The sequence below is a fragment of the Neolamprologus multifasciatus genome, chromosome 3 (genome assembly GCF_963576455.1).
Source record: "Neolamprologus multifasciatus chromosome 3, fNeoMul1.2, whole genome shotgun sequence".
Taxonomy (NCBI): domain Eukaryota; kingdom Metazoa; phylum Chordata; class Actinopteri; order Cichliformes; family Cichlidae; genus Neolamprologus; species Neolamprologus multifasciatus.
Window position 1 is genome coordinate 21,070,341 of NC_140441.1, and position 144,179 is coordinate 21,214,519.

Genomic DNA, 144,179 nt, shown 5'->3' on the forward strand with positions numbered 1-144,179 from the left:
CACCATTAGTTTCAAAGCTTTGCAAATCAAGACTTTGATAGAATGATTTCAAAGGTAGCAGCTCTAGCGCATGACTTCAGCACTAAAAGTACTAAAAGTTGCAAATCTCAGTTTTATGTGGATTCCTGATTTAAATTAAGTATCCATTTGGCACTGACACCCAGTAGTAATATTTCCAAGATTTTCATGTTCAAACTACCAACTGGTATCTGTTGGTGTACTGAAAAGCCATGCATAGATCAAGGTAGAAGTAAAATAGGACCCGAGGCATCGCTACTATAGATAGATAGATATGCAAATTTAACACCAACGATGAGATAATCTGTTTCACATTTGACTGTATTGCTGCTGTCTCCTGCCATCCAGTGATGTCAGGCATTTTTGCACAATGTCTCTTGTTCTTATTTATAGTATTCATAATATTCAGTCACTGTTTTATTCATTAAAAATACATCTCAAAACAATTCATTGGTATGCATTGCCTAAACATGAATTACATTCAGTTTCATTCTAATTTGTCTTAATTTCCCCCTGTCTCAACAGAAAAATTAATACTACCCGCTGTTCATCCCATGCAAGGCAATTCAAATTTAAATTTTTTTGTCAGAGAGAACAAGAAAATGAGTGAGACAATTTGCATATCAACATGACTGAATCCTAGTATTTCTTAGAAGTGGCATCTTTTGAAGACAAACATGGAGAAAAAGATAATTGTCGCACATAAACAAAACTCCTCGGCTTTGTGGAAGAACTATGTTTTTCTCCTGTCCAATATTTTCAGGAATGATACGACACAACTCTACAGTCATGTTTTCATTGTATGTTCTCTTATGTCTCTATGACAGCTAAAGGGGGGGAAAACTTTCTCCACGTTATTGAACACTGCATTGTAGTTCTATATAAAGATGCCATTAGCAGTTTGAGTGTGTAGGAGAGGCTGCAGCAGGCTGTTAATCAGAGCGTAGGGAAAGGATTAGAATGGATCTCTAATTACCTAGACTGTAATCGCCTCATATATCAACCCAGACACAAAGGCAAGATTGGAAACCTATACTAAACTATATATACTACTATCTACAGTGATGACTAGTTCATGTTAATGAGATAAAGTTATGTAATTGGATTATAAAATATCAGTAATAGTAATCAGTTACAGCTACCGAGAAAAATTAAAATGTGAAACATTACAATAAAAATATTTTACACTTGTGTAAAATGAAACATTCATTGAATTGCTTTGAAACTGTTTGCACTGCAGACTTTGATTGCAGATTCTATTGTTAGACAAGGACAAAAATGTTTTTCATGGCTGGAAATTCAGCAATATTTTACCTGTGAAAAATGAAAAAGGACCTGACATTATTGTGCAGAAAAAATATCAATGTGAAAATGCTCAATTTCAAAGATGTGAAAAGATGTTAATTTTATCCTATTCAGTCACCTGAACTTTTAAAGGTTCTTTATAAAGCAAAGTATAATTAATTACGAATTGATCAAACATACAAAGTGTAATTATAATAAGAAGAGTTGCAAAACTTGTTATATTTCCTTTTTTTAAATCACATTATTAATACCATATGGAAAAGAATAACAGACAAAGCTTCCAAACTCAATTTGACAAATTAATGTTATTCTTCTTTGGAGGATGCAAATTTACAAGATCATGTTTACAATATTTAATAGAGCAATCCTCAAAACTATTTTGTAATCCATTTAAAATGTTCTCATAAATTTAAGCTGGATGAATTTTGTTACAACTGGATCAAATGTGTAATGTAAGTGTTGCAAACAGAGTCAAACTAACAAAGAATCATTACTTTATTCTGCAATAAACTTGAGCTCTGTGGAGTTAGTCATGTTAATGTTTTGGATGTCGTGTCGACTAATTTCATTTTTCAGCCACAATAAATACAGAAATAAATGTTTTGTTTTAAAAAAAGATAAGTTCTGATAAGTAATTTGCTTACCTCATGGTCAAAACTAAAAATGTAAGTTTAGAAAAGTTTAGAAAAGCAAAACAAAACTGTAAGATATTTAGTATAGACAGATTATTAGACACTGCCACTGTTACTGTGTATGTATGTGCAACAGTTTGCTAACATATTAGCAATAGCTAATTAATCTAGCATTGGACAAAAATAGTAATTATAGAATTAGCAATTAAATGATCAAAGTTTTTAATTTTTTTAAACATACACATTAAAAAATGGATTTAAAAACTCTTCAAAGACAGGTGTTGTTTTACCATGTTATATTTTAATTTCTGCAGAGACAAAAATGACAAGCAATTTATTTACACAAACCTGTACAAAAGCAAATTAAATTATGTAAAATATCTCATAAATAGAAGTGGACTTGCGTTCAATACACTTTGCCATGTTCAGCTAAGCTGCGTGCATAGTGACTCATATTAAACGATGATAAATTTGTTCCTTGATTTCTATATCAACATCCAAGTCGCAGGACAAATAGTAATGGTTAATATTACAAATCTCATTACACATTGTGAATGCTATACGTATAGAACAGAGCACAGACTGAACACATACCTCAGGTAGCAACAAAGAGAATTTCAACATAAATCCCACCTGCTATTGTCCAGATTTTTGTAACACTACCCCAAATAAAAACAGTCTATCACCACTCAAAGATTATATGGTGTTGACTGCGCTTCTGCTTTCATTTCTGCTTCTTTTTCAGACACTTGCTCTACAGAGACTTTGTTTTCATTTCATCTGATCTCGAAATGCAAGGCATCACCTTGCAACACCATAGCAAACCCTGTACCGTGCTTAGTTGTAGGACAGGGTTTCATCATCTGCTGATATGCATACACTATAAATCTATCTGTACGAGTGTTGTGTTGCATGGCACATCCTGAGGTGTGTGTTCTGTCAGCCACTCTACCTTGCAGCTTTTTCCCTCCACACTTCCACTCCTAGTAAACCGTCACATTAGCATTTTTATCTCTAGGCTCCCTCAACTCTGAGCAGTCAAATGTCTCCAAGCATTTTTTTTAAATTTCTTTTTCCTGCTCTCTATCCTGCTAAGCTTCTAAAATCAGTCCTAGAGCTTGTTTCATGCACAAAGAAGGTTACTTGACCTCGGATGTCACACATGTACATGAGTGGAACACGACAAAAAAATCCATTATATCGTTATTATTTCTACCAACAAGCAACTTTTGAATGTACCCGCACTCATTCGGTAATGCACTAAGCTAGGAATGGATATTTCAACAAGATAATTGAACCCAAAGAGCAATAGCCGTTTGACTATTAGACCTACAGGCTCACTGACATTTGACTGGTCGTCCTTCAACAAGCCTTTGACATCATGGGATTTCATCTAAGATATGCAAATGTATTTCAGTCCTTAAATGCCACCCCATCTATTTTTGTGTTGCATGTCAACGTAATTGTTTATGCACCATTTCAAACCAACATTTAATCATACCGATTGGTATAAAAAGGCACAATTGCATATTTGCATTCACTCTAGTTTTTTTTTTTGTATGTTTCTTTTTTTTCCCTTTTTTTTTTCTTTTTTTTCAGAAGCACTCTAAATATACAAAGTGGCACCAGGTAAAGAAAAAACACATAGTTTACTGATGATCATTTTCACGGCTTTTGACTGTTATTGTGAAACAATATCTGTGAGTTAAAAAAAATCAAATAAAAAAGGAGTATTTTTTTTTAAAAAAGCAATCAAAAGCTTAAGGTATAAAGTTGATGAAAAAGAAAACATATGAAAGATATGGGTTTTTGTTGTAGCACGAGGTGAAACAATAATGAAAATTAAGCATGAAAAATGTATGGAGGGGGTAAAAAAAATCAACAGCATAGTCCAAATTGATGTACTAAGTTGTCCTACGTATGTTTTTAGTTGTTTTTAGGTATAACAAAAGCAAAAACGATGAATTTCTGTGTTTACAGGGATAACATTTTTTTTGTACATTTTGTTTTACAGTTTTTTTTCTTCTTCCTTCTCAGTAAGTGAAGTAAGTTCCCATTAAACGTGCAGTAAAAAGTAAGTATTTATGTATACAGTTGATAAGTATAGGAGCACTTTCTTTCAAACAACGAGTAGTACTTACAGACTATAGATTACCGGAAATGCAAGAAAAAGCATCTCCGGTCAAACCAAAGGGGTTTTGCTAACATACAAAAAGTTCCATTGCATCTTTTGCTTTATTACAGTCATGAGATTTTGCACTTCTGTAGCTGCAAAGAAAAAAAAAAGTCACTGGAGACAGGGAGGCACAACATCTCAACATTGTTATGTGTCTGTTTAACTGGTCATAAAGCATCAGCTCTGTGGGTGTAATGGATGTTTTGTTGAGACATCACATTCTTATCATTCAAACTCAAACCTTCATTTTTAAAAAAAAGAATAGTTCTTTGTGTACTTAGAGCAAAGTTCTCTCTGTTTTGTGTCTGCGTGTTATAAACAAAAAAGAAAAAAGGGAATGCTTCGTATTACTTACGAAGCTTTTGGTTTTAACTGTGACACCAAATTTTTCAGCCTGTAATCCAAAACCCTTCAGGAATCTGCTCATTCAGAAGTTGTGTTTTGATTGTTCTCCACTGAGCTGATTCTTACATTCATGCCCAAAGAGCCTTCGCCGTGTACTAAGGGAAGCGGCATGTACTACTCGTGGAACAGGTCTTAGACAGCCACTTGTGGGTTAATGTCACCTCGAAGGCTTGAGAAGAAGAGAAAGAGAAGTTGATGCTTGTTGGTCACATGTGCATTATGATATTTATTGCTCAGTCCTATCACACAACAACAACAACAACAAAAAAGAAAATAACAGTTTTTAGAAAAAGCTGTACTTGCAGCTGTTTTTAGGACCAACTAGGCCATATGTATGCTTCCCCCCTCCCTCCAGCCTATTATTGGTGTACATCTACAGTGGCCTATACAAACACACTATATACTGCATATCTGGCCCGTACACACATACAGTTTCCATTGAACCTTGACAATTTTAATCTCATGCCACACACTGTGCTTACCCAGGATTTTCAGTGAGTCAGTATAGCAGTGCCACCGGCCTCAGTTAAATGAATCTGCCTTTTCTGTATGTGTGTGTCTGCATGTGTGTGTTTGAGAAAAACAGGGTAAGTATCACAACTTGGTATAAATACTAGCATCCCACTAAGGTGATCTGAAATGTACAATTGTGGACACACATGCTGCTCTAGCCAATGCAGTTGTAGACGTTGGCTGTAAGATCTTGCATTTATTAGGAAGGTTCGGGTCTCAATCTCGCCAATCAAAGACAAAGAACGAGAGACTGAGGAAAGGTAGCGAGACAAAAGGGAATGAGAGCAGTTAGCGCTGTTGCTATGAGCTGATGTTTATGTACAATGAGTGACTCCTGTAGAGAGCGTGCACACTGGTAGTTTAGAGTCAGTCATTGAAAGTTTGTCAGTCTATCAGTAGGGTTGTAGTCAAACCATGGGGGTTACTGCAGCAAACTGCATTGGCTCCCATTTCCATCCACGAATTCCCACATCGGGAGAGGAACGAGTATTTAAAGCTTAGTCTTTCCCCTCCTTATAAGATTCGAAAACGGTTGACTTTTGGTCTGCAACGTTTATCACAAACAGTAAAGATGACAGAATCCGTGGTCCGTGTTACACCATGAGACCATGAATTTGTCCAGTATATTACTTCAGCCACAAAACATCATGTCCAGACACTGTTCTTTGAATTTTTTTTAAAAAAAGGGCATATCCAGACACACTGTAAAGTCAAAATAGTCTACATGTACAGCTTTGTTTCTAGAAAAAACACAAACAGAAAAAAACCGACGTGGGCTCTTTTGTATAGCGTCAACTTCAGGGAATGGGGCCCTTAATGAGAACAGGGGTTAATGCATGCATGCACTGTATATGTAAAATGAGCTGATTACTGTACAGACTGACTGTCAGGCAGCAGACTGTGTCCTAAGAGCCCGACTCGCCAGTAGAACAACCTCAGAGAGAGTTGAATCAGTGCCCTCAGCAGTTCTTCCTCCTCCTCCTTTCGTCCAGTTAATGGCCAGAATTAGCACTTTAAAAAAACGGTGACTATGTTTATATATCCACAGCGGTTTTTCATTAAGGAGCTGTCGCAAAAAAGTCTTTGGAGAAAGTGTGGCTAAAAGCTTCTAAAGCTGTAATGGTGGTGGGTAAGCAGCTATGCTTATTGTTGTGTTTGAATGCCACACGTTGTGACACACGAGGAGCTCTTCCAGCTCACAGATACACCTCCCGTCGCGTCAGAGTACCACATGTTGTGGGCTTGTACTCCCCAGTAGGTGCAAGGGGGATCTCCTCGGTGGGGTGGCCCAACACCTCTTCCCCGGCTCCTGGCGAGCCATAGGGAGGCGAGCCGAAGGCCTCATAGGAGGAGGAGGAGGAGGCCATCTTCTTGTTGAGCAGGTTGCGATTGCGGTCACCCATCATGTGAGCAGCGGTGGGGTCTCCGTTGGCCATGGCGGCCATGGCGAGGGTCTCTTGGCTGCCGGGCTGCTCGGCGCTGCTGCTGCTGCTGCCGTTGCCGCTCATGAAAGTAGAAAGCTTTGGTTGTTGGGGGGTGGTGGTTGACTTGGATGGCCGTCGCTCGGGCGACGTGCGCACAGGCATCCAGCAGGAGTCCGAGTGGCCATACTCGTCACATTCCCGGGTGCACTTGCCAGTCATGGCTACGTCAGGCAAGGGCCGGGAGTCTAGAAGAAGCAGAAGAGAAAACCAAAAGTAAGTGACGCTGCTTGTTTTGCTAAAGTGGGCTATTTAATGATAAAACTAACGATGGTAATGACACACTCTCCTACCACTAAGTGTTTGTTTGTGGTATGTGTTACATGATTGGGCTGTCATGAATTCCTTCATTCGATGCGTGAATCTGTAACTTTTCCCTAATGAGGTCATCAACGCATCTGAATGTTAATGAAGAAGGTAGAAAACAATAGAAACTGGTCACGATGGTTGCCAGGCACCCACTTCCACAGCTAATCTGAGTTCCAATTTTTCATCCCTAGTGAGTCCAATAAGGCTTTTACGGAGAGAGGTTGTTCTCGTTTTCATGCAGAACCCATACCACATGACAGAAAAAAGTAAAACCAAAAAAACAGAGAAGACTCCACTGGTACGACAACAGCCCCAAACAACAAAAAAAAAAAAACTGTGGCGTGAATCAGAGTTGAAATAATGTCATGCTTCAAAACGCGCTTGTGCTGAGAGGGGAAGGGTGGAGAGGGGAAGGGAGGAGAGGGGTCCAGCGATGAAGATAGAAGAGAAGAGGTCAGTTTACACTTTTGCTGTGTTTAAAGATACAAAATTAAGCCTGCTCTGTGTGGGAGTGTGCTTGTGTGTGTCTCTAATAATCGTGCGGCTGAGGAATTTTGGGAGAAGAGAGCACCGACAAGAGCCTGTTTTCTTATTTTGGTGATTGGCAGACGGCAATCATGCTCTGATCTAAGTAGCTTAATAGCTTTGCGTGGCTCAAGCACTCTGATATCCTCTTAAATTCCGTAATAGGAGTCTTAACAAATTGCCTAGCAGGGCGCTGGCCTCAGATTAACCACGTCTACTGCATTATTGTAGAAAGCAAATTATGTGCTTACAGTGCTAAATCAGGACAACAGGTTGGACAGATATCCTTCTGTCAATAGCTACTGTCAGACTCTGTGAAATATATTAACCCAAATGCAAAGCAGAGCTAATGAATTGGTTCAATATGAGACCAAAACCGTAAGGAAGGAAGAAAAGGAGGATCCCGAATGCTTAGACGCTACACAGTGCCAAAGGTAACACAAGTGCCGGTGTTATAGAGATGCTGTGTTAATGTCTTTTTATTCATGACCTGATGGAAAGTATGGAAACCCAAAAATCAAGCAAAAGCGAAGGTGAGTGCAAACCAAGCCAAGCATGCCTTTACCTTTAAGAAAAACAACAACAGAAATGAAAAATAAAAGAGTATGGACCATGGCTTACTTTTAATGCTCTTTTTCTCCTGTAAAAGACAAAAAAAATTTGAAATCAATCGTTATGCCTTTATGTCACGCATTTTATATATATATATATATATATTATATTATATGTACTGCAAGAGAAACCTTGAGCAGCCTTCAAACTGTAACTAAAAGACACGCTGACAGCGGCACAAAAAAGTTTTATGCAGAGCAGACACATGACTAAGGACAGAATGCAGCTGAGACAAGGACAGCAAAGAAAGGGGAGACAGATAACACAGAAATGAGGGTCTTCTAAAGTCCTGCTGATTTGGTTTTCAGCTCCTCAAACAAATCACTTGTCCACTATGAAATTTGCCTCACAGCAAAGCATCTGATAGGACTTCAAGAGTGCCATTCCTACGCTCTCGGAAGCTTATCTTTGTTAAAAATCTGTTTGCGGTCTGTTTTCATGTCGGCGTCAACTGTGTAATGCTAGTCAATATATAGACAAAGCCTCAGGGGCGTAAGCGCCGCTCGGCAATAAGAAACTCAAATAACCAAATAAAACAAATCTTTGGGTTATTTTTCCATGTCTGAGGGCTCACAATACAAGTATTCGCGCCTAATGACTTGTAAACAGTTAAAGAAATTAGAAGAATGGCGTGGAAAATAAGTGAAATAGATGCGAGCGCAATCACAGTTAACATGGCGGCTGATGTGTGATGCAAATGATAACCTTTGCTTCAGATCTGCACCGTGTTTTCTTCCTCCCTTCCTTCCTTCCTTTTCCCTGCCTCACAGCTATCAAGGAGATAAGTGGACACCAAGTACTGATTGTCTCGCTCATTTACACATAGGATTGAGCCATTAAGCTACCCACAATGCACAGCAGCTCTCTCGGGGCCTGTTTCGTGGCCCTGCTCCTGAATGCTCATCCAACTGGATTCTCACCTCACTCACATTCAGGCAAACTACTCCACAAAAAAACCCAAAAACAGCAGGGTAGGGAAGACCGCTCGCTACCTCCAGCTCTCGTGGGTAAGCAGTCAACCTTCGGCAGCACCGTCTCTGCCGCCCTGCACAGTGAGATGCTGAGGTAGTTAGCCGGCGCTCAGTGTGTTGTGCACGCTGAAAGGAGGCTGATTTTCTAGCCATGGTCCATTGACTCTGCAGGCTTGCTAAAAATGAAGACATTTCCGACTGAGCTAATGAATTGGGCTGCTATATCAAAGCAAAAATACTTTTTTTCCCCTTCTTCTTCTCTCTTTCTCCCTTCACGAGCGTGACCTCCCCCAGAGGTTGGACCATCAATATGAAACCATTTAAATCCATCTGTCCTTTAGCTTTGGACAAATAAGTGCGCCGGAGCCGGGTTCAGCTGAGAGTAGTTCCTCCACCTGCTGGCTGAGGCAGTGCTAAATGAAATCTAGCATCACGTTGATTGTTTATCTTACCAAGAAGAGAAAGAAACATTATTCCTTCATTTTCCCACTTATGAGCCCACGCTGGGCCGCTCGAATCCTACTCACTCGAAATCTTAAGGATGTAAATCTGAACAATGAAAGCTGAAAAATAAAATAGTGTAATTATTGGCAGTTTGTTTCAATGGAGAGGACGCGCTGTGCTGCTTTCCATACACACACACGGGGCCCTTTCAAGAGCCAATTCAGAAATGAGGTCGTATAGACTATCTTCAAAGGAAAAGCCCTTGAGCCCACACAGCAGAGTCGCTCGCTTTTTGCTACAATATTTGCAAACGTCCTCCGCACCCACGCTTGCTGACCACCATACGACACAATGCAAGTGGGTCAGATCTGGCGTGTTAAAAAAGCCTACTGCGACACTGAGAGCCAAACAAGGAGGCCTCTCCATCCTGGGTCACATCCCTAGGGCTCAGACCTTTTATTTTATTGTTGTTGCTTTTTTATATGGGGATCCAGAGCTCGAAAACTAGTGTGGATGCCCACTCTCTACATGGCTGGAAGACAAGAACTTTCAGCCGAATGGAGGCTGGTCTGCTAATAATGGCCACGACTTACATTCGCTCAAAAGGAGGCTTCTGAAGGATGAAGGGAGGAGTGCCGATAATGACTCGGGGATTGACAAGACCCAGAAGAGGAACAAAAGTGCCGAGATGCCTCCGCACAAGTGACGCTCTGAGATGTCAGCGCCCCATGCTGCGCGCTCATTTTTAAGGGGTATAAAAAAGAAGACCTCCTTCAGCTGTGCAGGAAAAAAGAAGCAGGCTGAAAGTGGGCCAGCGGCTGCATCAATCGTCGAGCTGCGGCTTTTCTTTAGTCAGCCACCCCTATCAGCTGACTAGCTTACACTTTGGGTATTTCAAAGAGCCTACGCTGCTTGGGTACAGTAGCGATTTGACGCGGTGTCTTTAGCGCTTGCTAAGATGTTGCAGTGGTAGTAAAAAAAAAGAAAAAAAGAGAAAAAAAAAACAGAGCACCAGACTGTCCGGGCATTTGCACACACTTTACAGATTAAAATTTGTTCTGTTTTGTTTGTGTCAGAGTAGCGTATTGCGTGTTTTCACTACAGCGTGTCAGCAAGTTCATGTGATGGTCACTTTTTTTTCTGCAACACTCTCTGAGGCTTTCTCATTTCTGGCCAGCAGATTCAACCCAAAAAGCCAAAGCAAGGGATGGAGGGAAAATGAGGAAATAAAATAGAAATGATGCGCCTGCATGCATTTTTTTTCTTCTTTTTCTCTTTGTATGTGTGTCTACTCTGTGTCTTTGACAGACATTGCACTTGGCTGGATAGCAGATAGGGGTCGGAGCGGAAAAAGGAGGCGAAGGGCATGAGGGAGAAGACGCAGACAGGGATGATGTAGAGAGCGAAGGACAGGCAGAAAGAGAATAAAGGAGAGTGATAGAGAGTGTGTGTTTGTGTGTGTGTGTGTGTGTGTGTGTGCTGAGTATAGCAGGGTCGGGGCATGGGAGAAGGAAAAACAGCAGACTGACTGGAGAAGACAGCATGGCTGCCTCTGGGCCGTCACAGGCCAAACACACTGCCAAAGAGAGCAGTTCAGAGGAGAAGAGAGTAGGGGAGACAAGGGGGAGATGAGGAAGAATTGAGGACATTAGCAAAGACAGGAAAGGGGGGAGATCGCAGGAGGATAAAGAAAGGCCAGAAGAATAAAACAGAATATGTGGTCTAGTGTAAATAGTTCCTGGTATGCCACTCCATGTCTGCTCTAGCAAGCGCACATTAACTCATCAATCCAAAGCCTTAATTTAGCCCGTTTCAAGCTTCGGATTATTCCTCTAAACAATGAGGTCCTGTGTGCAGCCAGATGCGAGGCGCCACTCACCTCTCTTCTAACTCAATCTAATGTGCTTCTGTCTCACTCTCCTTTATTAAGAAGGCAAAAAAAAGAAGGCTGTGACCTCCCAAATGCCATTTACGCTCGTCCACATGATTTCAATTTCTCGATTAAGACAAGAGATAAGAGAAAGATTTCAGGGCCTTGAAGAAGGTGTCTGTGTGTGAGAGCAGAGTCTAGCCTAGAAACGGACATGTGATTGCCCTGCAGCCCTGGTGAAAGGCCCTCCCTGTATCGACTTTTCTATTTTTGCAATCACGGCGCACAGTGACGACGTACGTTGCCAGGTGTCGTTGGAGCAGCTTTTGGAAATGCTCTGGTGTCTGTGAGGAAAAATGCAAAAAAAAGGGGGGGGACAAGTGTGAAGGGGTACGTGGAGACAAAAAAAAGTGGAACAAATGAGCCCGAGTTAGGGATCAAGCATAAAAAAAAACAACACCAAAGAGCTAGCGTTCCCCCCACAGTTGCTCAGCAGTCGTCTTTCTTGTTTCCCTCTTTCTACTCGTTCGCGCCTCTAATAGGGTCCCGTTTAATTAGCTGAAAACTTGCCGACTAATTATGGCACAGAGCGAGTCTCTCCGTGTTTGGCGGTCTCACTTTTTTTTGCAGGGCCCCTGTGGGACTGCCTTGAAGCTGAGAGGTCCTCAGCATCAAAGGCAGATGGGTAGACAGCCCTAGCTGCAGATATGATCCAACCAAAGGTGGCTTAGAGAAGGAGGAAAGAAAGAAAGAAAGAGAAGTAAGAGGGAGAAGGGTCTAAAAGGAGAAAATAAGGTGAGGGAGGAAATGTTCCTGGGAGAGAGGAGCGGCGAGAAAAAGGAATAGGTGCTAAATTATTAACGCGGCGACGGCGAGTTCAGACAGAACAATATCCACAGGAAAAAGCGATATTTGTCTTTCTCTTGCTGAGATGTTTGCCAGACAATTAAGGAGGGGTGGAAGATAAGCAGCGGCGCAGGGGAAAACGAGAACAAAAGGGAAGTCCTGGGGAGTAATGACCTTTGAGAACCCGAGACGTGGTGTGCGCCGCCGGCGGCAGCGGCATTAATTGACAGCATTAACATCAACAGCGGATACTTCTTTTTGTTTTTTTTTCCCGGCCCTCTCAGTGGCATCTAATCCCCCAGTTAAAATCTTGCAAGTGGGAGGCCGCTTGGATTGAAAGAGCATAAAATAACAAATTTCCCATCCTGTAATTACCGTTCTACAAATGACTATTAGTGTTATTAGTACTTTTATGCAAATCAGGCACTCTTCCTGAGCCTACTTGACCCACATGTGCCCTTTTTCTTCATAACCGACATCTTTCTGCCTTAGCTGTGCTGCTCGTAGGCTGGAGGGAGAAAAGCTGTTGAATGTGGCAGCAGGTGTATTCTGCACTTCCCTGTGCCTCTTGAAGTATTTACTACCTGGGAAGGGCAACTAAAGGAATATTCTGGATCGCCCCCTGCCTCACCATCACCAAAACCTTGCCTTGAGAGGTGCAAGACAAGCTGGAGGAAAACCTGACGGTAAGAGGGGAGAGAAAACATTCAGACATGAGCATAAAGCTCTGATCAGGTTTCGCAGTGAGCTGTGGCCTCCCTTTTCCTCATTTCCCTAGATACCTAACCTCTGTGGTTAACAATGTCGTAAACATTTGAAAAGATATACACACAAAGCCATCAAGGACTTATGGGAGGATCTTTTTCTGGGTCACCGTATAGACAGGTAGAAGATATCACCGCTTTCATTTCCATGTCATGTTTGCAGCCTGCAGTCTATACGCTAACAAGCACTACAATAACGCCGCAAGTAGGCATTATGGGTATGATATGGACTGCTTTTCTCTTTCAGCAGGGTCAATACTCTTTCCACAATAATGAATGTACTGTGGCTTGCTCCTGAGGTAATTAATTCAGGAGAGATTAACTAGCATAATTTCATTCTGGTGACGATCTCTCAGCCAATTATCAAATGCAGCCTCGCGCTCTCCTCCTACCCTCTGCACATGTCCTCCCTCCCTGGGTCTCTCCCTCTCTCGGCCCATTTGAACACTCAGCACTCAAAGCCAAAGACCCCCATAAATAAAGCATCCCAGCCTGTCACGCTCCCTCATTCATCTTGCGAGCACGCATACTTGTGTGCAAGTGCACATATGAGCGCAGGCGGAGTCTCTTTGTACAGCAGGTGGTTGTCATGTTTGGCTGGGAGCATATTCGCTCTCTCTCTCAGGTAAAAGCCACATACATAAATGTAGACACAACAAACTGTGTCATCTGTGCACTTCTGACCCAACTATCTATAAGGAGAGCGACTGCAAGATGATGTGGCGAGGAGAGGAGGCGAGTGACTCATCCACGCTCCTAATAAGACTGATGATGCTGGCTTCCTGCCATTTACACACACACACACACACACACACACACACACACACACACACACACACTGAAGTCTACTGAAACAACTCAAAAAAGCTTCAAAGCTACGCCCAGCACACCCAGAATCTTACAACAAGGCGATTTTCTCATCGGGCTTCATATTAGCATTGTAGCAGTTATAATCACCTTTACAAGCTGCGACTCAACACATTCTTATACGCAGTTTGTTTCCGCTTGAAAAACACCCAATTACAATATATAATAAAGTATTACCACCATTTTCCCCAGCATGCTACTCTGAGCTCACACAGAACACTCTGGAAGCCCCGTGTGAGGATTAGAATTAGCCGCTCTGCTATGGTGAACACATGCAGCACATGCTAGCAACCGATAAAACAACAACTCGGCAGCGCGCTCACACAGGCGCTGGCGATTTCTTTCATAGCAAACTTCACAGAAGCGTTTCGGGTTATGCCTAAAATGAGAAGACGAGCGTGCTACGTCACCTGACAGGGTGGACACAAGAACGCACATCGGTGTACAAAATGGCAAGAGCTCGCTAGGCAGCTGCGAGAGTGTTAGCGAGGGTTTAAATCAGTTAAAAATGTGTGTTTTCCTTCAGTTTTTTTTATTGTTTACTATTCCTATAAATTATCCTCTCTCTCTCACTAACACACACACACTCCATCCCAGCCGCCCCTTCTCTCTCTCTCTCCAGTCTTTAGAAAAAGAAGTGTCATTGCTTCCCCTCCACTGTTACTCTTATCGCACACTCCCAGACACACTCACACAATAGCCTGTTTTACACCATTAAATGGTTATTTGTCAAAATACAATTTCAATTAAATCCTCCCTAAAATAAAAAAAGAGAAGAAGAAAAAAGAACACTCTGTGATTTGTGCTTTTTTTTAGTGACTGTACTATTAAAAAAAAAAAACATCTAAGTCATAGAATTTCATGGACGTACTGTAGGTCCACATGGAGAAAGAGCTACACACTATAAGCAGGCTGCTGCTCAGAAGATGGGGACATTTGAGAAAAAAAAATCTATATAGTTATCTGATATGGTTTAAAAAGAACATATTTCATGTTCAGCGCACGTTCTTTAAGAGAAAGTACAATATCTTACCACGTGGCGAGGACGCGTGCACGTCGGCAGCAAATCTGCATCAGAATTATTCATCCCATTTGCTAGAAAGATTCGGTGTGACCCACATATCTCAGATTGTGTTCATGCATTGCGTCATCTTTATTTAAAAAAAATAAACGACCCTATTTGAAATAACAAAAGACCAAAAGAAAAAAAAAAGCCCAGATAAGTAATCTCCGCATGAAATGTCTAAAACAAAGGCTCCACTTGTAATAAGTAGTTAGCAGCAGCAGGCGAGCTAGTTAGCTTGTGAGTCAGCCAAATAACACCTACAATCTACCATTCTTGTCATCCTGCGTGTGGTAATTAGCTCTCAGCTGCTAGCACATTCTAGGCCAGAGTGAGCCGGGCATGGTGAGTCACCACCTTAATGGAAAGCTAGTGGTGGAAATGTGGAGGGTGTAATTATGCTGACCTAAAGGGACAGGCTTTCAGTTTTTCACCATGTAGGCTCCTAAACAGGCAAAGTGAGCTCCACTCCGGGGCAGGAAAGGCAAATTATCTGGGGCCTGTGTTTCCCAGAGGGATTTGTTTTCGGGGTTTCAGCAGGTCCTGAAAACATGATGGACTTCAGTGTTCTACCTAAAAAACTCTGAAGGGAAACAGAGCTGACCAGGTTCTGCTGATTTAAGGAGGATTAAAAGCTTTCTTTCTTTTTTCCTTTTTTTGGAAAGCCGAGCCTATTAGCGAGTGCAATTCTGAGCGGGTGGTGAACACTGTGCACGTTAAACTAATAGCAGATTCAAAATCTACTTTATAATAAAGGTTAGAAAATGATGTGATAATGATCTTATTGGTTGGGACACCTGTTGCTGTGTCCCATGGGATCTCGTTGTATGTCGTTTTGGCTACTTATCCTTTCCCTCTAGTTTGACTTTTTTTTTAAAGACATGTGAATGTAGTAATGCTACAAGACATAGTCTTACACTTTAATGACCTGGGAAACCAAACAAGCGATCAGAAAGATTTTGGAGAATTTCGCCCGCAGAACAGGCAGAACACCTACTGGGAAGGTTAAAAAACAAACTGCAACAAATGGCTGTGCAGAGTGCAGCCCCTGATGAAAGTGCTAAAAGGATGTGCCAGTCAGCAAATAGGTTCTCCAGCACCTCTTTAATGTATCCTTGAGTCTGACCAGGGTGCCTCTGCTGTGCAAAACCTCCCGCGGTGTTTGAGTGTTCAAGAATGAAAGCGAAAGCCTCAGTGACAGCATTAAGGCCTCATCCTAGATTATGGCAGACATCTAGTGAAAAGGTCCTAATAAGCCACTTCTGCATACTGCTTATATGTACAAAACATATCCAGATGTACCGTGCACTGACAAAAAGTCACTTATTTCAACTGAAGAGCTCAGTGGGAATGGAGAGCTTTGATTTCTTGAGTGCCTTAAACACTCTCCAGCTACTCTTGCTCGGGCTGAAGCTCACAGCGATACAGCCTGATAACGCCAAGGTGTCCTGGATTATAGACTATCTCGCAGATAGGCCACAGTTTGTTCCCTTCTGGAGCAATATATTGGATTTGCTTCTGCAGTGAGGCACCGTGCTGTCGCCTGCCTTATTCGCAATCTATCTTTTGACTCGAGACTCAACTGTGGGTCAAACCACCTCCAGATTTTCACTGATGATTCCTCCATTATGGAGTGCATCCAGAGAAGAGGAGAGATGGTGGGGTTGGTTGACAGTCTGTATCTGTTGCATGTGAATATCTGTATGATACAAGAGGCAAACAAAGAGTTTCGATGCCAAACATGGCCCGGAGGCCACAATTGGTCCAATAAAGACAGCAATCGGGCCCCACTGAACAGCATCATTGGAAATTTTGGACTTTTAACTGTATTCTTAAAAATTTTAACACCTTATCTTTACTGATAAAGACCTCCCACTTGTCCATTCATGCTACACCAAAGTAATTAGGTGATGCATTTAAAAATAAAATAACACTGTGTAACCACTGCACACTATCCATGGCACACATGGATACACTTTTTTTTATAATTTTACATGTTTATTTCTTACAATTTAGGAGTCGAGCTGACAGATTTCTTTCATTAAGTACAGCACATTTTGTTATCTTGTAGAAAACACTGAATCTGCACTACTTTTTCTTATATTAATATATCTCAAGGATTCCATGTGTAACTAGACTTCTTTAGACGGACAGAGATGGGGAGTTTCTGGCCCACTTTAGATCAAAGTGGGCTGTATGTGGCCCACGATGTAAAATGAGTTTGACATCACTGGTTAAGATGAATGAGGCACAGTGACACCTGTCGTCAGCACAGCATATGTCTGTGTGATATTTTTCTTTGTGACTTTTTGTCTCATTTGAAATGTAACATATATTACCGCAACGCACAGCTTGAAAGCTGCGTGTGCACTACCCGTGTCTTCTCCCTAGAGGTTTTGCATGTTGGAGCAAATTATTCAGGAGGAAGAAGCAAAGCGTCAATCCAGGCATTTCTATCCGGTGCTTTTGCGTCACCAGCTGAGGGGAGTGTCGGTAACAGTGGCACACCACATTTTAAACTTTCATCACCACATGTCTTTTCAGCAATAAGTGCCACAGGGAGACAACAAGGTTCTCCTTAGTCATTGCTTAAAAGTTGCTTTCCGTCCCCGCATCTCCAAATCGAGACGTGAATGCATGTGACACGTTAACATTTGGACGCGTCACACTGGTGAACAAGAAAAGGCTCAGACCGGAAGTGAAACTTGCTCTGGATTTAAGTTACTACCGATGCCCTGCCTTCAACTCGCAAAGCACACCCCTTTTAACTGGCCAGTTTAGCACAGTGCCACAGCTGGAGCCATACATAGTGTATTATTTAAAGCACCAGGGGCCCAATTTGTCACTCTGGCGGGCTCATCACAGGCGAACATCCTTTATGAAATGCACTTTTCACGCTGCCTGTCAGAGGGATCAAAGCGGCCTTGGCTGTTTCTCCCTCTTCAGATTCTCTGCTCCGATTCCCACTGACAAAATGAGTCAATTTAAACCAAATGGATCCCCTATCAAAATAAAGAGAGTGCGTGAGATAGAAAGATAGCAAGAAAGACAATCATTTTGCAGGCAGATGAAGTACAGACAGGTGGGCAGCCACTAGTGAACATCTACTGTCTAAGTTGTTGGATGTGGGATAGAAACGCTATCATTGCAGAAGGACGAAGGTAGTTTTTTCAGCTGAACTGGGTAAATGGTCACATATATTGCATGATAGAAACAGTTTAGCCTCTCAGCTCTTTCTGTGGAAAGCCACATTGCATACACTTACATTAAAACCACTAAGGTAAATAATTAAAGTTCAACGTTCTGGCAGAAAGCCTTGTGAATGTTGAAGACCAAGCACAGCCTCTCTAGGACAACGTGACACACAAATACCAAGAACACACCAAAGGTGCTGGTGTTGACCTGCACTCCAAACTATCCAATCCAAGGCTCTTATCCAGTCAAGGATCGTGAGGTATTCACATTTACACTGTGTACAATTTAGAAGCCGGAGTACTCAGACAGATACGGGGAGAACACAGAAAGGTCCCACCCTCTGAAACTGCATTTGAACCCAGTCTTCTTGATGTGTATCATTAGTGCTAACGACCATGCTAACACGCTACACTAATAGCTTAGCAATATCTTAAAAATACATATATAATATATAATGCAACTCTAGCATAAGCTCAGGTAACTACAGAAAACTTTGAAGTTTGAATTCTGCCACTTTTATTAGGAAACAGTTGTAAGTGAGAATAGAATGAATGTTAAATGTAAATGTGAAGCTGACATTTAGTTAAGGACATGGAAAAACAGCCTTTTAGCTACTATTGACAGCATAGCTCATGTTGCTTAAACCAGCCATTTAAAGGGCTTTTACTTAACAGGTGTCCAACTGACAGTCTAAAGCGTCTCTTTCAAATGTTGCAAAGATAAGTGGCTTATTCAGTGGGCATTTGGTCACGGACCACTTCAGTGAATACACAGAGCCAGTTGACGCTCAAATGATTTGAAAGCCCCTAAAAAAAGCAGGAGCAGAGTACTAACTTGACACTGATATGCAATTATTGAGAACTCCTGTTGATACTTTGTGCAAATATTACTGATTGAACCTTAAAGAGCCACCTGAGAACCGCAAATTAATGCCAGAGAGTTCAAAAGCCTCGTGTTCACCTCAGCATTCTGTACTTTAATAGAATATCATATGAGCCAAAAATAAAGTGACATTAAATGACACGGAGTCCATAACATGACTTCACTATGCCTTTTCTCCTCTGCCTTTGAAGCACTGAAAACATGCTTCATTATTCACCCAGCCTGACAGGCCTCTTCTTTTCTCCCCCCCCCCCCCCCCCCCCAACCCCCTTTTCCCCAACCACCATGCCTCCCCACCCCCTTTTTAGCAAAGCTCTCGACCAATTGATTTTTCCTCTTTCCTCTGTCTGTCTTTTTTTCCCGTCCTTGATTCTAATGCTTCTGGGTTGTGGGAAATATTTATTCACATTGATCGACGACAGAGCTGATGGGTCTTTCATGAGCGTCAGAACTCAAACTGTTTTTGTCCCACCAATGTCTCCAAATATCAATCACCAGTGGGAGAAGTGCAGGCTGGACTGCAGATTAGGGCAATAAAGCCCCAGAGGCCAGACTCATTTTCCAACAACTGAATAGAGAACAGAAAAATATACACCAAAACACCAGCCGTCTGACGAGTGATGGAGTGTTTGTGGATTCTGCGATGATTCCTGTGAGCTGTCACTCGTCAGAGACAATGTTTTAAGGGACAAATAGAACTTCTCTAAGAATGATTGAAATACCCGAAGCAAATCCATACAAGTCTGTCCTGAAGGTGCAGAATTGTTTGGGTGCTATGCATGAGGTGGTACTGGGGGCCAGAGGGAGCATTCTGAAGATAATTCCTGCATCTGCGTGGTCTCCATTAAAAATGCAGCGCCAACAGGATATTTTCTGCATCAAATTTTCATACCATCAAGCAGTCTCGACAGCCCTGTCTCACAGACACACACACACTCTCCCAAAATGATGAAATTCTTAAAGCGTGTGACTCTCTCCCTCCTGCTCTTGATTTTCTTTGAGGGACACAGACCAAGTATTGTTTTATGGTTCATCGACCGTATGCCATGTATTCTTATTCTTACCTTTTCTTCAGCCATGCTTTACGTTGGTGTTTATCGTCTCTCTTGCATGTGCACATAAAAAACTTTGCAAATGTCTTGAGCTGCCCTTCATTTCCTTGTCTTTTGCTAGTAAAATCGGACAAAAGAGTGATTTATTGATAAAAATACATAAATGGAAAGACAATATATGAGGCAACAACAGAGTCTGTGCTATTCTAACCAGCTTAAAAGTCAATATTTTTTCCACCCTCTTTATTCTTCAATACATGCCATAAACAACATCCAAAGTGATGATGACTGTGATGATCCCTGTGTGATCAATAATGCTGAGGTCTTGGTTCTGGGGAGGCCAATGCATGACTGATAGTAGTTTTATGTTTTTCTATCCAGGTATGCTTTTACTGCGTTAGCAGTGTGTTTTTGCCAATCAAATGCTTCATCTGTTCATAACCACATGTACCAAAATCTGATTGTATCCATGTTCATAATTCCAGCACAGCTTCTTTGACAGCCACGTGAGCCACGTGTCAGTGAGACCATTTCTGAGGAAGCTTTAGTGAATATTAGATGGATTAATGTAAGAGCCAGATGCATCTCTAAGCTCCTGTGTCTGGTCTTTCCTGTTTCTTAAGGACACAACTTTCAGATATGTTCATCTACTTTATGTAGTTTTTTAGGTCTGCCATGCACTTGTCCAGTTGTCTCACATTTCTTAAGGACAGACTGCACACCATGCCAAAATATGCCAAGTTTTCAGCAAATATCTTTTTGGGAACCCCTTTGTTGTCATGTCTGTCAAACTGTATTATTCTTTGATTTCTTCACAGATTCAACTAAAGAAATGGGATGTTAGTAATAAGGTACCTCAATACACAATTTAATAGATACAATTTAAACCAGTCAGTTGTCTGCAGTCATATGTAGACACAACACTGCTTCATCCCTTGAGTTAAGTGCCTTTTTAAAGCTTGAATTATTCATAGGTTAGTGTGAGTTAGTTTAACAGACATTTTCTGAAAATGGTCACGTACACAGGACTTAAATTGAGTGAAAAAGCAGCCAATGTCTAAAGAGAAACTTTAAAAGACCAAAAAACTATCGCTTGGGGCTACAAGACTACTATAAGCAACAATTGTAGAAAAGTCTGGCTTCTTGGAAACAAAGCAGAGAAATGAGATGAGGTTGTTCAAGACTTTTGCACATAGCGATAGTACACGCACTCTTCCCCGGTGAGGTTAAATGACTATTTTCACATCATTTGTCGAACCTGTACTAGTATTAAGTGACAGCTTCTAATTCATACGTAGGAAACAATATGTGTGCTACATGTGAAATGAGCCACATATATGTAAATGTAAACAGTCTTAAACCCACACATGTCGTACAGTCCAATGACATAATATACAGTACCATCAGCAGCCAAGCTAGTAAACACATTATGTCTAATCCTCATGAATATCACGACCCGTGCTGACTCAACTGCTCCTTTCGTATTTTCATATTCATATTCTGCTGTCACATCCGAGGTAAAAGCACATCATTTCAGCAAAATAAAACTCTGCGAATCCCCGTTTCACCAATTGCTGAACGCAAGGTCATATGTAAATAGGCTTCGCTTGCAGCAAGGCAGAGAGAGGCATCACCATCCGTGTCAGCGTCATAAAAAATGGCAAAAGCCTTGTTTGATAAATATGCCTGGCGCACAGTCACACGCATTCCCTTGGCCTAAGCAAATAATATATAAGGAAATAGAGAGCTCTGGAAGTTTTATGAAGACGTATGTTCGCTTCATCCCCATTATAACCACAACAAATCACGCTCACATGTTCTCCTCTCATGTGTTGAGACCAGATACGATTTGGGCTCTATTAAAAGCGTTATCATGGAGAACGCAGAAGAGAAAGAAGTTACAGTTGCAGTGGTTGTGCCGCGATATTAAACTCATAGTACTCTGGAATTATCACTTTGCATGCACACAGATAGATCAGAAAAGGAAGGAAAAAAAACCCTTTTGATGACTCCTAACTTAATTCTCACAAAGCTGACAGAGAATTCGCTTTCTATCCAGTTCATGGATGAAAGATTAGCATTGTCTTTGTCCTGCGATAAAAAGAATTCACTAAGACTAGGACAGAGCAGATGAGGCTGCACTATAGCATATACAATGAGGAAGCAAGTGAGTCATATGAGGTTCTGGAGCCACGAAAGGGCATGCTGTGATAATACCTGATAAGTGAGGGGGGGAAAAAAGTAATAATATGTATTTACTTCCTTTGTTTCCTCTTGAGAATGGAATAGGAGGGCGGCTGTTGAGTTACAGTGGAGTGTGCAGCCAAATTAAGAGAGTGGTAGGGAAAGAGTGAGAGATGCAAGTGTGTATGAGAGAGTGAGAGACACACAGACAGAGCGAGAGAGAGAGACTGGTAATATGCTTGGGAATTTAATAAGGCTCAGTGCTCCTCAATAATATCACCCGCTTCACAGAGTCCTCTGGGAAACATGAAATGTGCCGATAAAGGATGATGCCTCCCTCTGACAAACCGGGTATGCTAAAAGCGCCGTGGAAAAAAAAAAAAAAAGAAAGAACGAAAGAAAGAAAGAAAGAAAAAAAACTGCCACGTGTCGCCGCAACAGCTAGCACAGTATGCTAATGTGCCCCAGGCTACACTTTAAAGAATTATTCACTCTCTACTCCTTACGCTGCGATTCTCCAAACTTCCCTTCTTTAAGGTCACACATGCTGCACACTTATTCTGACTCCAGCTGAATATAGTCAGCTTTGTTCACTGTTAGTGGACTTGAGCGGTGGATGCAAGAGAGACCCAACCCGCCCCATCTGTGTTTCGAACCTTTCTGTGTAATACAGAGGAAAACTCTGATGTGTAATTTTAATTGTTAAGCTCTGCTTTTGTTTTGTTTAGCAACGCTCTTTTTTTTGTTTCTTAAAAAGCCACTAATGGCGGGTCATTCTGTTGATCACAAAAGATATTTTTTAAAAACACGATTAAATGAATACCAGTGCAACATTCATTTGGACTAATGCTGATAATTTATTCACTGTTAATTTCCTTCACTGACAGTTTATGCCAAAAATGACCACAGCCATTCTGCAGTCAGAAATTCTACCCAAATGTTTGACCATTTTGAGGACAAAGTATTTTAAACTTCCAGGGGGAAAAAGCGAAGCCAATGCTAATGTGCCTTAAACGTGCAATCTATCTGAAGGCCATCAGATGGCGATAGCTGTGGCAATAGCCCTACAGAAGAAAACGTCTCTCTGTCCTCACCTCAGTAAACACTGCTCCTGCTCAGGCTCACTCGTTCGTTTAGGGTGATAATGCATAAAAACATCACGTCTATTTTCTGAATCTTGGTCATGCAATGTTTGCAAATTGATTATCTGCATAGTCTTTGGCTAACATTTCAGTCACAAGTTGTTAGCCAGTGATTGTACGGTTTCACAGGCGCACCCCTTCTCGTCATAGCCGTTATTTTTGCATGCAATATCATGATGGTGGGAACTCTCATCTTGATGTTAAAAAACGGTATGACATCCATGATTTATAATATGGAGGGAGGGGCTTAGAACAGAGAGGGAAGAGATGTTTTTTTCGTCTGAGTAACTCAGTATGTGAAAAGTGTCCACATACTTTTGACATTACAACGTGGGTCTCCTACAGTCGTAGACTGAACAAAAGAAGTGGATACAGCCACCATGATCTCACTCATTAGCTTATGGGCTGAATGGCATTTTACTAAATAATGGCCTTATTCTGAAAAAGATCCAAAGCACCCTGACCAGGAAGACCGGCATCATCCTGACCTTAAGTGCTGGAAGTCCACCGTATGTTTACAGGCAAATAAGCGCTGAACTGAGTGGTTTCATTGAGTATTTCAGAATTTCTTCTCAGTGTGACTTTCACAGACTTTCCTTGAGTCGCATTTTAGGTGCGACCCTACTCAGGTATGTCAAACTCAGACTGTTCATGTTGACACCAGCACAGCTGAGAAATGTACCCCCACCCCTTCCATGACCTGTCATGTCCTGTCAAACGAACAGAGAAAGACAGCCTCTCGCTCTGTTGATTCCTGTGACATTTACATACCACACTGTCTAGTAGTGTAGGAATCACCCTAAGGCTATACCAGGTCTTAAATTTAGGACAGGCACTTCTTTTTCCCTTTTTTTTTTTTTTTTGCAGTTGCCTTACCCAACCACCACCACCACCCCGTAGCCCCATCCGCTCTCTTGTCACTACCTCACTGGGACCTGCTCACGCTTGACAAGAAGAACCCCAAACATGTACCTTGCTCCACTGCCGCCAAAACGGCCTGCTGGCTTTCAGACAGGGGGACGCAAAGCGTGAAAGGGGAGAAAAAACATGCCCCATTTCTTTCTTCTCTCTCTCTCTCTCCCCCCCCCCATCCACCTTCCCTCCCTCTGCAGAACTGAGCAGACGTTGATGTTCCCAGTTTTTTAAAGCATCTCTGTCTATCAAGGCTCACCTGCTCTTTTGTCTTCCCTAATCCGTTCTCTTACACTTGCTCAATTTCCCCTCCTTTTTTCCCCTTCTTTCTTCTTTTTCCCCTGTAGTCACTCCCGCCCCCCACACCCAACCCTCATTTCTCTCATTATCTGCCTCCGCTCATCGGCCAACGACTCCCAATTGGCAAATTCATGAGATTGATCATTTTTCCACGGGTGGGTGGATTTACTAAAAGGGAACCCCTCTCCCCGCCAATCCTCACCCGCCCTCTTCTCCCCACTTCCTGGATTCCTGGATACATGCGAGTTATGTGGCACCCACAAACCCAGCCGGTGAGGCTCTGAAGCCATATCACTTAACATGCACTGGGCTCAACTCCCAGGAGGAGAGCGAGGGAGAGGAGGAGAGCCGGAGAAGAAAGCGGAGTAGCTTCTCAGCAGAATACTAATAAAGTGGAGCACTTGAGAAAAAGGAGCGGGGAAAAGACAGCGGCAGCATTCCGGTGCTACGAAATTACCACTTAATTTGATTCAATACTGTAGCATCTCGGATTTGTATTCTTCTTATGTTTACGCGTGCCAATGTGTGCGACCATTTGCGCGAATACCGTGTACGGGTACATGTAAAAAGTGTGCCCACGGGCATGTGGAGATACGGAGTTATAGAACTCTCCACTTAAGATATTCATACGCCTTTGGGGACTCTGGGCACTCCATTCTCTCTCTCTCTTTTCGCCTTTAATGTCTGCACGCATGCGAGTGTGTGTTCTCACAAATTTATGTGTGCCAGAGTTTGGTCGGCTTCTCTGATGGAGAGCGGGGTTGCATTAGCATGATTAAAAGGACAGTAACAAATGGCTGCTGTCTGAGAGAAGCCATGTGACTATCACAAGAGGATATAGGCCAAGTATATCAAGACACACACACAGATCCACACAGACACCCTGATGATTTGATGTTAGTTCTCGAAGAGATGGTGGGCCGGGAGTTCAGCACACTCTGTCTCTCACACACACACAGAAATATTCAACAGCGTCTCACATTTTGATATTTTCCTTGATTGCATATGTTGTGTACAGTATTGTGAGACCCGGCGTGCGATGCGAGTGTGTTCAGATTGATCAAATATTAATGCACACGCGGTCTCTGGTGAAGCCTCATTATCACAATTTTTTTTAGGAGAAGAATACAGAATAGAGAGTTTCTTTCATTGCTACAACTGCTGAGTTGCAGGCAAAGGCGCTCTCTAAAAATAGCCCCAAGGTTTCATCACGTGCCGCAACCCACCCACCACCACCATCACCACTACCACCACCTACCCTTTCTATCCTATTTTTCTGGGTTGAAGTGCTGGTGATGGAAAAGTACATTTTCCATACTGGTTCCGCACATTATTATTCAGTATTAGATGATTTTTCTTCTTTGCAACTTTTAATCACTTAGCTTGAGAATTATTTTCCTGCTGCCGGGAGGTTCATTTGTGCGGCTTTCAATATCCTTTCTCAAAGTCATCAATTCCTGCCTATCGCTCGGCTAATGTGAACCCGTGGCTCTGCAGCAAAGCCTCGCCGGCCAAGTGAGCTGGCTTCCAGTTCCACTCAGGGAGCTAAGGAAGAAGCTATCACCTTTTTTCATGTTAGCTTAGTGGAAAGAACGTGTTTCTGTCTTTGCCCGTGGCAGCATTCAGCTGGCTTTCATTAATATTGGAGGAAGAGGAAGCGAGGAAGTCAGAGAAAAAAGATTTTGCGGTACATTAGTGGCCAGATTTATTGCCGTCTTTGCACAGAGAATGTGGCAGGTGCTCTTTGGCTACTTTTTTGGGGTGGTTTTTGTGTTGGAGGAAGGGGTGGGGACATGCACACAGCGTTCAGTCAAGGTTGCCAAGACTGTTTTAGAGACTTTATGAATGTTCTCTGTCTTGTCAGGGCACAGTGTGCAGCCTCTCACTGACAGCAAGAACAAAATGATGGAGGATCTGTGCACACGGTTGCCAACAGTTGAAAATCACCTGCTGCACCTGTGGTCAGACCTTGAAAACAGACTAAGACCACTTTTGCAGCCGCTAACTCCGATTTTGAATCCAGCAAATGCTCGTCTGCCAGCAGCCAGTTTTGGTGCAGAGAAGAAGTCCTCAGCATTATGCCAGCTCGGCACTTTTACAAAGTTTGTTAAAAACATCACTTTATACAATTAATTTGCCTTTTTTTGAATGAATTCATTAAAAAAAAAAGAGTGATGCTGAGATTTAGAACCGATCTCTTGAGAGGATAGTGTGCAAAATCTTTTTTAATCATTCACAAAGTCTTTTTTTCGCACAACGCAACACCTTCTCCTTCATCTTCTTTCAGCTGCTCCCTTTAGGGGTCGCCAAAGCAGATCATCTGCCTCCATCTCACTCTATTCCAAAGCATCCTCCTCAGTCACACCAACCCTCCACATGTCCTCCTTCACTACATCCATAAATCTTCTCTGCGGTCTTCCTCTTTTCCTCCTGCCTGGCAGCTCCACCTTCAGAATCCTTTGCCCAATATATCCACTGTCCCTCCTCTCCACATGTCCTCAGCCACAAGCCGCCCAACCTGAGTGGTCTGTCTGACTCATGCTCATTTCTGTCCATCAATCTTCTCCATCCTGGTCGCTCCCAATGAAAATCTCCACATCTTTGCAACCTCCAGCTTGGCCTCCTGTCATTTTTTTTAACCTCTTAAGCCCCAACGCCCCCTGATACAGGGGCAAAAAGCAGGAGATCAGGTAGGCTTGGGGCTTAAGAGGTTAAACTTACTATCCAAATAAATGGTAGTGGTTAGGTTAGCTAACATCTAATACAGCACTTTTCTACTCTAATTGAGCACTCAGAGCGTTTTACTTAGCATGCATCATTCACCCATTCACACCCATTCAAGCACTTTTTTCTATGCTCTTTTTATCTAAGTGCTTTCTATCTAACAGTCGCTCTCTGATGGATGCATCGGAGAGCAACTTGGGGATCAGTGTGTTTTTGCAGGGATAGACACCTGCTCTACCTCCTGAGCTACAGCCACCCCAAGTCCAAATATGTCACTCTCTTTGCCTTTTATTCATACCCGCAAACCAGAATACTGCTCCGGCATGCAGCTTATATCTATTTACATTGTTTCATTAGTTAAGAGTTTTGTTTCACTAGTTAAGAGCAGACATGGAAAATACGAGTCCGTTGCCAGCAGATGAATGCACCATATTCCCTTTCTTTCTCAAGTTTCCTACTTTTGCTTCATTTGTTTTGGCCACAGTCATAACCTTTTCACCCCAGATCACTTATCTCTCTCTCTCTCTCTCTCCCACTCAGGCCTGCAGCACACAGTGGGCTCCATCATTCACACGATGGGTACTTGATGTATGGCACAGCTCATCCGTTCAATACCGTTTAATTGTACTTTGCCTAAAGTCTGAGATTAGTCTTCAAATCTGAAGAAGCCACACTGCTATGCAAGCGCCAGCTGTGGCGTATTAAATGAATGTGAAACCAACACACTCTATAAAGTGTGAAGAAATAATGACTGGTTTGTTTCTGCAGGTCAGCCTGGCCGTTTCGGGGGCTGTGTAGGTGTAGTCCTTGATGTGTCAAAGCTATTTGTCAGTAAATATTCCATGCAACTGCATACCTTGCTTATAAAGCTGGCCAAGCTCGGAGACAACCTCCCTACTATGATGCCTTTGAAAAAATAATAATAAGAAGAATAGGGAAAAGGAGACTAAAACCACATTTTCATTGGATTTAGCAGCAAGGGAGCCTCAAAAGAATCAAAGGAATGAGCTTAGGCTATGAAATGCCATCTATTCTTGGATTCTATTTGTCCTATATTTTGGGGAGTTAGTGTGCAGCATAAATAAATATGCTATAGAGTGCTTTCAAATGTTTTTTTTATTTTTTGTGTCATGTGAAAAACCTCTGTCTATACGGGGGGAGGGGAAGAAAAGAGGCAATGTACACACTGCTACAGTTCATACAATACCAGCCCGGTTATCTCTTTCTTCATTTCCGTCTGTACACTATAAAGAACACATTGTGTCATCCTTCAAATTGCCTTTTTTTTTTTTTTTTTGCACTGTTTGTGTGTTTGCGTGTGTGGGAGTGCAATGACATACAAATGTGGCAGCCCGATCTTCAACACTATGCAACTATGCACAGGTTTTGGAATTCAAACACAGACGCATCCCGGGTGCTAAATCTCTACCAATCGATTTGAGCTGCGCGTATCACAACACGGCAGGAAATCCGACCAAATATTTAATACACAACAAACATATCAGCCGCTAACAGCTGAGTATGGATTAGGCCATCTTCCTGTAAGTGAGCGCATATTTACTGACACAAACAAGCGAGGGAGCATATTACTGAGATGCGCACTGCTCGGTGCCAGTGTGTGAATGTTAAACTAAACAGTATGGAGGTTCAGAATTGCTGTGGCCTTTGAAAAAACATAAAAAAAGGAGACATAAACAATTCTTCACGCTCTGCTAAAGATTGCCAGATGCAGAAGTTGTTCGATGGGCTGATCAGCTTTATTTGAACGCAACTGGCGATAAGTGACGCTTCGACTGCTGCGAGCAGACAAACTAGCGGCAGATTTATTCTTTAATGCTGATACATTTTTAAGACAAATATTGACTAGTTGAATACATTTGAATGCTAGTAGACATTAAAACTTTGCCATCTGTGCAACGTGCATTCCCCAACAGCTGCTGAAGTAATGACACTTCTCTTTATAGTCAATTTTTCCCCCCTCAACCTCACACTTTGTGTGCTGTTGGAAGGCGTTCCGATAGAGCGGCATCCATGAGTGATGAAAAGGAAAAACAAATGGGCCCCGAGTTCATGGATGTAGATGGCTGTTGTTTTTTTATTGATTACTGTCGGCCGAGGAGGCGGTGACACAGAGTCTCCGCTCATCAGGGCAGGTTATCGATTAGCTTTGGGGGGGGGAGCAGCAGGGTTGCTCAAAGGGTCAAGCGTGCGAGCGAAAAAGAGCTGGAATGTGGCCCGCTGGAAAGCATCGCGGCAAAACCCCTGACACCGGTAATTAATGTGGGAAATACGTCGATTTCTCTTTGGATGAAAATCCGAGAGTCAATGTTGACTTCTGCGCAGTACCAAAATGCAGCGTTGGCCTTCACAAACAAATAAAGCATTTACTACGCTTTGCTTCTTGACCAGTGCTGATACTACCATTAAATGCATTGCTACGCCGCTACACTTTAAATAGCCATCCCTATTTTGCAGAGGCCTTTACTTAGAGGACACCAGTACACTCAGAGGTAGGTGAGACAGATGACATTTTGAAACCCCGCAAGGACTGAATCATTACAAGCACCTCCCCACTGGAAGTATGGTGGGATCAGCAATATTTCACACTGACAGAAGGACCTGACAGCATGCGTCCGCGCACAAGCCCGACTCCTCTTCTCCCATTTATTTATATATTTATTTCCGTGCCTCTTTCTTTGCCCCCCACCACCAACCTCACCCCCATTTATTTGGGAGTTGCCAGATTGGATCAAAAGCACATCAAATTCAAAGGTACTCTTTTACTTTTTTTTTACTCTATCACAGACGTCTTCAGTTGAGGGGGGTGGGGGGTGGAAAAAAGAAGAAGCAGAGTGTGTGATTAGAAATCTCAGACTCCACAGCTTTTCCTGACATTCCTCTTTATGTTTCTAATCAGCAGCTGAATGTAAATGCATCTTTGGCTCCAGTTGGAACGATAGGAGCAGAATCAGTATGTGTCTGCTTAACACCAAAGTGTTTAAAATGCCCGCTGAGTGCTCTGCTATCTTCCCCTCCTCCCCTTCCCTCCCGTCTCTACTCCTTTTTCTTTCCTCTGACTTTGTTGCTGTTGTATATGCAGAAGACACAACATCAGGTCTGTGGTTCAGCTGATTGAACCCATTTGCTGCAGACTCTTGCCTCTGTCCCCTCACCTGTTAGATAACGTCTTATCGCACAACAATTCCCTCATTTACATCTTACAGCGAAGATGAGCTCATTTGATGTGAATACTCCCGTTCTTAATGCATCTTGTTCCTCGTGCTATTTATTTCTATTTGGGACAAAGCCTTTCTTCCCCCCGTCAGGACCCATGAATAGTGCATCATTCTTGGCTGTGAGCGTTTTAGCAAGAAACACAAGAGGCCTTGGAAGTCTGAGCTTGACTCCAGGGCAAGTCTCTTCTTCTGCACCCCGCCCTCCAACTATGTACGCCTGAGTCTCACCTCTTCATCACAACACAGGAGTGAAACGAGTTGGAAATAACGCCTCTGTCTTTGGCAGAGCATCTGAACAATCTAGACGTATTAGCTTTGGAAACTACTGACATGGAACGATGTTTGCTGACAGAGACCGCACTAAATCACTTAGGAGGAGTCCTTCTTTTGTCTTACGTCTTGCCAGGAAAAGGACACTTCAGCCTGGGTGGCCTACATTGCCCTTGGGAATTAAGGACAAGATGAGACCTTTCCAGTGCAGCTTTCTCGTTTGGTGATAGGACACTGAAGCTTGCATGTGTTACAGTTCTGAAATTTATCCAATATTTTACAGGTTAATTTTTTTTCCCTCATGAGCAAATCTTGGCGTAAGAACGGGCAAAAACTGGCAAGACTGCTTGGGAAATATCTGCCAAATGAATAAGTAAATAAACAATTTTTGTTGATTTCTGTTGGTATGAAAACATAAGATTTTTCCAACAATCTCATTTATTTTTTCCAAAGCTCCCACAAATTAAGCTCACCAAAAACTCTCCAAAAAATGATTCCACTATCAGCAACCACGAACAGTGACTAATACCATTTGTTGGGATCAATTAGACTGATTGGCTTAGGCTCTGTCTTGGCCAGCCCAGGGGGTTGGCAGTTGCAGACAAGTTGTCCAATTAAGTGAGCACAAGCACTTGCCAATAATGGGTGAATAATGGGCCTTAAGGGGAGCGTGATTCATCTCCAATGTTAGGCACCAGGGAGGCAGCCATTGAGTGTGTAAAAACCATAGATTTCTCTTTTCAGATTACAATCAATAGCACCCCCATGGCTTTGGCAATGGTCTCAGTGAAGGATTAGACTGTAAAGATGTTGGTATCCTGGGTTGATGCCAATAGTTATTTTCAAACCCACTTTCTCTGTGTGCAGTGCGCAAATGTCAACACTTGCTCTTCAGAAAAAGTAGACACAATCATGTTAGTATTTGCATTAAACCCCACATTATGGATTATGGATCTATTATCGACATTAACACATATTGTTGAAGGTGTAGTCAGTTGTTTTGGGGTTTATTTAATAGCACAATGTTGTACTTATAAATATACTTTGATTAGCTCAAGAAATGCATTCTTATAAACTTAAACTTAATCCATTAAATTATACATAGGAGTGGTGCCGGTTTGTGGAAGCGTGTGAGTTTAACATCGCCATTCCGCCTAATTGCATTTTGTATTTGTGGATAAAGACCAAACACATACATTTTTATAATTAGAGCAAAGGGTCTCTTTCACCAAAGGAGTGAAAATGTAAAGGAAAGAGAGAACGCATCCAATAAAACGTCATCCTCTTCCTCCTCACGTCAAGCCTGAACTGAAGTCAGGGCTCTAACACATGAATATGTGCATAAACAGGTTTATTTATTCCAGATATTGTGACAGTTACTTATTGTCAGCAGATTAAACATGCGACCCTTTTAGCAAGCTAAATGACAATAATAGCCGTTTGTAACGTTAAGCAACGTTATGCTAGCTAATATTAGGCTTGAAACAAAAATCACACTTGGCCATTGATTATATTATCATTATATACATATTATATATATTATCATTATTATATTGTCTGAAAGTATAAACACTAAATGTCTGAGTCCAATAATGTTAGATCAATTTCGAAAAAGTTTCATTAATGCTGGCTAACAGCAGCTAACACATGCTAACAGCAGCTAACACAGGCTAACAGTGGTTAAGGAAATACTCAACAACTCAGTTCAGAATCAGTACCACTCGTATCAGACTCGTTTCAGAAAGTTTTAAGTGCCCTCCAGAGTAAGTGGATGTGGACAGCTGAATTAATCAGTGGGCTGACAGCCCACCCTCACAAATGAATGGCAGCCAGAGTTTTTTTGTCCAACACTGGAGACTGTAGCTACGATTATGCACTTCAATTGGGAGGCATAATAAAACAGAACTCTGTTCACTGCAATCTGCAATCTATTAACATCTAGTGGTGAGATTTTACACCCTGTACCTTTAAGTTGTTAAGTAATATAACTGACAAATAAACATAGCTGCAAATGTATTTATAGATAGAACAAGTGCTTCCCTAAGTGGATGGGAGAACAGTACAAAAGGTGGCAGTCAGCAACTACTTAAGCCTCTATAACATTAGCACGCAGAGACTTCAAAGTTGCTGAGAGGAAAAATTACTTTCAGTGAAGAGCTTGGAAGCAGTCACTGGCATTTTTTTCTATTCCTTTCCCTTTTTTTCCAGATCCATCTATAAGTCTTGAAGAACAGTCAAGAAGTAGTTGAAAGGCTTTAATTTCTTCTGACATCACATCCAGTGCCTATCTCCCCTCCCCTCTCTTTCACTCTCTGTATCTCTTTTGTTGATGTGTCTAGCACTGGCAGGTTTCTTAATGTCACATGTAAGCAGCTGTAATTTAATGCGTTGGGTGCGGCGTCTGACAGTTGCATGTTTAATCTCCCCCCCTGTCGAACGCTTGTTAGTACCACTACCTGATCATAGGCCCAGAGTGGGAGATGCCACCGCGTGTTACAAAAGGACCATTTGAAATGAGAGCGAAAGACAGAGACAAGCTATAGAAAGGCTGCCATCTTTGATTCCCTCTTTTATCTCCCTTGTTTCCATTTCCTGTATTATATGATTATCCGCGATTGAACAACGCCACTGAGGGAAAGAGCAAGGAGAGAGACAAAGAGAGTTTGCACTTTGCTGACGTAATCTCACCTTTATGGTGTTGCTTACTCACTCATTTCAAATGTAATTCTCCCCCCACCACCACCACCTCTCTCCCCTTCTCGTCTTTCTTTCCCTTCTATTGTATGTCTCTGTTCAACAGGAGAAAGCACACTTGTGATTGCGTGCATGCACACCTGTTCCCCCATGCAAGCGTTCCCTCGCTGATACCAAAGCTGTCAATCGTGATGGTCTGAGAAATATGTGCTTCAGTGCAGCAACAAGCTAGAAAATGTGCAGCTGTACACACTGCCTCTCACCACTGCCTCCATCCTGTCCGCCTGTACCTCCACTGGTCTTTCCTTCTTTGTGTACAACCTTTGTTGGCTGTTGACAGGTTAATTGTTTAGGAGACGCACAGTTAAGATGTCAAACTAACATGCGAATGGGCGACAGAGGTAAGCTGGTGAGATGTTTAGCAGGAGTCCAATCAGAGTGCGTTTGAACAGCATGGTTTTCGTGAGTTTTGGCTTATCAGTTTGTGGGCTGGGCATTATGGGTGGAATGCAGTTTGTTGCTGCAAAACTCAACGGCCTGAAAAATCACGTCAATACGGCCAAGAGCGGTGAGGATGGTTGAGAAATCAGCACATGGAGCCTGGAGGTTTCACTTAAAGCTCGCTGTGGTGTTACAGAATAGGCTTGTTTTTGAAACGGCAGGCTTTTACTGAAGCACCTGCACTGGTCAAATAAGTTGAACATAGAAAAAAAAACAACCTCAAATTGGTTCTGATCCATTTCAGATGAATGTACAACATTGGCACCAAGAATGCAATGACTTGATTGCCTACAAACAACAACCTGTTAGCTTTGGGCTGTCAGCAAGGTCTGAGTTAAAACACCTGTCACATACCCCACTGCCAGCCCCTTCCTGGTAGGTAGCTGTGCTGCTCAGGCTGCTAATGATAATGACAGCAATCAAAACATTGGCACTAATGCTGTTAATAGCTATGATAGCACTAATGAGGACACTACCTGGGAGGCTGTTTGCTTAAGCTGTTTTCCTGCTTTGCCCTCTGGGACCAGAGAAGACGGCCTGATATCCTGTTGCAGTATACCCCCCGTGGCCTCCTTGATGTCCTGATACGCCTTCATCTGTGCCGGCTAGCCGCTAATACACGCCGCTAATTACAAACAGGGGAAATGAGGTAATGGCAAGAGAGCCTTGAGGGGTTGGGATGTACACCCTGACTCTGTTGTCTCTCCCGATTGCAACCTTTTGCTCCCCATCTTCCCCCTGGAGGTTTACAGCAACTTTCTAAACAGCTATTTTCTTAATCTCAAGCTGTCGTGAGGCTTGGCTGAAAACACACAGGACCGAATGTCAGTAGGAAGGAAATAAGCAAGTTGTTATCCTCTCCAGCGCTCAGGGTCTCTGTGTAGCAATTAAAACCTGAAATATTAGTCTGCAAAATGTTGGCAATACTGATCGATGTGGCGGCGGCGGAATGGCAAAAGCACAGGAAAAGCTGGAAAAGAGCTCTTAAGCTTGTCTATGTTGATGAAAGCTATTTTTATACAGTGTTTTTCTGCTCCCTAACGAAAGTGTGAGGGAGGAAAGGGGGTGTGGGATTACAATGTTGAGGGACCACCTTTGTAAAGCTAAATCCCATTCTAAATCTGCCAGTATTGATTAGCCATCACAAGCATCCATTTACAAAACAGAGGATTGTGGAGGAATCAGGAATTGGAGGGTTAGGAGGCGGACAAAAGCAACACAAGGCTCTCCCAAATGGCCGACACTGGATAAAACCAAAGCCAGCTTCGCCGAGCCTGCGCAGAAAGAAAAACAGAAAACCGAGGATAATGCTCCCCCTCTCATCTATTGCTTCCACTCGCCACAAGCACAAGGGAGAGAATAATCGCCAGAGCAAGACAGAGCTAAAAAGGAAAATAAATAAATAAATAAAAATGACGAAGAAGAAGAAGGGAAAAAGGGTAGAAATGAGCCCTCCTGCCTCCATTTGGCTCAGATATCTGGCAGTTGCCCTTTAAGAGCGAGAGTCTGCAGGGTCCAATCGGGGACAGGAGCCCAATCCCCTGTTCAGTCATTAAAAACAGTTTCTAGAATGGCATCCATCTGCTGCTCCCCTCATTACTGCTGTGAGTTATGGTGGTAAGGTTCCTAAATATGGTACTGACGAATTGTCATTGTGACCCTTGACTAGGGAAGTGGACACAAGCCGGCTAATGATGCCAGCATGTGGACAGAAGTGAGCCGTTGGGTTTCCAACTTGGAATCTATGCAGGTGGCGCATCATTAAGCCTAAATGACTTGTCCTTTTAGGGATGGGACTGCCTTCCTGCCGCGCCGCACCACACCACGGAGAGGCACGTCAGGTGCGATCACCTGCATTGTAACCTGCATCAACAATTGAATGTCAATCAGCGTCGTCTGGCCCCCACCCCCCGGACCCGTTTCTTTTCTCCGCTGCCTTTAACATATGGAAAACTCGAGTGTGTGAAATGAGTAATAAAGCGTTACTAAAGAGCTAAGCTGTGACTCAGCAAACAGCACATTCACGAAGGATAAAAGCCTTTTTCCACAGCAGCCATTTTGATTTCACAACCTCGACGTGAAGTTGAGCCTGACGTTATTTTCCCCTCAACAGAGGGAAAATCTCTCTACAGCTCAAAATTTTTTATTTCTTTTTTCCCTTCTTCCTGCTTTGCTCTAAACTGGCCCCTCCCCTCTTCCCCTCTCCATAGCTGCAGTGTTCACTCCCATTAATTACCTGCTTACAGAGGCTTTGCATCCGGCCTGCCAAGGCACAAACAGAAATAGAGCTCGAGACAGAATGAGAGTCGCTCATGCTTCTTGGGTTTGCAAAGAACGTCTTTACCACCCTGGACACTCTCTCTCTCTCTCTCTCTCTCTCTCTCTCTCTCTCTATCTATATATATATATATATATATATATATATATATATATATATATATATATATATATATATACATATATATATGCAAACCGCTCCTCGTTGTTCCCTTCAGACAACTGAGAACACATACACGCAAAAATGAAAAAAAAAAACCCATCAGCGCTGCTAACAAACAGCCTCGTATGCATGCTGATGTGAGTCTGAATATGCAAATCCATACAGTAGAACAACACGCGTGGACTTGTATGTTCACTCGCACCCGGCTGTTATTCATCGCTCCAAGAGGAATGAGACACCCTGATGTTGAGTGTAATTACCTGGAAGAGAGAAATATACAGTACACTAAGGACTAATGAGCTCATTCTCTCTGCAGCCCAATCCCCAAAGCACATCGTACATATGCTCTCAACTCCCCCAACACTCTGTTTTCACCAGTCGCCGCCTCTGTTGCTTCCCCATTTCAGATTCCTCTTTGTGCGTCTCACTTCTCCTCCTTCACTCCTAGTTCCTGTTTTCTGCTCTCCTCCTACTTCCATTTCCCTCTCTCTCCTCTCTCTATCCCTGAGGCATATCCCAAGGAGCCTCACTGATCCAGCGGCTGTTTGTTTGGAGAGCAGTTGATAGGGCACTCGGGCACCTTGGGGCACAAAGACGGGATACGGGAAGAGGCATGTGAGGTAACGGGAAAGCAGAGGAGAGCGACTCCGATGCTCGGTTATGTGTGCACACTTGAAGGGAGAACGCTGAAGATGTCGGGAGGCACGATGCATATGAGCGGTATAGGTGATGGCTTTGTACCCAAAGCTCTGGTGTAGATAGAAACCTCCTGGATCGCTGGTTTTCCCCATGCTCTGCAGCAAAGTCTGCAAAGCCTTACAGTCAACATGATCTACTGTACAGCTCTGGAAGTAACTGCTACCAAAGTACCAGCAGACAGAATGTAGGAAAGTGGGGAGGGACGTCATGTAAATCTTATTTTGCTTGATTTGTTATTGTAATTTGCACTATTGATTAAAAAAAAAGTAGGCATGTAGTACGTTCTCAAGAACATCAATTTGGAAAAATCTTAATGTGTAAGCCAGCCATTGCCAGACACGTAAAGTATGTTCATTGTACTTACGCATATCTATCTATATATATGTATAAAGATCCAATTTGCAATAAACATCCTGATCATTGATTTGCAAAGTTGCCATTGATGGGAATAAGAAAACCAACATTCCTCACAGTTGAAAAAATGTTAGTCTAGTGTCATCTGAGATCACCAGCCTTAAGGAAAAATGTGCAGACAGTGTTCATATTACTGTATATGTTCAGCCCTAATGTATAGCAATATTAAATGGCCATTTAGATAAATGGAGGATTACGGTGACTGAGTTTTGTGGTTCTTTTTATTCTGAAACTGTATTTTCCTGCGAGATCAGAGGCTGGAAAAGAGGAAGTGCTGGCTCAATGTGTACTTGGATAGAAAACAGCTAACAGGCTCCATCTAAAAGCTTTTACTTTCACTAAAAGTAGCTCGCAGATGATTGACAAACAACAAAACTCCGTCGGACACGGCGATTTGTCACGTTGCTAAGGAAACGCGAACGCGTACACACAAATGTGCACTTGTTCTACATGAAAGGAGCACAATAAAAGGGACACTCTAATCCCATAAAAGGTGTCTTTGTGGTATATGAAGCCACCGCACTGCAGTCTGCTTCACTTTGCTGGTAATTATCACTGCCTGCCTGGGAGACAGAAGCAGTAATGCTTCATTACAAAGTGCTGGAGAGACACTGAGGACACTGAGAGGAAGAGAACAGACCAGAAGAAGGGAGGGGGGTAAAAAAAAAAAAAGCAGTGAAGGAGTATCATTTTGTGCCCATTTGTGTCAAAACACAGAAAGGGGAATGGAGTAGAGTTTGAGGAACAGAAGGTGAGGGGGAGATTACTAAATGTTTGAGAAAGGAACTCTTCAGAAAAGAATCCAGTTCAGTCCCACGACGTTTGCCGCCTGTCAGCGAGGACCAATTGGCGACCGCAAAATGAACCGAATCCAGTTCAGAGAAATGTGCAGTCGACTCTCCAATTCAATTTCATTATTCCACCTTTAATTACTTGCCCAATTTGGGGCTATAGCATGCCTTGATTAAAATGGACACTATTTAATAACCCCAGCCCCCTCTAAAAGGAACGCACCTTGAAAATGGAATAATTAAAGCAGCAGTGAGATAAGATTCATATCACCTCTCTCTAACTCACTCCCAGCAAATTGGATGTGCTCCGAAGAGAGTAGAGGGAGCCGGCGAAGGGGGAGAGAGCATCAATGGGTGGTGGTGGAGGTGATGATGGTCCGGGAGAGACAAGCTGAGCGAATGAGCGAGTGGTGGAAGGATTTGATGGACAAGTAGCAGGGTTGTGAGACAAGACGAGATGATACGTGAGGAGGTGGAGACATGTGGCATACAGATGGTTTTGTGGAAATGGAGAGCAGGTGCTGACTTAAGTGCAGGCCTGAGCACCGTGAAGAATCAGACAGGCGATGTTTAACGCTGCTGATGCGCCCGTGTTGTGAAGGGTAAACGGGCTCCAGAATGTCGGCGGGGTAGCAAGGCTGACTTTGCATGTGTCCAGTGGTGCCCCCTCCACCCACCCAGGGGAGGGCTATTTAAAGAGCAGCCTCCCTCACTACCTCACCGAGAAATGAGGGGCGCGAGAAGTGGGGAAGGACATTTTCAGCGTCCTCCACGAAAAGCACACACATCCTCATCCTCCCGAGTATGTGCACGCAACCTCTGAGCCTCTAATTTTTATTGTATTTCATTTTTTTTTTTTTTTTTTTTTGCACAAACGGAAACTGGACATGTTCCTACTTCACCTTAATCACACCCGGTTGGCCTGTAGGTTGTGGGGGGTTTTGCACTTCCTGTCAGTGCATTTTCAAATTTGTGAAGAGCTTTTCTGCAAAGGAATTTGCACCTAACAGGGAAACCTAGAATCTGAACCTGCTGACAAATGTATTTATGTATTTTTTTCCCCTGATATAACAGGAATGTTATATCAGCCCACAGCATGTCTGCATGGGCAGAAAGCTTCAGTGCGTTTGTGCGAGGGAGGCTGTATCGCACGCATGTGTGTGAGCTTGCCTGCTACTGTAACAACTACTAACCTGCCTGCCCTCCTGGCCTCACCTAGTGAGAGTGCCATGCCTCGTTAAGCTGGCGAGGATGATAGGGCCTGACATCTATTTACCATAGCCACGCAAAAACACACACAGACACACACAAATGGCCCATTCTGGCCGACAGCATCACCTCCAGCTATTTTACGACTCTCCCTTTCACTCTTTTGCTTCCATTACCCCCCTCCCACACCCCCATGTCTTTTACCTCCCTCGGTTCTTCCATTTTAGTCTGAATCAGTTAGTGTCATACATGGGTATGAGGTTGAAACAGGAAAAAGGTGGAGTTTTCAGTGCCCTAAAATGTTTATATAAAGGCAGTGTAATATCTACTTGTAAGATGCAATTATGGGAGTAAAAAACAGGGTGTCCAAAGACTGGTAGCTTCTTGGAGTCATTTTAAACCACTAAAAAATGTTTAACACTTTGGTTAACAACCAAATTTTAAAACCAGGACCCAAATAATTTGATTCAGTCTACTTAGATTTTATTTATAAAGCATCAATTCACAACAACAGTCCAAAGGCGTCTTATATTGTAAGGTAAAGACAATATCAGAAAGACACCCCAACAATCAGACGACCCCCTAAGAGCAGGCACTTGGCAACAGTGGGAAGAAAATCTCCCTTTTAAAAGGAAGAATCCTCCAGCAGAGCCAGGAACAGAGAGGGGCAACCAGTTGCTCTGATCAGTTGCGAAAGAAAGCCAGAGATTTATTTTAATTAATGATTAAATGCAAAGTGGTGTACAAAGAAATAGTGAGTGAAATGAGGTAATTCGGGGTCACCTGATCCAGCCCTAACTATAATCTTTATCAAAAAGGAAAGTTTTAAGACTAATCCGGACAGCAGAAAGAGCGTCTATCTACTGAATCCAAATTGGGAGTTGAGTTCCACAGAAGAGGGACCTGAAAGCTGAACGCTGTCTCCCATTCTACTTTTAAATACCCTAGGAGTCAAGAGTAAGGCAACAGTCTGAGAGCGAATCACTCTGTTAGCATAACATGGTGCTATGGAGTCTTCGTGACAGATTTTCTATGTGAGGAGAAGGATTTTGAATTGAATTCTAACTTTAGTCAGTGAAGAGGAGCTAAAATCAGAGAAATGTGCTCTCTCACTACAGCATTAGTCATTTAAATACAGAGGGGTGACAAATTAAAGGAAATAATTTGTGGGTTCACTTGCTGTATAAGTAAGAATGGGATAATATTACATTAATAATACAGTTAGACCTGATATTAATATGTTAGGTCTCCATCCACCTCAGCACAACCCTAAATGAGTAAACTTTTATGTATCCATCCAGTGAAGTTCCAGTTGCTTCTACAATGCTAAAGCATATAGTAGCTCACTGAATGACATGTGGTTACCTAACACCTTACAAAGATAGTTTTATGTTGTGTTTCTTTCCCTTTAATTTGACACCAATGTGCCGCATGTGCACAGCATACTAATCACACAATAAAATAATGTGAATCTATGTTTTTTTTATTGGATGCATTGCCAAAAGAAATGCCCACATCTTAACTAAAGGCCTCTTTGAATATTGCATGCGGTATTTAGCCTGCTTAAGCATTTTACAAGGGCTTTCAGCATTCTCTCAGAAAGCGATCTAAATGAATGAAGCACTGCGAGAGGCTAATGTAGAAAGATGGCTGGAGAGAGCAAGGGAAATCACAGCTTGCTACCCTGGACTCAAGCAGATCAGCGCTGTCTAGGTCAGCACATTTGAAGTTAAAGCCAGTCTTAAATGGGTCTTCAGACACTCTCAAATAAAGCCGGCAGACAGCGCTGACCTTTACAAACTACCGTCTGCAATGAAGAGCGGGAGCCGGGGTGCAGGGGGAGATCGAGCGCAACGCGGCCGTGGCTGAAACTCCTAATTGAAACTTTTCAATACTTTTTTTCCCCCATCCAAGTTGAGCAAAACTCTAGGGAAGGAAAATAAAAAGAGGAGTGGGTTACTGTTTTGACTTGTTCTTTTGCAGCAACATCCCACTGCATTTCCAACTGTTGCAATGTGTTTATGTTCAAATCCAGGTTGCTTCAAAAGCAGGGGTAGGAGGGTGGAGTGTTATTTGGAGCTCATGTTTTTTTTCTCTTATTTTTCCATCTCATCCGGTACCACGCAATTAAATTTAATGACACGAGCACTTGTCTAAGTCGTTTGAAGCAACTTAGCTTTTTGTTGCTGGTGAAATAAAATCAGGAGTAAGCCAAGGTCGAAGACCCCGAGATGTCATAAATCTCTGGTAACCGTAATCTAATGAACCCTAGTGTTCACTTGTTAATTCAGTCATTGCAAAGAGGCTGTAATTCAAGTGAGCCATGGAGCAGGAGTGAGATATAGGAAGGGATGGGCTGAACATAGCAACAAAAACCACAAAACCACAAAAAAATGAAAAAAGAAGCCATGCTCGCTGTCAATCAGTGCAGACAATATTGTGGAAAAACCAGATGGTTTCAAACTTTTTCCTATTGGCTGGAGTGGCCTAAAGGTATAAGTTGCAATTTGCTAGAAAGCATCAGATGCATATGGGTGTATGGTTCAGCGCATGAGTTATTTGTTTATGCACGACATGCCTTGGCTGGGAAGCGTGTGTCAAGCGAGCAGGTGGGGGCGGTCACCAATGAAGACAATTAAACACTTCAGAGGCACTCATCCAAAACTTCCCTCTGTCCCCTGCGCTTCTGTATCCTTCCTCCACCTCCCCCTTCCCTCTTCCTCGCTCTGTCTCTGACGGATGATAATTCACTGGAAGCGAGGGGTCATGGCCTGACAGGGAAGGGCATCATCAGCTGTGATAACCATCGCCGGACACAGACAGTCAACAGCAAGTTGGCAGCTGAAAACAACAACAGACGTAAAGGGAACTTTTCAAAGACACACACAGAGGTGCTGCCCCCCGGGTTTTAACCGCAACCTCACACAGACACAGACACGCACACAAACACGGCGACTCTCTTTGAAGGTGCGTGCACGGGCTTTAACACCGAATCAGCAGTTTCAGTGAAGGATGGGTACACCGTGGTCTGGTGGGAAGCACACTGCTTACTCATCCTAACTCGACTCTCTTTTCTGCGTGCCGAGACCCAGAGACACACAAAACCGCCGCTCAGCCCCTTGTTGAGGTCAAAAGGGCTCTCAGTTTCTCTCGCATCCTCTCAAATGCTCGCTAATTACAAGGAGATGATGGGTATTATTGTACCCCTCTCTAATTGCTGGAATATTCTAGAAGGACAAAAATACTTCTGTCACTCGCGCAGCCTCAAAGGAGGGATTATAGTCCCAAACTAGAGAGGGGAAAGAAAAAAAAAGAGAAAAAAATCGGTGTCACAAATGGGGATCGACTGTCAGCCCAGCTAATTATCCCCGTTGAAAAGAGCAAGCTTCATTTCCCGGACTTACGTCGAGGGGAATCATTTGTGGCGACCTCATCCCTGACTTTATGAAAAGAAACATTACATTCATAATATTGCTACCCCCCACCCCACCCCCCGAACCCCCCCACCCCACCCCACCCCCTATTCTTTCCAGCTCTCTTCACAGTGGCTCTCATTTTGACGGCTAATTCCGGTGTTTTCATTTCAGAGGCACGAGCTTAATTCTAATGCATATTAGCGCATTACAAGAGGGGGCCGGGGCGGGGTGGGGGGTATCTGCGGTGGCAGCCCACACGCACGCACGCACTCACACACACACACACACACACACACACACACACTCACACATCATACTGACACAAGGGGATAAAACATGTAAGCTCTCCCAACCCCACAGTTCCAACCGCAGTCAAAAAAAAAAAGAAAGCGGGAAGAGTCTGCTGAGTGATAGCTTCTGCACAGTTTCCGCATGTTAGTGCTTCTTTAATGCACTGACACCGTTAGCCTCGTGCCCTTAAGTGCTCCATAAGAAGTGCAGCTTGACTAACGCAGCTCTGCACCTCCATCGAAGCTCAGAGGGGAGCGCAGCACACCGAGGTCAGAGCTGGGGCACTCGTGCGATCGATGCTAACGTGATTAGTGACATGCTAGTGTTCAACCGGGGGGGCCACGTTCACACCCGGTGGAGGTGCCGGTTACGGGATCTCTTTCCCATCGCACGTGAACACCCGGTAGCAGATGTGCGCGCAAGCCGATGTGGAGCTGCCCATGGACCATAATCCATTTAAGACTGTAAACATGGAGGAGGTTGGGTGGAAGGGGGTGGGGTTGGGGAGAGACATTTACTGTCAGACAGCACTTGCCACAGCCGGTATATCATCTTCCTGTCAGCAGTGTGCACACACACACGCACACACACACACACTCCATTCTGAAATCACAGCAGCTACTCTCAGGAACATTACCTTCGGGCCTCTCTACCTTCTACCAAAACTGTGAGCAGAAGACAATTTTTTAAAAAATGGGCAAGAGCTGTACCATACTCGAGGATTGTGAGTAAAGCGAACTGTAAGTAGTTATGCATAAGTCAGTTTTAACCTTGTATCCATTTCTATTAATCAGCCTGTTTAAGTGTATCGAGCTAAAGGTGGACGCAAATATCGGCAGTAACGGTAACTTTGCCATGTCTATAGTACTGACGCTTCAGTGTGATCCCGTTGACCTTACACAAGGTGAATGAGGGCACAGTATGGCTGAATGGCAGCCAAGGTTAGAGAATTGTTTAAGAAGAGTTGACATTTAAACACATTACAAGGTTGCCTAAGCCTTTGGCCTCACAGCAGTCAGTCAGTGGCTTTGTGTCCTGCTGCTCTTGCCATGGCGTGCGGGTGACAGTTAAGCCAAGGTTATGTACAATGCATAGGTGGGGAGGGGAAGGGAGATGTGCCACACAGAGAGGAATACGGTGAGACAACAGAGTGGGCTTTCTTTGTTCTTTGTTGTCTATTGGTCAAACACACACACACACACGTATATACACAATGGCGCACCACGACACACTCTCCCTATTCCATTATGAAAACACCTCTTCTAACACTCAGCGTTGCTTGCAGACCTCTATACGTCTATTATTATAGAAGGGCTCTCCAGCTACTCCTTTTGATTTTCATTTGTGGCGGCTTCTGAGAGCAGGTGTGATGGTCTTGCTGGCAGAATCCGCCACTCGCGCTGTCACAGGGGACACGCAATTAACCAGCTCGCAAATATTTACACCTATTTAGATCTGTCTGCTCTGGCAGCAGACGATACATCATTAATGACTTTTTTTCCCCTGCTTGTCAGCTCGAGGACTTTAGGTGAAGCAATGTGAAGCACAAACACCAACCCTTCCACGCTCAAGGTTTCATGCAATACGTCCAGATCGATATCTTCTCCCAGTACAAGCTGCTGGAACGTGGGGTGAGCTGAGCAGCACAAGCCTCTGTGTTCGACCTGTTTCCTAAAGGAAAAGAGGGAGCGTGTAGTCAAGGTTGGCAGGAGATGTGGGGTTTATGGGCACAGAATTTTAAGGTAGGAAGCAAAAACATCAACATCTGAGTTTGCGTGTCATTCTGGATGAGATAGAAAAATAATCACGAGCTCTGTCTTTTTTGAAATGTCTTCTATGAAGATTGCTGTTGTGTTGGTAAAAGTGTAATCTACATCCTGCTGTTAGTTATTGGTGCCTTCCTTGGATCTGCACCCTGCTTATCTGCTTGTTAAATCTGGTGTAATTAGCTATTAGCCCCAACACTTTTTAGTTTCTGAAATAAAACAAACACCAAGGCAGCACTGAGAGTAGCAAAAAGTCCAAAGTCTTTCAGTTTCACTAAAAAGTAATCAGTGTAGATGCAGGGCAGGAGAAAAAGAGGACTGAACAAAGTTAAATGTTAATAATATGTCATTAATGCCAGCTGACACATGAAATGCACAACAGTAGTGCTATACACTCTTCTAACTTATTTATGTAACATCAAATCACAATAGTTGTGTCAAGGCGCTTTATATTGTAAGATAAAGACTCTACAGGAATAAAGAAAAAACCCCAACAATCAGATGACCCGTGGGAAGGAAAAACTTCCTTTCAACAGGAAGAAACCTCTAGGCTCAGTCGTTAGTGACCTCCTGGCAACCACAGGTCACTTGTTAAAGAGTACTCCCTGTTCTTTTGACAAGTGGCTGTTCTCTAGGTGAAAATAATAAAACCTGAACCTTTCATAACTTTTTGGTTGTAAAGGTGAGCGTTAATTTTGAATTTTAAGGTGAACACTCTGTTTTCAGTTTGCACTGCACATTTACAAGGTCAGCTACCGCTTGGTGAGTAGTTGGAGAGTGTTTGCAGACAAGACGACTTCTATCTTGCATGCTAGCTATGGTAAACTGCAGCAATCTGCCACTGACCAAAGTAATCGCCGGGAGGTTTTTCTCTTTGTGATTGATTTTAGCTGGTTACAGCCAGCAGCCTCCATCAAGTAGCCGAGGAATAAATTATTGCTACTGATGAGTCTCTAAGCCTGTGAGAGCTAACCCGGAGCTTTATGGAAGTAGAGTGACATAATTATTTTTTTTGTTTCTTTTATTCACGCCTTGTCAAAAAACAAAGGACAAGGCACTGCAGAAGATCAAAAATTCAACAACCCAGCAGCAGACGCTTGGACTTGGACAGGCACACACACTCACTCATATGCAAATGTCCACCGAACACTCTCGCAATAAGAACATGAAACTTTCCTACATTGCTGAACGTCTCGTGGCAACATAACACCACTCACAGACACCATCAGAGTTATTAGTCTATTATTAGCAGCAGCAGCGGCAGCCGCCTCCTCCCTCCCTGTCGACACAGCGCTGTCATCATAGATGACTGGCTTCTAATTGGATACAGAGGAGGCCACATCCATGTTTCACATGCTGCGAGTCGCCATTGAATGTCGAGAATCACATTTTCAGTTAAATAAGCCCCAAAATACGAGAAATAACATTTCTTGGGGAGGTGGCAGGCTGATTAGCCAGTGAATCATATTGGGGTTTTTTGCATGAACAGATCATTACAACAAGATGTTTGCAGAGAAGTGGGAAAACGAGGAGGTGGGGGGGTGTATTTTGCTGAAATGTGGACAGATCTGAGACAACAAGGAGAGGGGGGAGAAGTTTGTGGAACAAAGAAAGACCCTCTCTTCCATGTCTCTCTGCGCCTCAAATAGTTGGCACCTAGTTTTTGTTTTTTATTTCTGCTCACACGGAATAAAAAGAGGAAAGAAATAGTATGCAAGCACACACACACACACAGCGGCGCTCACACATGTACAGTATACACACACACAGTGGGAAACTGGAGAAAAGAGAGTGAGGCAGCTGTGAAAACATTGCTTCTCAATATCTGAAGAGACTTGAGAGGAAATATGGTGCAATTTTTTACAGCTTTCTGCCTGTCAGGGTGAGTAAAGCGAGCCCTGTCCAGTGGACCTTTGCAGTCCACACAAACACACACACATAAATGCACACACAAACACACATCGAGCTCCTAAATCAAAACCCTGGTGTCACTGAGTGGGTAGTAAACATTTGCCTTTTGCTTGATTTGAAACAACTTGTAGATTATTCGTGCGTTCGCGCAATCTTTTTTTTTCTCTCTTCTCAGGCTAGTCTGTGGCCTAATTCTCACTCCAACACAAACAAGTGATTTCACGTTGGAAAACCTTATCGCTGCTCTGTTTTGGCACCAGGTAGAGGCTAAACAACATTATTTTTGTACAATTCTTTCTTTTGGAAGAACAATGCGCACAGATCGCTCCCCTGCATCCACTCTGGTACGTGTACGTTACATTCAGGAACGCAATATATGAGAAACAATTTAGCGGCCGAATGTAATTTATTTCCTTTGTACTTTTATTCTTTTTCTGTAACAAATCAAGAGAGTAGGCATTCGTTTAGAGGGTGCGCACCAATGAAAAACCAGACATTGCATTTCATTAGGGGAAGTGCTCTCTGGCTCTTAAATGCGCATTCTTTGTTTCTCTTTATTATTATTTTTATTTATTTATTTTTTGCCTTATTCACACAATCAGCACTTCAGATTAAACTGACACAATCTCCTGCCCGAGACACACAATTAATCACGAGGAAGGGTAAGAGTCTGCTCTCCCCGGGTTGCGTAACACCTGAAAGAGAATCCGATGGCGTCTGCTTCACTCCCACAGTCTCTCCCTCTCTCTGCCTCCTGCTCCTCCCTCTCTTCCATCATTACTTTTTGCCAGAGGATAAAGACTTTGCTTTGCAGGCTTCGTATCAAAGCACCCCCCTCCCCCCACACCCCCTCAAAAAAACACACACACAAAAAAGGAGGTAGTTGTCTTTATTCTCGCAATCCCTTTCGCACTTTCGCCACTCTGCAAGCCAGCTCTGGCGTCTGCCTCCTCCAAAGTCCCCCCCCCCCCCCCCCCGCTAACCCCTCTGATGTTTTAGAAACAAATTGCTTTGTCCTCACACTGAGTTCAGCCAAAGAACACGAGTGTTGACAGCTATGGTCTTTTTAAGAGGAGGGGGGGGATTACCGCATGTATGTATTGAGGTGGATTAAGACTTTGACGCTAATGAAAGATCGTGACAGGAGTGGGGTCTTTTGGGGGTGCGGGGGTTTGGGAATTGGTCAGCAACTCTTAAGCTCTGATAATGCGTACGAGGCCAAAATGAAATCGTCAAAAGCAGGGATAGTAATAATCATAATAACACAGAGGAGGGGTTAAGGAGGGGAGAAAAAAGCGCAAACAATCAAGAAATGCCCGCAAAATACTATTTTCACTCCAAAACCATCTGTTCTTGGTTATAATCTGCAGCTGCTTTTGATTAAGATTAGAGGCCCGTGATCTATTAAGAGAGGGCAGGAGATTTTAAAAATAAGGATGAGCGATTTAAACAGTGATTTCAGGGGGTTTGGAACAAGGTGAGGTGTTTGCATGGATGCGTGTGTGTGTCCTTGCTTCATCTCCAATCACTCAGGGATTAAGATGATTTATGCTGCCCTGGAGTGACTTCACATTCACAATGTGCAAGGTGATGGAACCATCATTCATCTGTCTCCTGTCTGTCAGTAAAAAAAAAAACTAACTTGTAGAGCTCTTCCTCTTAAAGCTAAACCGTCTACAAAGTGTTGATTCTCATTACCGCCAGTGCTATTTAGGCTAAGTGCATTCGGCGTAAACAAGAGGATTCTGGGTGTCACAAAAAGAGCACTTCACAGATTTACCGTCGTACTCTTATGAAATGACTCACAAAGAACAGTTTAAAAAAAAAAGAGAGATGCATCACAACCAGTGCAGTTGATTCAGGCACCTGTTTTATCGCACACACGTTCTTGTCAAAAGCCGCCATCTGCATTTCTCACAATGCTATCTGACCGCCGGTTTGCTGCTAGCCTCGAGCAGAGACGTGGATGTTTACAGAGGTTTGGCCGCTCTTCTTGTTCCTTCTTTCTCACTCATCCGATCTCGATGCTATCAGTACATTAAACTGCCGTTGTCAGTTGTTATCAGTCCCTCCTCCACCTACTAGCAAGCTAGGAAGGTGGTTATCATCCATTCTAATCAGTGATAAACAGAGAGCGAGCCAGATTGTGTAGGAGACCTTGTGGATGTGTGAATTGTTTGTGGATGAATGCCACTGCAAGCTAGCAAATTATGGAACTGCAATATGTGCTTCGCATTGAAAGGAGAAGAAAAGGTGTGTTTTAACCAAACACTGTGACCTTTTTTCATTCCTGAACTAAAAGTTTTGCTGCTTATTCCAAGAAAATAGAAGATAAAGTTCAAATGACGCGTCTCAAACTCATGTATCATTGCTGAAAGTTAAATGGATCAACACCCCTACTCCCTCCTAATGTGGACTTTTGTTGCTATTTTCAGACCGGACAGACACCACCCATTCCTCCTGTTCAGCAGAGCAGAACGGCCACATTTCAGTGAGGTGATAACTACCTTTTTCAACACATAACGTACTGACAATAACTGATAATGCCCATTTAATGGGCTGATGACAGCTGAAAAAGGTGTCTGACTCTAAACCCTAAGTTTGTTGTGAGTGTCAGACTTTTAGTCTTCCACCTGAGTCCTTCTTTTGTCTCAGATGACATCACTTGAAAGCAGTTCATCAGATTACACTCGGTTCCCTCCAGGAGCCAGAAAACATCCAAATACTTTTCTGTCTGCAGCCCAGAGGTTCGAACAGAGTTTGATGTGAATTACCCTTTAAATATTTAAAGGCCGTAATGAGCAATAATGTTTACGGTTTGGAGAGTGCCGAGAGAGGGCAAACAGATGAAACAAGACAACTACCCTAAGAGCAATTCGAGGACGAGTTCATCGCGGCAGCTGTAACTGGATAATGACAGTAACTTGTTTCCCAGCAGCGTGCGTGAACCCAATCTGTCACTTCCAGGAGATTTTCAAATCCGAGCTGTGCATTTGTGTGTGGGAGGCAGCCTAAACAGTGCTACTCTGGATCCCCCAGACCCCTGTGCATACTGTAGCCCGGTGCAAGCAAAAAAGAAAAAAAAAAGCACCGTAGTAAGCCGAGCGCATTTTCTCATAATCGTTCAAAACTTCCAAAGCCGGCTAAACACCTACAGCACCTTCCTGCTTACGTATGTACACAGCCTGAGGTCAACATCTCGCCAGCAGCATCTCTCCAACGACTGCTCAAAACACCTCGCAGTGAGTTGCAGGCGATGCAATATTTGTAGAAGTTTGCAAAAGCTGATCCCAGGGCATAGGCATGTATAAAGAGATTGAATATATATCTATTTTTTGGGAGTTTTTTTCCATCCTGAACATGAGCTTTTATGCACATTTGTGTGCTGTTCAGTATACGCCAACTAAATTTGGATGCTTTGTTTTGTCATTTCATCAGCGGCAAGGGGATCTTTTGTCATCATATCTTCTTGTTTCTTTCTGCTCACTCACTCGTAACACCTGATAAAAGTCAGTTTGAACCTGCGATAACAGGGAAAAAATTAACACGAAGTAATAAGGAATAAAAGGAAAGACAAACGACTTCGAAAGCAGTTCCTTAAACAGCTCTTTGGCTCTCTGTAGATCACTGCTCGCTAGTTTTCCACCACTTAAACTCAATCCTCCCTGCACCCTGTGTGCAGGCACTTCTAGTCTTACAAACCTCAGCTAAAGTGATTGCCTGAAGCTTAAGTTTGAACTGCAGGGAAGATAAATGCTATTGTTTTAGCCTTCAAGGTAGCCATTAGTCTGCGGGCGAGACTGCAAACAAAAGGGCAGGAAACAGACAAAGAAACACAGAATTTGCCACAAGTGCACAAAAAAGTAAAAAAAACAAAAAAAACAAAAAAACAGGTGTGCCCTCATTGCATTTGTTCAAGGAGTTAATCTTTTTGTAAACCCCAGAAGGACGAGAGAGAGAGACCACAGTCTCCAGGCTATATCACTCATCAAATCCACACCACATTTACCTTCATTGTTTGGCTGAAGGTGTCGGGTTACGTCGCTCTGACTGTGCGTCCCTGCCTATGTGTTTTGGCTCCTGAGCTCTCTTTCATTTTGTGGTTTTAAAACTGAGGCTTTTGACTGCCACTTTGGCCACTCTAATCATCCCTCACAGGAAGTTGTGCACGCTCAGGATTTTAGTCATCGGAGCCCACGCATAACTGAGCCGCCTGCTTTTGTGAGGTGATTGCGTTGCATTTAGAGGCTTGAAAGGACAGCTGCCACGGTGAATGGCACACAAAGGATGGGGAGAATTCTTCCTTCTTTTTTTTTTTTGCTCCTTGTTTTGTGACCTCGGGTTGAGAAATATTCACACACACACACACACACACACAAAATGGAAAGAATAACATCCACACCTGGAGGAAGGGCGGGATCTAATATCTGAGCACGCTTCCTTGCCTTTCAGGTGCGTTCCAAGTCGCAAACAACACGGAGGAGGGAGTGGCATGCAGTGATGGAAACAGGGCCAGGTGAAATTTGTCAAGTCACGGGCTCGAGTTGACGCCGCACTTCAATTACCGGGTGCATATTCATCCCCCAGCATGATGGGAGAGGGGGGTGGGAAATGGTGCATTGTGCCCCAAAATAATTCCCAAGCTGTCAGCAGAGCAAGGCAATGTTTTTGCCTGCTGCGACTTACGACATTTCATTTTAGCTTCGAATCCTCGCATTCCAAGACGGGAGACAAGGTTATAGAGGAAGGAAGCGAACGAGAGAGAGTATTTATGAAGAGAAAACAAATAAGGGCCTGCTTAGAAATCTTGTTTTTTTAAAGCATCCAAATGCTGTGATTTTTTTCTTTTTTGTATATATTTATGCTGTTGTTTGTGACTGCAGATGCTATATGTAGGGGAATAAAGTGTTTACACTGTGAGCTAGGAGAGCACTAAAGCCTTTAAATGGGTCAACAATGCATAAGCAAGTAGCGTCACACTAACAAAGGAGAAGCAGACAGAGTGCAAATATTGGCAGCACACACACTTATACACAAGCAGTTTTCTCGTTCTGCACACACACACCTACAAACCACACCATTTTCCCAGCCACGTGAATCCGCTGAATGCGAATGCGTGCCGTTTGTCTTAAGTAGGGTGAGCTCCCGGCCTTCATAAAACATGTATGGTGCTAATGCTGACCGTTCTCCGAATTTCTCGCCAGGGAAACTGCTTTGATGGACTAAATGGACGAGCCTTTGTAAAGAAACGTCTGTTGGAAAATGCATTAAGTCATTCTCAGCGACTTCTGAGAGAAGCGCGGAAGGATTGTTCAGGGTAAGAAAAATAATGAGCATTCTTCCTCCCTGCGAAATAGAAAAAAGAGGAAGAAAAAAAATCACAAATCTGCTTTGAGAGAGGGTTTTTCTCTTTTTTTCTCTTCGCTGATACATATATGGCCAAGAGTTATTGTGTCCATGAGCACAGTTCCTATTTAAAAAAAAGAAAAAGTGCAGCTGAATGGAAATAAGAAGGGAGAAAATAATGAAATTCCTCAGCTACAGCAGCTCAGGAGGATATTGTCCCTTCAGGTGAATGGAGGTGTGCACATCCATGCATACAGCTGTATATAGAGGTACTTGTGATGCTTTTGTGTGTGTGTGAGTGTGTCAAAGTGTCCACGCGGGCCCGCGCGGAGATCTCGAACGCGAACTGTGCCACAGGCGGGCCGGACTGTCCCAGCCTGTGTTAGCTTTTCATTTCAGTCCATCCTTTCCTCCCTCGCTTCGGTTTGCTCCCTCCTTCCTCCCTTGCTCTTCCACCATATGAGACACATTAATTGTGTCCTCAAAGAGAGAAGGCGAGAGAGAGACAGCGGAAGGATAATCCCCCTTCTTCCATTGTTACACGCTTTCATCTATTTTTATGAGGCGAAGAGCAGGGGAGCGGAGGGGCGAGAGGGGAAGAGGGAAGTAAAAATAAGTTCTGGTGGGCCGAGGTAGTCTTGTTGCACCGCTGAGAGCATGATGCATCTCTACTTGGATTCGAGTGCATCTATGCACACACAGACATGCTCGCACTAACAGCAGTTAGAACTGATTTCCTCCACTTTCTTATCCTGCCGTCTTAAGCATTTGTTAACACTTCTTTAAATGCTTAATTGATAATTTATGATTATGAGTTTAATAGACGATACAGTATAACATAAGTGTATTGGTGTGATTCTGCACCAATTAAGCCTCTTAAAATGACATTATAATGTGTTTGCTTTTCAAATAGTCAGGTGTCTCCACAAATAATGAGACGACAACTCCATATTGAGGCTGCTGTAAATCCACTGGGTGGTGTCAGTCAGACAACGTATCACTTGCAGAAGTCTTGAGCCACCCCCTCACGTCTTTATATTTTTCCTCCAAGGGAAAATATTTCTTTTTTTTCTTGCATTATTTTGTTTGTTAAGCCACTTAACACTGACCTATGAATCATTCAAGGATAAAAAAAAAAAAGTAACAGACAACTGAGCAAAGAGACAGTTTTAAATTATATCTTTTAAATTGTGTCTTTAGGAACTTTGTTACTAACAGCATGTTTCTATTTCTTTAGTTGAATCTGTGAAAAATGCCAAAGATAACGCAGTTTGACAGAAATAAAACAGTATTTTTTCAACAACAATGTGATTTCCGATGAGCTGTTAGCAGAAAAGTTCACCTTTCTCTTCGTGGTGTGCACCGTGTCCTTAAAATATTTGAGGAAACTGGACAAGTGGAGAACAAAAGAAGGGGCAGTCCTAAAACTAGCAGATGAAGCACCTGAGAGACACATCTGCCTTTCTGTTCATCCAACTACTATCACTGTAGCCTCACCAGAAATGGTCTCTGTGGAAGGGTGGCTGTGAAGAAGCCATTATTGCCACAGTCCTACCTGCTCTCGGTGTATGAAAATTATTAAGAAAAGGAAAAAGGGAAAGCATGTCAGATTGCAAAGCAAATAGCCTAAAAATCCGCAGCAGGTTTGATAACGTGTTGTTACAATGGAGGCCAGGACAGAGTCTGTGCTCAACTGCACTCCACTCATTAGAAGAGAACAGAACATACTGGAGAGGTTTTCTGCCCCATCTCAGCAGGAGCAGATAAACAGGGAGCCAAGGTCGTAGCTTAGGCGCTGTGTGAGAGAAAGAATGTGAATGTTTAGGCTTTTATGATTAGGTGGGGGCCACTAGAGGCTATAAGAGTTTGATCAATGCTCCACCATTTTGAGATCTGATGCTGTCTGCTGTATGGTGTCCATCTCCCACGCGTGTGTTCATTAAATTATTGTTTGACTTGACCCGACCGGACCAGTGTTGTTATTTTTGGTTTTTCCTCTTGTATCCATCCCCAATATTTGAATCCGTGACAAAAGTAACAATGCAGTAAAAGCATCATGATAGAAAAACACACAATGGAACATTTGTGCAATATTATATAATGGTCATGTCATGGATAGAGCGCTGGCTGTGAGCGCAGGAGCGCCACTCACCTGCTGGGCTTTGTTTGACAGGCTGCACCAAGACTCAGTAAAAAGTAAATACAGATTATACACATAAAGCTATTCTAGTAGAGTCCAAGAATAGAAATACAAAGGTGGAAATGCACATTGCAAGTCCCCTTTAAGGCCCAGGCTTTATTCCTGAACATTTCATCATTTCCACTGTCAAATGACGTTCACTCAGTTGCCACGACGAGAAAATGATGCTTGAGATTTACAGTTATTTTGCTTACCAGCAATTTCCAGCCAATACTGACAAAGATACATAGCTTTAGCATGGGAACGTTTCACAGTGCATCTTAAGGTAATACCATCCATACACTCCACACAATACACCGAGGCCATCCTATCACAAAGAAGCAGGCACTGATTATTATTAGTTGTTTTTTTTTTTATTCAATGCCTGCAGAAAGCAAGCATTTGCTTCCCTGTTTTGACAGTTTTACAGCATTTAGCCGTGCCTCTGACTCATCAAACCAGCCCGATTAAAGACAAACACAATGTCAAATTCCTAAATAATGCGACCTAATTGCTATCAATTAGCGGTAGCAGCAGACATTGCTGGCAAAGCTTCCTGACAAAATCCTTTTCCAGAAGGAATGCCAGTCCGCAGCCATGCCTACTGGAGATGTGGAACAGCAGGCTGCTCTGTAAATAGACACACGTGCGTAAACTCGGACGAGGTAGCGAGATGAGAAGAACGAAAGTTTGGAAATATATTTCTTTCTTTTTTTTTTGGTATTGCTTTTCACTCCTTTAAATGTGAATGAGCGGCAGAGCTGCGGGTGGCCAAAAAAGCACAGTGTGACATAAGATCAAAGATTAAGCTGCTGGCAGGCTGGGTGCCACACATAAATAATGTGTAAGATAAACAGAGGAAGAGCTACAACATGCATGAGTCAGCTCGTGCACAAACACAGAGAGGGGGAAAATACACAATTTGCATTTTCTACCTTAAAGGTCAAAAACAGTGTTACTGCTTATATTCAGGCTGAAACGATGTCTCTCACAGTGTCACAGCCTCACACACACACACACACACGGAGTCACAATATCTTACAGCAATTTTGACAAACTTTCTCCAAAATGAGAGCTACATTTTACAGTTCATGTACCGGCTACAAGTAGGTTACATCCCATTCTGGACAGTTTAATTTGTTCCCTGTTCACCTTTTTTTTTTCTTTCTCTGGGAAAAGTTTTGCCTGGGTTTTTGTAATCAGTGTGGCATTCCTTGCATGCAAATGAAATTGAAAGTTTTCATATGTGTGGAATGTTGAGCAAGAAAGCAAGGGGAAAAAAACCTACAGGAAGGCTATTACGCTTGCATTTCTGTCTGTATCTCCTAACCTCAAGATATGACGGAGCGGCGTGGCAAGAGACGGTGTTTGCACATAAAATATGTTTGGAAAACACATGAATGAATGCATGAGGAGCCGCGGCTCAGTGTCGGCCTAAAGAACATGCGAACACCTGAATCCTGTATGTTTGTGGGGGTTTTTTGGACGAATTCCCTGAAGTGAGAAAAGCAAAAATACATAAAAATAGGACCTTAATGCTTTGTCTTTCTCAGTATTCCTCTCAGATATTGCTTCAGGTGTGAAGCTGGCGTGCTGCAACACACGCACTCCTCTGACCTTACGGTCTCTTCATCGCGTGCTTGAGAATCCGAAAATGCGCAAATAAATAAATGAACACTTGGCGAGTTAGGATTATTGGCATGCCTTACGGGGAATCCTCCTTCCTCGCTGTGGACCTCACGCTGGGAAAGACACAGCACCCACTGTGTCCCAGTGCTGCACACCTGATGTTCCAGAGTGCTCGCTCTGCACAACTTCTGCACCTCCGCGCAACCGTGCACGGAATCTTAACAGGATGTTTGGACGCGAGAGAAGAAAGTTTAAAAAAAAAGAAAAAGAAAAACAAGAAGAAGAGTTAGAGAGGAGGGTAAGATCAGGGCAAGAGGTGAGGAGGGAAACTGAGCAGAAGACGAGAGCGCCCTGAGCCAAACGTGGTTGGGGTGGAAGGAGTGGAATTGAGAGTGGAGTGCAGGAAGCTTTTGGGTGGAGGTGGATGTCCGGGAGGTGTTTAATTGTCTTCGTTGAAGACCGCCCCATCCCAGTCGCCCTCAAACTCCACACCTGCAGATGAGGAGTGAAGATATCGTGAGAGACGTGTGAAGCTTAGGCGCATACCAAATTAACAGCTGTCTAAGATAGCCTTTTTTTTGCCTGTGCCGTTTGGAGGCGAGCCAAATTGCTCGTCGCTGCTTCGTTGCACCTAAAAAGCCACAAATTGCGCACGCCGGCGCACGTGACTGTAGGCCCTCATTGAAATGGCGGTCGCGTCTAAGCGAACGGCGTGAAAAACCATTCTGTTCTTTTAATCTCTCTGCTGCAAGACCCGACTCGCCCGCTTTATCAAGTATGTGCATCCGGATCAGAGGAGATGACGAAGAAATGCGACCGACTGCCAACTCTGAGGCGCGAGTATCCTTCCACATTCCTGGCAAAACAATATAGCTGCCTCTCTCAGTTGGGGGGGGGGGGGGGGGGGGGGGTGTCTTATTGGAATTACCTGACTATGACACTTTAAAACGCATTTGCCACGTTTTCTGTGTGTGTGTGTGTGTGTGTGTGTGTGCGTACACCATACATACAGAGTCGATCTAAAATGGCTCCACTTTTTTCTCTCTTAACCCAAATGGCCATTGTGGTTGTGTAATGCTTCTCTGTGTATCGGTGTTTGTAAGCCAGCTAGAATGGCTTTTGTAATCTCTGTCAGGAGTGGGTGTCAGTCTGCCCCTGGCTTCACAAAACACCACAGCAGCAATTCCATTATCCACACTCCGCCACAGTGTGTGTGTGAGTGTAGGTGTGTGTGTGCACGACGTATGTTTTCAGTTTGTGGCAGGTTGCTTTGTAAGTTACATCGCAGGTAGTGATATTAGAACCATACCAACAAATCTTTTCTTTTTCACGTCTTAAAACAAATCTCTCTTAATTGCATCTTCTTTCACATTTTAATCGATTTAGAGCAGGGATGTCAAACATAAGGCTCAGGGGCCAAAATAGCCCGGCAAAGACGGCCCTATTGAATCCCTTTAGAAAACATGAGAGAAGGCAAAATATTTGTCCTTTTAATGCATTTTCATAGGTTTTACAACTTAATCGTTACTGCTAAACACCTCCCACATGGCTGTTCAAACACTAAAGTTATAGATAAAAAAAATTCAATGATTGAAAATTCCTGTTTTTTCACTACTGAAGAAATGTATATTTTGTACAATGGATACTCAGTAAAATCAATTAACTAACTACAACTTTCAGTTTTATAATTGTAGGACAGTCAGTTAGCTATCGCTAACAGAACTTTTTCACCACTAAGACTGGTGCTGACAGTAGCACTTCTTAATCATGTAATAAAATGTCCTTTTGAGGGATTAAACATGTAGTTAAACTTTTTCACACTGACAGAAGGAGGAGTGTCACTGGTTTGGCTCACTTAAGATCAAAGTGGTCTACATCTGGTCCACAATGTAAAATGAGTTTGACATCCCTGATTTAGTGGATTGGTTTGCCTCTGTTTGCCTTTCGCTGTCTCCTGTTTCCCTAAAGGAATTGCAGGCAGGTGAGTTTAATTTAATTTGTTCCCCCCAAAAACTTAAAAACAATTAAATCTTTAAATCATCTCCCAACTAAATAACCCCATTATTTACCCTTTTGAGTTGAAATCGCTGCTTCTGTCTACAGAAAACTAACCTCATGCTTTTCTTAAACTGCATTTTTTCCATGCTGTAAGCTGAGAGAAAAAAGAAAACACTCCGATGTACATCATTAAATTTTCTTCAAATAAACCGTGAAGTCTCCATAATGACTTTAATTGTATAGCACGTTTCAAAACACAGAGTTACAATGTCCTTCACAGTTTGAATAAAAGCCACACCATTATGCACACACATTCAAACACACAGACACGTCACCAACCACAGTCACACATTCATTCCGACATACACACTTTCATATGATTTAACAAACTGAGGGAACGATTAAGGGGAATCTAACCTAAATAAATTAGTTCTCAGAAGCCATTTAAAACAAAGCACACACTCGGCTGACCTGATAGGCCGAGGAAGGCTTTTCCAAAGTTTGGGCGCTACAACCTTATAAACATGACTGCCTTAGTAAGAAGGGTGGAACAGTCAGGAAACCTTGATCAGATGATCTGAGTAGTCGGCCGCCGCGACAAGCTGTCAGTAGCTGGATATATATAATGAGGGCTCTGCCCATGTGGCGCTTTATATGTTAATAACAGGATTTTAAAGTGGATTTCAGTTGGAGCCAGTGAAGGGAAGCAGAAGTAGGTGTGTTATGTGACCTGCTGCATTCTGCATCAATTGGAGACGGACTATGAAGACTGTGACCTGCGATGATCAAAGCGGGGAGAAAATGAAAATATGAATTAAACAGTTCATCGAAGCTCAGTCGAGCTTAGTGAGACTCAACATTCAGATGTGGGTCAAAGATGATACCAGCAGATGATTTATGTGGCTCCGTGGATGCCAACGGAAGTAAATGAGAGAAAGTTTTGTTTCCGGCACTTTGCTTGAACCGATCCTTCATCGTAAACATAAATGAGCATTCGCCCGCTCCTTCCTCGGGTTTCTCCAGTTGGTTTTTAAGAGCAGGTATTCCTCGAGCTTAATTCTGTCAGCGTGCTGCGGCACTGAAGTGAAGGCTGCACTGAAGGGGCTTCAAAGTCCAAATGTGCCTGTGTGAGGAGAAAGATGGGATCACGGATGTGACACTAGGGTATGATTTGAATACCTGCCTCCTCCACCTGAGCAGTGATCAATCATCTCTGTCTGTCAACCGCCACTCCCTGCCGGCGACTCCATAACCTCCATCCTTGGCATTTTCCTTCTGTTCCTCTCTCTCTCTATTTTGTTATGTGTTAATTTTTTTTCCTCGCTATCTCCTGGTCTATTTCCAACCTCCCATCCATTTCTAGGCTCCTGTGTGGCGTGTTACTCATGTACTCTGTCTTGCCACTCATGCCTCTTTTTATGTGTCCCCCCCCCCCCCCCCCCCCCCCCCCCCCCCCCCGAGTGTTTTTTTTTCTCACATCATCACACCAGGTTCTCTTGTTCTTTCTATCTCCCATGCTGTCCCCTTGCCTGAGGATATCACACACACTCTCAAAAAATAAAAGAAAATAAGGGGCGAGTGGTAAGGGACAGATGGAAATGAATGAGAGACACACGGCACGACTGGAGGCGCGCGCAGAATTTAAACCTTGCTGCAAAATGCACAAGCGTCCGAATAATTTATAGGCTTTTTTAAAGATGTAACAGATTATCATTCCCTTTCATTCCTTTGCTGACTTTAATTTTCGGATTAATGCTGTGGTGTTTTTACGCCGTGACCTTGGGGAATGCACAAGCGGGAGGCGGTGGGGTGAATATATTGTGTAACATGCTGATTGATAGCATGGCTCCCTTCCGCTGAGTGATTTTTTTTTTTTTTTTTTTTTACACTACCGGTTACAGAAACACACACACACAAATCTCGCCACCAAGTTGAGGGAAATCAGACCTAAGACCAGCGCCGCTGCCGCTCGACTCTTGAAATATGAATGGTTTTAATTAAACAAACTCGCTTTGCCATCTGGCCCTACAATTGGGCCTGCCTAATGAACAGCCTCACACACAAACACGCACACTATTAACCAGGCAAAGCGGCATTCCAACGGGCAAAGCTTTGGAAATGGAGAAACAACAACAATGAAGTGATCTAGTGAGGTGCTTCACAGAGCTGGAAAATGACTCAGTGGCTCATTGCGCCGAATGAAGGGTGGATGTGCGTGCGCGCACGCATCTGTGTGTGTGTAAGACGACAAAGAGATGATTTTTGTCTAAAAGTGGACATTTGAGCGTCTGTCTGTCCGGCGTTTGCTTTGTACTTGGTGATTTTGTTAGCAAAGGCTCAGATGGTGTTTGTTCTCGCTGACTACCTGATTGATAACCGCTGTGATGCGCCACTTGTCTGTCCTACTCTATTGAACCGACTAGCCAATGCTAAATGATGATGTTTGTAATCCAGCGGTGGTACCTCAAGATTTCTCAGCAGGACAGACAGGAGAAAGGTAGTGTTTGGTCTGTGTGTGTGTCTGTGTGTGTGTGCTGTGGGTGATTGTCTGCCAGCCAATGCAGAAAAGGAAACGTGGGAGGCATGCTAACATTAGCTGCCAGTAGGACGTGCTATCACTCTCTTAGAGGCTACAATAAATTTGCGGCGCTCCTCTGCCTCTGCGTTCAGCACAGGCGTCAGCCTCTGTGAGATCTACACTGTGATGCAGAGGTAAATAAAAAGTTGAGTCAACGATCTCTTGCAGGTACAAGTCAGGTTATACGTTAGTTATACTGCGCATATCACACAAGCATTGTATATTTCTTGAAAACAAAATTCAGGCAGAAAATACAAAGTCTATTAACACCGTCCTGTCCTCTACATTCTCAACTTTCCCAAATGGTCAGGTCAGATGGCTGCACCTCTCTGGGAAAGGTTTCTTCCTCTAACCCCAGCATAGCCACTCAGTGTACATAACAAGGTTTGAATGCAAAAGGTGAAACTTAAAAGTAAAAGGTTGTAGATATATATTAGCAATTTTGTAAAGAAAAAATATATGTATATAATGTGATGAATTGAATTGAATTGAATTGATGTTGTGGATCAAATGCGATACATCCTTGGCAGCGTGACCTACAGCAATAAGCACATCACACTGCATACCTGCACTGATCTACTGAAAAATGTTATTACATCTTCAGTGCCGGGAGCTGCTCAGATTCATGCAGAGCCTTTACAAAAAAAGAAAAAAAAACACTTTGCACACCTCGGACACGTAACTCATCATGAAAGAGCAATGTGGAAGCATGTTATTTTGAAGTGCACTTGAACTAACACGGTAAAAATTGAAAAATCCTCTGCCCCCCTGGTGATGCAGCGATCAATAATAGAGCACGAGTCTTTGACCTGCCGATAACGGCGTACATCTGGAAGGGCTGTTCGACATCCACAACGGCCTAATCAGCTGTTTGACTCCAAATGTTTATGAATATCTGATGAGCGACGAGGTAAGCTTATGAATAAGTGAGGATGCGAGGGTGCGAGGAGGGGTGGGGGTCCAACTGAGCATCAAAATAAGACCAAGACTTCATTGAGACGTACTGAGTGGCGTCTCTGAGCGATACGGAGGCCCGAGCATAATGGCAGCAAAATTGAATTATTTCACGTCCTGAGCAGGTAACTCGCAAGTATGAAATTTCAGTTTTGTTCAGCAGCGTTGGGAGAGGTGCAGCAAAACTTCCTATCGCTTCCTGGCACGGGCTTTTTGGATGTCTCTCAGGCTGATCAAGCAGTGTGTGTTTGAGGTCAACAATGTGTTCATATTCCCACGATGAACTCCCTGTTCTGAGTCAGTGTGGGGAGAATTTGTCTTGGATGGAGAGGTTGATTGTTTTTTGTTGTGCTTTTGTTATTTTAAATGTTTTTCTTTTAACGCTCCCCACGGAAAGAAGGAACCCAACAGAAAATAATAAAGTTTCGCAACATGACCTTGATGAAGGAGATGAGGAAAAGAAAACACGGTCCCTCGGCACATCTGTGCAGGGTGGAAAGAAAGGAAGGACGGGAAAAAGGAGGCAGGGTGAACACACTGTGTGTGTGTGTGTATGCGTTGTCGTGTGTGTGTTTGTCTCTGGCAAGAAGTGTGTGTGTGTGTGTGTGTGGTGGGGGCTACTTGCATGCATGCCTTCATGAATCTGAGCAGCTGCGGTGGAGGCCGATTGTCCGCGCATCCTGCGAACATTGATCGACAACGAGTAACCGAGAGCTGGAAAATGCTCCGAATCGAAAAAGCGGACACTCGCCTTTGTCTGCATTTCACCCTAACACAAAGAGACGGCAATTGAACACGATGGATCGATAACAAGGGGGGGGGGAAAATACAACAACTCTCAAATCCTGTGTTTCTAAAGTTGTCAAACAGATACTAATGCTTCCAGGGGAAAGGTTGAGATTTGGGCCTTCCATGGGACATAGCCGTTGCATTACGCACATAAAAGTCTGCAGTTACATAGTTACATGCCGCTAATGATGCCCATGTCAGCATCGAGCGCCGCAGCAAGCCATCTGCTGACTTTTGTTTTCCTTCTTCCTCGTAAAGCCCTCGTTTTCTAAAAAAAAAAAAAGGAAAAAAGCATGTTTGGGGGGTGGGGTGGTGGGGGTTAACACTGAGTAAATGCGGTGCTGATGCTTTCTGTGCGAGCTCCTACCACAACACGAGAAGGGATGCTAATGACCGCAGAGGCTGAAGCAGTTTGCCAATATTTAGCCTAACCTTAGATGACTGCATTTACTTTACACTTAGGTATTTAGCTGATGCCCTCATTCAGAGCGACCTGCCATAAGTGAGCAAGCAGGGACTCGGCGGCGTCCTCAAGGACGCTTTAACTGGAAGCACAGAGATGCTTTTTTTTTCCCCTCCCTCTCTCTCGCTTTCTCTCTCTGGGACTGAATCACAGGACCTAGACCAATTACAGTCTCTCAGACCACAAGGCCACCCCGCTGCCTACCAGATTATATCAGCTCATAGCCTCGGAGTACAAACTGTGTAAGAACTCCAATTTGTATAACTGTGCTGCAAAAGAAATGTGAGATGTAGAGGCTGATTTGGAAACAATATCAAGCCAACGTTCACAAACACTCCCTTTTCTTCCAATCACACATGTGCTGTTGTCTTGCCTTTCTCACACACGCACACACACCAGTTCAGCCGATCTCACTAAAGATAGCAGCAACAGCGGAGAGTGTTGTTTCTCTTAGATGGAGACTGATTCATGAATTGACCTTGACTCTGTTCTCCAGCAAATCTCCTCTGAAGCGTCAGTATGCTTTTCACCAAGCTGAGGAATTAGCAAAAACATGCACATTGAGCTAAGAAGTGAAACTGGTGGGCATATTTGGACCAGTACGAGAGCTCCTTGGGTATCAAACGCTCCATCTTTGGTTTAATGCATTTCCCTATTTATGCCGTATTTATTCTAAAAGTGGTTTTACTCGACAGGCTCTTTAACTGGATCGCTATCGACTCACCCCCCTTCCTGTAACAGAAACCAAAATGAAACGATCCTTTTAATTTAAAGTCTTATTTGGTAACTTAATGGGCGCTCGTTGTCGGAAAATTGAGATTTTTAATATCCACGAGGTAGTCTTATCAGCTCACATGCTCACATCAAAGTGTTTCAAATCCCCTTTAATCTGTGTCGGGGCCGAAATTTGAAAAAGCTCACTGCGGACACTCGGGTATAACGGCCTGTTTGATGTGCCCATCTGTCTGATTTGACTAAATTTCTGTTGCTCGTCTCGAGTCAGTGCAAACACCATAACTAGACATCGGCCCTTGAGGTAGAACCAGGCTCCACCTTGTGGATGTAATGGCGCTTGTGTTGACCGCACTGATTTAAAATAAGGTAAGGGCATCATCCGCCTAACAGCTCCATTGTAAAAAAGAGAGGATGTGAATCTTTAAGCCATTTGAATATCCTTATCCTAAGCTCCAGTGGGGAAGCCTCTGCACTTAGGCTTAGCACTCTCAAGACAGCTACTCCTTGTTAAGCATCGCCTCAGACTCCTAGACTATGAATGGGACCATTACCCTCATCTCTCACTGCACACCCAGATACACACACCCACACATAGAGACCCACACATACATATATATTTTGGCTTTGGTAGGAAACTAGTTCAGGCTAGCTGTGAGGAGAAGGTTCTGCAAGAGAAGAAGCTTCACTTTATCAGGAGACTGCTTTTACAAAAGGATTTTTTTTTCACTTTGCCACCGCTCCCGTCCACTCTCTCTAGGCTGGAGTCTTTATGCATTACAACACACGGATCATCGGTTCGATCCCTTAATTGAAGCAAAATGAACTCCTTGGTGAGGGCCTCGAGGCCAAACACAAATCACAAATCAGTGCAGCAGCTGCCTGTACAGCTTCTAAACAATTCAGAGTATTAGCCCCCTCCCCGTTACACCTCTTTTACTTTATCTCAAAGAATGCAAGGCGAGCTAGAGAGCGAGATCTTGCTGAACACCTATCCTCCCCTGCAGCTGAGATCTAGCCTGCAAACGGAATTCAGCAGGATTTGTAAAACGCTGCAACAAAGCAACAAACTAGAAGAATAAAGACGGCCCTGAAAGGTGGTTGATCTAAAAGAATTCGTCTGCTACATATTCCCTCTTGTAGCCCCTTTGATCAAATAAGTCTTCTGTTTCTGAAACAGAGACCTCGGTTTTACAATAAATCCCGGACCTCGTTGTTCATACAATGTACACTGAATGAGCTTTAGGCTTCAGTAAAAAATAGTTGCATCACAAGCGCCACACCGCATCCATACCCTTGGCACAGAGAAATGTCGAACTGACAACAGAAGCATTTTAGCACAAAAAAAGAACAAAAGAAAGAAAAAGGGACGCTCGTGTGTTTCTGCACTTTGCTTGTGATGCTTTCTACAGCGTCCCGCTTGGATTTCTCTAGCCAGTTATGTGCATGTGTTGTTCCTGTGTCTTAACGGTTTCTACATCTCCTTTCAGTGTTTGCCCCTACCATTTTCCATGTGCTCTGCCTCACCGACACTGCCATCCGGCGTTGTCCTCTCGTAGCTGTCCTCGGGAAGGGGAAGGGCGCCCAGCCGGGGGCCCGACGAACTCTTGCTGCTCGGTGTCTCCGACTCATCCAGGCCGCTGTCGTAGCAGCTCTGCAGCGATCCCTGCTGGTGAGGATCCTGGGGCTGGCTCACCACCGAGAAGGTCACTCGGCGAAACGGCTACAAGAGAAACCAAACGGCCGGGGGTCACTATTAAAGGGACTTCTTTAGTTTTTTTTTTTTTCAACTTTTATTATTGGATGTCAGCTTGGGAGCGGGATCCTTTGGAAATAGAAGGGATTCAAGTCAGGATGGCAGGGACATAGGTTAGGAAAACAAGGGAGGCTAGGATACGTAGACTGCAGTGAAGGCCATGGCTAAGGGTATTAGCAGCTACCTTAGCAACCAAACTAGCTCTAATGCCACCCTCCAAAATAAAACTATGATCTCTTCTATCAGAGTAGCCAGGAAAGAACTACTTTGCCTTTCTCTAACCCTGAAAACTTTCAAAAGGACACAGAAGAAGCTGCACAAAGGAGTCTTTCACAAGCACGCTTAGAACTCAAGGGACCAAGGAGACATGGTAGCTAGCTAGATTTGTGTGTTAAATACAGCTAAAATGGAAAGAGGGAGTGGGAGTGTGGGAATGGTGGTGCATCAGCCTCATTCACTTGTTTACTTTCCCACTAAAACGAGGACAAGGTGAACAAGCTTTCAGCTCTCCAGGAGGTCTGATTCGCCGCCAGAGAGCGAAGGCGCAAAAGGCAAAAGACGGGCGCACACAAATAGGTACACCCACTTGACAGCATGCGACTAAGTGCACACGCACAAAAGGCTTTTCTTGATGAGCTGTGGGTTCACGCTGTCAATATGTGTAGCCCGCTCTAACACATTATTGAACAGTGTCCTGTGTTAAGCAGTAACAGAGCATGTCATTAAAGCCGAGGCCTCTTTCTCACTGTATCAGCCTGATTTTCTTTTTCCACTCTCCGTGTCTCCTAATCCCCCGCCTTAGCGTTGTACAAAGGTAAATGAAGAAATGAAAGAAAGAATGAGCGCAGGGCGAAGAACCAAACACCAGGCTTGGTCATTACCAGAATAAATGGCATAACAAATAGCTAATGCCGTTAATTAATTACATGCAAACACTGTCGGAGCTCGCCTCTGGTGCAGCACATCTTCTCTCTTGCACCTCACTGGACCTCATCACCTTCTCGTGTTCTCCATCTCTTCTGATTTTACCCCACGTCCCACGCACACACCTCTACACACAGACACATACTCCTTCTGCTCTCCTTGTTTCCTTGTTTCATCATAAGAATATTACACAGGGACAGAGGCCCATTACTCAAAAATGTTCTTTTCTTAAAGCATTCTCCCTCCATTCGTTCCCCATTCGTGTCACCTGATGAAGTACAATCTATTATCAGCCACGGTTGCCTGCACTTTGAAATTTGCACATCATGCATAACTCATCTAACGCTGTCGCTCAGTCTCAGACGCAGATGTGAAAGCATCACGTCAAACTCCTTCTGTCAACAGATATTGTCACGTGGCAGAGATCCATTAACTCAAAAACAAAGTATTGAAAGGCCATCTTAAAGGGACAGCTCACTGTAAAGTCAAACATTTTGATCCCAATTGCCTAGTTTTGAAGAAATCAGCTCTAAAAATGTCTCCCTTCTGTTGAGTAGACGCCAATAGCCTTGCGGTCCACAAAAGACGAAAATAAATAAATAGATAAAAATGCTTTAAAAAAAAAAAAAACTCAGCACAAATGTCTATTGTCAGGACCAAATTACTCAAAAAAGAAAAGAAAACACATTTGATTTTGCCGAAAATACCAACTGTATCCCACCCCCCAAAAAAGCATCTAGCTTGGTGATATGAGGACGAGCTTGGCTGTGATGTTGGCCAGCTACTTGGTTCTTTTGACGTTAAGTGACATTGCTCCTGAGTTCGGACATCCGAATTCCGATGTATCTGGAACGTGGCATGAAACATGGACATAGCAAAGGCCATCAGAGGACGATAGCAGTGGTTACATAAACGATAAGATAAGATAAACCTTTATTAGTCTGACACGTGGGAAAAGATTACTGGTCTATTGGAAAATGGCTTTCTAAAATGACCTTTGTACAATCTTTCCTGCTCATGGGCTCAGTCACACATTTTTAGGTGATATTAGAATAAAAATTAAGTATATTTTGCAAGTTATTCAATAGAACTCGTTAATAATAATAATAATACATTTTATTTGAAAGCGCCTTTCAAAACACTCAAGGTCGCTGTACACAGTAGAATAAAAGCAACATAAAAGAAAGAAATATACAGAATCATAAAAGCGTTAGTGACTCAGCCTGTGGTTTTACAGTCAGACCCACCACCTCTCGACACATCTATTTTTTGACAACGCTCATCTTGAGGAAATGAGCGAGACTTCAAAAGAACAACTACCAATGTCACGGTAACTACGTCCATTTTTTTTATACTGTCTTTCACCTGGAAACAATTTGCTTTGAAACAAACCTGTAGTCCATTCAGGACATTCCAGGCTCCTGTTGTCTTGGTACCGTACTCTTGGATGTACTACCAGTTCATGTCTCAGTCAGTGGTATCCTATCTTCTCATGGTAGTCGCTTCAGTCTCGTGCATATACGTTGAGAAAAGGGTCCCATCCGCCAACAGTCACCAAACGTTATTTGGCTCAAAGTCAGTTAAGTTGCCAAAAGTTTCTGGTCACCACATCACTTAAGATCAAATATAATTACTTACAGTTCATTTATCAGATTTTCTTTCCTTTTTTTTTCTTAAGTAACCAGGCCATGATTCTATGACAAGAAACATTTATGCTGAGTTTTTGTTAAATCTACTGTTCTGGTGCTTTGGGCTCCAACACAGTGAGTGCAATTCACTTCCATTATATTCAAGAGATGTCCAGCATGTCTACAGACAATTTCTTGCAAATTGAGACCGAAACAGCGCAGAACTACAGGTCACGGTCAAAAGCTGTAAACCTGATTTTGAGGTGAACAGTCATGTTTTTTTTTAAAGTGGACCTCTCCACCATTTAAACACTTAAACTTAGTTTATGAAACTTCTGCCAGGCACACAGTGTGGCGTATTCTCTTTCTGATAATGAAAATTTCCCACAAGCCACTGGAAAAAAAAAAAACTTTTTTTTTTTTTTTTGCTGAACGGGTGTGTGTATGTGAACAAATTTACATATATTTATATATTTCTGCCTGGTTGTCTTTCTATGGCTGGCTGGCTAACACAGCAATCTTGGCAATAAATCATGTTTCCATGTAATTACAATCAACACTCAACAAATGAATTGGTATAAATATTCATGCAAATTTCACTTGGATAGTCAAACATTTGTTGCATAATTAAAACCGGAGCCCAGAAGGAGAACTGCTCTCTATAAGTGTAATAACACTTGAAGAGATGTTAAGATATTAAACCCTGTTTTTTTTTTTTTTTGGTTTGTTTGTTTGGTTTTATTCTATTTCTTCAAAACACTTGTTTAGTGAGAGGTGTGTGTTAACAAGTCCATTTGAGCTAAAGAAAAAAAAAAGCACTTTGTCTGGATCAGATTTAGAGCAGTGCCGTAGTCCTTGGGAAACATGGTTTTCTAATGATACAAATTAAATGACTGCTGCCTAATGAATAGCAGGCGAGATCACGGCAAAGAAAAGAAACACTCGAGCCGGTGCACGCCGGGGAAAAATTGAGTTTGTGGGGTGGGGGGGGGAGAAAGAAACTGACTGGAAGGGAGAAAAGAAGAAAAAAAAAGAAAGGAAAATGAACAAATGCATGTTATTCACCTGAATTTCCCCCACTTATTTTCACTGGAGGGAACGCAAGATAGAAAAGAAAAAAAAAACCTAATTTGTTTGCAGACCAGAAATGGAGTTCATGCAGAGATCGCCGGAGGCTTTGGATTAGAATCTGCAGCAACCACCGCCGTCTGCACAGCAACCTTCGCTCCCTTCATTCTGTGTCTTTTAAATAAATGATTTTTTTTTTTCTTAAAGTGATTCTTTCTCTGTGGTTCCCTTTTTTTTTCTCAACTTCTTTTTGTGTGCCTACGTCTAGGTGCACGTAGGCACACAAGAAGTATTTGCACACTTAAGCACACTTATTTGCAGGAAAATAAATAAATAAATAATTGTCCAGCATGCTGTGTGAAATAACATATGGCTTTCTGGTTGTCACGACCAATTTTTCTCTCTCTCTCATTCACAGGGAAGACCGTTTTGGGACTCGACACATGTCCAAACCGCAGGGAAAATTTAACAATTATCTCCTTTGCATACGGACACACACGCGCACACACACACGCATGCATGCATACACACAGGACTTGGGTTGACAAATGGGATTTTGCTCAAAGATAATGTAATGCATGAGCACGGGCAAGTGAGATTTCACACGGAGAAATAAAAAGTGAGTGAAGCTGCCCTCTTCACTGTCTGTCCATGCTGTCATATGGCACAGAGTTGACCTCCTCTCACTAGATATTGGCCATTTTCAGACCTGGAGTGTTTGTTAAGCCTGACTTACTACATGCCCTTTGATGCTGGTCCCTCTACCTCCTACCCTGACCTCCTGCCCTTCGGCTCCACTCAGCTGCCAGTCATTTCAGCAGTGACTGAGCCAGAGACACTGCCACACATGTACACACACATACACACACGTAATGAAAATGGCATTTTAAAGGACAGCCATAGGATTAAAAAAAAAAAAAAACTTAAGCTGTGATTAAGCCACTTCCCTTTATTGACTGTCCAATATATGATGGATATTTTGTGGACATTTGAATTCAGTTTTTTTATTTAGCACCATATCATAACAACGGTTGCCTCAAGGCGCTTCATATTCAAGGGTAAAGACTCTACAATAATAAAGAGAAAACCCCAACAATTAAACGACCCCCCTGTGAGCAAGCACTTAGCAACAGTGGGAAGGAAAAAATCCCTTTTAACAGGAAGAAACTTCCAGCTCAGATGGGGCAGCCATCTGCTGTGACCCGCTGGGGATGAGGGGAGGGAGATTGTACAAAAAGCCATAGTTTTATATGTGAGAAAGTACGCTGTAAAAAACCCATGCTGTGACCTGTCATAGAGTAGCCAACCTTTTAACCCTTTAAGACCTACCATAGAACCAAGTCCGCCAGAGCTTATATTATATTTTTACATGCTGTAGTGCCATTTTTGGGAGCATTTCAAGTTGCTATACATCAATACAACCATTACAGCCTAGATTTTAATAATATGTAGGAATTAAGTGCATAGTGATTACATAAATTGCAAAAAAGTGCAATAAACTACAAAAAAATTGAAAATCGTTTTTGTTTTTTTAACATATATTTCTAGTTAGAGAAATGTAAGAGGCTTATCCCTCAAAACTGTAAATACAAAAAAGTTGCACAAAATAGTTTCCCACCACAGGAAATTTATTTTGAGTGCCTTCATAGTTTTATTTTTGAAATACACCAATTTTTATACACTGCAGGAAAAACGAAAATAAATATTATAGTGCAAATTTGCAAAAAAGCAGCATATGCATCAAAATAAATTATTTCCAGCAGTGCAATATGAGTCCTAAGCATCCCAGAAACGATACAGAAAGTCATAAAGTCAAAGATAACTTTTAAAAACACCAGTATAAGCTCATTGAGGCCCGGACCGTAAAAAACTACATTTCCGCGAAAATGACGTCACTTCCGGTTTCGGGCATGTCATGGCGGACATGCGATAGTTCGCGCTGCTGTCTAATCCAATGTAGGAAGTGTTACAAACAGCTGATCGGATCGGCAAAGCCTGTTTCTGGAATATTATGTTTTTGTTGCTGCAAGCGCTTTTTATGCAGTTTTTGCAAAGCTATATGTGGAAGGAAACTGTGACTTAGGACAAGCTGATGGCATAAGATGTAAGTACAACTCCTCAGGTTTCATATGCAAAAAAAAATATTGCGCTAGCTCACGTGGTTGCAGAGCTACCGGGATTTAAAAATAGTTACGCAAAACAGAGCGTGCCGCTCCTACCGGTTTTAAAGGGTTAATATATGGGTTTCATTACAAGTTAACGCTCCTTTGCTCTATTTTTGCCAGATGCCAGGAAGTCTTATAGGGTGCTGACAGCAGAGGGCCTTTAAGGGGTGTGCCTGCAATCTAAATCCAGCTGTGACAGCAACGGATGATTGAGCAAATCCGTCATCCCTCAAAAAAACAATGAACAATGCAAACAAGCCACAGGTTTACTGGGACCTCTGGCTGAAGCTCGGCCCGGGCTATTTCCTGGATGCTAAAGGGAAAACAGATGGGCAGCCTGCGCTCAAACGAACCTGGAGCCAATAAAAACAGACCCGTGCCACTAGTGTCAATAATGTGTGACCTCTTGGATTTGATTTTCATTTCCTCTTCCCCCCCAAAACAAAATGCTGAGCCGCTGTCAGCCGCACTTTGTGTGAGTCTTACTTCTTCTTTTATCTCTCAGAAAACCTTGAACGATAACCCACTGCTTAAAGTGGAGAGCTCTGCCTTTTCATGAAACCTCAGACCAACAACCCTGTTTGAAAATAGCTGATAAGATCAGTCTAGGTTATACACTGACTTTAACGTCAAGTACGGTCAAGCGGCTCTTTATTATTAGAATCCACTTACCTTCTTTGTTTAACTTGGCAAAACTGACTCATTAATGCCAATGTGACACTGCATGCACTAAATGTGTGTGTTCTGTGTTAAAATTCTTCATATAAGAAGACTTGGCTTTATAATGGAGCCTCTGAATGAAGAAAAGGATGGAAGAACGATGGAAGTGAGTCTAGCTGAAATGCACAGTGTGTATGTGTGTGTGAAATACCCTTGGCAGATGGCAGTGACCCGCTACCGTGAACCACAGGAAGCAATTGTGGCTGGGTTGGACGTGGGGAGAGGGGAGCAAACATAAACTGCAGGACCAGTGTCTTTTTGCAGTCAACCAAGAGAAAGGATCCAGAGGAGGAAGTTTGAGTAAGGGAGATGGAAGGAAAGATACAGACCCTGCTTAAAAAAAGAAAGTAGAAAAAGAGGCCAGAATAGAGTAAAGAGAAAGGAATGACACACGAGAACATTCGCGATTGCCAAAAGTGCCAATCGGTAATTAAGAACCCATGTTTCATATTTAATGGCAGCCAGACAGTGACCTGTGATACGCCACCTGAGACACAAAGAAAGTGCCAAATAGCCAGGGTACACCAAACAACATACTTACAGAGACCCAAAATTGGCTTAACCCAATTGCGCCTGCTCGCTTTGCAAAGATCAAATGCACGCGGTGTGATTCGAGTACCGCAAATTCCAGAGATCATGAGATGCACTGATGTTGAAGTGTTAAACGAGACAAATGTCCTCAAGGTGAACTGACTGGAAATCAATCGGAATCTGATCAAGAGGGGTTCAGGTTCTATTTGGGTGCAGCTCAGTTGTACTCAGGTACCACGTTACAGAGGAGAATGCTGATGCGTCGCAGCCTCAGCAAAGCAAGCGGCGTTAGGCTTAAAGTGGAGGGTCTCTCCGGCCCGTTAGGTCCCCCCTGTGATTGGCCGGTGGGGGGCGGAGGTTTAAAATGATTCGGTTAGGGCTGAGTAAGTTGTGGGAATTTTCACAGAGCAGTTGGCTGCAACTTTTTTTTTCTTTTAGGGCAACCACCCGCAGAGTCGAAGGTATCAGGTTCTAGCCTGACTGATAGCTTTGGCCCTGTCAAGCTCCAGTGCTCCTCTTCCCGTTCCTCGTCTTCTTCAGAATTCACTAGTCCATGCACATTCCTCCCAGGTCACTCTTTCCCATTAAAAAAGAAAGAAAAAGAGAGACAGGAGGAGGAGGAAGAAGAAAAACTGGGGTACCGTTTCCAAAGAACACCCGAGACTCCAGGAGAAACCAAAGAAAAACAAAGGCGAGATAAAAGAGGCTCCTGCGAGTTGAGGGTTTTATTTTTTGCACCGTTATCTTCAGAGTCAACAAAGATGCAAAGAGTGTTGTTTTTTTTCCTCCTCTTCTTATTTTTCTATTCTGCTGAGTTCAGGAAAAGTTTTTTTTTCTTTTATTTTAACTTTCTTTTCAAGCTTACAAGGGCATCCAGCTTCCACCTTCTAGCCCTAACTGTGCACATAATCTCTTTTTCATAACTACGTGAGTGAGCTGTGGGGTCCTTTAATAAGCATGGGCGCAAAGCTTGATAATAACATTTTTAAACACCTTTTAAAAAAAGTTTTATTACATGAGGTGCAGATATTACGGGCAACGCGGCGCACGGTCTCGTTAAGCGTTGATGATGCCATTAGCACTCTCCCGTCGATCTTTGGAATCGTGAGGGTAGTTTTTACTCTTCTGTTTTACCATCCGGTCGCCTTTATGGTCTGACAGAACGCCGATCAATTGACTGTCCTCCGGTGCTCATCTACCGCCGTTCTCTTGAGTCTCACTGACCCTTTATTGCCCTCAATTTTGGCATAAGGAAGAGTTGTATAAACATATGCGGTCCAGCAAGACAAAAAAAACCATTCAAGGAAATTCAAAAAGACAGCGGGGAACCCGAAACACGAACTCTCCGATGCCTCTTACTGTTGTATGGTTGGGGTTGTGCCATATAAAGTTGTTGCTAGGCACAGGAAACTCTGTGGGGATCAATTCTGAGAGCTTGTGCTTTGGGAACCACTTTGGATTGAGAAAGAAAGGAAAAAAAATGAGGAAGTGGGCATTGAAGTTGGGAAAAAAAGATGCAAACGTTGGAAAGAGTATGAAAAGAAGCGTAGGGAATAAAGAAAGGTTAAAGAATTGAAATGAAAAAAAAAAAGATATAAAAACTGGTGATCCTTCCATCCCGAGATCCATTTCCTTTCTTCGTCCACTTTAGTCTTTTCTTTCCTCAGTGGGGTTGGAATGCCTTTGGAAGAGTGCCACTGCTAGCGCTTTGCTATTAGCATGCACCCCATGCACAAAGCCAAAGAGACGGGCCCGAAGGAAGCAAAAAAAAAGACAGGAAAAAGATCACACGTGGTTACTTTCTTAAAGTCTGGGCTAAACTTTTAATTGCTCTTCAAGTGGCGGATTAGGCAACTGGTGTAACAGAGATACTATTCTGGTGGGGTGGGTTTGAACATCTTCAGAAGCTTAGTCCAACCCCTGACCTGTTCTGAATGCCAAAGAGAAAGTCCTTTTTTTTTTGTTTATGGGGTGTTGGAGCAAAATGAATTGTTGTTGGTGGGGACAGTAGAGAAGGGGGGAGGGTTGGGGTAGATTTGACTGGCAGTGGATTAGCTTTGGGCTGACAAATAACATCCTTTCTAGGATTCAGCTGCTTTTTGGATGCTGAACTCCAAGAACACTATGAAGACGAGCCCAGTGTCATGTAGCAGACCGCATGAGGCTAAAAAAAGGAAATTCAAAGGCATAAATGAAAGCTTCGTAATTCACAAAGGGACGCTTGTCAGTGTCGATGTACTTCCATGTATAGGGTGGTAATTTTTTCCCCCTTTTTTGCGGGTTTCAACACCAACATCCGCTACCGTCAACTGCGAATTATGTTGCATCCTCTCATTAGGAATGGATGGGACCTTCTCCTGTGTCGTCGTGTTATAGCTGCTGCTGCTGACACAAGTGCTGGCAGACATGGGGAACGAGTGTCAACCAAACCCTGACCCTGGTGTTGCTTACATAGAGTCTGCCTGCAAATCCTGAGATCGCATTTCCTGTATTTTTTACCCCCTCCTTTTCTACTTCAGTGCTCCGTTTATGCGATGACAGCTGAATGGCGTGCCATTCACTGAGTGTGTGCGCGTATCGAGTTGAAATCGCTCCCTGCACATTCAGGTGTGTGTCCCTCTCCTCTGTCTGAGTGTCAGCATTCATGTATATGTGTCATGTCTTTGGCATCTTCATGTCATTTCTCATGTCACCCCCCTCAGCTAAGGCTCTCAGCTCTGGCATTTGGGTGTGGGGATGGGGGGGTATCTAGGTGTCGCATGTGGGGATCCATCACAGGCACTGGCAGCGCTGCGTCTGACCAACGGCCTACTCCTGTCAGTTTGTGACAAGCCTGGGGCTGGCGCTAACATTAGCTCGTTGTGACACAGGTCTGGGTGTCAGCAGAAAGCATGACATGGCATCAACAAAGCCCGGAGTCGGCGCAAAGCGGCCAAATGCCTGGAGCCGAGCATTCGCCGCTGAGGATATGAGAGGCGGCAGCTCGCTTGCGTCGCTACCTGTCCCGCACATGCACAGATGGAAGATGTAAAAAGCCTTCAAATGCCATATCTAAAGAAAACGAACGCCACCGCAGAGAGAGGGAGAGGGAAGAAAAAAGGAGCGATATGATCAAAAGGGATAGACAGACTTCGGATAGGAAGGGATAAAGAACGAAAAAGACAGAGATAAGGAGGAGAGAAAGAGACACTGTAGAGCCTTTAATAAGGCTGATAAATGATTCTTTATTTACCATCCTGAGTCACTGATGACAGATAACCTGCATTTAGGGGATCAGGGCTGCCATCCAAACAGGCAAAAAGAGAGAGAAGAGAGATAGATTGAGGGAGGTTAGAGAGCATATCCAGCTTATCCACTAATGAGGCGTTCTATTTGAGTATGATCATGGGGGCATGTATCATTCATGTGGGGTAAGTAGCGTGCGTCTCCTTGCGTGTCTGCAGCTCTTGTCTGTTGTCTGCGCCCTCTTGTCATCTTTTAGAAACACCCACACGTCCCACACTTCAATGAAACAGTACCACCAGGTGGCGTGTCTTTGCCTCAATCAAATGAATTCCAACTGTATGTCCTGATCACAGTGCACACACACACAGACACACGCAGACACACAGAGGCTTCCCTTACAGGTCCCATCCACCACCTGTTCCTGACAACAGAAGCATGGGATGATTACGATCCAAACAATTATGAAAACAATTACTACAAATGAGTAATTAAACCCTAATGTCAGGATAAATAAACTGATGGTGTGAAGGGAGAGGTATGAAGGAGGATGGGAAGAGCCCAGGGCGAGTGAGGGAAGGAATGAATAAAGAGAAGCGGGGTAGGAGAGGAGTCGACAGAGGAGCGAGGAGTCACAGTGTTGCACTCCAGCCGGTGTTACGTAAGGATTATTACCAGAAGCATTCAAAAGACTTTTTTAACACGGCTTCAACAACAATCCTTCCATCCCTGCTCATCATCTCCACTCGGACCCCTTTATCGCCCAACTTCCCCCTTCCCTCGCTCCGCTATCTCCGTCTCTGTCACTCTCGGCGGCTCCCTTCCTGACTCGCTATCTTGGTCGAGATCACGCAAGGTCAAACCTCCCCGACGTTTGATGGATGAAAATGGAATTAAGATGAAAGCACACTTTCAGATAATGAAGATATGCAGTAGGAGATTAGGAGGCTGGGGAGGCTGCCGAGGTGCCGACCAAATTAATATTGAAATTTATGTGTGTTTGGCTCCTGCCCAGACAATCCCCAAGTGTTATTTCCAATGGGGGTGGGGGGTGGGAGTGGGGGGGTGAAGTGGAAAACATAACAAAAATTTTAATAGCATTTGGGGTGGGGGTGAAGAATAAAGGCGGCGCCGCTTTTCCAGCCGACATAGTTCATTTTGTCTGACGTAGAAATGCAAAATGAAGTAGCCGTAGCAGTGCACTACACAGCTGTCCAGCAGTGAACGATGGACTGTAAAACGGTAAACGTGCATATGTTGTAGGTCTCTGTGTCTCTCTCAAAAGAAAGTATCTCAAACTTATGTGTGGTGTTTAAAGGTAAGACAAACGCCCTGACTCGCTCAGGTGTGCCTGTGTGTGTGCCATTTAAAGCACGTTTGCATACTAACACGGGCCAGTTCAGATATTTGCCTGCACTTTGAAAGGCACATGATCTCTTTTACAAAAAGTGGCAAACGCATCTCACAATCCAATCTGCAGAATCTCAGCCGCTCTAAAGAGCTGAATCAGTCTATGTGTGTTTGAGGAAAATAGGCAAAAAGGGATAAGGCTCCCGTGCCTCAGAAGGCATCAAAGACAGACAGTCTATCAAGGCCCCGTATCACTGTCTGATGACGGCGATATGCACACTAATCCGCATGTAAAATAGTCCTTTTCCTCCAAGGCTCTTCTTGGAGTGCACTTAGCAAGCAGCTCCTCTCTGCTCTCCTTTCCTCAATCTTGCCTTCTCTCTGACACTATTCCCAGTGAAAGGAAGAAAAAGAAGATAAAACCAGGGAGATCCACAACATGCTCTTAAGGTCTCATTTTCGTCCAGCCCTATTAGATCTCATTACTCAGTTGTTGACTGGGCAGACTTTTTTTTTTTTTTTTGGTGAGAGTGGGGAAGCTAATGGGAAATTTGATAATGGCGTCAGGTTGTTTTGGTCTCCACTGTCACAGCTTTCCAGCACTCTGCTTGTGGCACTTTGTTAAGGGAACACAGGAGTGTCGAAAAACACAATTAACAGTCCGGCTTGTTTGTTCCCTCTAGTATTTCTCCTTAAATAAGTCAAAAGTAACGCAGGAAAGAAAAAAAATGAAAACACTGGAGGAGCAGTGCAAAAGACATTCATTCAGAACTGACTGACTTTGGCCTTGTTTTTGCCCTCTGTAGCCTGCAAGCTGTTCCCATTCACTGAATAAGAAGTGGTCAGGTTACATAGGACACCACCAACAAAGAAGCTCTCTGTTAAGGCATCAGGCAGAATGCAGAAAATATTTGAACCTATATATGTATATATATATATATATATTGCCAACCCAAAGGGTACCGGGAAGTCAAGAAGTCAAGCAGCCATTATTACTCGACACCTGCATTTGCTCCCGCGGGAGCTCGGTGCCAGCGTAGCATTGCCCCCTTGTGCCTTCGGTCCCCGCCCACGTGTGTGCATGTCTACATGTGTGTTTCACCTGTTTCACCTATCACCTTACGGGCAGCTGGTATCCTAGGAATAAAAGACTCTTCAGCGAGATAGCCAGCAGCGGCGGAGGATGAAGGAATACTGTGGGTGGGAGAGCGTCAGCGGTGCAGATGGAAGGGATCCTGTGTTGAAGTGAAAGCCCTCCTCTCATAATGGTGCAGGTGAAAGCACCTAACTGGAATGTAGAAGCAGGAGCCCCCCCCACCTCCACCCTCAAATTTTTTTTAATCAAGACATGGAAAGAAATTAGAAGGCCGGGGGTTTCGAGGGGGAGCAGAAAAACAATGGCTGCCATTGAGGTAACCTGGACTAATAGTGAGGGGATGATATATGAGACTCGCTCGCACATGCATACACACAATATGCAGTGACGGCACCTGTTTTTGCTCGCTAGCTCCACAAAGGAGCTGGTGTTAGAGGTGGCCGGAGCAGTCCAAATATCGATAGCATCGATAGCAACGCTGGTATTGGACTGATGCAATACAGGCCCTGTATTTACACTATTAGCTGATGTAGGTGGCAGTGATCGTGTGCGGCAGTCTGGGCATCGATTTAAAGCGAGACCAGCGTGACCGCTATCAGTGACAAGCACCACGCGTCACGTGCAGTGGCAACATCATGGGTCTGTGATGCCAGATCAATACTCATATGTGTGTTTGTGATTGCCATAAATAGGCCTTCCAGCGTCCTTGTGGATTCTCTGTGTCCCTCCTCCTCCATCCTTCCCACCTCTATTTCAATATCTTCCTCCCTCTGCCACCTAGTCACAAACGGGCTGCTTGGGAAAAAGACAAAAAAAATAAAGCCACAACCCAACATCAAGACTTAAGGCTCCCGAATCGAGGCTGTCACATAAAAAGACAAAACATCCATGTAATTTCAGCTTGTATTACATTGCCATTTTCTCTTTCTTTGATCTAAGAACAATGCCCAGGGTTTTCCTCAGACTGGGCTGTTTCCAAACCCCATCCACTCTGCTGCACCTAGTTATTGCAGAACAGGTTTTCTCCCTATTCAGCGCCTCACAAAAGCAAAAGCAAGAGCCAACCGCTGTAGCACAGCAAAGCCCAGCACCCTACCGCACTAATGACGGCCCTCATCAGGCTGGCTAATTTAACCCCCCTGCGTAAATTGAGAGGTAGAGGTCATGGAGGGAGTTGGATAGAGAACACAACAATAATCTCTCTCTCTTCCTCTCTCTACAAATCTCGTAAAAGATCTGGAAAAAAAAAGACACAGAGGCAGCTGCCTGGCCCACATTTCCACACTAACAAGAAAATTGGGTGTGTTTTATTTATCTGCAGTGCAGACTATATTATTATGAATTTGGGGCATTGGAAGGCTAGTTATTTAGAAGGCTACAGTCTCTGTTGTCCCCCATGTACTTAGTTTGCCCCCCCCCCCCTCCCCCACTACCCTTCCTCCACCCATCACTGTGCCTCTGGTCTTCCTCTTCTTCTACTTCTTTTTCTACCTCTACTCCAGAAAGAAAAACAGGTCAGGCAGAAATGACAACTCAATACATTACAGAATAATACACCACAAAGACACGTGAGTGGTGGCCCTGCTAGTGGTTAGCATGCAATGCAACTTTACCACCATGAGGCAAATTTGTCTTGAATATTATTTCAAGTCCTGGAAAATTGCACATGCTGCCTTTGTAGTATATATAAATATATATATATATATATATATTTTTTTTTAATGTTGACATGTATTCCCAAGGGAGTGCTTTTGAAGAGGATTGGGTTTGAGGTGAGTGTCCTTTTCTTTTGGTACTTGACGGTATAGAAATGGTGCCGCAATGGCTAAAGACAGCAAAGACAGCAGCCGGAAAAGAAACATGTGTTCTGCATAAAAACAAGACAATGCTCGTGGTGTTTTTGCAGGAGTCAAGCAGCTTTTTTTTTTTAATTTAAACCAACGTTTGCTAGGTATCAGCCCATCCAGATGTGATCATCGCCATTAGTGAGTTTGTTTTTTCAGCACCAACAACTTTTCATTTCACATCCATCTGTCAAGAATATTTTCCCGCCATCTCATCCATCACGCTCACTTCCACTCCCTAATTCTCGTGTCTCGCGCTTGGCTTATCTCAGTACTTTGGGGCTGATGCGTAATACTAACAAGGTGGAGAAAGACGAATGGGGTTGTTGGGCTGTAAATCCAGTGATAAGGTGAGCGGTATGTTTCACATTACGCTTTGTCTGCCATGTAAAGACCTTGGAGGAACTTTCGGGTGTCTCAATGCTCACGAGGAAGCACACACACACACACATATGAATAAAGGTCCCTGTCATCCTTCTCCCTCTCCACTAATGAGTTCCATTTCATTCCCACATTCCTTTACATGACCCTATCAACCTCAATCGTGTTGAGATGCCACCGTCTCCCTGATATTCTTCACCGTCACCCCCCCTTTCTCTCCATGCAGCGCTTCCCGGCACAGCTGATCTCCGCCGGGTCCTACAATCTAGTTAATATTTCATCAAGTGGTGGAATCTCACATCTGTAGGTCACGTTCCGGGCTCCGGCAATTAGAAACTCAAACAGCGACCTGGCGTGCTTTTTTAATTCTCTGTCTTCTTTTTTTCCTCACCCTTCTCTGCACCCTTTTTTTTTTTCAAACAGAATTAACAAGTTGAAATTAATTTCAGCCCTCGCTGCAGTTGGAGAGGACTAAAAGAAGGATGGGAAGAGGATGACATGCAGAGACGGAGCGTGTGAGGTGGATATAGCAAAGAGACCACCAGAATCCACATAAATAAATGAAGATTTCAGTTTTTAAAGTGCCGTGTAGCTAAACGAGAGGCGACCGCGGCCATTTGCTTCGAGAATAGATTCTCTTTGGTGTGGGACAAAATTCCTCGTTTAGGAAAGTAAGAATGTGATACCACCATGGCTGCTGGAGGCGCAGTGGACTGTAAAATGATGGTTAATTACGCCACTTAGTCCAGCTGAATATTTGTACAGTAGTTGTGCGAGGCTGTGTGTTTTGACAATAAATTTGCAAGCTCTTGCTATTAGTCTGTGTGTCACTGGCGTGCACTCTCACCAAAAGACATCTGTTTAGGAGCATTAACTGTGTGCTGTGTAGATCTTTGGTGCATGCTGGGTTCCGTGGGTTTACCCTAGATACAACATCTGAACTGGATTAACAATGCCTCATTCATTCAAGACCTTTCATTAACCCCGCCCATACCTCACAGTGCTGGGAGGCTTAACAAACAGAATGTCAGAACAAGATAGTGTGAGGAAGGGGGAAGAGGAAGAGGAGGGGGGTGTTAACGTTCAGGAGGTCCTCACCATTCTTCACTGCTCTGCAATTTGAATGCAGGGACCAATATGTGATGCGAGTCACATGCTGTTGTTTTGACTTGGATGCGAGCACGGTGGCTCTGGTTAGGATTTAAAAAGATTCCCGAGCCTTTATCTGCTTAAGATACCAAGTGGAGTTTGCATAAACACAGAGAGGAGCTCAGTGTGCTTTTCTAGAGCAATAAACAATGCTCGGTGGCTCTGATGACCACTGATGTGGGTCAGGACTACTGCTGATTTGGGACAACTAATAATTAGCGGTGACCACGGAGAGCCAAACCTGCTTTCTGTGCAGTGCACTACACACACACGTGACCTTGTGACCTTCTAAGCCTGGTAGCCTCCTTGGAGCTAATATGTATCGATCGGATTGTTAGGGAAGGGAATATGTGGAGGGAGCAAAAAGAAGATATGGACGGACTTTATGTTAAAATTTGACCAGATAAAATCACTCTGGCAACCACAGGTCCCTGCTGGGCTAATTTAAGCAGGAAAACAAGAGAGGCAAGGCCCAGCAATCTGGCAAACTAAAAAAACAATGCTCCCGCTGCCACCAGCCATCCCAGAGAGATGGCTGAAATCCACCGAAAAGTTTTTCAGCATTATAGTGTTCAGCAAAAGCCCCAGCGACGCGAGCCAATAAGAGAGCAGAGACGCACACCTTCTCGCGGAAGCGTAGCCAACAAAAGACGAAGCTTTGACGCGTATGATCCGGAGCCGCACGAGACGACAGGAGACACGCCCATCCCACTCGCAGCCCAGATCTGTCCATCAAGACATACGCTTATCCAACCTGCAAAACGGCCCCAATCAACACAGAAGCCGAGGGTTGTCAGTCACACATTAGCAGCCAAGTCACCACAAGGCAGAGGAGGAGATGAGGCTGAATGCTTATTAGTGGCTGTGAAATCTTAGCCCCAAAGCTCCTTCTGCATTCACAGACTTCAGTCAGAAAGCACTATTGGTTTTCTGTAAGAGGATTTTTTTCTCTTTTCTTTCTTTTTTTGGATTTCTGCACAAATTCATACAGGAGTAAAAATGTAGGGTGAAGGACAAAAGCACTATTATGTCCAAAAGCTGCTGCTGTAGATGCAAAGGAAGCCTGTCTTTGTTCCACCCAGGTTTACTTTGGTCGCTGGCTGGAAAAAAACAAAAAAAAAACATTTGCTTTACATTAAAATTCACGATTAAGGTCAGTGAATAGAGATTGCTCACTCGTACAAGATGCTTATAGGTAGTGTTGTTTGCCTCTCTAATGCCCTTCTCCCATTCTCACTCCCCAGCTGTGCTCTTTTATATATACATCTCAATTTGATCCTCATTATCCTAAAAAGGTGTTTGGACAGCTTAGAAAGAGAAAAAAAGCCAATGTCTCACTATATCAGCGAAGATCTTTAGAAGAGAAGCCCACATGCACAAATCTTTATACATTAATAAAAATGTGCATTCACACACACCAGTACAGTAACACACACACTCCCACACACACTCCCACACAAGTGCCGAAACAACGGAAGCTCACATCTGCGCACTCGCAAAGGGACGGACGTGGCATTTAAGTGGATGTGACATTAAAACAGGCAGCCCCGTTTGGACAAACGCAGACACACACACACACACACTATCTCGCTCTGTCCGCATCAATGTTGAAAAAGCGACGTCTTAACATATTTGTCAAACAGATGCGGCTACTTTACACTCGCCGGAGGACGATGCAATATGCAAAGCTTTATGTGATTATGTTTTCAATGGCGATAACGCAGCAGCTGTCAGTCAGAGCTTGACCGAATTTCAAAACACACTCCCACTCGTGGGCCTAATTAATAGTTGTCATGAGTCACCGTTAGGAGAAATCACTGCTGCAAGAAAGAAAGAGAGACAGACAGAGAGAAGAGAAAATGATAGGAAAAAGAAAAAAGACAGCAGCATTAACTCATACACAGCACCAAACTGTGGTAATACGTCGAATCTTAGACACGCATTCACACATTCGCACAAGTCAGGTTTTTGCAGTAAACTGGTTAGCATAATTAAGACGGCAGGCAAACAAAACGCATCTCTTTAGATTTGCGTCACAGTCGAAGCATACGTGCTTCGGATTGGAGAGACATGCACCCTTTGCTTAGCATGTTTTACCACTTCATCTGTCCCCCATTGGCGCGTACCGACCCCGAGGATTGACCATCAATCGCGCACCGGTCCCCGTTCAATCTGCTCATTGTTTGATCTCAGCGAGGCAGAGCCAAGGAATAAACAAGTCTATCACAGAAGGATTTTGCATACAAGAGAAAGGCAAAGAGATACAAAGCAAACAAATAAATGTGCCAGCCCGTATGAGTAATTTCTGGGGCTGCGTAATTAGGCAACATTCATAATACATAACCGGAGGGAGAAAGGGGGAGGAGAGAGACAGAGAGAAAGAGAGATGAAGAGAGACGAAAGGTGCAGGACAGCGCCTGAGTGCGGTGGCAACGCCTGATCCACTGTCGTCGATGAGATGGATGCAGGTGTGCTCGCGCTCACGTCCGGTTGCTTCCATCATGTGGCCGTTCGTGTGTCTCTCCCGCGCCCCGCCGTGCGCGCCAGTTTGTTGTTGTTGTTTATTTTCCCCAGGAACGGTGATGGAGGCAGAAGGCCCGTGGCAGGTAGAAAATGGCCCGGGCCTTTTCATTTGACACCGCTGCGCCTTCAAACAAACTACCTGGGGCCCCTGCGCACACCCATAATCCATTCAAGGTAGCAAGCAATTTTCATTATTGACTGGTGAGAAACAGGCAGGAGAGAAAGAAAGACAGAGAGAGGGGGGAGAGAGAGAGTAAGCGAGATGAGATGGAAAACTAAAAGAGAATAGCATGGCTGAAAGGGGTGAGATTGAAAGTAGTAAAAAAAAGAAGGGGAGAAGTGGAAGAGATAGCAAGGTATTGACAAGGGGGGGGGGGGAGGTTCAGTAAAAGAGAGAAAATAGATTACAAATAAAGAAGGGTCTCAAGAAAGGGGAAAATGGGAGGAGGAGATCCGAGAAGATAGATGTGATTGAGAGTGATGCGTACGAAGGGGCAGGAGGAGATGGAGGAGAGTGGAGACGAAGTGGATGCAATTGCAGGAAGTGCTAATGTATGGGGTCGAAATATAGGAAGGTGATGCTTTAACCAGTGCCAGAGATGGTTTGCACTTTGTATCTGAGGACACGTGAAAGTGATACAAGGTGCAAACTTAAGAGCAGAGGTATTCGGTAGAGGTGGGCCAATCGATCCAAATATAGATAGCATGGACACCAACGCTGGTATCGGTCCCGGATCGATACTAGTATGATAGGATCGATACGTGTGGATCAAAGTAAATTTGTTTTAAAAAAACTAGAGCTCAAACATCTGCTGTGAAAAATGTATGAACCTTTTTGTGTGCATGTTTGATTTTTTAATGGCATTTATATTTTATTTAGAGCCAACTGCTTATTTAGAGACAAAGTGCTTTAGAGACAGGCACAAAGTACACGAACAGCTGAAAGGTGCGTTTTTTTGTGTTAGTTAATTATTATAGAAAGTAAAAATTTGCAAACTAATGTTGATTCCTCTCACAAATCACAACACGCTACTTCGCCCTACATTAGCTGCCTCTACAGGATAAAAAAGTCGGTATCTGTATTAGCATTGGCTAAAGATAGCAACTATGAAAGGTGAAAGGGGTGGGACCAAGGTTCGACGGTATGCTAATCCAGACCTTGTAAAGACTACCAGGGCTGTCAACAACAGACACATGGTGGTGACCATGAGCTGACGGATGGAGGGAGTAAATTGTGCACATGCGGAAGAGGAACACACACACAGACACGCACACACACTCTTCTGTCTTCATCATGCCTTTTCTTGAAAGAAAAAAAACAATCCAGATACAGATTTAAAGTCAGGTGAATTTCTGCCGCTGCCTGTCATTTTGATCTAGTTTTACAGTATCACGCTCTAGAGATCTGCCAAGAAAATTGACGGGGCTTTTTTTTTATTTTTGGGACAAACTCATTGAAATGCAGCTCAGCAAACCTCTGAAGAAGAAGCTGCGAGCGAGAGAGAGACGCAGCAGACTGATAGATGGAGGAAGGGAGGGTGTTTTGGGGGTGTTGAGAGTTGTTAACACTTGATAGAAATCCCCCCTCCTCCTGTTTGCTACATGAAATCACACAGATTTGTACTGTTTAACCCCTTCCGCCCCTCCTTCCTCCCCAAGTATACTTGCAACTTTTTAAAGCCCACTTCTTCTCCAGACAACATTTAGGAGAAAAAGAAATGGAGACAAAAGAATGTATTTTTATGATCGGAGCTTGAGCTTCGCATTATTCGCTGCAGGCCTTGTGGGCTAAAAGAGGAAAAAAAAAATGCTGCCAACAGAGAACATACTTTTCTTTTATACATAGGGAGAAGTTGTAACAAAAGGGAAAAAGGGGGGGGGGGGGGGGGAGGAAGAAAATGAGAGAAATGATTGATATTCCATGCCTGTCCTGTTTCAGTCAAGTGACAGAATTTTCTCTCGCTTGCGTCTTTCTCTGTCCCTCTAACAATCCGATCGGAAATGAGCCCAGCTTGTTTTGTTGAAATTTTCTTCCACCCCCCTATTCTAAATAAAAATGACATTTGATTTGTCGCCCTGTCTGAAGTTTTAGTGTTTTATTTATTTTTTAATTTTCTTGGTACAGCAAAAAGGTGCATCGTGTGAGAGTTTGGATGCCTCCTGCCTGAGGGATCACAGCAAGGGTACGGGAGCCCCGTCCCTCGCCGAGAAGGTTAACATCGCTGCATGTAGTGTGCACGAGAATCCGGCTGTGCAGTACCGTAGCATCCGTCAGACCTCGACGAATAGTTGGTAATAACCGCCCGATCGCTGCCAGATTCCCACCCCTTGTTTCGCATTCATAGCAGCCACTTCCTGCTTCCAAACCTATTATGCAGACACCCCACTTCTCTTTTGCCTTATCTTTTCCCTCCTCTCCTTTCAGGCCTCCATCCTTCGCTCTTTGCCTCTCCACCTTACACATGCATCTGCACACATTACACTTACAGGGAATGTGCCTAAGATTGTGAGTGTCTCTCTCTCTCTCTCCCTCTCCCCCCTCTCACTCTTTCTTTCTCTTTATGACCAGGGCTGGGGTCTGAAGTTGCCTCTGTCAGCACAATAAGGCCCTATAATGGATGGTAATCATTCAGCAAGCGTGGCGGCTACAGCTAGCCTGAATGAAAAAAAAAAAGAAATAAAGCAAGTGAACGAAAGGGAGAGAGAAGGAGAGGAGGGGAGAAAGAGAGAGAGAGCCTGGCTCCTCCGCTGCTAATCTCAGCTAATGGCTTCTGCAGAGCCAGGAGAGAGCCATACGCACTAATAATGCAGTGAGGGGGGGGGGGGGGGACTGAGGGACTGGGCGTTTGGGGTGGGGTGGTCAACTGAGCGTTCAAAAAGTGTGAGAGAGGGGCCAGGGGTGTAAAGAGAGAGTGAGAGAGAGAGATAGAAAGAGAGAAAGGTGGAGGCGGGAAGGGGGGATAAAGGACGAGGGAAAAGGAAAGCAAAGTCAGCTTAAGAGAAGGGTTTAATAGCATCATTATTATGGGGAGGCACCCACTATGGAATTTAGAGCCCAACACACACACTTTCACTCATATGCACAAGTCACTTTAAAGACTTTCTCTCCCTCTTGACACTCGTTATTAAAAGAATAGTTTGACATTTCTGGGAATAGCCTACTCTTATTCCCTTTACTGGAGGTTGGATGAAAGGACCTATACCGCTCCTCCCACCCTCCGCCCAGTAGCTAAGCTATAGCTGGTTAGCCTAGCCTTGCTTTGACGATGTCAGCAACTTCCTAGCATATCTTCGGCTGCATACCCTATTTGATGGTTCAAAGATGCTGTATTAACACTTTTGAGTTTTTTAAAGCTCAAGCAAGGTGTATTAATGAGTTTACGGTTCAGGTACATGGATTTTGTTATCTTCAGGCAAAGCTAGGCTACCTGTTTTCCCATTTCAAGTCCCATTTTAAGTTAAGCTAAGCTAGCCATCTACTGTCTGTAGCTTAACATATGAAGCTATAAATGAATGCCGGCTTTTTCACACAATAAAGCCTACTGACTGATAGGTAACATTCTCTTAATTTTGTAGTATAGCTAGAGTTTTCTAATCTATTACTGGACAGGTGGACAGAAAAATGATGCTTTACACAAAGACAGCTTAGGAGACGGAAGGAGCAACCGCCATTTTCACTTAGATCATAGACGTCATGGACATAGCTTCACATTAGAAAAAAAAGAAAGAAGCTAACCTGCAGTCTATCTGAAAGCTACCAGATGGCGATAGGATTTTTGGTCCTATAGAAGTCTATGACAAAATTGATTTCTGTCTTTCTTGCGGCGTTTATGTGCTCTGTCACTCATAGAGTATCATACTGAATAAGAATTTACGTTTATTTTGAATGTCTTGGTCATGCTATATTTTAAATTGTAGAATTATCTGTGGTATGTGTATTTTTAACCACTCAAAGATAACGTCTGTTAATATTTCATAAACTTAAAGTCAACATTTTGTTGCAAGCACAAATGGGGAGTCAAAGACAAAGAAAAATTCATTTGAAAAATGACCAAAAAAATAAATATTTTAATTTAGGACAGTAATCAATCATCAGTTACGATAGAGCACATTGGCTAATGTTGCAATGAGCTCCATGCCCTGAGGGATTCAGCGTTTGTCTAAAGGGATTAGCTGAAGGGATAAGCAGAATGTTTCCCCTATCTCTTTAGCCTAACTGAGCAGAGAGACAGCAAAATAGTACTTGTTTGTGCCTGGCTCATTTTCAATTTCCAAATATATATTTATCCTTTTATCCGGTTTTCATCATTTTCATCATCAAGGTTATGCAAGCAGAGGGACATGACTACGTGGTCTTAATATATGAAAGGCCTGTACCAAATTACTATCATCCAGCGCTCAGCACAAGCACAAGGACCGAGGCTGGGTATTGGAGGAGAGACCAGCGGGCGGATTTCTGTTATTACAACGCCAACAGACACAGATGGCCATGGCCAGAGCAGGGGATCAAATCCGTTGGACAGCACCCAATGGGTGAGCTATAAGCCTACCCATGGTCACATACTAACGTGACTGTGGGAAATAAGCTTGAGAGAAATAGCAAAGTGTGCAGAGTTCAATTTTGATGGCGACAAATGATGAAAAATCTTGAGTACACGAAAATTAAATTACATTTCTTTTGAGAAATAGCTGTCTTTGCTGTCAGTGTCATCTAAAATCGGAGCGGAGCTGCGGGTTTCCCTTAGTGGTAATGGGAACATTTATCCATATCAACCTGGTCAGGCATCTTAAATAATTCTCTCAGAGGAATTCACAATAGATGATGTGGTGAGGATTTTATACAATTAGCTTTGCTAGACTGGCCTTGGTTTGAAAAGAAAAAAAAAACTGCCTCCAAATCTTCCAGCAAAAATAGGTCAGATTTCAGCATCCAGCACAGGGACAAAATAGACATCATCTATAGTGTGTGAATAAAAAGCCAAACAGAGAACAAAGGAAAATGAGTGGAAGAGAGGGAAAATGATACTTTTGTGTGAGTGTGCACGCTTGGGGGAGGGGGGGACTGTAAAAAGCGATACAGTGAGGAGATGAGAGTCGGTGAAATGAATAAGATAAAGGAGATTGTAAGTAGATGAAATGAAAGAAGTGGGGGCATGGAAGAAGATGAGCGAAAAGGAGCTTAAGTTCAGACACTGATGTCTAAATTATTACTGTGTGTCAAAGAGAAAACGGTCACATGTTGAAGATTCGCACAGTGTTGTCGGGCTGTCCACCACTTTGGTCCATGGCGTAAATATAACATCTCAAATTCTATTTGATGGACTGCCATGAAACGTGTTAGTTATTTACTTTCCACCAGAAGCTGTGGTGTGGGTCAGTGCTATTACCCATTCAGGCAGACTACTTAACATCTACCATTTACTATAAATAAATCCAGACACTGATGTTCTGCATTTGGTGAATCCTAATGACTTTGGGGATCCCATGATGCATGTAGGTCTAGTACCAACATGAAACTCATATATTTTATTTTTAGACAGCTACTGAAATGGAAGTTCATGGAGGATAAATATTTTGATCTCAGGGATCTCTTTACTGCAAACCTCAGATTTGTCCTTCATGTTTGTTTTTGATATGTTACATTACTTTGTCAATAGGCAGAGAAAGTTAAACTAAGACAGCAACCTTGTTAAACAATATACTTAACATTTTAACATATTCTCCCTTTTGCTATTTGTGTGCTAGCTTGCTGATGGTTCAAAGCATATGGATGTACCTTACTAACAAAATTTAACTCAAACTTCTTTTCTGATTATTGTCAATTCCACCTCCAAAGGACTGAGATAGCAGTAATGCTCAAAATTAAGGCTCCAAAATAGGACCTCACAAAGTCATGAGTGAAGTCCCCCAACTTTTATCATTTGTATAGTTTATAGTCAAGCTATAGCCATTTAGAGCAGCTAGTGTGACTATAGACTACTAATCTTGCATCCTCATGTTGTCAATATAATAATTTCTTGATTTCAGTGTGTCTTGCACACATTTTGTGCATGAAATATTTTTCTCTTTATGCTTTAGACCCAGACCATTTATTCTTCTTTGATCTTTTTCTACCCTTGTCTTTGCTTTCATTCCTTTCTTCTTCATAACCCCCTTTTTTCTTCACATTTCATTCCTATGTTTTACCTCTCTCCTCATTTCTTTTTGTCTTCTTCTCTTTTCTTCCCACTCAGCATTTTGGAATTTCTGAAGGCTGAATATATGCCTGTTTAAGAGATCAGTGGGGGGGTGCACTCATCAAGAAAGAGTTGCTGTGTCACTTCGCCTGATGTGCGTAAGCCTACATGTATAAACAAAGCTAATACTATCAGAGGGATTCGACATCTGTGTCTTGGGTGTGTGTTTGAGTGTGTGGCAGTGTGTCTGGGTATAAAATCACCTCCTTGAACCTTCTTCCACCTGCCGTGACTGACTGGAGGCAGTGTGTTGAATGCTCCCTGCTTCTTTCTTGTTGTTGACATTCAAACAGTGTAGTAGGTTTTGTTGCTAGTGAAGTGCCAGGGGTGGAATCCATCTGGCATTATAAAGAAAATGTGTTGACAAAAGAGTGCATTTCTGAAATACAAGCGCAGTCAAGAGCATGCGCGCGCATTCACGTGGATGTGTGTAGGACTAATATCCACAAAGGAACCATGAATCATGTTTACATCCTTGGTGTGAGACCTTTCATCCATCAGTGCTGTGTGTGTGTGTGCGCCTGATAGTCTGCAGTCTCCTAATTTGACCAGAGAATGAGTGAATGTTATCATTTTCCTGCCCTTGACCTGTTCCCGCACTGGAGACAGAAGCACCAGATTGAGGAAAGATTGAATGAGGGGACTGGAGACAAAACTAAATAAACAGGAGAGACAGATAAAGAAGAAGAAGAAGAAGAAGAGTGTAATAGTGGGAAAGATGCTGCTCCGGGCATCAAAAGTACACAACAACTGCAGGGGGAGAATATTATAAATAGTTTGAAACTTCTTTTTTTCTGTCTACCGAGGCTTTTTCCATCTACGATGAAAAATCTCATTTTCAATAACACAGCATGTTGCAAATATTAGATTTTCTCCAAACCCAGGATGTCGCCATACTCATCAGAAAGTGTCATCAAAAAAGAGTTATCCTCAGCAGATGGATTAGCTTCAGTTTTCCTCATGCAGACTTTGACCTTTAAGTTGTAAATCGCAGATGGTTATCAAGAGACGAGCTGAAACAGAATGACAGCCGAGTTGAATATGATCCTCCGGCTAAAACTTTCGAGCCCGTCAGAGGAGTCTGAACGCCTAAAAAGTTGGGTGAAATGCGTCCGTGTCAAGTTTTTTTTTTTTTTTTTTTTTAATCTCGATCCCCCATCAGTTTTTGACATTATCAGGTTTTCTAATAGGATTTTGGCTGATGCGCGCACGCGAGCGAGCACTCGCTTCTCGCTGTGTTTGATCTGGCTCGCGCCGAGGTGACATCCCGCTGCTGGTAACGAGGCCCGCTCTTGAGCAAGGAGAACCTGAGGTCAAAGAGGCAACTACAATTCCACAGGCTTTCATTTAGTGTTCGGCTAAACCGCCCCACCTGCCTTTGAGCCGAGATTAAAGACCTCAAAAATAGACAGAGAGAAAGAGAGTGAAAGAAAGAAGGGGGGGGTTTAGAAAAAAAGTTCAGTGGCAACGAAAAAAAAAAAAAAAAGAAGAGAAAACCCTCAGTTGTCAAAACTCAATGTCATTGTATCTCAAAAGGGAATTGGTAATTGGCCGGGAGAGTGAGGGAAGAAGGGGACTGGAGACAAGAGGGGACCGGGGCGAAGGTTCTTCAGCTGTGTAGCCCTGCTGAGGTATGCTGCACGCATCATTTGTAGCCCCAGGCAGAGAGAGGCCAGCTCGGCTGCAGAAAAGCCGTGCCTCAACAGCATAGTTCTAAAATGCTATTGATGTCAAAGGAGGAATAAAACTCAACAGCATTTTCTATTGTTGTTGGGTGTATAAAAAGACAAAGTGGTCGCCCCCCTACTGTGATGAGGGAAAAAGATGTTGGCGTGAGTCATAAAGAATCAGCACTAGCTGCTCAATGGTTAACCAAATCACTTGCTGGGAACAGGGCAGGGTATCGTATGAATAGAGACAGAAATATTCTGACACAATTCTCTGGTCAAAAGCAAAATGTGCTAGGAGAGGCACTTACTCTTCACAAGCACAATGGTTATTCTCTCTCTTCATTTTTCCTTTTTTTCCCTCTTTTTTTTAGGTGCAAGGGCACCTGTTTGGGGAAATCCTTCTAAACCTCAGCAGGAGGCTCTTATGCAAGACAAAAATCCAGCAACAAAAGACACAGGCTCCTTAAAAAACCTCAAGTCTGCTTTGTTGCCCCTTAGAGAAATGGCGATATTGGGATGGCCTTCATTTATCCGTATTCATTCAGCCTGTTCTTAAACTCCCAATGGCATGTGCAGAAATTTAATGAGTTAAGAGTTCAAGGGAGGCCAAGGCGAGCGCATCAAAGGGCAGACTGAGGGTAAGCATCACTTCAAAGAGGGGGGATAGCGCAGTTGTATGGAAGCAAGTCGGACAATAGCTTAGCAAAGAGGACATTCAAGTAGCCCAATGGTAACCAAGCATTATTTATATGGCCAGTTTAGACCACAATCCAAAATCAATCCAGAGATTGAGTGATAAAAAACAGAATATGGTCCTAGCAAAGCAACCTCCCTATCCAACACAAGGCTGGATAAACTATTAAACCTAACATGGAAAAGCAGCATTAACATAAAACTTGCTGTCATCAAGGCCCAAGCTTACACTCATCGAAACAAAACAGCTTGTCATATGAAGCATTGGACCATTCACGTTTTAGCAGCATAGGCGCACAAGATGAAAGTCACATTTCTACTGTGTCTTCACTCTAAAAATGCCAGATTGTTTGGGTTAAGCCAGTCACTCTGACCTAATTCCTAATACTGCTAGATTTACCTTCTTTGGTCATTTGGTTATGTTACTAAATCCTGCAAGGTTTATCCAGACGGTCACTGTCCTGCGTGCGACGGTCCAAAAAAGAAAAAAAAATGCAAGAAAAACCAAACAGAGGATTCCCAGAGATATCTTTGCAGCACGCGGCTTTTAATATTTCAAGGTTGTGAGCATAAGTGCTTGCACACTCTGGGTCAGAGAATTTCACTTCAAAGGAAGGGCTTGTTTAACGCTGAATATACTCTGAAACCATCCTTTTTTTCTTTTTTTTTTGCTCAACTTCTATATTTTCAAAGCCTGTAAACTTAAATTTAACTGTAAGTTGAAGCGAAATGTCAACATAACCATCTCTGAGGACTGATTTTTCTCTGTACATGGGGTAAAGTGGCATCCTACTATATCGGGCGCACAGGTACGTCGACATAAAGACGCAGCAGCGCTGCTTTCCAGCGAAGATGTTTAAATGATGCGCTCGGTGTGTGTTCCCTTTCTCTCTGGCCCTGCATCCACTGCCTCATCTTTTGTGCCTTTGACATGCTCGTACGTTCTCGGTTCCTTTTTTTCCACAGAGCTATGTCACGATCAATTTACCGCTCGGCACATGATGGCCCCTAGCGCCTCTGAGGATTTGAGGGACTTTGTGTGCAATCCCAGCCTGCCTCGCTTTCTCTCCCACATACAAAACGGGCATTTGTATTCTTATCCCGCTTTGGCCGCTGAGTGAGACTGTGTCCCAGCTTTTGCCTCTCCGATTCCAGGTTATTGTTTGGAAGAGAAATCTCTGAGCAGACATCATCTGGCAGTTGCTATTTCGAGGCGATATCTCAACTCGTTTTCAGCTGCGCGTTACTCTTAACACAACTCCGGCTATTTGCCTGCGCCCACATGCGGGCATGCGTGTCGGTGTGAGCGCAGAAAGGGGAAAAGCAGCGAAGCATTTTGAAAACATCAGGCTCAATCAGCGCTCATTTTGTTCAGGGACCCTGAGAAACTGGGCTCACTGCCTGAGTGAGAAGGAATCATTGACAAGTGTTGTTCGACGCAGCTACAGTATGTTTGTGCACCTGCTTGTTTTTTAATGGGCCCCTGACACCACACAAGACTCAGTTTCCAATTTTCTCAAAGAACTTGATCTAAAGTGCTAAATAGATGGCCTAATATTCCAAAGAAGCAAGAATATCGAAGAAATGTGCAACTCAACAATAGCGCTCAGTGCTATATGTACCACGCCAATCAAGCTAAAATATTTTATCATCATTCTGCTTTCGTTTGCTGGTTAGTGACGCTACCACCAGCAAAACTATGGTAGCGTGAGTGTGTATTTGGGTTCATGTTAATAATCTGACTGAGACTGAATATTTTTCATTACTCCATCTCACCATCCCTGCCTTCTCTTTCCAGTCGTCTCAATGAGGTCCCAGATCTGTCTGGCCAATACCCCGTGCCGGAGACTTTTACAGCGTGCCTTTCTTTACTCATCCTTCTAATTGAATAATGCATTGTAGTATAAAAACAGCTCTCATTAAAAGGCCTTCCGTGGATGAAAATGCTGAGGCTAACACATTTTCCGCATGCAGAGCTAAATTAATGCATTCGGTTACCTCCAGTAATGAAGTGAAAATGAGACTCGACCGACTGACGTACTCGAATTTATGTGTTTGCTAGAAAGAGCCAGGCTGGTGGCACACTCTGACCTAATGGTACTTGGCCAGGTTTGTAGGTCATATAAACACCACTAAGGAAAGATAAAGTTTAATGTGTGTTTGCAGACATATGTCCACACACTTTGCTATTAAGTACAGTGTGCACAGTAATACATCATAAATGCAGGATTTACAGCTGTTTGTCTCACATCTTTTAAATTCTTCTTTAAATACCAATCTATATTAATGTCTAATGGACTATTATATAGACTATTAGGATCTGCAAATTATCCTGCATGTTGTAGTAAAGGTTAACATCAGTCATATCAAAGTACATCTTTTCATTGTCTAGTTAACCCAGCAAGCTTTGTTACACATTACTTGATTGTTGTGCGTTGCTGACTTATTTTGTATATTTACTGATTTTATTCTTCATTATCAGTGAAGTCTTCTGGCTTCCAGTCTTCAATTCTTAGCAAGTCCAGGGATTTATGCTTCAGTGAGAAATCAATGGTGTTGCTATGTCGTGACCGCAAACCCCTCTGAAACCCTGAAGCCTGATGTGCACCGCTAAAGAAATCTAACTACACGTCAGGTCATTGCAAACCGCAGCTATTGCGATAGTGCATGTTCATCCTATGCATGGCTAATGTTTTGCTGAGTTGCTGAGTACATCAGTGATATTATCACCTCAATATCTCAATAGTATTACTATAAGCACCCACAAATCTCAGCAAATTTCTGGAGGGGGAAACTATTGAAATGGGTTTGAGGGAATGTACAAAGAAGTGGCAACATTTTTTTGTAAAAAACTGACCACAACAAAAATAATTTTATCTGTTCCTATTGGCTGGCACAGCATTCTAGGGTCTTTACCTTACAATACAAGACACCTTGAGGTTGCTGTTGTGATTTGGTACTATATAATTAAAATTGAAAATAAAAGTGAATTAAGACATAATGCACCAGAGACAAGCGTAAAAGTTGGCAATGGCATCAGCCACTTCCATTGGTTATGCTGTGGGCTCAACAAAGATTCACCAAAGAAGTCTGAATCAGGCCTTAAACTCACCCTTTCCTTTACATGATCTTTCCTGGTTCTGCAGTCAGACTAAGAAGAGTTGCTAGATTGCAAAACCCTACCTGCTACCTGAGGACAGTGGCAGTAGCTTTCCTCCAGTGAGACCTATCTGATCGCACAGATAGACAGACTGGGGCCCTCTACCAGTCTTTAAGCCTTGTGCATCACATCGTGATTAGGCACACGCCACCTTCCTTACTTACTCCGAGATCGACTAAAAAAAGCTTAACATCGCTCATTTATCAAACCGACACGGGCTGACAGGGAGCAAAAAGAGTTTGTAAACCTCTTTTTTTTCCACCTCCTATTTCAGAAAACACAGAATGACTGTAAATCCCTTGGTATAAATTCAAATTACCCAGCCTCATCCTAGTATGGATATGAGATTTCTTTGGCTAATATTGATATGCAGAATTTTCTCATTATCCCAGGCGAATGAAACAGCTACAAACAACACTCAGGCAACTGTGTCTCATGCGAGGTGCCGGGAAGAAGAAGAAGAAGAGAAAAAAAAAGAAGAAGAAAGAAAAGTTTATGTTTAATTTGCAAAAACAACGCCCTGACTAATGAATTTTCTAAGCTTGTTTCCTTGCTTACAGCTCCTTGTTTGGCGTTGTTTTAATAGAGCATGCTGATTTAGAAAAATGAGGGGCCACAAGAGCGGGAGTGGAAAGCGAGAAGGAGGAGAAAAAAAAAGGTGTTTCTGCAAGAAAACACCTTATTTGGACTTTTCTGAGGTGATCCAACTGCGCACTGCCAAAATGAGATGTTGGATAGTAAGTGTGAGACAAGAAACAGCTTACACGAGGAGTGCGTTGCCAGAGGCATTTTAATGATGCAGAGGGGCTTGAAACGTGAGCAACAGACAGTGCTCCTGTGAGCTTGAGACATGAGATGAATTATTACTGTACACAGAATCCAACATTTCCTTGTAGGATCACATAAATCTCAGAAAGCAAAAAAAAAAAAAAAGAAAGAAAGAAAGAGGCAGGTAGGCAGGTGTCGTGGTGGTCTCAAAGAAATCGCAGAAGTACTTTCCCATCTTCTGGAGTATAAATGCGAGGGAAGTACTGTTGCGCTTGTGCATAGAAAGTATTAAAAGTAAAAGCAAGGTAACTATTACACTAAAGGTGGTAATTTGAAGAAAGAGCATATTAAAGTCTTCTTTGTGGAAATCTCTAAGTTGTTTATTGATTTTGTAATGGTCAGATATCAGCACCTCCAAATGGGAAAATCTCTTTGATTTGCTCGGCCTAATCTTCCTTCGCCTAAAATATGCAGCACCATCATTTACCTGTGACTCATACTTCTCTGACTGTACCGCTTTTGAGGCAACCTTTACAAAGGCTAAGGAAATGTCTTGAATTAAAAAAAAATCACTATGATATAAGCAGCCTGCCTGTTCCACATCTACATCTTTCAACTCTCTGCCGATCCCTAAGACGTTAGAAGTACTGGAGCCCTGACGTGGTCACCTGTGCTGTGACCTTGTTGCTGTCAGGAAATAAACACTTTTGGAACTACGTGCCACAGCGACGGAAGCGAGGCATATGAAAGAGATGCACGCGAACGGAGACCGAACAGGAAAAACCAGAACAAACCACGTGGATGCCTTAAGAGTAAATGACAGGCAGAAGCTACTGTTACATTCCAACGTGACAGCACAGGATGGACACGCCCACTGCAACACAAAAGCAAGCAAAAGAAAAACAAGAAATGACTTCAAGAAAAACCGCAATGTTTTCATGTTAAACTTGGCACGAGATGGCTTTTCTAAGCCATGCGCCCTTTCATCTAAGAATTACTACTAATCCAAACTGCACTACAGTTGTTGCAATACTATTATGGTGCGAATAGAGGCATGTAGTAAGATCTAAGTCGCCCGCTTCCTTTTCAGTTAAACCAGGTGAGTTGAAGTTTATGATCTGGGCGTGTAAGTGAAGTAAGGAAATGCGAGGAAAACTTGGCAAAGAGCTTAGACTGGTTAGGGAAACAGTTGGCCTTGGCGACAACTTCTGTCAGCAAGAAAGGAGCCAGGTATTCAACGGTGGTCCTTTGAGGTATTCAATGGAGTGTAGAAATCACTCCAAAACTCTTAGAAAACCTTCTTAACTTTGACACAAGCCGTCACCTACTGTAAATTATCAGATATCTGTGTTTATTTAATTAAAATGAAACAGATTCATTTCCCTCCACGAGCACATGGGAGTCTCTGGAGAATAAGAGGAGTGTGTTCCATCCGGCGTGCCACAATAAATGTAATTACGCTGGATATTTAATGTTTTCTTCATGTCTTTATCCCCCCACCGCCACACACACACACACACCTTTTATACTGTTTTAACAAGAGCCTTGTCAGTCTGTAATTAGCGATCACTGAGTGGAATAAAAAAACAAGAAAGACTTGTTTTTGTTGAGCTCCTTGCTTCTTCACATCTTCCCTTTCTCCCCTGAGGGGAAGATGCCTCACACACAATTTGATTCAGAGACGAGTGCCAGAACTCACTCGACTTCAGACAATGTTAACTCTGGGAGACTCACGCCCGTATCCTCGAAACCTGTAAGATTTGCTATTAATACATGTAGACACGGCTGTGGAGAGGATGAGACATTAAATCCTGCGGGTGCTGTTGATGCCTTGGTGTTTTGTTTTGTTCATCCCGAACAGACCAAAAAGACCTGGATAGCTTCTGTAAGCGTTCAAAAGTGCCTTTGTATTTGCGCTTTGATACATATCACTCTCTCCGCAGAGGTGACACCAACCCAGGGCTGGAGAAAAAAAATTACTGAGCTTGAAGGAGGAAAACATGATTTCTTTTTTTATTATATTTTCTTAATACACTGAATATTTAAAAATAAAGTCAAATTAAGCCTCAAGGGAGGGAAAACATTATATTTCCACCACTTCTTTTATAAATAAGTGCAATTTTCTAGGCTGCTCTTTTTTCGAGATGCATAAATATTTCCTTCCTTGTCCATCATTTTCTGTAATATAGGCACCCCACAGCTAGCCCGCTTTCTTGCTTTGTGCCTTTGATGTCTTTATATGATCTCCATGCTCTGCATACTGTATCAGCACGGCTACACAGATCAGTCACAACATTAAAATCACTGGCAGGTGAGGGGATTAACTTTTTTGTAAGGTAAAGTTTAACTGGGAAACCTTCGGTTCTGGTATTCGGTTGCGCGCTACTTCCACAGGTACCACCCACACCGCTGAAGACTGCGGGGGTTTTGTGTTGGATTGGATCCCCAACCCAAAGGCTCTGTTACCGGCCGCCCCGCAACACCACCACATGTCCTGGTTCCGCGCCTCGATAGGTCAGCGACATGAGGGGAATCTACATAATATTAAGGAGATCATTTTAATGCTGATTAATGCTAATTTTCTGGTTCCACTCTACCTGAGAAATCAAAGAGCTTTATACATGTCTCATTCACCCATTAAGTGCTTTCTATCTAACATTCACATATCAGACACAGGCCGATGGATGCATCAGAGAGCAACTTGGGATTAGCCCAAGGATATTTGGCATGCAGATTGGAGCAGCCAGGGATTGACCACCGACTTTCAGATTAGTAGATGACCTGCTCTACCTGCTGAGTTACAGCCACTGATAATCCACGTGAAACTACGGTAAGACATACAGCTGGCTCTGCTGGAGAGATGTTTCTGGCCTTTTTTATCGCTTATTAAATCCACTGCCTCTCATAAAAATCAACACAACCAGAAAGACTTTTCAAGGCCCTCACTCTAAAAGGTTAGAAATCTTTCATTGTGGACAAACAAGGCAAAGTAAAAGACCTCAATAATGTGTGAATACAAGCAGCCACAGAGTTTTATGCTTTGTGAGCTCGCACTGAAGTGCTATTTATACATGTAATGGACTGGTTCGCATGGAAGAATTTTATTTTTTTCTCCGCATCCTATCAGACCGCTGAACCTCTTGGCTCAGCGGTCTGATGAGACTCTGATCAGAGATTGGAACTGCTGCTTGTTTGAGTAGCTTTCTAATACTGAGGCCCGCTGTTTATTCACCATTGATCGCTCTGTCCATTACACCTTGATGGGAGGGCCAGCCGTTGTCAGTAACTGCCATTACAGGAAATCTATATCTAATACCTTTCTTGTTATGAATGCTCATTTAAAAATCTTCAATAACACAGGAGCACTAGCATGGCTAGTTATCATTATATTTTCGGGGATAGGTGATAAGTGATTTTATAGAAGTTGTTTATATTACTTTTTCCACCAGCTTTAATTTTTTTTTAAAAGAAAGCCTTCAGGCAAAATCCTGGGCTGGAAATAAAATGTCAGTGTAGTAATACGCATGTACTTACGCTGCTGGTAAATGTAAATTCCAGTTTCATTGCTTTACTCGTGTATGGGGAGAAAAACAAACAAAGCATCTCCCAATAGCTTCGAGGGGTGTTGGGTTTTCACTCCAGTGACACAGCGAACACTGGAAGAAAACAAAATCAGCAAGGGAGCAGGCGCTTTTAAATTGAAATATACATTATAGATGTATAGATAGACTTATAGAGTCACGGGGAGCCCGGGAAACCATTCTGGGGCTGTGATGAAACAATGACCCAGGAGCAGCCAAATTTAGAGACAAACTGGGTCTCCCAGGAAGCATCTCCATTCGGGCTGGAACAGGCGAGAGTGACCCTCATCTCTCTGCTCCTCACCTCCTACTAATTGAATCAGGCTGCCGCCCAGGATAACTCTGTGTGTGTGCGTGTGTGTGTGTGTGTGTGTGTGTGTGTGAGTGAGTGTGTGAGAGTGTGTGTGTGAGCAAGAGAGAGAGGCACAAGATAGAGAAGCCGTGGAGTTGTGGGTGTTTTTAAAGAGTCTGTAAAACCAGGCCGAAAAATCATTAAAATATATATTTCTGTGCTGATGCTTCAGATAACCATCCAATATATTTTCACATGTGAAAAGATGTGTTGCGGCGTATCCACAGCTTCCCGAGTAGAAATCAAACTAACCAGGGCCACCAGTCCTTCCACCAAAAGGGCAAATGTGTAACTCCACTTGAAAAAAAAAAAAATCCTATTAATCTATTAAAATCCCTCATGGGCCTTGTCATGAAAATAAACGCATTATAAATTTGTCAGCTAACCCAACCCCTGAACTCCCTTCTGATACTGGCGCTTTTCTGATGCATGGACTTAATTAAGAAACTGTGAAATAAACATTAAAAATGTATGACTAGAAATTGCCGCAAGTTCCATATCCCCTTTTCTCTACTCTTTTATAGTCCCGTCCATTGAATATACCAAAACAATGTTTAACAACTGTTCAGAGCATTAATTAAAGTTTTTTTGGTGTGAAAGAGCGATGCCAGGCGACGACACGAAGAGGGGGACGCTCGAGGGGAAAGGCTCTTGTTCCTGTCTCTCTCTCTTTTTCTAATGCTCACTCACCAGCTCCAGCAAGCAGCACCCTCATCAGCTTGTGAAATTTAAACACGGCTTTGAGGAGCTTGTGCCTAATAATTAGTCAGTAGTCTGCTTTAAGACTGTTGAGGTAAACAGGGTTTAATTAGGAAGGGTAGAGCAATCTGGGACAGATGTTGTGCAGGAAGAATCACGCTGTGACTGTTTTCGGTCTGAGTTGCAGCGAAGGGGAGGGGGTGAAGAAAAATCTTGCTGTTGCAGATGGGGAGATTAACTAATTGTTTCGTACACATGGATCTGGAGCTGAGTATGCTGCTGTACTGGTTGGGCTTCTGCTAGTTTCGGTGTTGCATTTATGGTTTTCAGTAAAGTTGGGCAGATCGATCCAAATCATGCTAGTATCGATACAAATGCTGGTATTGGTATCGGATTGATACTAGACTTGATTCTGTCCTCTAAGTTCAGTACACTGAACCCGTTCATCAAGAAAGGAGACACATCTGTGCAGACAACACTCTTCTCATGCAGTCAGACTTTAACATTAATCCAGAGTACATGTAGACTACGTACACATAGACAAATATCTAATATATATTCAAATATATTCAGCCCACTGAACTGGAAATGAAAAAATATACCTCAAAGATGAACTGTGTTACTGTGTTGACGGTTAAATGTTTTAATTATCGCCTATAACACATTTAAAAAACAGAAGTTGCGCCTTAGAGACAGATCTTGAAAAATCTGAAAGATGTAATTATTGTGTAAAGTAAAAAAATCCGTTTTCGTGCTCATTAAAATGCGTTCAGAATGAGCAAATTGATGATGATTAACTTGAGGAATCGTGACACACTTCTCTCCTCTACTTAACCTGCCTTTATAAAGTATCAGTATTGCTATCGATATCGGGAATATTAGCCCAGTATTTACTTGCAGTATTTGCAGTATTGCACACAGGTAGTAATCATAACTTACATTTACAGCCCTGCTGCAAAGAAAAAAAGGTTCAGGGGCAGGTAGAATGTACACTACCTAAAACCTACTGACGGGAGGGCCCCATCAAGGCCGCGAGTCACCGCTAAACCACATGAAGCTCTCCTCTTAACAGGCAGTGGCTGATGAGGATCAACAGCAAACAATGTGGCAGTCACTGCACCATTTTGGGAAAGTAACAAAAGCAAACACACCTAAGGCGGGTTTTATGGATTCTAAGCCTTAAATAACCACGTCCGCTAAGCTGGAAGAACAGAGGGGGTGGGGTGGGGGATTGTTGGGGGGGGGTGAGAACGAGAGAAAAGCAAAAACACATAGGAGAGACGGAGGAGGGCATGTTGGTAAGAGAATGGGAGTGTTAAAACAGAGATGATGAGAAACGGAGAGAGAGAGGGGAAAAGGGAGAAGAAGAAAAAAAGGTGAGCTTTGAGGGGCAGATGAGGATGACAGCAAGCTGTGGGAAGGAAGGAGGGAGAAGGAGCGAGAGAGGGAAAGAAAGATAGAAAATCACGCGTTCTTGACAGAAGCAACATGGCAGGATCACACAGCTATTTTTCATTCACACTCCTCTGCATTCGCACATGATTTCAAAAGGTACCCAAGCCCCAAGGAAGCCTTCCAGCAAACACTGTTTGCCAATTTTTCAAACCTGTCACTCCCTTTCGGTGTATCAGCTCGCGCTGCACAAAAGGGGCCTCCTCCTAGTGCTGTCGCAACTGTTGTCATTGTGCCTGTGCACGGCAAACACGTGAGGCAGCGGCGGCGGCGTCCATTTCCCCCCACAATGCATCACTCTCGGATTAAACCTTATTGTGGGAGGGACACAGGGTGCGTGTGGTTTTTTTCAGGCGGGATGCGGTGGGTTTTTTTCGCCGCCATTCCATTTGCGTTTTGACAGCACACAATATCCGTGCGGCGTATTTGAGTCAGAGCTGAAAAATCACACAAACGCCTGAAAGTATGAGCGGTATAAATAAGCCACGATGGCTGAGGCAATATATAAGAAACTGTACACATTGCCTAGTCAGTTCCATCAGCTGCAGTTTATGAAGTGGAGCTCGTTTCTTTTTTTTTTCTTTTTTCTTTTTTACCTGGTTGTCTTCCTCTTCAACCTTTTTATACCTCCTGGATGTTAATAAAAACAGCTGAGCCTCTCACGCAGCCTTGCCTGAAGTGAGATACATGCTAAGTAGGCAAAGCAGATCAGGCCGCTGCTGCAGGTGGAACAGGTAAAATGCAGCTTGTGTTAGCGTTGCTCACGTCTGTGAAACATGCACAGACGCCTTCTTTGCCCCTCGTTTTATCACGCACCCAGGAACCCGGTGCTCACTGCCCACAGCGCTCATTATGAGCTTTGACACGAAGTCTGCAGAGGCCAGTAATCATACAGGAGCCAATGTGTGTTCCTAAAGGCAGCTATAGCTTTTCTAGAACGAGGAGGAGGGATATTATTATTGTAAGAGAATTCTTCAAGTTGCCACTGCACTCTAGCAATGTCTTATGGAGACTGAAATACAGCACCTCCTTACAGGATTAGGTGTGCAAGCTGAAATGGTAGTGGAACTGCAAGATTTGACAAAACAAAGGTGAGTGTTTATCATCACCAAGCGTAAAACATGGAGCGAACGTGTTCAAACACTGCGGGTAGTCTTCGGGGGCAATTTCGCAGCAACTTCCCAATCAGGCGCATTCATGTCGTCACACAGGCAAAGTCCCACTTCATTAGGCTGCATGCTTGCCGAGAGTCATTACGGTGAAGAGATGCTCTCCAGCTAGATTTACACACTCACACACGAATACAGACATGCACGCACAGTTGCACAAACACACAACTTCTGGAGTTCACTCCTGTTATTCTTGCTTCTGGTTTTAAGCTGTGGGCTGATGAGCTTCCTGTGTACCTCTTGTTATGATAGGGTGATTTACTGCCTTTCACTCTACGTACACAAACACAACCACATGGACACACACACGCACATTCACCATTCCTTCTTTTTGATCCTTAACACCAGTTCCTTTAATCTCCCTGAATGAATTCATTGCTATTCAGCCATCATTCACTGGATTAATTGCTATTCAGTCGTCATTCTCCTCAGATATGGAATACAGACAACTTGTTTCATCTCTTGATTCATGCCGAGATTGTGGGGAATGTTTAAAAAACACAAGATTTCAATACGTCCCATCAATAATAGGCTCGACCTTGCGAAGCATTTCTTCTCTCAACAACTGCTGTTGTTTAGCCACATCAAGCATATTATTTTCTCTCTTCTTGTAACTTGTAACAGTGCTTATAACTGAGCCACAAAATTAAGCTCAGGCAATCCCAGTAGGTCAGCTGATCCCAGGGCCAGTCCATATCGGCTGGTGCCTCAGCTATTACCCTTTTAAACATAAAATTATCCAATCTCACATAAGGCAAACTATTTAAGTTGTTTAAACTTCCCCACAATTGCTGCACAGCTGCAAGCTGCTTTGTAACCCTCCTCCAACCCTGCTCATTTTCTCTAAAGACCTGTTATTCCTGTTATACGTCTTCTGAGTCCACTTGAGGTCTTCGCCTGAGGTGCATGTGCAGTCGGTTCAGTGTAATGTAAAGCAACCGTGGATGAGTAAGATAGGTATAGCGATGTGTGCACAGACCCTGATGAAATTTACATCAATCGGACCAAAGCGTACCCTAGCGGATAAGTGTAATCTAGGCTTAATGCTGCGTCTGAATGAATCAATGGCACATCTGTTGTCACTGATACCTGCTCTGTTTTTACCGCAGCTCTACCTGGTTCTGACTTTCCACGTACGCTCATGGAAATGTGAGATGGGTCTTTCCAAGTATGCAAGTTTGCATGTGCAGAGTTCATGAACAGAGCCATACCACCCAGTATAATTTACTGCAGATGGAATTTGCGATCATCTTTTGGCTATAGTGGTCCCTCCTAGTATTTCAAATCTCTCTGTAGCGGTTTTATATTATGATTCACACATTTCGAGCAGAAATAGATGTAGGAAATGGTTAACCAGCAAGTGGAGCGCATTTGAGGCTTTGCCAAAATACTGGCCTTGAGTTAAAGAGCAAAGCATTGTGCAACCACTGATGTTCTCTCACTGTCTAATTTGATCTCATGAATCAAGAACTCAAAGTGGGAAGGGCAGTAAATCCCAAAGGTTCCCTAAGGAGATGTGACACAGAGAAGAGATGAGCCCACTGTAGTAAAGCAAACTGCTGCCAATTTAGTGTTCAGGGACCTTCATCTTTGAAATGCTCCCCGCTTGCCCAGATGGCTTTATCAAAACAGTTTAGCGGAACATGACGTTCCCACGCCTCATCCAACTTCGGGCCAAAGCTGTTAAAATACCGTGACTTTTTTTTTAAGCAGGACGTTGCCCCTGAGCTCAGCTTTTGGCACTGATGGGTCTGAATTACCGGGTACAAGCGAGATGAGAGAGCAGTGAAAACCTTTTAAAAAACTCCAGGCATATGGCCACGGGAGAAGTTGCGGTGGGTGGGGGGGAAGAGTGCGGCGGAGGTATATTGCCATAGTAACAATGGATAGCCCACCAAGGATTCCTGCGCAAACACAGGCATAAGGTTTTAAACAGCGACTGAGGACCCTAGCCAGTGTGCCTCCGTGTTTAAACAAAATCACGCTGGCACGGATAACGCTGGCAGTTTTAAACATAAATTACAAGGTCTCCAATTGTCATGTCATGTCCCCAATTCACAGAGAAGAAGAGGCTGCTTCTGCAAAGAAAAGCTTATTCAAAGAGACTTTAAAGTGTAGGCACACGCACACACGCATGCTCACACCCCGACGTAAATCTTTCAAATGTGCAGAGGAAGGGAAGGGAGGCAGGAACGGTTATGCATGTTAAGCACATTTGCGTAGACATCAAACGATTGCCCGCAATTGGCTTCACGGGGGAGAGTAATCTGCGCTACTCAAACATTTGATGCAGCACCCGCAGAATTCTGATGGTGATTAAACAGAAAGTAACAATCTTCCCTCTAAGTCCAGCTGGGGATCTCCGCGACGCGCTTGTAAATGTCACCCGTGTAGGCACTTTGCCGCTTGTCGATGTCACTTTGAGCTCCCCTCACGTCACCAGTTCATAAGAGCCCTTCACTGTGTGATAGGCTTCCTTTATACACTTACGCTCACAGCAGTTTGCCTCCTTCCACTGAAGACTGTTATTAATATATCATTACAGGCAGATTAAAAGTGATGAATCTGACGTAAAGTGAAGCTTAATAAGCAAATGCTGGGTGAGGAATAAAGTTGGGGTACAAAAAAAACAAAAAACAGGAAAAACCCAGTCATGTTTAAGCTGCTTTGTTTACCATTATTCTAATAATCTCACTGCCCCGAACATGTTAGTTTGATTGATTTCCTCGCCTTTCTCCCCAATCCCAGACCTCATCAACCTCGACCCGAATAGCAACAAACGTAACAACATTTCCTTATTTCCCCCCACCCTGACTCGGTGGACCGGCTCCCCCTCAAGGCACTTCTCACCACTGAATCCACTCTGTAATTTAAAATTAGCTTTTGCGTCCCAAGTGTTGCACTGGAACAACTCAAAGAGTAAATGAACCTTGTCAAAGGCCAGTCTTTCAGTCTTGATTACAACCCCCCGTTTGTCTCGCCTCCATAATTGAAGAAAACTGAGCAAAAGCCACAGCTCAGAACACGTTCTTATTATTCAAGCACCTGGGGTCGCCCACTCATCGGCGAACCTAAACAGCAGGCCAGTTGTTTGTCCAGTGCAAAGTTTGAGAGAGACTAATGTGTAGTCGCTATCAAGAACTTTGTTGCCGGTAAGAACGGAGGAGAAATAACTGGGAGGACTCAATCTCCTGAGATTCTGTCAGAAAAATAGTAAAAGGTGAAACCAAAGCTAGATAATAAACAGGCTATAGGGCAAGGTGCCGCAAATCAATACATGAAACCATATTAAATGTCTGGAGCTCCTCAATCCACAGTAGAATTTGTCTGACTAAGGCCAGTCGTCTTTGCTTTATATTGCAGTTTCCAACAGCGCCGGTCGTGGAAGTATATACACACAAAGCACAAGGGCTGGTGTCAGACTATATACAGTGCTGTTTATTCTTGAAGGATGATACAGAGCTGTGCAAAAACTTTAACTGCTTTTTAGTCAAGACATCTTTTTCTTTCTTTTCTTTTTAATCAGCAAAATCTACCACAGAAGCGCTGTATCATCACGAAAGTTATGAACACATATTTGAATCCCAGACCCATTACTCCAATGGTAACTAAGGCGCAACAGATTGTATTTTGATTATTATTGATCTAGTGAAGCCTAGTCATTCCCCAAAAGCCCAAATTAACTTCTTCAGACTGATTTTTCTCATTTTTCTCAAACAAAGTTCTAAAACTAAAAGATATTATTAGAAAAATGCTTTTAGTTCATCTTTTTTACATGCGCCAAATCACAAAAGTCGGTATATGAGGTGCTTTATATTGTAAGGTAAAGACGCTACAATAATACAGAGAAAACCCCGACAATCAGATGACCCCCTATGAGCAAGCGCTTGGCAACAGTGGGAAGGAAAAACTCCCTTTTAACAGGAACATGCAAGAGTTTATTCAATAAAATTTTATTTATATAGCGTCAAATCACCACAATCCCCTCAAAGTGCTTTATAATGTAACTTCCCTACGCTACCACGAGACTGAAACTGTGATTGTCTGTTATGCTTGATTTTCTGTCCATAACAACTGAATAATTGCTTCATTTCTAAAAAATAAATAAATAAATAATGATTATGAAATCATACACTACTGATGCCACAGACCAAAAACTGGATTGGTCTCAAATTGCTGTCAATGCTTCTATTTCATGATAACACGAGTACAAAGACAAGATTTTTTTTAAATGCACGTAGGAAGCACTTATTCACATTGCTCTATGCTGCACAGAGAAAGAAGCTATCAGAGGGAACTATACACCAAGAAAGAGGCAAATTGAAAAATTTGCTTTTTCAAAAAAAAAAAAAGAAGAAGACTAGCTGTACTTCATATTTCAGCTGATTTGGTAGCAGCTACCTCGCGAGGCCGGTCGTAACTCCAGCTGCCCCGTGACCTTCATTCTTCAGCAGGCAGGCAGATTCTTCCAGCCTCTGACAAGATTTATCGGGCCTGGCTAATAGCCTGCTCTCTGCCAGGTAAGGCCCCATCGATACAGGGGCTTCTGCTGCCCCTGCCAGTACTTTGCTAATGAATATTTCAGCCTTTTTCTTTCTTTCCTCCAAGCATATCTGCAGGACTTAATATACGTGGAACTGCGAACGTTTAAGCTGAAAAGGGTAAATATATACGCGCTGGCGTTGCAATAATTAGCTCAGACGGGGCGAAGAAGTTCCAAGTCCTTTGCACTTGTGATTGCTGAGAGCCACGAAAAAAGGTGCACTATCAACACTCAGACTGCTGGAGCTTGTTGTGGATTTTTTAAAGGTGTAGATAAAGTATTACCCCCGCCTTCAGTCGCCATCTGCTTCTTTACGCATGTGTGTAGAGAGTATATGTAATAACCAGACACACATACAAATATAATGAACTGCATTCCTTGGGTAAACACAGCTTCGCAGGCACACAAACACACATACACAGGATATTGAAACCCTTTCAGGCATGTCGCTACGCGTGTGCCTGGCATGCAGGATGATGGAGAGGCTGAACTGTGGAGGCCCCGTTTGCTCTCTTCTCTAGTCCTCGCAGGATGCATAAATACACACATACACACACACACGTGCATACTGTACACCCACACACTTTATCACACCCTAACAAATGCACACATGCATCAACACAGTGAGCGAACCCACTGAGTACACATGCACAAACTTTCACACAGGTCCCCCCAGGCTTTGATGGATGGTCGGTGAGTGCTCTGCCTCCTGTTTCATACACATATAATCTCATTTGGGGGCCACATGGTGGGAGCCGCACCAAAACAGGGCTAATAGAAGCAGTCAAGCTGTCCTATTCCTCCCCTACCCAAGTCAAGTCATATCCATTATAGTCTGCTGCTTAGTAAATATGCATGACTGCAGCCTGTTAATAAAAAGGCAAATCCTTTGGAAAGAAAAGAAAAGGGAAAAAAAACAACAAAGCCTTTGGATGCATTATTTATCGCGGACAATTCTTACTTTGTCTTATACAGTCAGGAGGTCTCTGTCCATCTTAATATTTCAACAGATTTTCAAAACAAAAAAAGGACTTTTAAAAATGTGGGAAGAAAGATAGAACAGGTGCAAAAACCAAAAAAACAACAAAAAACTGAATCCAGAATGAACGCTGTACCTATTAAATACGGTCCAATTACACCTTTGAACTTGTTAACTTTCCCCCTGTCAACACCATGGCGTACAAACGCACACACACACACGCACGCACACACATTGTCTTACTAAGTCCAGCATCTTTCCTCTGCCCAGCTGGGAGACTGCATGCCAGTTAAAGCCTCTTTTTCTCCACCTGTCAGCTTAATAAACAAGTTCACTTTTGCCCTGAGGAGCTTTACAGTTGCCTGCCGGTGGCAAAGGGTGGCACTTAGGGGTAAATTATGGATCGGCGTGTCTGGCTTTCACGGCTCTTATTCTCATTTTCATGAAGGCCACATGTGACAACATGGCTGATGCTGGATGGGGTTTTAAATCACCACCCCTCCCTCCCCGACAGGTGGTTGTGGGAGCAAAGGGAAGCGCCTGTTCATACACTAAAATGAACTGAATCAACACCAAGAGACCAAATGACCTGTGACCTCCCCCCCATTATTATGTACCTGTCAGACGCTGTTGCAATTTTGATGAGGTACAATGTCACAGTAAGCTATTGTTTTGCCTATTAGTCTCACAAACAGCCCCTCTTACTTTTTGATCTGTATTGTGAGCCAACCTGTCAACAGGGAACTTACTGGGGGGGTGTAGCAGCACAGCAGTAGAGCTAAGTGATGTTCTCATTTAGCTGAGCTCCGGCCTGTGGAGTCGATACGAGGGGACAGTAACGGGGAAAGCAACGAGGCTAGCATAACATATCATAAACCTTGGGAGCCTTGTAAAAGTCAATTTACTGTACAAACTCCTCAGAACAATTGCCGTGAAAAACAAGTGTGCAATATGGCGAGCACGCGGTGATTGATAGTGCCACAGGAAAAGCAAATCTGCAAATATGAATCGGCTTTATCCTGGTAAGCCCTATCTAATGTGATCGCTGCCGAGTATGAAATGAAATTCCATTTTCGATGACATCAAATTGAAAGAAGCGGCGAGGAGAAGGTGGCATCCTCGACACTGCCACTTACAATCAGCAGCGTGGAGAGCAATCAAGGTGGCACGCGGCTTAAATTTCTCGTCTTTTTGTTTTTTTCTCGCCTCCCCTCACTCCCCCCGTATTATCGTGACAAACGTTGCAGGTGAGTCGAAGCTCTGTGATGGCAAGCGCTGCGATTTTTTTATGTGCTCGCATTCCTCCCTGTGGGGAGGAAAAAAAACACACTCAGTATTAAAATATTACGCAGAGTAATATAGCAGGCACTGTAGCAACCAGCCGTTGCAATCTCTCCCTGCCTTTTTCTCTCAGTCGCCACCATTTTCTGCCCATATATCAGGTAAGTCTAATCCTTAGATTAGTAATTGCCTTAGAGCGAGTGCATTCAAATCACCAAACCACATTATACCAGAAAATGCTGCCCGCTGCAGTTTCATGAGTATTACTGAGCTCTCTTACTCCCTCCATTTTCCTTTAGGAACATAAACAACAAAAGCCCGAGCAGCCGTAGATTGAATTAAGCTGTAATAGATCCAAAACAATTTTGATCAAATTAGCCACAGTCAGCAGTACAAAGGACGAGCACTAATAATAATAATGAGGCATTAAACATACCAGCTCATTGCACATTATCTTATTTCTTACTAAAGACAAGATTTCAAGATTATTCTTCCCCCCCCCCCATTTTTGGCATTCTGTTGGAAATTTCTGTGAAGCTGAAATGTTTTCATTACTAGTTTTGCTAATTTGATAACGGTGCCAGTTGGCCAAAAATGTTTAATCTGGGTCCTAATGATGTGCGTTTGGAAATCCCGTGTCCGGGATCAGACAATCCAACTTAGTTTTGTGCCAGTTTTTCAAAGCAGCATTAGACCGAAGTGCACGGATGCAAGATTACCAAATCTCGAATAGCAGCACTCTAAAGGCAATTACATGTCACAGTGTGGGATGCTAGCTGAGCAAAGAACAGCAGGTAGAACAGCCAGCAGTGAGGGTCGACTCTAAGTGGTTTTAAATGAAAGGACGTAGAGCTGTGCAATAAAGCAATGTATTTAATCCTTCAGTTTCCTTTTTTTTTTTCTTTTTTATTAAGCAGAACACTCATCTGACAGAACCAAAAATACACACATACATACACAATAAATACATATCCCCAAATGCATTATGGGTTGTTTTCATAATGTATCTCAAATTCTAAAATAATAATATCCCGCAGTTAAATCTGAACAATCAATTTTCATGATCTGGCTCAGTCGAAATCTGATCTGATTATATCAACCAGCCACATGCCCAGATATCTGCTTACCTGATTTTGCAACTGTCTGGCTCACATTATAACAAAGCAAAATAAGTGACCTGAATCAACAATTAGATGGAGACTGGGGCATGACTAAACCTGTTAAAGTTCTGACAGACTCAGCAGAACCTTTTAGCAATTAATTGTCTTACTGAGCTGAATGAGTCACTAGCTCCCACTTATAAGAGTTTGATGCCTGTATATGTGTATTTAGAATACAAAATACACACACAATGGGCTGAAATCAGATACAGGATTACATTATCCTAAATGCAAGCATTAATATAGAGGCTAACTGATCCTTTGTCAGTTTAAATTGGTGCACTTGTGGGTTTTTACAGGTGTTTAGGCAGCTACATTTCCTAAGTTAAAACAAATGATGCCGTAGGCAAAAAGCCACATTTCCATATTGGTTTCCTGATCGTCTTAGAGTCTGAAGGGCAATCGCATCGTATGTTTTGGCTACAACCACCACCCAAGTGACCTCCATTTGCATGGCGATATTGTTTGTCCTATATAAATGCAGAGGGGCGAGGGTTTGCCCTATGCAAATCAGATGCTTCGCGGCCATATTCAGCTCATGCAGGAGAAGTGCAGGAGGAACAGCTGGCCGGAGTGCAGGAGACGAGCACTGGGGAAGCCGGGTTAAGGGCAGCGTCCAGTTATGCTTGCCGCATCAGCCCCGAGGCAAGATAACCTGGTGTAAGTGGTTGGACGGCGGCTTTGACTGCCCTGAGGGGCTACGCTGCAAGAGCAGAGAATACAAGCTGCTGTGGCTCACTACTGATTAAAAGTGATCCACCTGGGCACGAGCGCCGCTTTGAAGTGTAATGATAAAACAAAAGCTGATGGCTTGTGCTAATTCAGTGACTAAGTGATTTCATTCCTCACAAGGTTGGATGGTATTATTTTTTTGCCGCTGCGCAGAACAGAAGCTACTGCCAAAAGTAATAAAGTTAAGTGTTCTGTTAAGTGAATGCGCTTCTCATCAGCCTTTGGATGGAATGGCTTGGCCGTGCGTATATAAGGAGCAGTTAGACCACGCATAATGTTGTGTGCATATAGCAAAAAAAAAGAGAAGAAGAAGAAGAAAATAAAGACAATTACAAATGACATACGCTGCAATCAATGGAGTGGCAGGAAGAGATGAAATGTCAGGTCTGCTGCTGCTCATGTTCAAACTCAGCAGCAGCTGGGTGACACGCTGGCTTCTCCCTCACAGTTAGCTCAACTTAATGACTCTTTAAATGTCTGTCGGACTTAAAAGAAAGGTTCACCTCACTGATAAACTTCCTCAGTTGCCTGGTTACCTGCCCGAGCAGGTTGCCTGTGCACTTACTGTAAGATTAGGAGAGCGAGAAGGGAGAAAGATGGAACCCGATACCTCTGACATTACAGTCAGTGGTCAGCACTTTTCTCCCTCTCTCGCTGTCCTTCTCTCTGTCTTTCCACCCAACCCCAAGTCCCTTGTGAAACAGTGGGGGCCATTCTCTATACCGCTAACAGGGCCGTCATTCTTGCGCCCGTCTCTATTCCTTCCCACAGATGGATAAAAAAAGTGAGAAAGAAAGGTTTTGTGTGTGTGTGTGTGTGTGTGTGTATGTGTGTGTGTGTGTGTGTGTGTGTGCATAACAAAACACGTGCACGGTGACAAATGTTCCAAAAGAAAGTTACAAGAAACTAATTGTGGCCAAATGTGAAAAAAGGGTCAATCTGACATTTAAATTAGCTCAGGAACATGAGTTTAGGTCTAAAAATGTATGACACATGATAAAAAAAAGCAGCATTCTTTGATCTTATCATTTTCTAACACTTTTTTTTGTGCACAACTTGATCCCATAAGCGAGGCGCACGAGTTTCCTAGAGTGTTTCATTATGTCCTTAGCCTCAGAAACACTCGCCAGACAACAGAATATTTTTAGGTGCAGTGATCTTAAAATCAAGAGCGTGACCGCTTCACTACTTAATCTCATACAGAGGTGGCTGTTTAATGCCATAATTGAAGCACATGAGCACACACCTTCTCTTCAGTTAGCTCTCTTGTGTAGCCATTTAATTATGTCCTTATGACCCAAACTGAATGCATCAACAGTAAGTATTTACTGAGCCCAGAGGGCATAAATGGAAATTTGAACACATGCTATAAGTTGTATATTCAGTGATAAACCAGCTATATGACACAGTGATCTTAGATGTTATTGCCCAGTAGAGCACTAAGCACATTTTGTGCCATTTTAATGCCATTTGGGTTCCAAAATTAAGCACCTGTGAATCAAAAAATAAAGAAATATATTTTAAAAATGCGCTGCAGATTGTTGTTGTTTTTCCTCCTCCAAGATACTGGATGGTAAGAAATGCACAGTCCATAAAAGTTAGCGGTGCATTAATGTAGAGAGTAAATAAATAATTATATAAGTGGAGCATAGTGACACACAATACATGCCGCTGCCGCAGCAGCAAATAGAGTGCCCTTTTAATTATGCAGGAGACATCCGAAAACAACAGCACTCCTCACACTCTGGGAAGCAGCTCAGTGAATGCACTATATTAGAGGCTGTTAGAGACAGAGCAGGGAAAGAGAAGGAAGAGAAGTTAAAAGAGGGCTGAAATGATTTGAAGGGGAGAAATACAGAGAGGAAGGAGAGAAGGGCATAGAGAGATGACAGTAAAGATTAAAAAAGAAAGCTCTGTAGGGGAAAAAAGGAGTTGGGCTGTGCGGGCTAAGATGTGGATGAGGCTGGAATAAATAGAGTGAGAGGAAGAGCTACAGAGGGGGGGTGAAAGGCGGCACAGGTGGATGCAAGACATGCAAGGGAGTTCTACAAAGGTCCAAGGAAGAGTTAGAGGGGAAGGGGAAGAATATAAGCAAGAACAAAGATATCTAAAGGAGAAGGGGGAAACCAGGAAATAAAAAAGTGCAAGCAAGCGAGCAACACTACCGATTTCAAAAGGAGTAGTGCTGACACAAAGTAAAAGAAAGATCATTAGACTTCCATAGGGGAAAAAAAGGAAAAATACAATGGTGTTCTTTTTCACGAAAACGCAAATAAGCTGGCTTCATTAAGTATTATCTTTGATTCCTCGCTGTTGCTTCACCTAACAGTGCAAAAGCAGCCAGAGAAATATAATGACCGAGTCCATAAAAGCGCACACTTCCTCAAATTTAAAAATCTAATAGCGTCACCTACAAGTTCTGTCTGTGCTGTGAAAGAAAGAACAGAATTAAAGGTGGGGGGAGGGGGGAGCAAGGCAAAAGAAAAAGGAAACATGAAAGGGGAACGACGAGTGGAGGGTGGATACGTGTGGAAGAGAAAGAGGAGCAGGTACAAGACGGCATACATTTATAAACATGGATGAAAAGAAAAGACGGAGTATGTGAAGCTGAAGCACAACATGGGAGTTGATATAAAAGTGTCAGTTTTCACTGCGAGGTCAATGAATTGATGCAGACCTTGAAGCACACTGTGATGTTAATTTAACTCGGGGCCCAGATGTTCTTAGTCAAGTAGATTCTCTCAAAGTGACTCAGAGCCCTTACAAAGCCACATTTGTGTTGCATCTACCTTTTCCCTTTTTCTTTTGCCTTTGTTCATTTTTTTTCCTCCCTTACATGAGAAGAAAAGGTAGCCTTGTCTCAGACAGAGGGCAGGGCAGAGGGGAGTGCAGCCAGCCCCTGCCATGCATGCGCCCCTCTGGGATAAAATAACTGCAAACCAAATCCTTATGTGAGCTGTCTACAGTTTTCTAACACATATTACCAAGGTTAAGAGTTGTGACACCCATGACGGAAAAGGCAGCTTAACGCGCTGAGATAAAAGTCCAAAATAGTCGGACATTTGGTTAAGTTGTAACAGTATCCTTTCCTGAGCTAATCTAAACCCTTTCTCTTTCCTTTCAATATTACATGTGAATGGCACTCCAAACCAAAACAGATCAATACCGCTAACTTGACACACATTAGCACCATAAAGGCAACAAGACTACTGAGACTAGCCCTGTCAGAAAGCATTATGGGAGAGAGAACACTAAGAGGAAAAAGCAGAAGACATTTAAGAGTAGTGGAGGGAGACAAAAGAACACTGAAATGTGTCTTCTTACCTGTTTGTTGTACTTGTTGATAGTTTGACTGCTGTATTCAGAGCAGTGGTCAGATCCAAGAGAAATGTTATCTCCGGTGCCAACAAAGGTATTGGCAGGGGGCAGGTCCTGAACTGCCTGGTGCTTTTTTCCAGCTGTCGGTGACTGCGGGTGAAGCTGCACTGTGGGCAGTGGCGAGCTGGACTTGTAGTGCCGGGCCAGATCTGGGCTTCCCGGCCCTCCGTTGACTGAACGGTAGCGGCCCATGCCAGGGCTGTCGGACAGCTTCTCGTTGACGCCGTCGTAGCGCTGCCCGTTGGGTTTCGAGGCCTCTACAGTGACAATGCTGCTGTAGAGCGGCTGTTTGGACTTTTGTTTCTTCTTATCTTTCTTGGGTTTCTTAGATTTGTCATGCTGCTGTGGTGTAAAGAAGTCTTCATGGTCTTTTTTGCCAGCCTCATAACCGTTCTTGTTCTTTGGGCGGCAATAACGGGCCATGACAACAACAAGAATGATAAGGATGACTGTCATGATGCCTGAAACTATTCCAATTACAATACTTAACCGCTGTTTGCTTAGGTCATAGTTGGGGTCGCCGGCGATGTTGGTGTTCAGAGATGTGCTCAGGCTCTTAGCCACCTGGGCCTCCACAGCTGAGGAGTTGGAAAGTGTCTCGTTAACATACACATGAACTAGTGTGGTGGTGCTCTGCGAAGGCTGCCCCTTGTCATTCACCTGAACCACCAGTCTGTGGAGGCCATGATGCTTCTGCTCAAGCTTTGCCATTAGCGAAATCACCCCTCTCTCTGCATCAATCTCAAAAAGTCTGAAGGGGTTACCCCCAATGATGCTGAAGTTCAGGACCGCATTGATGCCAGTATCTGCATCACTAGCTGTGACGGTTCTGACCACAGTTCTGATGTTAGTGGAGGGAGGAAGAAGGGTGTAGGAGCTGTTTATTGGGAAGGTGACGGTTGGAGCGTTGTCATTTTCATCCATGACAAAGAGTGAAACTGTGGCGGTGGCAGATTTGGGAGGGTCACCTCCATCCACAGCCTTGACGCGGAATGTGTAGGTACCTTTCTGTTCTCGGTCAAAGGACAGGGTGGAAAAAATAGTCCCGGTTTCATTCTCGATCGAGAAAATGTCCTCCTCTTCCTCAATAAAGAGGCCCATTTCTGCATTTTGGTCTTTATCTGCATCGATTACTGTAACCATGCCAACTGGGCTGTTAGGATCAAGGTTCTCTTTGACATAAAATGTGAAAACATCCTGCATGAACTTTGGCTCATTGTCATTCTTGTCGGCCACAAGGACGACCACTGTTGCAGAACCCTGAAGGGTGTTTATGCCCTTATCTTTGGCTATCACTTTGAATTCGTAGCGCTCTGTTAGCTCTCTATCCAGAATGGTGTTTACTCGGATGTCTCCACTGTCTGCATCAATAGAGAAAATCCCATTTACTGATGAGTCTAGGGAATAGGCTATTTCAGCATTCCTCCCACTATCTGCATCTATGGCTTTCACTGTTGTCACCCTCTCACCAGGTGCATTGTTTTCCGGAAACGAAACCTCTACTACATTCTGGCTGAAGATAGGAGGGTTGTCATTAGTGTCGCCCACTTTGACGAGAAGAGAGTTATTACTCGCCAGACTGGGGCTCCCAGAGTCCACGGCCACTATGACCACATTGTATTCCTGTATTGTCTCAAAGTCCAGTTGTGCAGACGTGTGGAGAAAATATTTCTTTTTATTCTGCTCGCCCTCCATCTCGCTGGCCGGTTTGAGCTGAAAGGGCACATCTCCTACCACTGTGCAAGTCACTATGCCATTTTCCCCCTGGTCACGATCTGACACCTGAACTAAAGCAATGGGTGTGTCCACCACCACATCCTCAGCCACATTGGCTATCCCGTCTTTTAAGAAAATGCGTCCAATTTTCCGAATTTCTATAGCAGGCACGTTGTCGTTCTCATCCTTGATGTTCAGAACCACTGTGGCCTTGTCCATCTTGGGTGGCTGGCCTCGGTCACGGGCCATTACTGTAAACCTCAGTTGGCTCACTTCTTCACGGTCAATGCGGTGCAACACACTCAGCCACCCCGTGCTCTCATCCAACCTCAGCAGTCTCCTTACTGACTCTGTGGCTGCCCCAAACACATATTCTATTTGACCATTAACCCCCACATCTGCGTCAGCCGCTTTGAGCTGGAGTATGGGAGCGCCAGGGGAGCTGTTTTCAGGCAGGTCAGCCTCATACACACTTTTCTCAAACCGAGGGCTGTTGTCATTCACATCAGTTATCATTACTCTAAGAATGGCCTGAGAGGAGCGAGGGGGATCTCCTCCATCCCTAACGCGCAGTGTAAGCTCATAGGAGTCTCTCTGTTCCCTATCAAGGGCCCCCTTAATGATGAGTTGAGGCTGCTTCTCTCCATCAGTAGTGTCAGCAACTTGCAGTTCAAAGACACTGCTCCTACTCGCTCCCTCCTCAAATCTCCTCTTTCCTGAAAACGAATCCCCAGAAGACCCCAATCGCCTTGAATTCTCCCCATTGTCCTGAATGAGCTCATATCTCTCTATTCCATTTCTGCCAAAATCTCTGTCTGTGGCTGTGGGCAGCAGATAAAGGGTTCCAATGGGTCTGTTTTCCTCCACAGAAAGTGTCAGGACAGGGGAAGGGAAAGACGGGGTGTTATCGTTTATATCTAATATGATGACTTTTCCCTCAAAGAGGTCGACCCAGCTCTGCGCTGGTCCTATCACCGACACTTCAAAATCAATAAAACATTCGTTTTCATCAAATATCATTTGGCACTGCTGCAGTTTTTCACGGTCTATCCGCCTCTCGTTGGTGGAGAGCTCACCTGTAATGTTGTCTATCTTGAAAAAATCGGACCCGGATTCGAGGGTGAACGTCACCTCACCGGACCCGGCGACAATGCCCAGGTCGGTGGCTACGTTCCCTACTCTGACATCTGCTGGTCCCTCCTCAGCTAAACGGTACCGGAGCACTTGCTTGGCAGCGGGCTGATGCACAAGCTGCAAGATGAGCATGCAATAGTACAAATAGTCCACTGCACCAGTAGTCCTCATTGTTCAGCCCAGAGGAGGAAGGGGGAATGGAGAGGAAAAAAAGGTCCACTTTAATATTAAGTGAAAAAAAAATCACTAATAGAAAGTCCGAATATGGGAAGGAAATATCGCTTTCATTCAGAGCGAAACCTTCTGGTCTGGGATGCGTGAGACTTCATCCTCCCGGACGACTTTTCTCCTGCTGCAGTGAAAAAAAATCGGCAAACGCACGGGCTTACCCAGCTCTCCTCTGCTTTCCCTCCTTCGAATATCTCTCCTTCCTTTCTTTTAGTATTTTCTGTTTGTTTGTTTTAAAGTGATGTAGAGAACAAGCCGGATTCTCCGTGCGCCCCGGACAGTGGCCCCCTCCTCCCAAAATATCTGAATGTCATGCGCGTAAAAAAAAAAAGGAAAAAAAAAAGCCAAAACGTTATAGTCCGAGCATCAAATAACCAGAAAGTAGATTCAGTCCAAGCCGCTCCGTTTTACTCACAGTTTGTAGACGCTCCTCTATCTCTCTCCCGCTCTTTTAATTTTTGGGTGAGGCTCCAGTATTCCTCTGTATTCCTCTGTCCGTTGATATGTCCATATATGTCAGAAGATCATTTAAATGCCCGCTCAGTTCAGACAAGTCATCACCCGGCCGACTGTGTTAACAGCTCGTTAACTGTCTTGAGCTCGGCGATACGAACGTAAGGCAGAAATTACCTGTCCGGCTGTCTTCCTCCAAGTCACTTGCAACTAGCAGAATAGTACTCTCGCTCTATCTCTTTCGCTTCTTTTTTACCAGCTTGCTGCACGAATGTGTAACCTACTGGAAAAAAAATCAGGGTAATATTAAAAATAGAAAAAATACATATACAAAATAAAACAAAGATGGAATGTACATCCGAAGCAGTTGTTGGGAAGCGGTTGGTTTAATTTCTCACTTTGTCCAACATATCCCTCCTATTCCCACACCTGCAGACGCGCCGCGTGTGTTGGCAGCCCCTATCTGCAGCACTGTGAGAGGGATTCACAAATGATATTGCAGTCTCTCTCTTTCCCCCCTCTCTCTCCCTTTCTCCACCCCCTCCTTCGTTCGCTCCCCCCCCCCCCCCCAGCCCCCCTACTCCAGCAGCGCACGTAAACAGGGTCGGACTTTAGTCTCGATCGCCAGGTCTAGAGGCCAGCAGGCAATATTAGGAAAAAATAATAATAATAAAGGGGGAGACATATGAGGAACATGCACTCAGACGTTCGTTTTCATTGGTGTTTTCTCGAGACGTGGCTCGGCACTTTGCGAGGATCTCTCGGATGCTTCGTATTAATCCATTAACATCCTATGTTGTGGCTATGGCGAGAGATCAGATTCAAAAGCAAACAAAACTGTGATTTGAAAATCTTGAACGCACCGCTCTTATACTATTTTCCACCATGTGCTGCATGAGATTACCCGGAACGCAAATCCAGAGTGCAACTTTTACGCACTGCCAGACCGACACATGTGATCGGTTTTAATGTTGCCTACACATGTTACAACTTGCGTGGTAAAACAAAAAAATCAGACAGTGTAAGTTCTCGGGTTTTAACACGACAGCAGCAGCAGCAGGACAGGAGAGACGGGACAGGGCTTCCTGTGTGCGCAGAGCTGTGGTTTCCCTGTGGTTACTTATACGAATGCGTGTGGTCTCCTGTGGCTGTGCTCTCCGACGCAGCAAGCTCCGTGTCTTTCGGCTGCGTGCTGCTCAGTCCGCTCAGCGTCCAGGAATGTGAGAGACCGTGTCTATGAATTCATTTCCATAAAGAGGGAATAAGACCCCCCCAAAAAAGGAAAATAAATAGATCAGCCCTGCATGGCTATCCAGACGATCACAGCAAAGGGTTTCGTTATTTCGGCCACTGCGCAAACCCCACTTCCCTGTATCAGATTTGTGTGTGTGTGTGTGTGTGTGTGTGTGTAGGTGTGTGTGTGTGTGTGTGTGTGTGTACAGTTGTCATTTAACTGCTAGTGCAGGGCACATTTTCTGAGAGACATCCTTGACATGCTCGCGGACGCTCTCTCCAGCAGCATAATTTCATTGCCTTGTGCGGACGCACGGTGCGAGGTACGTAAATGAGAACATTTTTAAGGTGCTTAAGGTGGATTCGTCTCTGTTACAGCACGTACGCGTTGTCGTGTTAGGTGCAAAGAAAAAATGTGCTTTAATACGCGTGTGGATATCCTCAACTTTGAACTGAGGGTGGGTTGGGGGCGCCCCCCCCCCCCCCCCCCCTTTTCATCATAAGGGAGCATTGCGGCGCTGTGCGCATGTGAAATTATAGATACAGTGGATGAGTGTAATGAGTGAGTGAATGAGTGAGGGGCAGTGGGATGGGAAGAAGGAGGGGGAGAGGACAAGAGGCAGCCAGTCTCAGCAGCTGCATCTTTCGCACACGGCTCTCTGAATTCCAGCAGTGGGTTTATCCTTGCTGACTTGCGCCCTCTATTGTCGAACTAAAATCAAACCCGCTCAAAACACTTCGGACAGCAGCACAGCAGAGAGAGCTCCGTGGTGCAAATGCACTGCGGGCACTTGATCATTCAGATGATTCGTTTCTCTGAAAATCAAAAAGAGCTTTCTAACTCAGTCACTAACACACACAGCAGTTCTTGACTTATGTATGAAATAAGGGCTTCTTTCTGTATGACTCAGTGTTTTGACTGTATTAGCGAGACAGATAATTATTAACTTCAGTATCCGTGCACTAAACATTGATGGGTCTGTTGGTTATCTGGTCCTGTTTAAGTCAGATGATTACAATACTGGGTTACTTCACCCTGTGATGAGCTGCTTTGGCATGGCACACCCTGGACATGTCACCAGCCCATCACAGGGCTAACACGAAGAGACAGACAACCACACACAGACATGTAAATTGATTGGCATTTATATAGCACTTCTCTTGTCTTTCCAACCACTCAAAGCACTTAAGACCATAAGCCACATTTAACCAGACTTTAAGTATGTTATAGTAGACACATAAAACACTTTATATAACTTTATAAGCCTTAGAACCTGGAGGAAACCCATGAAGGCACATAGAGGACATTCAAACACCACACAGAAAGGCCTAATCCAGAAGCAACAGTACTAACCACTGCACCACCATAGGTCCTACTGTAGAGAGAGCACTATTCCACCCATGAGCGCCAGCTAATGTTAGCACTATTGTGTTGGTGTTGTTCCTGGATCATCAAAAACAAATGTGGTTCAGGTTCAACATAGCAAGTGACCAATCACATTGTTGTGATGTCATAGTTTTGTAGCTTGGAAACAGCATCATACCAAACCATTACCCCATGAGCACAGCTTCAACTATTGCCCTGTAACCCTGATCCTAACTCTTCTCTTGTGGAGGTTTTGAATGGACTTCGGCAGGGTTTTTTTTTCCCACGCTGCAGAACTATGACATCATGTGATTGCTCATTTGAAATGTTGAACCTAGATCAACAGTAATTATTATGACAACAGTAACATGGGGGATATCAAATACATCATAAAGTTAACCTATATCTGCTGCACTGGAAAAACTGTCACAATCTTGACCCAGTGATTGTGTGAGAAGAATAAACAAAACACAATCACATTTATACTGATGTCTTCTTTGAAGTCTCACTTTTTATTAACCAGTGTGACTCCACTTGATCAAACAAGAATTGGCAAGAAATAACAGCAGTTACTCCGTGCCCCAAGGCTGTTGGAATATCCTGTTACTAAGTGAAAATGAGCACGTAGGTGATTCAGAGACCATGTTTACCAGCAGAACCCTAGCGATCAAGGCTCAGCATCATCACTGAAAATCATTATCATATCTGTGTGTAACACTGCTCTGGCTCTGGAGTGAATGAGTGGTCTAAAATGACGCAAGGGAAAGCACTCAATGCCGTTACAAAGACCTCATCAGTGAGAGCGAGGTGTTTTGAAAATGAGATGTTCAAAAAAAGTGACTCATACTCCCACGCTATGACTGATCGAGATTAAAATGTGGTATGATCAGAGATGATGCATCACATGATTTGGCCACAGAAAAAAGTATTTTTTAGACTAAATGTTTTTGCACGTTAGAATTTTTGAATCAAATGTTGAGTAATGGCTGATTTCCAAATGGTCATAGCTTCAAAAGAAACATCTTTTTACACATTTCTTCACTTTTACTTATTTTGCTCATTCCCCATGGACAGTCTGGAAGCATTAACGAAATGTGGGAAAATAAAATGAAAAACCGAGATGATTGCACAGTCTGCCGAATTAATGCTTTTCATTTCATAAATATTATACAAGCTGCCTATGTCCTTACTGGCACATTACAGTGGTTAATGCATATTGTAGTGCTGTGACACTGTGCGCAATAAAATTGCAATTATGTTAGTTGTCAACATGAAATTACATTCCTGTAGTCCGCTGATGAGAGAATGGGAGTATTGAAATCACTGGCTGTATGGCTGAAGCACAAAAATACACCTTAGTGTTATTATAGGTTTGCCGGATTGATTTGACACATTTCACCAATAGGGCTTTAATGGAGAGAGACACCTAAATCCTAACCATGTAATAATCATTCTACAAATTAATTTTTTACAGGTAACAAAAGTGCACATACAGTATATCCATCTTCTTCGCATTTTTTTCCTCCAGTGTCTAGGCAAGTCCTTTCTCTACATTTATCACAGCATCTGCGCGCTGACAAATGTTGCAGTTCAAAGTAATTACTTGCATATAAAAATGATCACTTGCAAGTAAGGTTGCTAAATAGCTAGATTTCAACTCTCAGCAGAAGGTCTGCTACTTGGACTTAGTAAATACAGAATAACAATGTCTAAAAGTGCAGATGAAGACATGAAGGCAAAGCTGCAGTGTTGTTTCTGTGCTGTTAGAGGATAATATTTACACTTGAATAGAAGACTTTGAGCAACATGGTGCAAATTTATTCACGCATACAGAATATGTACACAGTTTTGTAAAAAAAAAAGCTTGTAGACTGAGAGGCAAGTGAAGCTCTGCAAACTGTTGGCCACTTTATGGCTTAGTGACACTAGAGTAAAATTACAAATAGTGGTGACCGCACTGAATTTTTTTTTCACATTTAGCGACTGGTTGCAAGTAGCTGAGGATCTCACTTTTGATCACAAAGCGATTGCATGGGTTGCCTGGTGGTGGGCAACCTGTCTGCCAACAAATCTGCAATAACTTTCAGACAGACTGGTGAAGGTTTGTAAATATTTGCCTTCTAATTTATAAACAGACAGATTACCAAGATGTTGCAATCAGTCTGATTCATTTTTTTTTTAGATGAGCACAACTTGTGTGCAACACTTCTCTTTGTCATAAGGGACCTGACTTAACAAGTTGCCAGCTGATTGTATACTGGTCATATTTCTATATCAAAGTAAGGATGTGCATGTTGAGCACGTTTTTTTGCATCATTGTTTGTTATGCTTCAGATCTATGAATGTTAGTTAACATGAATTCCTGTTTAATGTGTATGTAGATAGGCACATATTTGCAGCAGGCAGCAACAGGTTGGTGATTTTGGCCCATTTATCACAGTTTGTTGTCATATTATAAAAACACACTGCAATTAACTGCCAACTTGACCTCATTCAAAAGACTGACTCCAACTTATTTCCATTTTTATCACCATCTAGCACCAAAGTCGGTCGCAGACCTGGTCCCCACCTTCAGAGCAACCATTTCAAAGTCACTGACATCACAAGTCCAAATGGTTTAGGCCGGGTTCCTGTCTCCAGCTGCTGCATCACTATAGTATGATACAGTACTTAAAGTGAAAAGTTGGAGGTGTTATTTGTAACAAAAATAAACTTAGATTAACATTCAAAACACTGCGGCAGATCTTTAGCTTACTTTAGGTCAAATTAAAGTAGAAATAGGCATGTTTGTTGCTTTCACTTATTATGAAGTAAATGTTGACATGTAAGCAATCTGGACTAAAAACGTTGGTCACTACATTGGACTTTGCAATGAATCTTAATCTTAGCATCATATTCAGGAACAGCAAAAGCCTCAGACTCAATTCTGTTATACAAGAATAGCTTTATCTCTGAAAATCCTAAAAGAACCCTAACTCCACCTGTTTGACCAGTGGCTTTCCAGGCACAGCCATACAAGCATGTCATGCCTCGCAAAATATAATTTAGCAAAAAAAGAAAGAGAAGAAAAGAAAGAAAAAAAAGAAAAGAAATGAATGACAATAATAAAGCAGTGTGGCTCAAAGCAAAGCTTTCATCTTCTTTGCTTTTGCTCTGTTTGCTCTGATTTGAAGTCTAAAATAAATTTGAAAACTTTTCTGACTGGCACTGCATTTGCAATCTGAATGCAGAATGCTGAACTCATACATTCCAACTGCACGATTGCCAGCCCTGCTTTATTGCTCCAAAATCTTGCTAATTGGCATTCATACGTAATGCAGTAGATACCACAATGCTAGCAATTTTCCAACAAGACTTCAGGTATTCTTCTCGGCTCACAGTGGAAAGTTTAGATGTCACAAGCAAAACTGGCACCATTATTTCAAGCACGGCTTCGAAATTACAGATTCAAAAGAAGCGGGTTTTTTTCTTCGTAATGGTTTATGATGGAACTTTACTTTATCATCGTAACGTCAGATAATTCCCACAGATATCTCATGTGGAAAGCAGGAAAACCATCATAATTGTTTGCTTTGAAAGTGTGAAAGTTAGTTTAGAAATGTTAGAAATAATGAGTATAACAGCAACATCACATCTACAATCCAGGATAAGCTGTCACAGTTTTTTAAAAAAAAAAAAAAGAAGTTCATTTTCATACGTTATTAGTTATTTCATTCTTTGGAAATGTGCTATGCATAACAACAACTGGACAATTCAGGATGCATGCAACTCCTTAATTGGCTTTCCCATTTCATTTTTTTTTTCTTTTTTGCATATGCGGTTATTTTCATCCAGCCATTAATGCTATGCCATGACAGCTGGATAACTCTACTCTTCATTCCCTAAACAGTCTGAAAAAAATCAGCCTATTTGTCGTCGTTGGAAGGATCATTTTTTGGGCTTTGAATAACATAAAAACGCAGATGCTTAGCTGGCCTGTCTTTGCATTTGATTTATTATGGACTTTGCAAGAAGTGTGGCAGTTAAGAGACGATGACATAATTATATATATTTTGAACCTTTAAGACATTACACAAGCAGTGGCATTAAATAATATAATTAAGGCTTTATATATTAGCGAGGTAATTCCTCTTTTCTGTGTGCACACTTTAGCACCAAAACTCTCTGAGAGGTAGAAACAAAAAGATGCAATCCAGTCTAAATGTGAACAGTGCCTTTTAAATGACAGTCTCCCCTGTCAGGGCTATCTTTTTACAGAAATCACACCCACTCAGTGTCTTATCTGCGTTGTGTCGACACTCCCCGTTGTTATGAGCCTAACCCTTAGCATCCGTGTATGTGCGTGCCCGTATCTTTCTCACTGCTTTCCCGTGCGTATCCATATGTGTCACTGCTTGTGTGTGGGCATATTTTCTGCGCATATGTGCCTGTTTTTCCTTATACGACGCTACGTGGATGTGTCAGTCACTGTCCCTTGCCGAGCGCGTGCCGAGCCCCTTCGTTGTGTACTCTGACGGCGTGGCCTCAGGAGAGAAATACAACCATTCGTCAAGAATGTGTAAAAAGTCTGCAGAATGGCGGGCAGGCAGCCAGCCGGGCCACTCTTAGGCAACTCTTTGTAATGCTGCCCAAGAGGTAATATGTCACGGCATCCTCGGCTTTGAACCGCAGAGAGAAACATCAACAAGCGGTGACTCAACAGCACGGAGAAGGAAAAGTCCGGCATGATGGCGGTGTAGCTCAGCAGAGCCCTTTTCTCTCTAACTCCCTCTGGCGAGTTGCTATTTTGAGACTCCCAACGCCTTGTTCTGCCTTCTCCCTCTGGGCTTTGCAAGAACTGTTGAAGAGATCACAATACAATAGAATTGGTTCAGAAAAGTTTCAATACTGCCCAGATAATTTAGCTAGTCACAGGGGGTAAAATGGATGGCGCCGTGCCTTTTAATGTGAAGAGAAAGCATGCCTACTTCTCGGTTTCTTCTAAACACATCCATTCAGAACAGCGGTGACTTTCATGAGTTATATTTGCTGCTGGTTTGACACACAGCTTGATGGTTTGCATTTTAATCACCGTATCTTACAGTATACTCTGAATTTGTTTGTGTATTTTTTTTATTAAATGCGTCAAAAATCTCACTCTAACAGAGCGCAGGCTGAAGCCAGTGACATATTAAAGAATTCGCACACCTGAGTCATGCAAATGAAAGCCATAGCGAAGACGCTTTCAGAAGTGATAGAATGAGGATTTTAATTTGGGACACTGGACTATTTTTACATGGACTTTTTAAGAGTAATTAGAATTTCAAGTAGCACATTTGTCACATTCATTCAGACCAGCTAAAATGTTACATTTCAAACTTTCAGAATTAATTTCATTGGTCAAAAATATCAGCAAGCCAGGACTCTTCACTAAATTTGGGGAATGATACAAAAATAGACAGAGCTAAACAAAAATAAACAAGGTTAGATTATTCTTATTACTATAAGTGAATGAGGGTTTGTGTGTTTGTTTCACTTCTATATTTTTCACTTACTTCACTCAGCCCCTAAACTTCCCCTAATTACTGATAAAACAGGCAGACATTGGTCATGCTGTTTATTATTAGTATGTTTTATATTTCAGTAAGTTTTAATTTTCTTATTGCCACATTGCATACTAATACTCACAAGCTTGCTCAGCTGCTTTTCTTTTTAATCATTTGAACATGTACACTGTGCAGATGCCACACACAGTCTCCATCTGTTTCCCAATTCAAGGGTTTCCTCCTTTAAAAGTACACAACAGCTCGGCCTATTCAGACCACCAATGTCTAGTAGAAGTTTATTTCTAACTGAAAAAGTAACATCCGTCCGTAGGACTTGGCAGGCAAACGTAACATAACTCGAAAAATTATAAACCCACATCACGTCTTATGCTACTGGAATAGACTCACTAGTAGCTAACGTCAGCACACCAGCTAGCATTTCAATGAGAAAGATCTGGAGGTTACCGGAGTCATATTTCTCCTGCTTATGAAGGATATAAAGGGTGCTCCACACAGGACCAGCAGGGGTTGAAGCAATGCGTTCATGGTGCCCATGTAGCTGCAGTGGTGGTTTGGATGGTCGATGGGCATACAAAGTGCAGATATCCTTAGTGTCATGTGTGCTAAGGTTGAGGAAGGTCTTTCTTGTTTCTTTTTAGGTCACTGCTGACTTTTGAAAAAGACCATGAACAAAAATAATAAGATTTCATTATGTTGAGATAGTAAACTGGTAATTACGTATCATCTAAAATGATGCTACATTTCAAAGAAGTAGTTTCAAATACAGAAATATCAATAATTTCTATCATAAAACCTTTTCTATCGAAAAACTTCTTAACATCTGCCGGGTCCATTGGCATCCTTTCTTTGGGTTAGGTTGCTTTGAAACCACATGCTAAACACACACGTTTACAGAAAATTCAAATTTTAACATTTAATAAAGTTCTAGTTTGAGAGGCTTTTCCATTTGGATGTGTGAAATAGGCAAAAATGGTAAATACTTTGATATTAAAACAGCATGTGAAAAAATACATGGAGATACAGAATATAAGACAACAGTTTGTACAATTCTAATGAGCTTGAAAGTCAATATTTGGTTTCACCAGCTGAAGCAGCTTTCTTCCAGTTTCTTTCAGTAGTGTTTAGGAATAGTTTTGTGTAAAAATGATCCCACACTGCTTCAACAATGTTGATGTCCGGGGTCTGGCCAAACCATAACTGATAGTACACTACTGTGTGTTTTTCTATCCAGATATGCTTTTCTGCATTGGCAGTGTGTTTGGGATCATTGTCATGCCAAGCTTAGGTTCTGGTATTGAATGGTGGATTGAAATCTGCTGGTACTTTTCTGTTTTTATAATTCTGTGTTGTACAGATGGCTGCAGACGCTCACTGTTGTACCTCTCTCCTGACCTCCTCTGTACATACTGATGACGATTTAAGCCTAACTTTGATATTCGGATTCATCACTCCATCAGACCTGCTTCACTGATTTCAGATTTTGCATAGTTTGGCATACCTCAGTCTTTTCTCCCTGTTTCTCTACCTTAAGAATGGCTTTTTGACAGCCAGCCTTCCACTGAGACCATTTCTGATGAGGTGTCAGTGAACACTAGATGGATCATGTGAAGGGCCGCATGCATCTCTCAGGTCCCGTGTCAGGTTTTTCTGGATTTCTTTTACTATTTCATTAGGACGTGACTTTTGGATGCTGTTCATCTGCTGTAGATTGTTTTATGTAAGGCTGACACTTATTCTTTCATCTTTATTTATTTTTTAATCATTCAGTTCCTCAAATATTTCAAGGACACATTGCACACCACACTGAGATATAACAAGTGTTATTAGCTAATAAAAAAATTAAAATGTGTTTATTTCCAAATATTTAAATGTTTGACTCAGCCTTCAAAGAACTGAGCAATTACAAGCACTGGCACCATATCATGACAGTCAGTACAAGGGGCATATACATTGTGTAGACATTGTTCACCCCCACCCAGACACTCACACACCCAGTCACAACTTAATCACTGACACCAGTGGGGACACACTGCTTTTCAGACTTCAAAAGGAGGACCTCTTAAACCATCTATTCAGAGGCTCATTTTCAATGGGACAAGGGTTGCTGTGGCTGTCATGAATAGGCTGATTTGGAGGAAATTTGGTCCGAGGCTACTTATATTGTGCTAATTCCGGTGTCAACACTCCGTACTCCTCCCTTCAACCCGCCGAACATCAATGAGCTCGACACTTGTCACAGAGAAAAAGCTTGAAAATCTGACACTTAAAAGGGAAGTTAGGCACAATAACTCCTCTAATTCAGCAGCCCCGCGACCTACCCTCCCGAAAGAAGAAAAAAAAAGAGGAAAAATATGAGCCGGAGCATGCAACAGTAGCCACATTATTAGGATCTGGTGAGGGGATAATAAGGATGGATTACCCCTCCTTCTCCTGTGACCTAAAAATTGCAGAGCATACTAAATCTTGCCCCTGTGTCAGTGGCTGCCTGTTATTTGCATGCATTAAAGTGAAAATAGCGCTCTGTTTTCTGACACTCATTTTGTGTCAGTGGAGATAGTCACAGATTGTCCCTCCAACCCCCTCCTCCCACACCCCCCCGCACACACACTCTCGCGCCCTCTCTCAACTTCAGCAGCCGTGTGGAAAGCATTATGTGTGAAGGGTAGTCATTTCCAATGCATAGTTACTTCTTGAGTGCCGCCGCTGTGTTTATATGTATGTGCAAGCGTGTGCATGTCTGTTTGCCTGTCTGTCTGGTCCGCCCATGTGTTTATCTGTTTATGAACAGCGATGGAGTGTTTGTGTGCACTGTCCCACTGTTTCAGCAGAAAATGAGAAGACACCTGCTCGGCGATTCGGAGCTGGCTGTCAAAAATCGGGAAAGAAAGTGCGGTGGAAGGAGAAGGAAAAAAAAGAGAAAAGAGAAAAAAAACCCAGGCAGCCCCAAGATATATCTATTCTGGCTCCCTGCTTCCCTCAAGCTGCCGGTAGGAGACTTCAAAATGGCTCCACTCCCTGCCACAGAGTCGGCTCTGCCCTGTCAAAATGTCTTTGAATGGAAAACACAGGCTGAAAAGTTTCCTCCTTTTCTCTCTCTTCCCCGTTGTTTTTTTTCCTCTCTTGCTCCCTTGTTCTCTCTTCCTCCACTTCCCTGCCCCCCTTCTGTCCATCCTTCAGCGCGCACAGAAAGGGCATCTCATCCTCTCCAGTGGAGCTCCCATTGAATGCTGCCTTTTCTCTCTTTCTGCGTGTCTCTCTCTTTCCCTCTCGCTGGAACACTGCCAGAGCTCTCTGTCTCAGTGAGGTATCTGCCAGTCACTCCGAAGTCCATTCTTCACTAAAACATGATGTCTATCTCCTGGGTCCTGTCTGTGAGACGGTGCAGGTCTTGGTACCTTTGTCAGAAGTGATTATGATCTGTGTAAGCTGATGGAATTGCAAATAAAATCAAAGTGAACAAAGTTAATGAGTTCAGGTCATTTAACAGCCGACGTAGCGGAGATTTAGAACTAAGCTTAACGGCCAAAAGCGTGCAGACACCTAGAGACCGTGCTCTTCATTGTGATTTAATATGTTGCAGTTACAGTCTCCATTCTACTGGAAGGGGCTTCTGGAATATCTTCAAGCCCTGGCTGTTTGTTTCTGTTGTGCCACAGGAGTCTCAGTGGAGAGCTGTACATAATAATTTCAAGTTAACTCTGGATGATGCTAGCATCGGTAAAAGGATTTGGCCTGCACAGATCCCTTAGCACATAGGTGTCAAACTCTGGCCCGCAGGCCAAATTTGGCCCGCAGCCTAATTACATTTGGCCCGTAGAGCCACACCAAATTACTATTAGAGCTGGCCTACTGGTATTATACAGCTAATATATATATATTGTTTAGTATTAAGCTTTGCTTGTTCCATATTCAGTTTTCCAGCAAAACTTATTTGAGTCCATAAGAAAAGATTCATTCTTATATCTGGAGGAAGATTTTTTTTTTCAATAAATATTAATGTTAGCCCGCGACTTTGTTCCAGTTTTGAATTTTGGCCCACTGTGTATTTGAGTTTGACACCCCTGCCTTAGCACAACACTGGCCAACCACATAGAGAATTTAAATTTAAATTTAATAAGGCACGGTAACATAAATATATTCCCTCAAAATAAAAGTAATAATCATGAAAACCATTACTTCAGAATGACGCTGTTACTGAGGTAGTGGTTTTGAGCCAGAGTTAAAAGTCGGGAACCAAAGAAACACAAACATAGGTGGATATTTTTCTACTTATTATATATTACAAGGTGGCTTTAGATAGTATGGGGTCGCTGCAATGTCACGACACATAAACAGGAAAAATGTTAAACTATATTGTCATTAAAAATTTAATTTTACATGTAGCACATCTATCCTTTAAGAAGCCAATGATCATTCATTTTATGCTATGGATACAAAATTTCTCTGGGTATATTCGGCCCCCAAGGCACCTTACATTTAAGGCTGATCTAATACTTTGCCTAAGACAATGATAAAACCCATTCTGCCTCTGCTTTTCCCATTATTTCAGGTGGCTTCATCACCTGTGGCCAGAAGGAACTACCTAATGGCCATTTTCATTTGATAATTGGTTATCTTGACATTTCAAACTGGCTCCATAATTTGTTCATTTCTATTGTGAGTGGCTCATTAATGAGAGTGTGCCTGTGTTTAGCTCATCATTTCCAAAAAGGATTTGAGGTCATTGCCGAATTACATGGTTGGCATTCTTTGGACATGTTCATTAAAACAAGCAGCTTTGCCTAACTGGCCTAACATACGAACCTTAGAACATGTTGTAGCTCTAACCCAGAGGACTAGCCCCAGAAAGCAAATTAACATCGTTAACGACCTGATGAATTCAAAGTTATTTGTCGTCGTATCTACACGTGTGCATCTGGTTCTCCTGATGCTGTGTGACATGGTCTTCAGGATAAAGTGGATGATATGTGCTCTGACAGTGGTGAGAAAAACAGAGATCCATGTTCACTGAGTTAACTCCAAGGGAAAAGAAGTAAATGTCCTTGTGAAAGTCTTCAGATGAGTGATGCCTCAGACTAAGCCTTCAATCTCTCCACAATGCTCATCTCAGTAGTAATTCATTCTGCATCCTCAGAAATGGAAAATATTGATTTTTCAATAAATAACACCCCAAACCAGCATGCAGCCCTGCCCTAAGATTTCAGGTAAAGTAAAAAAATAGTGTGGACTCCTCTTAAAGAAACATAATGAAACAGACACATGCAAGTAAGCAGCCAGTATAGATGTTGTTTTTGCAGCTGATTAGGATATAAGTTCTGTCCCCATTTAAAGTAAAAACTGAGAGATCAACATGAGAAATCGCTGTAGTGACCATATTACCATATGACTGTTCCCACCACTAACACATGACCCTACACTGTGTTCACTGCATCATTCCACGTTTGGCACTGATCACCACCTGCACTCATGAATATCTATCTACTTAGCACTTTTAATTTGCATTTTTATGTTTATTTAAGCGTTATCTGACAGTATGTTTGCACTAAGTACCGCAGCAATTTCCTAATGTTGTAAACCTGCTCAACATTTGGCAATAAAACCCTTTCTGATTCTGATTATTATCATCTTTATGGTAGTGAGTTTTATGACACACAGTTGTCAATACCAACGTGTTACTTGTCGATTTATTTCCAAAGTCACACAGGCCTAAAGACGAGTTGGTAACCAACCGGTGGTCGCCAGTGGGTGGTTACTAGTTGTTGCTGGGTGAAATCAATTGCAAAGGAAGTACTACAGCAAGTACTACTACAGGTTGTTGCAGTTGCCTGCAAGTGTTTGCCAACTTGTCTGCAAACACTTGCCAACTAACCTACAGACGGTAGTGAAACTTGAAAAAGTGCAACACAGATTGGAAAAGGAAAATGTTTGCCTTCAAAGTAAAAGTTGTCTGATGAAAGAAACACATAAAAAAAAAACATGTTTTACTCTGAAGGTCAATAGTGTCCATTTCTGTATCTCATGTTTGCAAACAAGTTGGCGCCTTCCAATCAAAACACAGGTGACTGCACTAATTTGCTACCGTAGCAACCAAAGCAGAAGTTTCAGTGTATGACCATAAATCCCTTTATGGCCAATTTAATGTAATACTAACAAGCAACCTCCAGAAACCTCTTTGCTCACCGGTTGGGGAAATTTGTATTTTTACCTTAGTGTTCGGTGGTTGGTTCCTCTGTGTGACTGGGGCTTTTTCATTTCACATCAACTGCTAACAATTACTTGCAACCAGCTGGTCAACACTAATTTTCCCTAGTAATCGGTGGTTACTCAGCTGGTCACCAGCCACTTTCGGCCGGTGTAACGTCATATTGTCCTCTTTTCAGTTAAACAGACACATACACAGTGAAACAGAGAGCAGAGGAGAGACTCTCACACTGTCCAAATGTTACGACACATAAACACAAATGGAGTGAATAACACTTTAAGTCCTTGTGTCTTTTTTTAATTATTTGATTTTGTAGAGCAGAATGCCTGACACTACATTTTAATGTGAAGCGTGAGAGGTTAGTTTCTGAGTCTCTTTACAAATGCACTCTCAAAGGCAACCACAGAAAAAGGAGCTCAGGTTTCAACACACACAGAGGAAGTATGAGTTCATCTCTGTCTACATTACTCCACTACATCTTTACAAATGTGGATTTGATAAATAAAAACAACCTTCTCAGTTTGATCTGATTAGTGATTTTCGCTTATTATCTCTAATTATCAATTTCATTTTTCTCTATCGTTCACAGTTATTGTTAAGCTCACGTCTGCACAGAAATATCCTCGTTTAGCGCTGCAGTTATGCGGTGGAGCCATATTTGGCTCCATTGATAGGAATCCATTATGTGGCTGTATCAATGACAGTGATTCGCGGGGATTAATGTCATCATCAGGACTGATCAATAGATTATCCTAGATTAATTCTTCAGATCCAAGCTGCCTCCTGAATTTCTCATTTACATACACTCTGACATGGCCCTGAAAGCTTGATTTCCAAGCTTTAATTAATCTCAAATGTTCACACTTAACACCTGTTTATCCACAAGCAGAACACCACACTTGGTCAGAAAAAAGGCTCCTACTGCAGGATAAAAGGTAGCCGTCTTTGAAACATTTTGGAGGATATAAGGCCCCGGCTTTACTGATGTGATTAGAACTAAAAGTTTAATGCTTTAAATCCGCTTCACGATTTCTTTTTGAAAGCACACCGAGACGACAGCGGGATCAAAGAACATTGTTAATTTCTGTAGGTCTTTGTGCATCGGTTACAGCCAGCTATCATACCATTTAGCATTAATACAACTTGACCATCTCTTAAAGAGTCCCTGAACTCTGTTTCCAAAATAGCAGGACTTTATAAAATGATCAAAAAAACTCAAATCCATCTTCTTCCTTTTATCACAATAATCCTTCTAGAGTTACTACTGTTACTGTTGCCCAACATAACTGTTAATATGCTACTTATGAGTGCTGTGAGTCACATACCAACAACTGTGGAAAAAAATACAAAAAGGGTTTTTCTCTGATCATTTTCTAAATGTTTGCCACCTGCATAGGAAAGTGTATCCTCTTTTAGTTTCAAGGGGACCTATTATGCTCGTTTCCATGTTTTTATTCTGGGACTCCGCTAGAGTAGCTGAGTGGCATGACTCACACTTCAAAAAAAGAAAAAAAAAATCCTTATTTGTTTTATAATGGTCCTTGATGCAGCTTCTCAGTGAATCCTTTGTTTTAAATAAGCCTTCATCTTAAGGTATCCCTTCCCAAGATCTCACTTCAGACTGGCAGCCCCTCGTCTGGCTTCTGTCAATAAGACCTGGTACTTGTGAGCCCCACTTTTTGTTCTTGCCACAATGGAGGTCCCAAAAACAAACTGTAAATTAAATAAATATAATGTTTTGTTCTTGCCTTCAACTCTTTCTGTGGCTGAGATGATCATATAGAAAAACTGAGTATATAGAGAAGTTAGAAGCCTGAGGCTTTGGCTAAGATCACTGTCTGAAACTTTGATCATATTTGGTTCGAAATCACAAAAACAACAGTTGCCCCAAGGCGCTGTATATTGTAAAGTAAAGACCATACAATAATGCAGAGAAAAACCCCAACAGTCAGACAATCAGACCAACCCCCCCACGAGCAAGTACTTGGTGACAGTGGGGAAAAAAAACTCCTTTTTAAGAGGAAGAAACAAGATGAGTTAAGAACTGTTAAGCAGCGCAATATCACTGAAAGTGTAAAAGATGGATGTAGCTAGATGTAGCACCCGCTGTTCCTGTTTTAAAGTCTTGAGATGAGCGTTTCTACTGTTGCCATCTTGGTTGCAAAAAAGTGGTTGTTACAGCTAACTCATGCTGATAATATAATATATGATGATATAATCTGACGAATGAAATAGAGCTTGATATGAACATTTTGGTCAAAAAATGCGAAAAAAAACCCATTTAAAACCTTAAAGTCTATGACAGTGGAAATCTACATACTGCACTATCACATATACTAAATGTTTGGCTCAGTTAACAGTTCAAACCCTGATGCTGAAAATGTGAATATTTCTATTCAAAATGGCCTGTTCGTATTAATGAACATACCAATGTAAATATCCCAGAGTTAGCCAAAAGGCTACTTTTCATCTGTAGTCTCAGGTCAGACAAAAACAATAAATAAGAAATTTAACACACCATCAAACAGTGCAAAACAATCTAATACAGGCATAGAAATACATCAAATTACAACATAGAATGGCACATTACATTAAAACGCAACAAGACTAAAGATAACACATATTAACATGAAAATTGAGAATCGGTGTTTCATAATATTTATCTGCATTGCGGAGCACACGGCCTTTGTAAAGCATTTTTCCACACTAAGACTGTAGTGTTGTAAAGATCCCAGGCATGATCCCTTTAAATAGCTACCCAGGGTGTGTGTTTGTCTCTCTTTGTGTGATCTTTCACTCTCTGTGAGCCAGGCAGTGTCTCATTTTATACCTGCTCAAATCACTCAACTGGTCCCCAGTTACCACATCACCCCACCCCAGCCTCTGCAGTCTTTCTTATCTGGCCCCTCTCCCCTGGCCTTTGATACACCCCTTTAACATCCACCGGTTCCCCACAAGTGCAATCTGCAGTCCACTGGTATTGATCAGGCACACAGGGTTTTGATTAGCACACTTGGCTGGATAATGGGAGCTTCGCTGCATGATTGTACTCCACCATTCCCCGTGTCTTGTTCCTCTATTGGTCAGGGAGTAGTTCACTTCATTGGAGTCAGTGATTTGATGCACCGTGGACCCCCTATCCAGTGTCTGTGGTAAAAGTCAAGTGGAGAAAACACCGGACTCGTGGATCTGAGTGTTTTTGTGTTGGTTTCCTCACATGAAGGCTGGTTAAATGCAGGCAGCAATGAGGAAAGGAGTACTCTCCGCTTCGAGTAGGCCTAAAGTCTTAATGCTGGACGTACATATAAATGAAAGAAATACAGTGATCGCATTAGTCAAGAAACTGAGGCTGAGGCTTTCACGTTCAATAGAGAATATCACAGACACTATGGTGAAGAAAAGCCCGTAGACAAAAGAATGGTCGTGAGGGGAGATGTGAGGTCGATACGGCTGTTCGGTCAAGAAGGACGTCCAACTTTTTCTCATTTGTGGGAGACTGAAGGAAACAACGGCAAGCTGTTGGCTAGTCAGGCATTCTGACATTGTAGCCTAAGAGTCAGCCTATTCACTGGTCTGCCAATTAGGTCTTAGCTGTTAAGGTTTAATACCTACATTTAAGGCTACTATTGTGTGCCAGCTAATGCTATTTCAGGCTTTCACTCACTTTGGGAGCTTTCATTAAATCCAAAAGAATGCTGGGGCTATTCACACAGTGGCTCAAGTTAAAAGGGCTGCCTTTTCATATTTCCTTAACTCTCAGACCCCTGCGTATCCCCATATCTCCATACTAATGCAAAGACACAATCCTTCAAGTAAAGTCAGCAGTAAGGGCAAAGAAAGTTGATTTCCACATTTTGACTCTTGCTGTTTTTCATTTGACTTTTCTGATTTCCGCCCGTCATGTGTTTTACTGGGTCAGGATTCTCTCATTCTTTTAAAGTTTGCATCTCGGAGAAGTCTCACTCGACGTCTTCATGTGATTCTCTGACTTTCTTTCTTAGAAGTCAGAGGAGGGTATGGATGGCGATCCCAGTTTCAACTGAGTGGTTTCCACAAACGTTTCACGGTCATCTGACTCCATATTTCCGCTCTATGTTCCGGGCTGAATCATTGTAAACAGTACCCCTATTGAGAGTGAAACTTATCAAACAGAAAGGAAGGGGATGGGTGTGAGCGCATTCCTTTAGTTGTGTTCATTAGCTGCACACTCGCTGCGATGCATGCTGGGAGATGTTGGCTGAGCTTGGCCGATCACTCGAGCACTGAGCGCGTCAACAGATGTAGCTTAGCCTTTCCAAACAGAGGGGATCTGACGCGCTCAAACTTGGCCAGGAGTCTGGGGAGTTGTTGATGGAGTCGGAGGAATAGAAGAGGACGAAGAAAGAGAGGAGGGCATGCAGTGAGAAAAACACAGCGCTGGAGGGAGTGAAGAAGAGGAAGGCTGTAAGATAAAGAGAGACAAACACAAAGGGGTTGGGGTGGGAGGTGGTAGGAGAGTTGTTCCCCAGAGGGATCACTCTTGGTGTTTCACTCCACTGGTCCTTCTAATGTGTGACGCTCAGGAGATTGACAGACTGTGTAAAACTCAGCCCACAGGAGAAAACAACAACAACACAAGTCAGACACATGAAAACGGCAACTCTACTGGGCTCTGCTGAGAAGAGACTGCTGCGGAGGAGAGTAGCACAGACAGCAGTACTGGTTAATGTAACCTCCGGACATCATGGGAATGTTTGCTATGCATTAGAGCTCCTTTTTCCCCCCTGTCACCAAACTTTAAACTTACATGGTTGCATGAATTTGAATGTGGAAATTACTTGGCACCTCCCCTCCCCTTACGATTTAAAAAAAAAGAGGCCTTTTAAAGTGTCGCTGTGAGGAAACATCGGTACCAAGGTGTACCGCGTGATGTTTGATAAAGTCCCAGAAAACTACTTTCTTTCCATCTCTTTTCTACAGTTGGTGAATGCTGTAAATTGCAAGTTGTCATGTTTAACCATGAGGTGGACTCAGATGCCAGACTCAGGCAGCAGTTTTACTGAATTTCTTTCAGTTCTCAGGAAGCAGGTAAGTGGTGCAGGAAGGACTTTTCTCTACTGGAACAGGCCTAGAGATTCTTCCAGAGAAGCGAGGACAAGTCAAAGGGAGTTTAATGAGATTTTATAATATTTGGAATCAGAGTCTGTCATCTTACTTGTCGACATCTTGAGCAGGAGATTCAGAGTAGCTGCTGGCAGGGATTCCAGAAAGTGGAGAGAGATTTGGAAGCGAGTGGGCAGGCAGGTGTATTGAGGTAAGTTATCTCTTTTTTGGTGCAGTGTCCAGCTGGAGGGTTCCGGTAAGGAAATTGAGAAGTATCCTTTAAATTATTCCAGGCAACAGGAATCCGGGAAGACAGAGGTAACATAGAAGTATCTGGCAGGCAAACAAACAGCAAATGAGAAAGCAGGGTTACAGGACAAAAAGCACAAGAACAGATATGACATATGAGCAATGTTCCCTATAAGCTGCGCGCTTGCACAATTGCGCACTGCTGGCACGGTCTCTGCGCACAGAAAATCTGCGTTGCGCACAAAAAAAAAATCTAACCTGAATTAAAATTAAAACTTTAACAATCCTGTTTTGCAGTGTTAGTCAGTAAGTGACTGGCTGCTCCCGTAAGGGATTACAATGATGCCACCTTATCCCATAGTCCAGCCAATCACGCGATTCACATTCGTATATACGCAGCTAATCAACGTCACTGACAGGCTATGACAGCGTCCTTATGTGCCGACACCGGTGTTTTAGCTAGCAGCTAGCGGCGTGGCTGATGAGGAGTGAAGCCACGTTAATGACAACGTGTACAACCATTGGAGATGTGAGCAGGACAGACGGAACAATTGACGGAAAAAGTGTGGACTTTATACCAGTTTTTAAATTGTGTTGAGAGGCCACGTAAAACCAGAGTTATGATAAAAATATGCAATGTTTGTTTTTCTTCCTGAATACTATCGTTGTTTATATTTACTGCGGGAAGAAACGGTAAAAACGGCGTTTTATAAGGAAAACGCTCGAAAGTACTCTCCTGTGAGAAAAGCCAAAACCAAAAACCCCACCCTTTCCTATTGGTGGAAAAATGTACCATGTCCACCAATGAAAAAATGATATGGCAACATGGCCTTTAGTTTTAGGAGTGACGCCGGTATTTTGAGATGTGAGAGATTTGCGACGTTTAGCGTGTTTGGAGTCTAAAGTTAGTGTGTAGTGAAGTCAATAGTTTTGTTGTGTGTGTCAGAACAATGAGGCGACTGCTGAATGTTACAGGTGTTACAGGAGTGATACATCTCCTGCTGTCAGGCCTGCAGGTATCAGGCTGTTGTTCTCCTTTATCTCATAGTGGACAGAAATTATTTTTTGGAGTGGCACAAATAATTTGTGTGGCATCAAATTTGATGCAGAGCAGCTGATTGTTCTGTAAATAGTAAATCTTTATTTACAAAAACGCCTTTGCTGCATTTTTAGGTAAACAGCTGCAAATAAACTTCGTTGTTTGCACAACTCAGTTACTTTTTTGAAGAAGTAACTATATAATTAATTGCCCAGCATTGGTCATTATATACTGTATTTTGCAGACAGAGAGTTACAGGACTCTCTCCCAGACCACAGACTCTTAATACAAGTCAGAGCTTTATATTAAAAAAGAAGAAGAAGAAAGTTGTGTTTTCAAAATTGGAGTTCAAGTTATTTTTACTTCTAATAGTGTTAACACAGGTCACGAAAAATATTTTTTTAAATATTCATTGTAAGTGGGCTAAAGCAGTTAATTAAAAGTAGTCTAACATAAATGCAGCAATTTGATTATTTTAATTAACCATGTAACTTGGATGGATTTGATTCTGGCGTGACCACAGTGCACACGTCTGCTGTTGCTCACAGTGGTCCAAGGGATCGCTCAGGGAGTTTGTGTGTTCGCTCAGACACATGAAAAATTAGAGGGAACATTGGATATGAGTCATGTGAGGGCTAATTACCTCCATAATGGCAACAACAATCTGGTGGAGAGAGTAGTGGCACAAGCCGGTCCTAAAACACCATGAGACGGTGAGATAATGGAGAAAAGGTGCCCGGGGAAAAAGTCCAAGAAAGCAACACTCTGCTCACGGGCAGACCAGCGAGGAAACGGCAGCCCACAACTCCACCTGAAGGAGAGAGAGAGAAAGAGAGAAACCCTGGCATGCCAGGACCAAAACACGTGCTTATGTAGGGTCAGTAGTTTTAGCTTTTTTAAAAAAATGTTTTTGACAATCTGACACGCAACACAGGTCTCCAGCCAGAGCCAAACCACAGACATTGCAATTTATGGTGTTAAGCCACAGCAGTAGCCTTACTACATGAGATATCTGTTCCTGAGATTTCGGCTGATATCAACACTACTTCCATTTGGAGCTGTGTTGCCTGCTGTGTGAGTAAAGCCTCAATGCCTACTGTTGGAAGTGTTTTGGAAGTGTCTGTCTGATGCTCTTCAACTGACTTAGAGAAATTACTATAAGAAGAGCATTTTTGGTGTTACCTACAAAAAACCGACCAACAACAGTAATATGAATAAACAGGTGAACACAGTACAAAATAATATAAACGTAACAGGTTATTTTTTAGTTAACACCGCAATAAAGAAAAAACAGGAAAAGACAATCTAACTCTTCAACTCCCAGCTTTAGGCCCTTTCCACCAGTGCTCTCCATTAGGCATATCGAGTGTAAGTTACAAGCTTTATAATGTATTAGCTCTTTAAATCAGAGGACTCTCTGTCAACTCAGTCAGCAATAGGCACTTCTTTCTTCCTCCCAAACAGGAGAAACAGCTTCCTAGCAGTGAGAGGTTCACAACATGAGAGAAGCTGTCAAGCTGCCTACAGTCTCCTAAATGTCTCATACAGACATAAAGTATTTAAAATTGGGTCTAATTCTAACAGTTCTAATTATTCCTACTCCAAAGACATAAATTATGTCTCAAATCTGCTTCGGTTGTGTCCCAACTGGTCCAAGAGATTTGTGCTTCCTCCTTCTTGAACAAGGGATCTTTCACATTAGGCAAAATTTGTTAACCACTACCCTACAGAGCCACTCACAACACCGTGGAGCCACTGTGAAATTAACCTAAAATATTCTGAATAATTTCATAATCAATTGATTGATTTGGAGATTTGCTGTAATGGGTCATAGAGTATCATGTTATAAAATATTACATTTTTTTTCTGTAATTTTCTTTGTTTATTGTCACAAAATAAAATAGTACCCCTATATATAAGTCTGTCCTGGATTGTCCTCCCACTCCAGCTCCAAACAAGCAGGTAAAACTGCGGTGACGACCAAACAGTAGACAATGAAGCTAATGTTGACAGTAATAGTAAATAAAATTTGGCAAAGACCTATAATAGATTTTGCTTCATAAATATAAGACTCCTCTGGTCTATGTGTCATATTATCCCACTCAGATAAAAGAATAATTGAATCTATACTTTTAAAAATGATTTAGCAATAAAGAGTATAACCTGGAGGAGATATAGGAACCATGGGAGAAATATAGCCTCAATAGGATTTACAGAGAAACTATTTTGAAAACTGTTCTTACAAATTCATTGACTTCTTGTAATGTGGTTTATTCTTTAGTTCATTCTGTTGCCCCAAGCTGTTACGGGTTCGTTACTGACCCTGATTCTGGAGAAATAAAAACACCTACCAGCTGCTGAAGGTGACAAAATCTGCACTCATACTCTTACTTTTTCTTCTACTGCCAGCAACACACCTAAACCAATTTTATAAAATAATAATAAATAAAAAAATAAATAAATAAAACAGATAATCTGCACAAATGTGACACTTATCGCTTATACTTATTTGAAAGTGTTTTTTAAATTAGTATGTTTATGACTGAAGCATCTGTTGCCCCCATTCAGGGGTGACTCAGTGGTTACCTCAAGTACTATTGTGGTGAAAGGTATTATATTTAGAAAAACCTATCTCTTACTAATGCACCAATGCAGAATCACACAGAGCATTTTCCTCGGAACAATTGTAAATCAATATCGGATGCTATTTTAGCTTTGGAACTGCAGCCTGCTCTTATTTCCAGGGCATGAAATATAACCAATAGCAGTCATGGTCCGTGACATCTTTATGGCAATAGTGAGACAGGTCCATCACTCCCAATCCTTTCCTTATTTATGGATGAGCATACTTTTTAAACGTGCACGGTTAACCCAAAGGACAAAACCCCCTCTCCGCCAACCTAGCTGGAAAAGTTCTTACTCCATAGCAACCCCTCCAATGTAATGTGGATAATTATCTCAAGGCAAACAATACTGGTCGGTGCACCAACTGCCAACAGACATTTTTGTGTATTTTTGAGACAGCAGCAGAATCAGACAGAACGGCAGGTTTTAACGCCCTGGGATGAGAGCATAATATTGTTTAATCATTCGGTTAAACGAAGCCTTTACACGGCTTAATTAGAAAAAAGAAGTCTTCACCACTGACACTGTACACACAAAGCAAGCGCCCCTGACGTCTCACTATCTCGTCCACGAAACTGAGGAGACAGAAAGAAAGCGGGATAACCTGTTTAATGGGGCCATACATTTTCCTATCTTCCTGCTTGCACACCTCACATGATAAAGCTGCGTATCACCCGGCGTGATCCTCCCACCCTGAAGTGGAAGAATGCCATGTAGGTCTCCACAATCCAACATGCCCACATCCTCTCCATCATGTCTTTGGCACATGAACATATAATTGACTGCAAAAAGCGGACCATTTCTTTCACATGTATCTCTCAGCTTGACCTTCAGCTGTGATGGAGTGAAAATAGTCGAATGAAGATGAATGGTAAGAACCAGTGTGCCATGGGCGTGACTGGCTGGTTTAGTATATGTCTGTGATCTGCTAATCCAGGGGTAGGCAACCTTTCTGATGGCAAGTGCCATTTAAAATTTCCTCAGAAGTCAGTGTGCCATATGATTGCATTAGCAATAAATTTAATAACGCTCTATATTAACAGTTACACACTATATAGAACCACTTTATAGAATTATATTTGTCTGCAGATGTTGGCAGCTATCAGTGAATAGTTATCAGCTATTTTGAAACAAAAAAAGACACTTTTTATCCATAACAGCAAATGAACTGTACAACAGAAAATACAAATGCTATTTATGGTCTCCTCACAACAATGATAAGAAAAATAAACTAAGCCAATATGGCATGTTTGTTAATACAGAGACACACATGTTAATGTGATCTCTGGTCTCCCACTCAGAGACACAGGTCTCCGAGTGTCCAGCATTCAGACGGTTACCTGAGGACACTCATGTGAGAGAAAATCTGCTCACACAGATATGTGGAGCCAAATACTGTCAATAAGGCCTCTGCAATGTTCTGAAGACAGTTAAACTTGTCAGGTAGTGATGTCCAGCAGGTGAAAATGCAATCTCCATGAACACGCACAGCTGTCGATTCCAGCTGCTTCGATGTTGCATTAACTGGCATTAACTCAGCCAGTAAATGTGAGACAAATCTAGCTGCTCATTAATGGTTTCTGGTTTGTTCAGAAAAT

General features: G+C 42.9%; 1 protein-coding gene and 2 long non-coding RNA genes across 8 annotated transcripts; all 3 read right to left on the minus strand.

The window, feature by feature from the left end:
- Nucleotides 1-2,234: 2,234 nt before the first annotated feature.
- pcdh7b (protocadherin 7b) lies at nucleotides 2,235-119,735 on the minus strand. Of its 6 annotated transcripts, none has more exons than XM_085136917.1 (4): nucleotides 115,655-119,733; nucleotides 65,026-65,221; nucleotides 7,986-8,004; nucleotides 6,605-6,718 (listed from the first exon to the last, which is right to left on the minus strand). In XM_085136917.1, the coding sequence occupies exons 1-3, from the start codon at nucleotides 118,727-118,729 to the stop codon at nucleotides 7,988-7,990; spliced, it is 3,288 nt and encodes a 1,095-aa protein (XP_084993043.1). In that variant the 5' UTR covers nucleotides 118,730-119,733; the 3' UTR covers nucleotides 6,605-6,718; nucleotides 7,986-7,987. The 6 variants fall into 6 exon arrangements, with proteins under 6 accessions (XP_084993025.1, XP_084993016.1, XP_084993006.1 ...); XM_085136910.1 differs by having other exon boundaries at nucleotides 65,002-65,221; XM_085136899.1 differs by lacking the exon at nucleotides 65,026-65,221 and having other exon boundaries at nucleotides 2,235-6,718; nucleotides 115,655-119,735.
- On the minus strand, nucleotides 8,942-24,492 carry LOC146521968 (uncharacterized). Its single transcript, XR_014870057.1, has 2 exons — nucleotides 16,778-24,492; nucleotides 8,942-16,676 (listed from the first exon to the last, which is right to left on the minus strand). It is a non-coding gene; the product is annotated as an uncharacterized LOC146521968 (long non-coding RNA).
- LOC146521969 (uncharacterized) lies at nucleotides 26,739-59,424 on the minus strand. Its single transcript, XR_014870055.1, has 2 exons — nucleotides 27,186-59,424; nucleotides 26,739-27,110 (listed from the first exon to the last, which is right to left on the minus strand). It is a non-coding gene; the product is annotated as an uncharacterized LOC146521969 (long non-coding RNA).
- Nucleotides 119,736-144,179: the final 24,444 nt, after the last annotated feature.

Coding starts and splice junctions, on each gene's coding strand:
- pcdh7b (XM_085136880.1), bottom strand. CDS start 118,729: ATGAGGACTACTGGTGCAGTGGACTATTTGTACTATTGCATGCTCATC. Junction 65,222..115,654: donor TCAACAAGTACAACAAACAG/GTAAGAAGACAC, acceptor TTTCTCTTGTAG/CCGTTTCGCCGAGTGACCTT. Junction 6,719..65,001: donor GGCAGAGCACATGGAAAATG/GTAGGGGCAAAC, acceptor TGCTTCTTCTAG/ACTCCCGGCCCTTGCCTGAC.